The 144179-nt window shown below is 34.5% G+C and overlaps 2 protein-coding genes across 5 annotated transcripts; one reads left to right on the top strand and one right to left on the bottom strand.

Moving 5' to 3' along the window:
• The first annotated feature begins 2692 nt into the window (after positions 1 to 2692).
• Positions 2693 to 45478, top strand: ERMP1 (endoplasmic reticulum metallopeptidase 1). Of its 2 annotated transcripts, none has more exons than XM_016138370.2 (15): positions 2693 to 3098; positions 4444 to 4745; positions 8278 to 8405; positions 9041 to 9146; positions 19181 to 19327; positions 20014 to 20106; positions 22214 to 22426; positions 23181 to 23398; positions 26882 to 27056; positions 27425 to 27615; positions 29864 to 30016; positions 31946 to 32148; positions 32756 to 32871; positions 41039 to 41202; positions 41328 to 45478. In XM_016138370.2, the coding sequence occupies exons 1-15, from the start codon at positions 2755 to 2757 to the stop codon at positions 41490 to 41492; spliced, it is 2718 nt and encodes a 905-aa protein (XP_015993856.2). In that variant the 5' UTR covers positions 2693 to 2754; the 3' UTR covers positions 41493 to 45478. The 2 variants fall into 2 exon arrangements, with proteins under 2 accessions (XP_015993856.2, XP_015993855.2); XM_016138369.2 differs by having other exon boundaries at positions 2694 to 3098; positions 23178 to 23398.
• Positions 45479 to 47347: 1869 nt separating this feature from the next.
• On the bottom strand, positions 47348 to 136823 carry RIC1 (RIC1 homolog, RAB6A GEF complex partner 1). 3 transcript variants are annotated; one of them, XM_016138366.2, is made up of 26 exons: positions 136444 to 136823; positions 116880 to 116987; positions 103715 to 103794; positions 89859 to 89966; positions 84640 to 84782; positions 84205 to 84341; positions 79742 to 79833; positions 75495 to 75583; positions 72859 to 73003; positions 72153 to 72201; positions 70457 to 70609; positions 68569 to 68772; positions 63668 to 63706; positions 63224 to 63334; positions 62343 to 62432; positions 61519 to 61679; positions 60452 to 60590; positions 59791 to 59907; positions 58630 to 59358; positions 56906 to 57064; positions 56681 to 56817; positions 54841 to 55127; positions 53843 to 54034; positions 51142 to 51319; positions 50789 to 50977; positions 47348 to 49950 (listed from the first exon to the last, which is right to left on the bottom strand). In XM_016138366.2, the coding sequence occupies exons 1-26, from the start codon at positions 136585 to 136587 to the stop codon at positions 49662 to 49664; spliced, it is 4269 nt and encodes a 1422-aa protein (XP_015993852.2). In that variant the 5' UTR covers positions 136588 to 136823; the 3' UTR covers positions 47348 to 49661. The 3 variants fall into 3 exon arrangements, with proteins under 3 accessions (XP_015993852.2, XP_015993853.2, XP_015993854.2); XM_016138367.2 differs by having other exon boundaries at positions 84205 to 84338; XM_016138368.2 differs by lacking the exons at positions 103715 to 103794; positions 116880 to 116987; positions 136444 to 136823 and adding an exon at positions 92556 to 93090.
• Between the last annotated feature and the right edge of the window lie 7356 nt (positions 136824 to 144179).

Here is a 144179-nt window from a genome sequence, read left to right as displayed (position 1 = left end):
TCACTGCTCAAAACAATTCCAGAGTCCAGGAGGCCCTCCTTGCGTTGGCCCCTGCCTGCTTTTCTGACCTTCCCTTTGCCACTGACCCCCATGCCCCTTTGCTCAGGCTGCTTTAGCTACATGTCCTACTCAGTGTTGCTTCCAAATATCTCAGTTCATTTCCCTCTGTTTGAAACATTCTTTCCTCAGGCTTTTATGACTCCATTTCTCACTTCATTCAGGCCACCTCCAATGTCATCTCCTCAGAGAGATCTTTCTTGATCAGCCTACTTAAAACAGCAGGAAGGATCAACCCTCAGTCACTCTTAATTACCTGCTTTATTTTTCTTCATAGTAGTTTATCTGATATTTTATTCACCCACAAATACACACACACACACACACACACAGACACACACACACACACACACACACACACACACACAGTTTATTGCCTCTCCATTAGAATGTAAGCTCTGAAAAGGCAGAAACTTGACTTGTTCTTTGCGTTTCCCCACCTTGATCAGCATCTGACATAAAGTAGATATCCAATAACTGGTAGCTTGAAACTATTCAAATGTGAATACTATCGTTTACACAAGTCTGGAGAAAAACTGCTTTCCAAAGCCCCAATTATAAAAACTCAACTTCCACCACCTAGGGCTTTCTGATTCTCATGAAAGGAAAATGGCTTTTAATCTAATTTGCAAAAGATTGTATAAAGAAAAAATTCTGGAGAATAGCATTTAATGAGACACATGTGTAAGGTTCTTTCACATATATTAGCTGATTAATCCTCATTGAAGCCCTCTAAGGCAGGCATTATGTCCATTATCACAGATAAGGCCAGTGAGACTCTGAAGCTAACTTGCATAATGCCATGTGTATTGAAGTTTCCGATTTAGGAACTCTGACTCCAGCAGCCAGGCTTTTTTTCTACTATGGTGCATTGTCTTCCATGCAATATTGTCAGAGGTGCTTAACTTACACTATTCATTCAGAAAAAGAGAGCTCAAATGATTTTATCAATAACACGGCTCTTCGTAGGTGCACCTTATCCCTAGGTTTTCTGACACCCGCCCAGTCCAGCAAGTGACAGCATAAAATATGTAAAGCTTAAAAGACCATGAAACATTGGTACCCTTCACTTAGGAACCAGAGACCCCCACATCTTGTTATGCTGCAGCAGACAGAGTTGTCTCTGAGGTGTTATCTTTCAAAGATGGTGGAGGTGGTAGAGCTTTTGGAAAGAAACTAGTAAGAGAGTTGGCTCTTATAAAAGACAAATATATGTTCATTTTCTCATTTGACAAATATATATTGAGTGATGACCATAGGCTAGGCACAGAGCTAAGTCCTGGGAATATAGTAATGAATAAATAAGATAGACATTGTCTTTGACCTCATGAACCTTACTGACTAAAAAGGACCTTATCAAACTAAACTTATGCTGATGCTCTAAATTTTTTTCACGTATTTACCCAAAACATATTTATAGATTACATACTACATGTCATGCTTTGTATTAAGAGGAGGGAATAAAATGGCGAGCAAAGCCATACATGATTTCTGCCTTCATGGAGCTTACGGCTCAATGAGGAAGACATTAAATAATTACATGCATACCATTGTGCTATGAGATCCTACAAAAAGGAAAAAGTGAAAGTGAAAGAGGAAAATTTGAAAGTGAAACTGGAGTTAACTAGGCAATGAGGGGAGGGAAGAACATTCCAGGCAACTCGAACAGCATGTCAGAAGATCCTGTTGGAGAAGGAAAGATGGTGAGCAGGAAGGATGTTAAAAGAGGCCAGCTGAAGAACTAAGAATAAGGAGCACCCTGGTGTCTGGTGGACCTGAGCTGTAGGCTGGAGCAGAACTGGCAGTGCACCTTCCTAGTTGGTCTCTAGGTTAATGGTCATGATGCTGCAGCAAATCTGCACTGGAGACACAGAGCTTTGAAGCAGAGAGGTCCATTACATTATCAGGCAGGAAGAAGGCTGGATGATCGCTTTTGAGATTGCCATACTCAGTAGTGGAAGAGAATGCTGTTTTGGTAGCCCATTGATTTAGATTTACGTTCTTTAGCTGTTACCTGTAAGCTCCTCAGCTATTAAGTGGGAATAAATATATTTCCCTTTCAGGGTTCTTATGAGAATCAAATGAGATAATGTATTAAAACACTTAGCACAGTGCTTGGCTTATGGCAGGCATTGAATAAATAATAGCTATTATTTTTCTTCACCTGTTAAACGGAGACAGTGATAGTATTGGTTACATCACATGGTTATGAAGATCTATTATTAGATTACGTATGTGGAAGTGTAAGGCTGAGACTTCTTGGCGCAGTCCTATTTCTAATATTAAGAACCAGGAGCCTGCAATTTCCAGAACTTATTCTAATGCTCTTTCCAAAAGCGGGGCCATTGCCTTCATCTGCTTGGTGCACATGTGCATTCTTATAAAAGCAATCTCTCACTTTTTTCACGTTTCTAGGTTTATGGTTATCTTTCAATTTGGAAACCTCTCTACCACCCCAGGCAGGGAGGCCCTGTAGGAGAAGGCACACCCATTATGGCCAGCCTGGGCGGGCCCCTCCACGGTGCCCACTGGTCATCAGTCCAAACAGTCTGAGTCTTCGCGGCGGGACGGGCCAATCAGAAGAAGTTTGGCCCTCTGCAGTTTCCGTCCGCTCACTAGGAGGCGCTGCGGCAGCCGCGGCTGCTCCCGGGGCTGTCGCGGGCTGGGGCGGTTGGGCTGTCTCTGAGGGTGGTGGCTATGGAGTGGGGTTCGGAGTCGGCGGCCGTGAGGCGGCACCGCGTCGGAGGGGAGCGCCGGGACGGCTCAGCGGCCTTCCCGCAACCGGCGAGGGAGGCCCCGGCGCAGGAGCCCTTGGCGGACGCGTGCGGCGGCGGCGGCGGCGTGAGGACGCGGAAGCGAAGCGCGGCGGGCAGCGCCGGCGCGAGTCGGGATGCGGGGACCGGACTGTCCGAGGCGCGCGCGGCGCTGGGGCTAGCCCTCTACCTGCTCGCGCTGCGGACGCTCGTGCAGCTCTCGCTGCAGCAGCTCGTGCTGCGTGGGGCCACTGGGCACCACGGGGAGTTCGACGCGCGCCAAGCCAGGTACCGGCTGCACCCTCCCGGCCCGCGCGTCCCCCGTGGGTCGCCTGCCAGAGCCCGGGCACCGCACCTGTGTGCACCCGCCCCAGCGGGACCGCTCAGGCTCGCCGACAGCACCCTACTGCACATGGGGTGGGGTGGCCTTACTCCACCCTCTTCTGGAGTCCCAATTTACAGGACAGGGGCTTGCGTGGTCCCCGATTAGGCTGGTGGTACAGATAGGGAAGGCCAGGGAGATTGCGCCTGTTTTCCACTCCCTTTTCGTCCCACCTGCATGTAGTTTGGTTGTTAGTCGGTCTCTCATTTTCTGGAGCAGCTTCCACTTTTTGCTTTCGCTCCTGCTTTCCAAATGAAATGGAGAGTGAAATTTGTATGCTTAACCAGTTTTATAAATTTGGTTCCCGAGGAGATGTCGGAAGGAAATAATGCAGTGGTCCAACTTTTTAAGGTTCACAGTACTCAAACCTGAAAGTTATGGAGGTTCAACCTGGAAGACTGCACTTCAAAATTGTATAATTTCAGAAGTTCTCAGATTCCTGGAGGTTGTCCTTGGGTCCCTTGTGTGTAAAGTTTAACTTTTTTTTTTTTTTTTTTAATAAAGACACCATTAAGTGTGCTAGGAAAGGTGATTATATCAAAGGTACTGTAACCTGAGTGTGTCAGAGCTCAAAAAATCATAAGCTAGCAATTTTCAAAAGCCACCGTGTTTTGAAAACTTTCTTTGAACACAAAGTACTGGAAGCTTGTTTTATTAAGCACTTCTGGAACACACTTCCCTTACCCCCCTTTTTTCCTCCACTTGGAAATCAGTGAAAAGACAAAATATTTTTTGTTTGTTTTGGCCTGAATTGAGGTTATTTAGGCCTTGTGTGCATACTAGAGGGCTGAGTCCTTTCTTCGCAATCAAAAGTTTGTTGTTGTTGTTATCGTTTGTTTATTTAACCTCTTAACTTAATTGTCATCACTTATTAGTTTTGGTAACTCAGAATCAGTAACCCTCTAGAGAGTGGCACAGTGAAGTTGCATTCTGTTCTGTCTAGTCTTTAGCAGTTACACATTTTGACTAGAATACTCGGTCTTTGTATTGATTTCAAATGAGGATTGGGAGAAGTTGGGAGTGGAAGGGTAAAGGAAACTCCCAGGGGCTGAATTCATGGGAGACAAAATGAAATGATGGAACTTTACAAGTGATTTTTTCACAGAGTACCTGAAATAATAAAACGCAGCCTTGTTATGTGAGAAGTCAACTTGTTTTGGGAGTGAGGGGACATGTAGAGGAAGAGTTCTTCAGTGCTGTGTTAGTCTTAAGCCTAGCACACTCTGTCATCATTCTTTTGGTTGCTTCCAGGGATTATCTTGAACATATCACATCCATTGGCCCCAGGACTACAGGAAGTCCAGAAAATGAAATTCTGACGGTGCATTACCTTTTGGAACAGATTAAACTGATTGAAAATCAAAGCCACGGCCTTCACAAGATTTCAGTAGATGTACAGCGGCCCACAGGCTCCTTTAGCATTGACTTCTTAGGAGGTTTTACAAGCTACTATGACAACATCACCAACGTTGTGGTAAAGCTGGAACCCAGAGATGGAGCCCAGCATGCTGTCCTAGCTAACTGTCATTTTGACTCAGTGGCAAACTCACCAGGTATGTTCCTGTTTTTAGTCATTTTGAAATTGTCACAGCCCACAAAGCTTATTAACACCATGCTGACTGGGCAATTGTGCGACACTATTTTCTTGGACAAAACTTTATTTGTGATAGCAGGCGGGATAATGAGAATAATGTCATTTAGTTTAAGATCTAACTCCTTGCTATTCTCTGAAAGTACTTTTATTCTACTAAGGATACCATACATTTATAGTACTTCATTATCTATAAATCTTCCTCTGAAAATACTTTGTCAAAATAGAATACTTGATGTTTAAGACAGTGTCTGACATAATACTTTGAACGAATGAGAATCCCCAAATTGAACTGCTATTAAAAAAATAAAATTCATCAGGAAAATGTTTTCAGTAATTAAGGGATTGTAAGTAGGGAAGAATAGAAAATAGTATTTTACAATGGAATCATAGCATTTTAGAGGTAGGCAAGACCTGAGATAGCATCTGGTTCAACCCCCTTCTTTGACAGAAATAAACTTTACTGATCACCACCGATCAGAGACAAAGGTGGAAACAGATGCTGGATTTCTAGCCAGTCAGTTCTTTAGCTACATTTGAAAGGAAGGAGAATTAATGTTCCCTTTGACAAACTACTTAACCTCTCCTTGCCTTAGTTTCTAATCTGTAACGTGGAGATAGTAATAGTACTTTCCTATTCGCATTGCTTGTTTTGTAAGTAAAACATAGACTAGTGCCTGGCATGAAAAATGTTTTTTTGTTCGTTTCTTTTTTTTTTTTTTTTTTTTGCTATTAATTGTTCTTTAACATCAGTATTTCCAAAATGTTTGAACTATAGCAGGCCCAATATGATCATCTAGAATTATACAAAATTTAAAATAAAATTTATTTGCTTGATTGAGTGATTCATCCTAGGATATCTTTAATCAGAAAGCTTGCCAATTGTATTTAGAGTATAACATGCTTTTAAAAAAATCAGTCTATACATATTTTCAAGATTACATGTAAAAGCAACCAGATTTGAAAAAAACTCTGTGTTTTCAACACAACAATGGATTGAATGCATGGAGTACAGAATAACTTGGTGAAATGGGTGAGTTGTTGACTGTCAGTAGTGAGGTCAGCAGAACCAATATGAATTGTTTAGGGTGGGAGAAATTCACCATGCATTTGTAGCATGAGAAGAAAATGGCATCATTCCCTCAGTTCAATATTGGCACAATATCCCAATGACATGTATATTATGGAATAGTCTTATTTCTATTACGTATTTTTTCAAGATGTTAAAAAAGTCAGTGATACAGCCATCTGTTTAAATTCAGAAATACCTATTTCAAAGCTGTAATAAAGTGTCACCCTATGCCCACTATTATGATTCTTGAATTCTAGGAAGGGACAAATTAACACCACAGTTATTTAAGAGCATTTATGTAAGAAAGATGTATATGCAAGTATCAGAAACATAGTGCCAAATGTTATAAATCGTATGTATGGAGTCTAATAATGAAAGGATGCCATTTTTGTGGGTCATTGGAACTCCTTTTAAATTAAAATTTTATAAGAATACCTATACCAACAATCTTAAGGGCATTTCTGTCAGTAATAAGTTAGGTAAAAACTAGATAAAAAATCTCATAAAATGGACTACACCTGAATCCTTTCAGTGGATGAACTAATCATTGAAACAGACATTTTTTAAAAAAGTTCTTCATAGCAATATATCTGGACCTTAGAAACTGATGCCAATTAGGAGTAATGTTACTCACAGAAAGGCCTTAAATATCTTCTTGTGGTTGCTTCGTGGTTCCAGGTTGATGGTAGAAGAGACATTGAGTTATTTTAGGAGTGACTTCAATTTCAGGGTTAATTCTAAATGGAAAGAGATGTTGATTAACCACCCAGCCCTTACCGATACTGCCCTCTAATTTTATTTCACAAATATATTTGACCCTCTCTAGTTCCATTCTCAGATAACAGGACTGTTAAGAGGATAGTTTAAAACTTTAATCAATCATATATAGATAGGTCTCTTTCAGTTTCCCTTTGAATAAAGGAAATTTTGTGGTTTGCTTCTTATTTTGAAATAACTCACAGCCTTAAAGTTAAAAACCATTAATTTTATTTGGTTTTTGGAAGGTAGCACTTTTTACTGATAGCTACATATACTTCCAGCTTGATAGTAATTAGTTATTACTTTGCTTCACTTTAATTAAAATACAATTCAGTAATTACTGCCAAGACAGCTAACTAATAGGTAATAGTTTCTTGAGTAGGAATGGAGTCTGGAATTTAAGTGCCAAAACAAGCATCTTAGCTAGCTGCAGAGCCTTAAGTTTGCAAAAAGAAGAAGGAAAAACACCTAGTACAGCTGATATTATCTCGTAATCCTCACAGTACACCTGTGAGGTAGGTGTCATTAGCCTTGTCTCTATACAAGGAAGTCGTGGGGTAAATGACAGATAGAATTTACTTCCAAGCCTTTCTTACTTTAAAACCCATGCTAAACTCTGTAGCACCATGCCTCCCAATGTATAAACCCAGAAATACTCTTCTCTGGGTTATTAGTCTTTAAACTTTTTATTATGGAAAATTTCAAATATGTACAAAAGCAGAATTGTTTAATGAACTTGGGTGTACCTGTCACCCAGCTTGGACAGTCTGATCTTGTTTCTTTATCCCACTCCTGCAACCTTCGATTATTTTGAAGCAGGTCTCAGCTCTATCAGTTTCTCTGTATTTCAGTCTATATCACTGAAAGATAAGGACTCTTTTCTGACACGTTTATAATACCGTGCATTATCTCACTTAAAAAATAATTTCTTAAGCAAATATCCAATTTCTTTACCTCTTACAGTACTTTTTTAAAAAGTCAAGGCACTAAGGGCATCATTATAATCACCTTGAATTAATATATAAAGTTTCTGAATCAAGAAGTTAAGTGATTTGATGAGGTCCTCTGCTTTATCAGTGCTGGGATGAGGGGTACTTCTTAGGTCATTAGTCTCCTTTTCTGTGACTGAGGTTCCTTGGAGAAACCTTAAAAATGCTATACCGTCCAAACTGACTACTCTGTAAATGCAGAGTGATCTTCAGCTTTTATGATTTTGGTAGGAAAACAAGCAGGAAAGGATTGGGTGGCAGAGGAATGTGATTTAGGAAGCTATGAACACCAGAAGTGAGACTATTACAGAGGTTGTGGAATAAAGATAAAGAAGGGAACAAATTGTTTTGGGTTGATGAGAATGTTAGTTTTCAGTATTAATTTAGGCCTTACCTGGTTAATTATTCAACAGATACTAATTGAGTGGCTACTCTTGGCTAGGCATGGTTCTAGACATTAAGAGTAAGTCAACAAGCAAACCAGGCAAAAATCCCTCCCTTCATGGAATTTATTGCAGGTGGGTGTAATTGCCACCTCATGGTAACAGAGCTATACCTCTCATCTTGCAGCTCTGTTATGGTTCCTTGATGAGAAAACCTCATTCCTAGCCCTGATGGTTCATACTGTAAGGGTTGTGAAATCAGAGAGGCAAATCTGTATTTCTGATTTGAAGGTGCCAGTGATGATGCAGTTAGCTGTTCAGTGATGCTGGAAGTCCTTCGTGTCTTGTCGACATCTTCAGAAGCCTTACGTCATGCTGTCATATTTCTTTTTAATGGTGCTGAGGAAAATGTCTTGCAGGTGAGATTTTACTGTTTTAAATACTAGGCTTAAATAATAATAAAAAATAATAATAATTAACACATTTGATTATTCATTTGAGTAGTATCGTAAAATCATATGCAAAAGAAATATTGCACCAAGAAGTACTTTAAAAATTCTACAGCCATTTGTGTACTCATGTTCAGCATTTAAAAATTCAACTTAGAACGGATCATCTTGTCAGTCTGTGATTCATAAAAGGTCTCTGTGATGGCATAATTATTCACCTCAGGTTTTCTTTCACGCTGGAGTCTCAGAGATGTTTTGAGGCAGGCATACCATATGAATATTCAACCATGCAGATTGTCCCTTCTCTTCTACTTTTTTGCCCTTTCTTTTGCACAGCCTCACACTTACTAAGGATTTTATTTGGCACCACTCATGGAAATCAGGCTGCCTTCTGTGATGGTGACTTTCCACTCAGCAAACTGTACATAGGCATTATGCATAGAGAGATAAATAGATAGATGTCTTCAGATACAGTCTTTGAAAAAATGATTATTTTCCTATTCTTCCTCTTATCAATATAGTTGTTCTGTCTTTAAGCAAAATAGCAAACTAGAGACTTTGACAATTTCATGTTGTTTATATTTGTTTTTTTCCTTCTCATTCAGGCTAGTCATGGTTTCATTACTCAGCACCCCTGGGCCAGCTTGATTCGTGCATTTATTAACCTGGAGGCAGCAGGTGTGGGAGGGAAAGAACTTGTATTCCAAACAGGTATGCGAGGCTGTATTTTATATTTTAATGCAATTGCATCGTATACTTTCATGTAATTCTTTTTTAATAAAAGTGGAAAGTTTTTGAATATAAATAATCTCTCTAATGAAATGAACATTCTTTTTAAAGCATGAGATAGTTTTAGCTTGTCTTTATATGGTGGTTATTAGATGCCAAATGTCATTCAGAGAGTTTTATGTATAAATAATCCTCAGAACATGAGGGAATAGTACTGTTATTACCCTCATTTTACAGATGAGAAAACAGAGGTAAGAGATTATAACTTGCCTCAGGTTTCACTATTGGTAGATGACACAGCAAGATTTGAACCTAGGCAGTCCAGATTCAGAGCCCTGTTATTACCATTAACCAGGTTGTTATATAGGTGGTGAACTTCTTTTAGCTGTTATGGATGATTATTTTATAAATAATATTAAATGACAATAATTTCATGAATTAAAATGAGAAAATTTACCCATACTTAAAGGAATTTAAATGCATTTACCTAGGCTTAATGAGGTCTAGACCCAAGTCAATTCCTTTATTTACATTTGTTGAGTAGTTACTTTTGCTAGGTCTGACTAGTTTATAGTCTGTGTTCTTTTTAATAAATGTAGGTAGTTTTACATAAAAATTCTACAGTCATATACATTTTAGATATAATTGCATTATCTGGAAGGATATAAACAAACTGTATAATAGTCACTGCTGGGTGATGAGTATTGGCTAGTGGAGCTGTGGTGGGTGTGACTTGGAGGGGAAGGTGGAGCACAATGTAAAAAACAGTTTGAACTCTTCATTGCTTCATGAATTTAAAACCAGAACTGTCATAACTGCTTTACTTATACTCTTTATAGTTTTCTGTAAAACTATAAATTTTTGCATTGCATGTGATTTCTTTCATAATAAGGCAATAACAGACTCATTACTAGTTAGCAATATATATACAATTTAAGTGTTTTACTCATTCTAAAATAAAATCCCCACATTTCAAAAGTACTTTTTTCTAGAGGGCATCCTACAGAAAATTTGGGGAGGATATTTCTCCCTTTTCTGAATTTTTATACAGTGTTTTCCTTCTAGGTTTTGGTAGCTTATTCTTGTGGCTAAACTGCATACCCAGAAGTTTTCCAGGTGCTGACATTTTACTACCTCTCCCAGTATTTCACTTCCAGATGCCACTGCCTACAAAAGACTAGCTTTCCTTTGGGGATGGCTTTCAGAAAGCTAGTTATTGTTGCTTCCACATTCGAATAAAAGAAGGTAAAGGCCGCCTGGGTTTGTAGTTCTGCTTGAGAGTGTATGCTAGATCGCTCTGTCCTCCGCTTCTTTAACAGGCCTTTATTTTACTGTGCGGTAGCACTTGTTCTGTCCTGGAACCTTTCAGTTAAAACATTTTGTACTCTCTAGTGCTCCATTGTCATTTCAGAGAGGGACATTCAGTTGGGGAGTATTTGGTGACTAGAATAATCATTACTACCTAATTTTTAAAAAGGGCCAGAATGCATGAAAGAATGACTTTATTTATCAGGTTAGCGATATGTATCTTGAGTCAAGAAGGCTTGATTTCATAATTTTGAAGGTATTATAAAATTCATTATTTTAACATTTAAAACAGATTAAACCAGTAATATATATTCCTTATAAAACACTCAAATACTTCCAGCCTTGTGTAGAAGAAAGCCCATAAGTACAGGAGTCACAGATTTCTTTTTTGTCTCTTGTGAAAAAAATTATCCATGCCGCTGTTATCGTACCATCCAGAGCAAACCATGTTATAGTTGAGTCTCTACCCTTATGGAATGTTTTCTATACATATACATTAATATATTTTATATATTATTCATACATAGTGTACATACATAATGTACATGAATATGTACATAATGTACATATTCATACATAATGTACATTAATATATTTTATATATTATTCATACATAATGTACAAAACTGGGGTCATACTCTATCTGCTATTTTATAGCCTGCTTGAGATTGCATTCTTAAAAAAAAAAAACAGCTTTATTGAGATACCATCCATACATTGTACAATTCACTTGGTTAAAATATAAAATTCAGTGGTTTTAGATATTCACAGAGTTGCGCAGCCATCACAGTCAATTTTAGAATCTTCATCACCCCAAAGAGAAACTCCATACTCATTAGCAGTTTGGCATTTTCACTTTGTATAGTATTTTTTGAGGTTCGTACACGTTATAGCATGTATCAGTATTTTTTTTTTTATGGCTGAATTATATATTCCATAGTATGGATATATCTCATTTCATTGATCAATTGATGGGCATTTGCATTGTTTCGACTTTTAGACTATTATGAATGATGCTGCTATGAACATTTGTGTGTCTGTGTGGACATATATTTTATTTTGGGTAGATACTTAGGAATGGAATCCCTGGGTCACATGGTAAATTCATGTTTACCTTTTTAAGAAGCTGCCAAACTAAACAATTAAGTTTTATTTTAGAAGAAATGTAAATTCAAACAACAGTAAGTTTTTTTATAATAGATTTGCAAAAAATAGGTGGAATGATAATACCCAATGCTGCTGAATATAGAGGAACAGACATTTTCATACACTGTTGGTAGAAGTACAGATTGATGCAGTTTGGGTATAGTTTGGTAGTATATACAACTTTATTAAATGTGCAGACCCTTCTCTTCAGTAGCTCTACTTGTAGGAATTTATCCTATAGACATAGTTGCACATAGGCACATAGATCTAAGTACTGCATAGTCTTCTTGGCTTTTTTATGAGTAAAAAATTGAAATCACCTTCAAGGTCTATGCATAGGAGACTGGTTATATTAATAGTGACTTAAACATTTTTTTCGCTCTTCAGTCATTAATTCTCTCCTCTCCCATGAGATCATTTCCATCAGCACACAAACATGTTTCTTTTCTCTTCTTGAAGAAACCACTTTTGATCCCTCCGCACCCCACAGCTATTGCTTGTTTCTCAGTTTCTGTCTATAGCAAAATTCTGTGACTGGAATTCCTTTTTTCCTGTTTTTGAACTAGTTTTTGTTAGCTTTAAGTTTACCGTTGTACAAATCACATTGCTAAATACAGTGGTCAGTTCTCAGACCTCATCTTACTTGGCTTTCCTAACAACATTTACTGCTTTCAGTATCTCTTATTAATTCTTCTTTTCTTTTTCCTCCTTTCTTCTGAGTGTTGATGCCACCAACTAAATTTAAAAGGAAGTAGAGCAGTGGGAATGATGCTGTTTGACTAAGCTGTGTCTACTTTTACTGGACTTTCAGGGAACTTTGACTTTTCATTCATTTTTTTTTCTCTTTTTTTATAAAAAAAATCTCCAATTTTTTTTTTTCATTATCGAAATATAATAGACAATTAGTTGCTGGTATTTACATTGTACAATTCAATGAGGTTTTTTTCCTTACAGTTGACATACAATAATATAACAGTTTCAGTTGTACAGCATAGTGATCAGAGATCCGTATAACTTGCAAAGTGATGACCCCACTAAATCTAGTACCTTCTTCCTCCTTACATATTTATTACATTATTAACTCTCTTCCCCATGCTACACTCTACATCTCCATGACTATTCTGCAACTATCCATTTGTGCCTCAATCCCTTTGCCTTTTTTTGTCCTCCCAACTCCCCTCCCATCTAGTATCCCTTTAAATATTCCCTGTATCAATGAGTTTATTTTCACTTTGGATGTTGTTGATTTTGTTTTTTAGATTCCACATATACGTGAAATCACGCGATATTTGTCTTTCTCTGTCTGCCACACATGCTCATACCCTTTGCATTAAGAAAGATAGGGCTCATTTCTTAAGAAGAAATTGTTACACAAGAGGAACCATCATAAGATTTAGATAATGGCAGGAGAAAGAAAGTAAAATGAAAATATTTCTTTGTCTTCCTTCCATCTTTCTCTATGAGGTAATTAAAAGCTTTCTGGGAGAGTCAGGATAGGGTAATAATTAGGAACACAAGCTCTGCAGTCAGCCGGCCTAAGTTCAAATCTCAGCTGTAGCAAACCTGAGGCGCGTAGCCTCGGACAAGTCACATAACTGCTCTGTGCTTCAGTTCCTCATCTGTAAAAGTGTTTGTATCTACTTCTTAGGATTGATGACTACTGAGTGAAATCCTTAAGTTAGCGATTTCTCATCTAAGGGCTCCCTTGCCTTGTTTTTATCATGGCAAGACTATCTTACTCAGGAGCTGATCTGCCTTCCCCGTCTCCCTGGCGTGCCTTTTTACACCAAGGTCCATAGGCCTTAGTGGACAATCAGTGAGAGGCCTGCATAGGGCTGGAGCTTTGGAATGCAGTGGTGAATCTCTAAGGGGTTAAAGGCCAGGTAGTGAGTATTTAAAACTGTAAATCCCTTTCTTGCTGAAGGGTCTTATATTTTCTCAAGTATTTTTTATAGTAGGATGTATAAATGAATTTAGACTTTCATCTTTATTTTTTTATTATCATGAAAGAAAAGCACAGTGTTCAGCTTAATGAATTTTTACAAACTGAATATAATCATGTGACCAGAATCCAGATCAAGATTAAGAGTATTGTCAGCACTCCAGAGGGTTCCCTGTGTCCCCTTCATAGTCATTTATCACCACAAAGGTTACCTCTGTTCTTGGTAGATTTAATTTTACTCGTACTTGAACTTTCTATAAACTGACTCATATGCTATGTCTTCTGTTGTGTATAGTTCTTTTTTTTTACTGAACATTATGTATGTAAGATTCATCTGTGTTACATTTAGCAGTAGTTCATTCTTTTTCACTGATGAATAATATCCCACTGAATAGAATATCTGTTGTGCTGGTGATGTTAGATTGTTTCTAGATTTTGGCTCTCATGAATGGTACAGTTATGAACATTCTCGTAAATGTCTTTTGGTAAATGTGTATGTACATTTCTGAGGAGTCATAAGGTGTGCATATTCAGCTTTGGTAGATACTTTTGGTAAGTGCCATACTTAGATGCAAATATCGATAAAATATTAGTAAACTGAATCTAGCAATGTATGTGTGTGTATATGTATATATTAATATATACATACAAAAAAGATAATGTTTACCAATCAAGTCGAGCTTATTCCAAGAATATGAGATTTTTTGTTATTGTTGTTTTTTAGTTTCAGGTGTATAACATAATGATTCAATATTTGTATGTATTACAAAATGATGACCACAATAAGTCTAGTTAACGCCCATCACCACACAGTTATAAATTTTCTTTTCTTGTGATGAGAACTTTTAAGATCTACTCTTTGCAACTTTCACATACACAATACAGTGTATCTGAACTACTGCTAAATGTAACACAGATGAATCTTGCATACTGTCACTGTGCTATGCATTGCACACTCAGGACTTAATTAGTTTATACCTTTGAACACCTTAACCCATTTCAGCCACCCCCTCCTCTGGCAACCACCATTCTCTTCTCTGTGTCTATGAACTTAGCCTTTGTTTGTTTGTTTGTTTGTTTTTGTTTTAAGATTTCACATATAAGTGAGATCATACAGTATTTGTATGATCTCTGACTTACTTCATTTAGCATAATGCCCTCAAGGTCTGTCCATGTTGTCACAAATGACAAGATTTCCTTCTGTTTTATGGCTGAATAATATCCATTGTATGTACATACTGATTTTCCTTTATTCATTCATCAGTGGATGCTTAGGTTATTTTCATATCTTGGCTATTATAAATAATGCTGCATTGAACATGGAGGTGCATCTGTCTTTTCAAGTTAGTATTTTGTATCCTTTGGATAAATGCCCAGAAGTAAAATTGCTGGTTCATATGACAGTTCAATTTTTAATATTTTGAGGAAATTCCATACTGTTTTCCATAGTGATTGAACCAATTTACATTCCAACCAATAGTGTACAAGGGTTCCCTTTTCTCTACACCTTCACCAACACTTGTTATTTCTTATCTTTTTGGTAATAGCTATTCTAACAGGTGCAAAGTGATTTCTCATTGTGGTTTTGATTTGCATTTCCTGATGTCGAGTGCCTTTTCAAGTACTGGTTAGCCATCTGCATGTCTTTGAAAAAATGTCTATTCATATCCTCTTCTCATATTTCAATCAGATTGTTTTTGGTTTTGGTGGTTTTTTTTTTTTTTTTTTTTTGCTATTGAGTTGTATTAGTTCTTACTTTGAATATTAACCCTTTATCAGATACATGATTTGAAAATAGTTTCTCCCATTCAGTGGGCTGTCTTTTCATTTTGTTGATGGCTTCCTTTGCCGTAGAGCTTTTTCATTTAATATATTACAAATTATTTGTTTTTGCTTCTGTTGCCTTTGCTTTTTGTGTCAAATCGAAAAAATCATTACTAAGAACAATGCCAAGTCACTTACTGCTTATGTTTTCTCCTAGGAGTTGAAGGGTTTCAGGTCTTATATTCAAATCTTTAAGCCATTTTGAGTTAATTTTTGTGTGTGCCATAAGGTGGTCCAGTTTCATTCTTTTGCATGTGGCTGTCCGATTTTCCTAACATCATTTATTAAAGAGACTGACCTTTCTCTATTGTATATTCTTGGCTCCTTTGTTATAAATTTATTGAATATATGTGCTTGGGTTTATTTCTGGGCTAGCTGCTCAGTTCCATTGATCTGTCTTTTTCTTTTTAATGCCAATAACATAGAGTTTTGATTACTATAGCTTTGTAATATAGTTTGAAATCAGGAAATGTAATGCCTCCAGCTTTGTTCTTCTTTCCCAGGATTGCTTTTGCTATTTAGGGTCTTCTGTGGTTCCATACAAATTTTAGGATTGTTTGTTCTATATCTTTGAAAAATGCCACTGGAATTTTGATAGGGATTGCATTGAATCTGTAGATTGCTTTGGGTAGTTATGGACATTTCAGCAATATTAATTCTTCCAATCCATGAGCATGAAATATCTTCCAATTAATTTGTGTCTTAAGTTTCTCTCATCAGTGTCTTATGGTTTTAGTGTGCAAATCTTTCAACTTCTTGGCTAAATTTTTTCTTAGGTTTAAAAAAAAATTTTTTTTGATGCAGTTGTAAGTGGTATTCTTTTCTTAATTTCAATTTATTATTAGTGGATAAAATGCAACTGATTTTTGTATATTGATTTTATATCTTGCAACTTCACTGAATGGTAAGTGAAGATGGTTTAATATTTAAAAAATCAATCTATGTTATCAGAAAAAGGAGAAAAGCTATCTTAATAGATAATCTCGATGCAATCATATCAGAAATAAAGAACAAGAATATGTTCCTTTCTAACAGTACATTTATCACACTCAAAAATATGACATTAATATAAAACTATGATCTACTGAACAATATGTATTCAGATTTCTCCAGCTGTACCAATAATGTCCTAACTGCTTTTGTTTTTTAATCTGTGTACCAGTTCAGGATCAAACACAGCATTTAATTGTCATGTTTTATTAAATATATCGCAATCATTATAACACATATAAAAACATAGAAGCATAAACTTAATTATTGTAAGGTGAGTACCCCTCCATCATGAAAGAGAACAGATTCTTGCTACACCCCTCCAGAAGTTTTCACCTGCTCCTTTGAAATACAACTCTCTACCTCTCTTGTAAGAGTGGCCATTGTCCTAATTTTTATGACACATTTTTTCTTGATAGTTTATCTTCACCTGTTTTTCAATATGGTTTTGATATTTTAATAGTATAATTTTAATAATTAATATATAATACTTTAATAATAGTATTTTAACATGATAAGGTTTGATAATCTGTTTCCCCATTGTTTTCCTTTATCCATTTGTGTCTTTCTCAGTGTATCACATCAGGAGGCATGGAACATCTGTGTGATGACGTTAACTTTTGACCTTTTAATTATGATACTTGCCAGCTTTTTCTATTTTGTAAAGTTATTTTTTTCACTTTTGTAGTGGGTACTTTGAAACTCTGTAAATATCCTGTTTCTCATGAAAATTTGGTTCTACTTTTAGCATCATCAATGAATCTTGCCCAAAGCGTTTTTACTATAATATTAGCCAGATATTGAGTTTTCTAGCACTGTCATTTCATATGTAGTTAATAGGTGGAATTCTGCTAAAAGAAAGGCTTTCTGGTGTCCCTTATTAGTGTATTTATTTTTATTTTATGGATTATATATGTATATACTATCAGTTTGATGCACGAATTATTCCAGTTTAAGCCAGTGGCAGCCCCTTCAACTAGTGCCTGCGTCCTTTTGACATCTCCGACATATTCCTTTGAGCACTTCTTTACTCTCTGGTACAAGATGTTCTGACTTCTGCTTTCCTAGCCCTAGTTCTGGAACTAGCCATTTCTCTAAGGAGACCTGGTTATTTTAGTGTATAATGGTATTCAGAAGCAAAGATCTTGGTGCTGAGTATGTTTTTTCTTTCTATTTATCCTGTTTGGGGTTTGTAGACCTTTTTGAATTCACAGCTTGATGTTTTCTGTGGAAAATTATTAGCCCTTTTCTCTTTAAACATTGCTTCTGCTCTATTCTGTCTTCTCTCCTTATGGGACTTCAGTTAGTCAGTTATATATTAGACCTTTTTACTCTATCCCACATGGCTGATATACTCATTTCTATACTTTCCATCCTTTTTTTCTTTTTGTGTTTAATTCTGTTCATCTATAATCCCTTCTTCTGCTGTGTTTCGCTTTGTTATTCAACCATCTATTAAAATCCTTAACATCAATTGTTACATTTTTCAGTTCTAGAGTTTCCATTTGACTCTTTAAAAATAGATTGCACTTGTCTGATTAAATTCTCGTTATCTGTGTTTTTATACATAATAATCATAATTATTTTCAGATCCGTGTTTGGTAACTACAGTCAGTATCTGGGTCACTTGCATAACTGGTTCTATAGTGTTTCTCCACTCCTCTGTCTCCTCCTCTTTTATGGCCATTTTTTCCTGTAGGAAAGCAGTTTATCTGTTGATAAATTTATTAAAGGGTTAATATTCTTAGATTTTCTGAAATGAAATGACTTGATCTGTCTATATCAGTCAACTCTTTGCTAAATTTTGTTATAAAAAGCAACCTCTGAATCTCAGTTACAAAAGCAAAGGCTTATTTCTTGCTCATGTTACATTTTGGTTCCTGGATAACTGTATTTATGGTCCATGGTTATTATGTTTCATGTGTCTTATTCATCCTGGGATCCAGGTTGAAGGAGAAGCCCCATCAGGGGTGTATTGATCTCATGACCAAAATTAACAAGAGGGATGGATGACGCGATGGTTTTTAAAAGTCTTCTTGGTTGAGGTTCATTTCTCTCCCATTCACAATTTGTTGGCCAAAACAATTCATGTGGCCAAGCCTGCAGTTAACAGGGTGAGAAAGTATATGTGGTACTCTCACAGGAAGGCATTTCATTACAAGTTCCATGAGAGGGAGGAGTGAGTAATTGGAAACAATAATATAATTTGTCTTCCTATCCTAAAGAAAAAACTCCCACATTTGAAAAAAACCATGTATGCATGAAGGTATTAGTGCAGAATTATTAATAATGATAAAAAAATTATAAACAATAGTAATAAGGAACTTTATGGTATATTCAGTGAAATGTTATGTAGTTAATTAAAATGACCACTGTAATATCTAGCAATGTAGGACAATGCATTTAATACAATATTAAATGCAAGACTAATGTACAGAGTACGTTATACCTTATGAGTACAGCTACATACACACATTCATACATTGTAAAGAATCTCGAAGATGCAAAAATGATAATAGTTATTTTAGGATGATGGACTTTAGAGTGATTCATATTTTTTTAAATTAAACTTTTGTGCTGTTATTTTGTAATTAAAAATAAGTTTGTTTTCTGAAACGTTATTTTTATTCTAAAAGTTAAACATTTATCGGAGAAATGTTGGGAAATATGGGGAAAAAAAATCGAAAAAAAAAAAACACTGGACCTTTCTTTCCACACCACCACAGTAACACTTTTAGTTGTGTTAAAAAATCAATATGTTTTAAAAATTACCAGATTAACTTTATATTGTCATGTTTCATTTCAGGTCCTGAAAATCCTTGGTTGGTCCAAGCTTATGTTTCAGCAGCTAAACACCCTTTTGCTTCTGTGGTGGCTCAGGAGGTTTTTCAGAGTGGAATCATTCCTTCAGATACTGACTTCCGTATCTACAGGGATTTTGGGAACATTCCAGGTATTTTGTCAGTTGTTATGGGCTATAGTGTGACAATGCTTAATTAAAGTCAGATTTTACTTTTTGGAAGTTTGTGAGTAAACAGCATTTTCTGAGAGCAAATTGTGTATGTGAGTGCTGTGTATTCTGACTCATCGAAACTAAATTCCTGATATTTTCCTTTTCTTTTAAACTCCACTTTGGTTGAAATACTTGCCTTTTCTAGAACATGTCATCTTACCCCACAGTGTGACAGAAGAACAGAGGAGAACTATTTAGCAGTTCATTCCCAAAAGATGGTAATAGATTCTTCAGGAGTCTTTGATTTTCATTGTTATTTTGCTTTGCCCACACCCTCGGTGGCTTGTACAGCTTATTTGAAGTTAAAATTTGGCTCTGGCTTGGCAAGTATGTAGATGGCAAAGTTTTGACGACCTCCCAATCTCGGTATTCCTACTCCTTGGCATGTGACTTGTAATGCTTCCCTGTGTAGTAGTATACTTCCTCAGTCATTATGTATTGAATTATGTACCATAGCTATAGAATTTAGAAGAGAATTTACATCATTCATCCATAAATGTGACAAAGCAGTCATGCCACTGCTTTGACATTTTGTCTTTTAGGAATTTAGTATATTAAACAAATAGGCCTAGAGCAAAGTTGATCTTTAAAGCAAAATGACTTTTTTTTCCCCCTGTTTGTCTTAGGAATAGACTTAGCTTTTATTGAGAATGGATATATTTATCACACCAAGTATGACACAGCGGACAGAATTCTAACAGATTCCATTCAGAGAGCAGGTTGGTATTCTAATTTAGACTTTTCATATATGGTAAGATAGACTATTAGGGATGACCTATAAACCTATTAATAGTCTGTGGCCTTTGCATTAGGGAGGCAGCATGTGGCGTGAATGAGCTGGGTCTTTGGAGTTAAAGATAAGAGGGCTTGCATTTTAGCCTTGAAGTCTAGTTTAGCAATTAAGACCATAGATTGTTCATTGCGAGGAATTGGAAAGGTGTTGAGCCAGGGTTATGGTAAGATTGCTGAGTGATGAGAGTGTAGCTAAAATGGAAGCTATACATTGGAGGGGCACCAGCACATTTGGGCAGCTTGCCCAGGTATAAAAAAGTTGCATCAATCAAGGTTGGGTAGTGAGGGTAATTGAGAGGGTTATAGGACAGGTATCAGGATAACACAGGGGCAAGGGAGTTAAAGTGCTTTCCAGAGGGATCTGGAGTAATCAGGGGAGGTAAGTCAGATGCTGAGCCTTAAAGAGTTGGTAGGGTTTGGCCAAGTGGAGAGTATATTCCAAGTAAGAGCACAGCATAGGTAGGGTGTGTTTCTGAGTGTGTGGGGTGTGTGTGTGTGTGCTGTTGGTGAGTAGAATTGTCAGACTACAATCTAAATGGAAGTCGTATTTTCAGAAATAGAGGGAAATGAAGTAGAAGTGTATGGGGTAATTCATAGAAGGCTTTAAAAAGCAGCAAGAAGATGCTGTAGAAATAAGCAATCATTAAAGGGCTGAGTACTTGAATAAATGATGATTTAAATGCTGTTAGTCTGTTAATGACGTGTGGAATGGATGATGGAGAGTGGCGAGAGCCTAGATTATGGTGTTGACAAAAGATAGAAAGGAAAAGGGAACAATGGAACATTAGATTAGATAGATGTAAATTCAACAAGACTTGACAGGTTAGATAGAAGGGATGAATCAGAGAGGATGGCAGCAAAGACGATTGCAAAGTATAAAGCCTCAGTAATGGAGAGGGGAGGAGACTGTGAATTCTGTCATAGATGGGATCTGTGACCCAACCAGATGAAAATATAGATGCAGTGTTAGAGCTCTTAGTCAAACTTGGTATTTGGGTTTGGGAACTAAAAGCATAGAGAATACCACAAAAGTATAGAGAATGGAAATGTGTTTTGGAAGAGTGAAGCAAAGCTAAGGACTAAACTTGAGATTTGGGGAAACACATTTAAGGCAGACAGAGAAGTCATGAAAGAAATCTCATGGTAAGACAGTGTGGTGTCTTAAGTGAAAAGAAAAGAAAGTCAAGGATGGGATGAAAAGCAAGAAGAAATGCCAATCATGCAAGTCTTCTTATTGCTGCTATTATAAGGTCAAATTCATTCATTCATTGATATAACAAATATTATAAACCTCTAAAGTGTTGGGTTCTGCCTGCTAATGACTCTCCTTGTTCTCCAGCTTCATTTCTGAATCATATCTCTCCTCATTCATGACTTTCATTTCTGTATTTGGAACTTTCCCTCCTCAGGGCCTTTATCTACACTGTTCCCTCAGTCTCGACAATCTCTGCCATTGTAGCTAGCTCCTATTCATCCTTTAGTGATAAATATCACTTCCTCAGGGTTGCTTCCTTGCCTTTTCAAATCCATTAATTGCCCATGACTTGTTCCCAGGGAACTCTAATACCTTTCCTTATTTTTTTTTTACTGAACTGTAATTCTGTAATTGACATTCCTTATTCATAACACAAGTTAATAACTCATTTGGTGTCTTTGAGCTTCATGAGAGGCCGTTGTCTCTAGGTTCACCACTGAATTTTTGGTGTCTAGAGCAGGGTCTGCTAAATTAGATATATATCAAATGAATAGGGACTAAGAAACAGCCGTTGGGTTTGTCAACAGTGAGGGTACAATTGATCACAGAATAGTTCCTTCCAATAGTAGGGAAAGGATGAAGGCCAGTTGGCCGAATTCCCAAGTGGGGAGGAAATGGAGTAGGGGCATGGGCCTTATATGAGAAATTTGGTAAGAAAAGTCAGGGAGAGCAATAGGATGATAGAAAGCTATTTCTCTTTATATTCTTTCTAGGTATTTCTTTACTCAAACAGTGGATGGTTTGTTCAACTTTGTTATCTTTCTTTTCTTTACTAATAGGTGACAACATTTTAGCAGTTCTTAAATATCTAGCCACATCTGATATGTTGGTTTCTTCTTCTAAGTATCAACATGGGAACATGGTCTTCTTTGATGTACTCGGCCTATTTGTCATTGCCTACCCATCTCGTGTTGGCTCAATAATTAACTACATGGTGGTAATGGCTGTTGTTTTGTACCTGGGCAAAAAATTGTTGCAGCCCAAACATAAGAGTAAGTATTTTTCCCTAAAACTGCAATACTAGCATGGATATAGAATTTGGCTGAAGATTTTTAGTCAGTTTGCTTATCTTTCCAAGAAGTTAAAAGTCCGAATAAAAATAATATTTGATTTATACTTTAAGACATTTCTAAATGATTAGATTAATATGCTCATAATACTTTTGATGAAGCAGGCAATTTTTATGTACTTAATGTACTCCACTGAAGTACAACATAGGAGCTATTGAAAATGGTTTGTACAGATTGACTTTTAGAGAAAAATCCCATTACAACATCTTGTCCACACTACAGACCAATAACATACTATTCTGAAGTATGAATGAACTTCTTTTGCTTAAATTGGTCTCTTTCTGCTTGAAATGTTTTATAACCTAAGTTGGTATGTGCTGTTACAAGATAAAATGTTTAGCAGCACCTTAAACATTTCAATACACAAAGCATCCCAAAGGTGATGAAGATTAAGACTGCCCACTTTCTCAGTCAGGAATATATCTAAACTATTCCTGGAAGACTTATGTTTTGATTCTTTAGTACCCACAGACTCTCAGTAAATGTTACCTAAGTATTATTCATTGATACCTTCCCTGCTCTAGTATTTAACAAAACTTACCCCTAGGACATTTTGATACCTTTTAGTTACAGTGGTGAATTTTCTGTTTTAACTTTTGCCCCTTTAACTCTACTTACTGGTTATGAAATTTTTCGATAAATGTGATTTTACTTTGTATTTTCTCTTCATTAGCAGCTAACTACACAAAGGACTTCTTCTGTGGACTTGGCATCACTCTAATAAGCTGGTTCACTAGCCTGGTGACCGTTCTCATCATAGCAGTGTTCATCTCTCTGATTGGACAGTCTCTCTCATGGTATAACCACTTCTATGTCTCCGTTTGTCTTTATGGAACTGCAGCTGTAGCCAAAATAATATTCATACATAGCCTCGCAAAAAGATATTATTATGTGGTAAGTGTTAGGCTTATTGATTGATTTCTTTTTGCTGCCTTCAAGGATTAAAGACAAATTCAAGTGAGATTCATTGTATAGTCATGCACTGCCTAACAATGGGATACTTCTGAAAAATGCATTTTCATCATGTGATTTCATCATTGTGTGAATATCACAGAGTGTACTTACATAAACCTATATGGTAAAGCCTATTCCTGTAATTGTACGTGATATACTTTTATAGACTGACTGTGCAGTAGGTTTGTTTACATCAACATCACCACAAACAGGTGAGTAATGTGTTGTGACTGACTGTCTCAAGGCAACAGGAATTTTCAGCTCCATTGTAATGTTATGGGACCACCATCGTATGTCTGTGTGGTCTGTCAGTGACTGAAACGTCATTATGCAGTGCATCACTATGTTTGGTCTTCTGAGCTATGAAAAATTGTTGGACGTGGTTATAGAAGACTGGCTCCCAGAACCGTGTTAAATTTCCAAAAGGCTTCCTATTCTGAGGGTTTTCTTAAAGATTTCAAATGAGATTATAAAGCTGTAAATAGTGTTTGGCATGGTAACAGCAAAGCTTGTTAGCACAGCCTTTGGGCCTCTGCTGAATCTGCCTCAGTTTTTGTAACTGTTCTTTTGAATCTACTAGCCCTCCCTGGCTCACCCAGTAATTTATATTTGAATAACTGTTCTCTACTGAATTGTAAACTTCATGAGGGCAGGGATTATTTTGTTTGTTATTCCCTGTGCACAGGCAGTGTCTGACACATAGCATTACAATGCATAAGTATTTGCTGCCTGAAAGAATGTTGCACTTAAAGTTGAATTTAAAGTTTTCCCTTCAGTTTCCTTCATTTTTTAAAATCTATGTGTTGCTTATGTAGATTCTGACAGCATGCATATATGGTCTGGGGGTCAAAGACACATTGGTATGGGAAAAAGAAAGGGGAGAAAGAGTTCCAGAATGATTTATGCTGATTTAGGCAATATTGCCATTTTGTTATGGTTTCAACTCTGTACATTTATTTGATAAAAATAAAATTAGAATTAGGGTTGAAATAATGGGACTGAAAATAACAGTGAGAGTAAGCCATGGTTTCTGATTTTCTAAGTGAGTTAAAGGGAAAACCTTCCTTAGCTCTGTTATTTTCCAGACAGCCAGTACACAGCTGTTTTTTGTTTGTTTTGCTAGGGATTAGAAGGGAGACATGGAAGACTAAACTCCAGCATCCTTTCACAAGGATGTCTTTGGTACCTGAATCTCAGTTTCAGTTAATGTTGGGAGATGATCTGAGGAGCCCTTCCATGTTTGCAGTACTTATTAAAGAAAGATTCTTAGAGGTTAGCCATCCATTTATGGTTGAGCTCATACTTGTATCTTAATGGCTTCAGTTTCCAAAAAATTACACCATGAGGCTCAATTTCACATCTTATTCTCAGTGCAACAGTATGTGACCAGAATGTGGCTGACTGTTGTTGCTATGGTGGGTGGGTGGGAGGGGATGGCAGGTAGAGACAGGAATCCTTAGTAAAATTCCATTTACTTTGACTAATTTCACTTGTCCAATCATAAAACTTTGGGCTGAAAGCGCAATGGAAAGAGTAATGTGTTTTCATTTCGCAAATGTTCTTTGAATATCATGCTAAGGCCTAGTGATACAGAGATTCATAAGGATGTGATCTCTTTCTTTGAGGAGCTCACAGTTTCATTTGGAAAAATGGGGAAACCATAGTTGTTACAGTATATTGGGATGAAACAAAACAGAGTGATGTATGAGTGCTATAGGATTATAGGGCCAGGAGAGAGGAGCTTCGTTTATGGAAATCAGGAAGGCTTCATGAGGGAAGTGGTGACATTTGAACTGGAATTTTGAAGCATGAGTAGAAGTGTGTCACATAGAGAACAGGTTGATGGGCAGTCAAAGGTGGTAATGTACAAGACGTGTTTGGATCACAGTCAATAAACAGTTTGGTGTGGTAAAGACAAGGTGACAGCACAATAACTGGAAAAGTAGGGCAGGGTAAAAGTTGGAGCATGACCCTAAAAATTAATGGGGACACCATTAAAATTTTCAAAGCAGGATAGTGAGACAATTTGTAATTTAGTACGAAAACTCATAACAATGTATAGAATGGATTGGAATGGGTAGAAGTGGGAGGGATCAACAGAGATAGGGAGAAGGGAACCGGATTTGAGGCATGTTTATTTCATCTTTGGGTACAATCTGGAAACTTAATGCCAAACATATTTTCAGTTATTATAGTCTTCATTGCTGAGATCTCTGTATTTAAATATCCGCGTGACATTCAGCTTCAAATTGAATCCTAAGAATTATTTTCCTCATTTTTAAAGATCATGCCTCTTGATTAACACTGATGAACATCTTAAGTATTTAACTATAGCCTGTCTTTCGTTGCTCACGGGGGTTTGTCAAATGAATTTTGATCTGTTTTGAAAACATGTTCTTGTTTTGAGTTCTCGAAGTAGTGGGGTTCCTTAAAACAAACATGCCCTGAACTATACACAGAAGTGAGAAGGCAGAGAAGAGAATAACTAAAGTATATCTATTCCATTTTAGTTTTTCTGTACTGAAATATCTTTCATGTTTTCATTAATAAAACCACTAGTTCTGATGTTAAAATTTATTAAGTTCATATGGCAACTTTCTTCTGAAGAGATCAAGGTGCTACATAGGAATGCTCAGACTTCAAAGCTCAAAAAATATTCATCAAATTTTATAATGTGAAAACACCAGAAATCCAGGCCGGGGGGGCAGAGTGGCACTACAAAACCAGTTGGCCTAGAAAACACTCAGGAATCATGCAAAACCCTAGATGGCTATGTGCTCTAAGGGTTCTGCACTTTTTCCAGGTGTGCTGTTGGTGACGCTGCAAGCAGGCGATACCGCATCTCCTAGTATCTCTGGGAAATTGGTTCCCTGATCTCCTCAGACACCAAAATCCTCACACATTCAAGTCCTTTATATAAATCGGCATATTATTTGCACATAACCTATGTTCATATTCCCATATACTTTAAATCACCTCTAGATTACTTATAACTAACACAATGTAAAATGCTAATTAAAGAGTTCTTATATGACTGCACTGTTCTACACAGGCCATTTTTCTAGTGTGCCTGATAATTCTTTGTAAATTGCTTAAGTAGAAGAGCTTACGGAGGTGAATGTTTTAGGAGGCTCCTTTCCTCTACTTTAGAACATTTCCAAAGGTTACTTATAGCCTGGTGGAGGAAAATCACAGATTATGTATAAGTAATGGTGTTTTTATCCATCTTATTGAATTCCCCTTTCCTATTTAGCAGTTCGAAGTTACTGCTATATGATAGGAGGTAGCTTTGTCAGTGTTTAAAGTATAGACCCTGCTTAAAACAAAATGTAGCTCTTCAGAGTAGCGGAAATTATATTACAATAGAATATCTTTATAAATGGCCCATAAATAAGACAACTTATGTATTTTTCTTTATTTCAGAATGCCAATGACCACTACCTGGGAGAAGTATTTTTTGACATCTCGCTGTTTGTGCATTGTGGTTCTCTTACAGTTCTCACTTATCAAGGACTTTGCTCAGCATTTATTAGTGCTGTCTGGGTGGCGTTTCCTTTGCTCACAAAGCTTTGCATGCACAAGGACTTTAAGCAGCGTGGTAGGATATTCTTGATTTTCATACAAATAGGAAAATACCTTAAAATATATAAGATAAGTCTTCCAGGGACTATTTCTTTTTTTGATCTTTTTGGGTAGACCCTCTAAATTTTTTTTTTCAGATCACACAGATTTTTGTCTCATACCTTATACCCTGTTTCATTCTCACATTTATGAACACATACTAATACATTACTTATGTGTTTTGTATAATTATTATTTGTACTTTACCTTCTCTGAGTGAAAGAGTTCTATCTCACTAGATAATGTGTACCAGAAGAGCAAGAGTCACATCTAACCTAATTTCTGTTAGGTGCCAAAGTACGCTGGTACTATAAAAATTTGACTGTAGAATTTCTTTTTCCCTAGGTGCCCAAGGAAAATTTATTGCCTTTTACCTTCTGGGGATGTTTATTCCTTATCTTTATGCACTGTATCTCATCTGGGCGGTATTTGAGATGTTTACCCCGATCCTTGGGAGAAGCGGCTCGGAAATCCCACCTGATGTTGTCCTGGCTTCCATTTTGGCTGGTTGTACGATGATTCTCTCCTCCTATTTTGTAAGGAAAAAACTTTTTATACAAATTTTCTTCTCCATTTTTTTATATAAATATGTGATGAGTTTAGCCTTACTGTTCTATGAAATAGTGTTGCTTATAATTTATTGAGATATTCTTAAGCAAAAGAAATAGTGAATGGGTGTGCATATTGTGGATTCAGAATGGTAAGGAAATATAAAATGGGATTTTTGTGGTGGTTCTTTTTGCCTCCTCATATTCCCAAATCTTTTGATTACACCTTTTCAGATAACTTTTCAGAATGTCAGTTTGTAGAATGCATACCAAGTGAGAACTGGTACAGTTTTCTTGGCGGTAAATTTTTAGAATGATTCTGAATAGTGTGTTTTGAACTTAATAATTAGAGGCCAGTGTTAATAAATACATAGTTTATTACTGCTGTTCAAGCTAGTGAGGGAAGACTAATTATGATGAGGCTTTTTCCGTCATCAGTCAACTACCTTGCTGCTAGCACAAGCAAAGTTCATTAATTGAGTTTTTCTCCTTGAGTGGCGTACACTATGAAACCCAAAATGCCTTTAATTTAGCAAGTAATGAAGACATATCACAGGCTTGTCATTTTGCTTTATCAATGTTCTGCCCTTAGAGGGAGAATCCTACCTTTGTCCTCCCTGCTTCTTTTTTGTGGGACTCTCCAGAGGGAAGAAAAGACATGATGCAGAGTTGACAGCTAGACCCCCGTTTGTAAGAGTGAGGTCCAGGCAGGGACCTACCCTTGGCATGGTATCAACACTCTCTGGGACTCAGGACTCCGGCCCCTCCAGCAGAGGCATGTCTGTGTGGTGTGGCTCTTTTCATTGGAATCCTGAGAATGAGGAGTACTTACTGAATACCCATAGGCACGCTCTGAGATTTGAGGCTAGGGGACCAAATAGAAAAAGTTATGACTTTATTATAGTTCTTTCCTCCATCCATGGAGATGATATTCGTATAGTAAAGGGCAGCTTGTGTGGAGGTTAGGATCTAGAGACAGCCGGTAAGAATACCACATGCATGGTCAGCATTATCGATGGAGGTCTATGCACAGTATTGTTAGAGGTCAGCTGTACTAGTCCTAAAAGAAATCTGAGCATTCCAGCCATTTTACCTTTAAATTAATGATTAAGTCTTTACTGGTATTTGCAAGGATGAATGGAAAATTCTAAAATGTTCTTTGTTGCCTTCAGGGTTTACTTATTTTAGTTTTGATATTAAGCCTTTACATCCTCTGCACATGTTAGATAGGTTTCTGTTGTTAGGATTAAAGCAGATGGTGGAGTTTTGTCATACGTAGATTAGGTTCTAATCTAGAGTCAGCTACATTATAAACTGGACTCCCCCCGCCCAGTGTATTTAAATCATAGTCAGTAATGAAAGCTATTGTGCTCATAAAAGATGATCAAAATGTGGGGCCTTTCAATTGTTCCATATGGAAGGATTCAAAATGAACTCTTGAAAATTCACTGTGGAAATTAAAAATGACTCCAAAGCATGACATCCTAGAAACCACGAGAAAGAATATTAAAGTATATTATCTTCTAAATTATATTTTATTAGGAAAGCTCTTGGAGAATGCCTCTCGGAATACTTTAAAACCTCATTTAATTTTCATTATGTTAAATAGCTCTGCTGCTCTTTGATGCTGTGGGTTATATTCTTATTTTCTTTTGTGTAGCAGTGTTAAAGAAAATGGATTATTAAAAGAGTGAGCCCATCCTCCTTGGGTAGTGGAGAATTGAACCACAGTGCATATGTGGCACATTATAAAAGCATTGAATGAAATTTGAATTTTATTGAAATAGGCCTTCTTACACCTAAAAGCTTACCTCAGGTTCTTTAATAAAAGCCCGATGTCATGATGTTTTGGTGATTAAATAGTCCACTATGCAGTGTTAAGAGGACATTCATATAAAATGAAAGAAAATAAGTTCATGGTTTGTGGATGGATCAATATCTTATAGTCTCTTTTTCAGCTAATCAGAGACACTGTTTCAATTTCCTTTTTCCTTCTTGTCTGGCTGCCTGTTGAAAAGGCATCATCATGGCAAGTGGTGGCATCTCTCACTTATCTAGGTTTTGACTTGTGATAGAAATCCCTTATAATTAGTGCTTTGTTTACTGAATGTTGGAATATGTTAGTACATGCTGATAAATTTTCCCCATTATTTGTTGGGTAATACCTGTTATAAAATTGTCAGTTAAAATCACCTTTTTGCCAATGGTAATTTTTCTATTTTTGTGTGTGTTTTAGATTAACTTCATCTACCTTGCCAAAAGCACAAAAAAAACCATGCTGACTTTAACTTTGGTATGTACAATTACATTCCTCCTTGTTTGCAGTGGAACTTTTTTCCCATATAGCTCCAATCCTGCCAGTCCAAAGCCAAAGAGAGTGTTTCTTCAGGTAAGAGCAATTTTGTGTGAGCTATTTGAGATTCTAGACAGGAAAGCTTTCTGTGTTTTGAGCTTCACTAGTCAACAGGAAAACTAACTGACTTTTCTACTGTTGACCTAATTTAGTTGTACTCAACTGTTTTGTAAGTCAGCGAGGAAAAGAATGACCATGTAGAGGCATGTTTATCAGCTAGACACATTTCTCCCAAAAGGCCAAATTGGAAATAAGCTGCCTGTTTTTATTACTGTTCAAATTGTAAAAAGGCACCTACTTGGAAAAATAAGAGCAAATATGTATCATGGAATAATGAACTTTTAGAAGTATAGATTGTAAAAATGTCAACAGGCTGAGTAAAAATCTGAACTCCTGTCACCTGTCAAAATAGATATTTTAAAATGCTAGTAGAATTGATCTTAGGTAATGCTCAAAGCATATGTGACAATAAAAATATAATACTTAGAAATGGATTAAGAAAATGAGATTTAGAACGTTCTTAAATTTCAAGTTTTTCTGCAAACTTTTTAGAGTTAGTGCTATAAAGCAAGAAAAAGGACTAAGTTGCCTTACTTCCAGTCATCTTCTCTGTTAGAGGTTGTGGAGTGGCCAGACAGAAAAGCCAAGAGTTGTAACCTCAATAATTTTTCAAGGATTTGAATAACATCTGAATTTAAATATCAGGAGATTTTGAAAAGGGGCTGACTCTTCTTTGTTTATTGTCCTAGAAGACACAGTTGATACATTTTATGTGACATTTTACAATTTGCAAAACCTTTAGTGAAGAACAGCTAGTTTTGAGGAGATTTAATGTTTTCAATGATTTGCTAATTTTTTTAAAATTTATTTTTAATTATAGTTGACATACATTAGTTTTAGGTGTACAACACAGTGTCTTGCTAATTTTTATAATCACGTCAGTAGTATTTAGGAAATGCTAGATTTTTATTTTTAAAAACTCTTGTTCTTATTGATTTTGGGGCTCACTTCTTTCTTGGTGCTAGAAGTTGGTGAGCTTTTCTGTAAAAATCCAGATAATAAATATTTTAAGATCTGCCAGCCATATGGTTTCTGTCATAGCCACTGGTTTTAGAGAGTGGATGCAGCCATAGACAATAGCTAAACAAATGAGTGTGGCCATGTTCCCATAAAACTTCATTTATAAAAATGGTAATGGGCCATTTGGCCTGTGGGCTGTGGTATACCCAACCCCTGCCCTATCCAGTCCTTTTTCTTTTCCTGTTTTCATTCTTCAGGCTGATTTCTGCTATTAATATATTCTAGATGGAACATGGTGCCCTTTCATAGAATTCTGTTAGGCACAAGTCTGTCATCTAGTGGTGAGCTGTGGTTCCTGTTTTTCTCTGCACATGAAACAATTAGCTTCATGAAACATACAGAAAGAAAAAATACCTGTGTATGTATATTTATCTTAGGATGTATTTGTTTTAAGTCCTTATCTAAAAGGAGTTTTAGTGCTCATGTCTTTTAAATGTGAAATAGGTTTTCACTTTTTTTAGATGACATTTAAATATAAATGTAGCACAGTATTTTCATTGTTGAATAGATATTTGTTGTAGGATGATGTCTCAGTTTGCCCATTCTACTGTTAATGGACATTTGGGTTTCCAGTTTTTGCTAATAAGAACAATGTCGAATCAGCACTCTTGTACCTTGCAGGAGTTTCTCTAAGGTACATATTTAGGAGTAGAATTGCTGGCTTGAATGTGCATGTTAACTTTATTAAATAATGCCAAACAGTTTCCTAAAGTGATTGCGCCAACATATACTCCTGCCAGCAGTATATGAGGGTTCCTATTGCTCCACAGCCATATCATTTCTTGGTGGTGTCAGACCTACTCATTTTTGTCAAGCTGGGGTGGAGGGGGAGGTGTGGGTGAAGGAGTGAAACAGTAGTTTTCTCATTAGTTTAGTTCTTTTCAGCATGTGACTAGAACATTTCGTGACTTGGATGGCAACGTAGTTAAACAGGACTCTGGAATATGGATCAATGGGTTTGATTACACTGGAATGTCTCACATAACACCTCATGTTCCGGAGATCAACGATACCATACGAGCTCACTGTGAGGAGAATGCACCCCTCTGTGGTTTCCCATGGTATCTTCCAGTGCACTTTCTAATCAGGTTGGTTCACTGCTTTTCTGCTTTAGCTGGAGATTGGTTTGTTCTCAAGTCCTATCACTATATCAATACTTTACTTAAACTGGTTAACACAGAAGTCAAGTGACATTTTTACTGTTTTTTTTCTATGACTACAAAAGTTCTGGGTTTTTTTTTGTTTGTTTGTTTTATTTTTTAGTGGGATAAATAAATCAGAAGTGTAGTTTTGCTTTTTTTAAATTTAGGGAGTCTTTCCAATAGAAATCTAAGTAGCTAGAAAAGGTGGCCCTCTTAAGTGATCTAATATAATAGCAGTTAAGCATCAAGTTCAAACTGTTTCTTTTATTTCTGGGACTTTTTATGGTTTGGCAGGGAAGAATTAGATGAGAAGAAATAGGACAGGTAGTAGAATCAAGGTCATCTAGAATCCTTTATTCTTAACTTTAGGAAGGTTTTACTATGTAATAATCTGGGCTTCAGAGGCACTGACATTGTTTTATTGAGTTTATTTTCACACTTCAAAATATGTTTCATATTTCCTGAAGACTTCCATGAGTTATAGAGAGCTATTAAGTAATAAAGCATCCTAAATATTATTGAAATATTGAACGCCGAATTCCTTTCCAAATAGGAAAAACTGGTATCTTCCTGCCCCAGAGGTTTCTCCAAGAACTCTTGCTCATTTCAGGCTTATATCCAAAGAACAGACACCCTGGGATTCTATAAAACTGACCTTTGAAGCAATAGGTAAGTCATATGATAGTTTTTTGTTCTTGCCTCAGTTCTTAAAATTTTTAATCATATATGTTTTTTCCTCAACTTTGTAACAGTGACCAGCAATTTGGTGTTTCTAAAAGCAGTTGAAGTTGGTCATGACTTTTTAAAGAAAATTTAACGGCCTTTATATTTTAGAGCAGTTTTAGGGTTACAGGGAAATTGAGCAGAAAGTAGTTTCCATATCTCCCTCCTCAGCTTCCTGTGTTAACATCTTGCATTAGTGTGGTTCATTTCTTATTAATGATGAGCCAATACTGATACATTATAATTAACTAAAGTCTTTAGTTTACATTAAGGTTCAGTTCACTCTGTATAATTGTGTGGGTTTTGACAAGTGTGTCTGCCTGTTCAGTTTCATACAGAATTGAGTCACTGCCCTGTGCTCCACTTATTCACTGCCCTGCCCCCGCTGTGCTCCACTTATTCACCCCTCTCTCCTCCCACTTCTCCCAGCACCCACTGATCTTTGTCCTGCCTCCATTGTTTTGCCTTTTCCAGAATGTCATATAGCTGGAATCATACAGATTGTAGCTTTCTTAGATTGGCTCCTCTCATTTAGCAATATGCATTCAAGGTACCTTCATAAATTTTAGTAGCTTGATAATTCTTTTTATTGCTGAATAACATTGTAAATGTACCAGTTTGTTTATCCAGTCACCTACTGAAGAACATGGTTGCTTCCAGTTCTTGGCAATTATGAATAAAGCTGCTATAAACATTTGTGTGCAGGTTTTTGTGTGAACATGAGTCTTCAATTCATTTGGATAAATATCTAGGAGCACAGTTGCTAGCTTATATGGTAAGCCTATATTTACCTTTGTAAGAAGCTGCCAAACTGTCTTCCAAAGTGGTTGTACTATTTTGCTTTCCTACCAGTAGTGAATGAAAGTTCCTGTTGCTCTGCCTTTTCACCAGCTTTTGGTGCTGTTAGTATTTAGGATGTTAGCCATTCTGGGAGATATATAGTGCTATCTTGTTTTAATTTGAAGTTCCCTAATATATTTAGCATCTTTTCATATGCTTATTTGCCATCGATATATCTTCTTTGGTGAGGTATCTATTCTGATCTTTTGTCTATTAATCAGGTCGTTTGTTTATTGTTGAGACTTAAGAGTTCTTTGTATATATAAGTCCTTTATTAAGTGCTCTGCAAATATTTCCTCCCAGTCTGTCTGTCCTTTTATTCTCTTAATAGTGTTTTTCAGTTTAATGAAACCCAACATAATCAGTTTTTATTTCATAGATCATGCTTTTGATACTGTATCTAAAAATCATCATGAAACCCAAGGGTCTGGCTTTTCTCCTAGAAGTTTTTTAGTTTGTGTTTTACATTTTAGTGTATATTTTAAGTTATTATTTGTGAAAGGTAGAAGGTCTAGGTCTAGATTCTTTTTTTTTTTTTTTTTTTTGCTTGTGGATTTCCAGTTGTTTCGGTACCATTTGCTGAAGACTATCCTATTATCTGTTACCATTAAATTGCTTGTTTCTTTGTCAAACATCAGTTGATTATATTGTGTGAGTTTATTTCTAGGCTCTCTATTCTGTTCTGGTTATCTGTTTGTTTTGCCATTACAGCATTGCCCTGATCAGTGTGGCTATACATTAAGCCTTGACATTGGGTAGTTATCAGTCCTCCAACTTTATTCTTCTTCAGTACATTGCTTGTCCTTTGTCTTTCCACATGTCAGTTAGTTGATGTCCACAAAATAACTTTTTGGGATTTTGATGGAATTACATTGACTATAGATCAACTTGGGGGAAATGACATCATAACAATATTGACTCTTCCTATTCATGATGTAGAATGTCTGTTTATGTCTTGTTTGAGCTCTTTCATCAGAGTTTTATAGTTTTCCTCATATAGGTCTGTACATCTCTTAGATTTATGTCTGAGTATTTCATTTCTGGGGGTACGAATGTAAATGGTATTGTTTGTTGATAGTATATATAAGAAAGCAATTGACTTTTAACTTTGTATCCTGCAGTCTTGCTATAATTGTTAGTCGTTTTTTTTTTTGTTGTTGATTCTTTTGAATATCCTACATATATGATCATGTATTTTCAGACAGTTTTATTTCTTCATTAATATCACATGATTTCTTTAGCTCATTGATAGAATGGATTACATTAATTGATTTTCAAAGTTGAACTAATCTTATATAACTGGAATAAGTCCCACTTGGTCATAGTATATAATTCTTTTTTTATACATTGTTGGATTTGCTCATATTTTGAGAATTTTTACATCGATGTTCATGAGAGGTACTAGTTTTCTTGTAATGTCTGTGTGTGGTTTTGATATTAGGGTAATGCTGGCCTCAGAATTAGTTTGGAAATATTCTCTCTGCATCTGTCTTCTGAAGATTACAGAGAATTTGTTATAATTTCTTCCTTAAATGTTTGGTAGAATTCACTAGGGAACCCATCTGGGCTTGTTTTTTTCTGTTTTGGAAGGTCATTAATTATTGATTCAATTTTTCTAATAGGGCTATTCAGATTATCTTTTTTCTTGTGTGGCTTTCGACGGATTGTGCCTTTGAAGGAATTGATCCCTTTCATCTGGGTTATCCAGTTTGCAGGCATAGAGTTGTTCATAATATTTTTTTAATTATCCTTTTACTGTCCATGTGTCATCTCTTTTTCCTCTTATTTAGCCTGGGTAGAGGCTTATCGATTTTATTGATCTTCTCAAAGAACCAGTTTTTTATCTCATTTTCTCTGTTAACTTCCTGTTTTAATTTCATTGATTTCTGCTCTCACTTTAATTACAGTTAAGTCCTCAATGTTGTGGATGGGTTCTTGGAACTGACTTAAATCAATAATGTATAAGAAAACCAGCTTTACCATAGGCTAACAAGAGTTAAGTTCCTATGGTCACAAAAATATCAACAAATCTCTAAAGACTTGTAATATTAAACATTGAAATAAATGTGAGCTATATACACACTTGAGAAAGATTAATAAAAACAAGATAAGTATTTTCCAAACTGCTTATTCCAGTCAGGATGGTGGGTGGCCAGAGTCCATCTCAGCAGCTCAGGGAGCAAGCCCAGAACCAACCTGGACAGGATGCCATTCCATTGCAGGGCACACTCACACACACATACACACCAATACACTCATGCTAGGACAATTTAGACAGGTAAGCTAAAGTGCACATCTTTGGGATGTGGAGGAAACCAGAGGACCTGGAGAACTCCCACGTAGACATGGGGAAAACATACAAACTCCACACAGACAATGGCCCCTCCTAGGAATCCATTTTTAATTTTATCAGTGTTAAAAGGAAATGTTGAACAATATGAAGTTATTTGAGGATCTGCTGTATTTATTTTCTTCTTAGTTTGTATTAATTTGCTCTTCTTTTTCTAGTTTACTAAAGTGGGAGTGTAGACTGATTTTAGATTCTTTCCTAATGCTATAGTTAGTATGTTTTTAATGCTTTCTTTTTCCCTCTAAGCAGTACTTTCACTCCATTTCACAAATTTTAAGTGTATTTTCATTTTAATTTAGTTCAACTTATGTTTAAGTATTTCGAGACCGTTTTGACTTATTTGTTACTTAGAAGTGTGTTTTTAATCTTCAAATACTTTGTTTTTTTCCAGCTATTTTTCAATATTGATTTCTAGTTCAATTTCATTGTGGACTGAAAGCATACACTGTACGATTTGTTGTAAATTTGTTAAGCTTTGTTTTATATTGTGGGTTGTGGTCTCACTTGGTGAATGTTCTATGTGATTTTGAAAAGAATGTGTATCCTGCTGTTGTTGAAGATTTTATGAATGTCAATTAGATTTAGTTTTTTGATGGTGTTTAATTCAGGTATATCCTTACTTGTTTTCTGCCTGCTGAATTTGTCAGTTACTGATAGTGTTGTTGAAGTCACCAACTATAATAGTGAATTTGTCTATTTCTCCTTCAGTTTTAGCTTCACTTATTTTAACAGGCACTATCAATTAATACTTCTTAAAATTATTTTTAGTAGTTGACTTAGAGCTTGCAGTAAGTTCACTTTCAAATAACACTATAAAACTTCAGGGGTAGTTCAGACACTTTAAACCATAGTATTCCCAATTCCTCCCTCCCTGGGATTCTACAAAGTTGACTTTTGAAGCAGTAGTAAGTACACGACAGGGTTTTGTGTTTTTTTCTTCCTCTTTCACTTAAACTTTTTAGTAAGTTGCATGTGGGGTTTTTTTCCACTCAAATTTATTATAGTTACCAACAATTTGAGAGTGTATAATATTTCTAAAAGAAATTGAAGCCAATTACAATTTTTAAGGAGGTTTTAGGTTCATTGTCAGATCCTTTACAGCATTTGGCCTGGCATTTAGTAGGCAGAATGGCTATGTTTACCTTTTTTGGTTCATTTTTTATGTTTAAAATTTTTTGTTCCATTTTTCACTCCTACCAATGATATATGAGAGTTCCAGTTCTACATTCTCACTGGTATTTGCTGCTGTTTATATTTTTAACATTTCTATTGGGTGTTTAGTAGTCTCGCTGGCATTCTCTAATAATTAATGATGTGGAACACTTTTACAAGTACTTATTGACCATATATCTTGCTTTGTTTCTTCATGTTTTTCTCCCTCTTAAAAATTGGGCTTGACTTGTGGTTTGTGTTTCAGATAAAAATCCTTTATCAGATTTATGTTATCAAGATTTTCTTACCCATTCATTTTAATGGTTATCTTTTGATGTGTGAAAGTTTTAAATTTTTATGAAGTCTAATTTATCAGGTTTTTTTTTCTTGCAAGATTAGAGTTTTATATGTCCTCTCCAAAGGATGTTGCCTATCCAGAGGTCACAAAGATAGATTGTTTTTTTTCCCTAGGAACTGTATAACTTTATTTGGCTTCTTATGGCTTATGATCCACCTTGAATTAATTCTTGTGTATGGTGTGAGATCAAGGTTCAAGAAATCTCAAGAAATTAGGAAAAAAAAGTGTATATGTGTTGGTCTGTTTGTGTACCAGTTACCACACTTTAAATTATAGAAGTTTTATAATTAGGAGAGTTAAGATCCTTTGTAGACTTTTTCAGAGTTTTCCTTGCTATTTTTGCATATTTGTTTTTCCATGTGAACTTTATATTAACTCTAATATTAAACTTATTGCTAATTGGTATTTTGGGGAATAATAAATTTATAAATTAAAGAGAACTTGACATGATGATGTTGAGTCACCCTGTCTACGAAATGGCGATGGCTTTTCATTTGTTCATATCAACTTTCGTGTCTTTCAGGAGTGTTACAAAATTTTCCTTATCTAGTTTTTGTTGCCGTTATAATTGGGGTTTTCCCTACCAGTATGTCTTCTGACTGGTTTTATTTTGTATGTATGAAAGCAAGTGATTTCTGTATGTCAATTTTATATCTTGCTGCCTCACTGAATCTTTTATTTTTTGTGTTAATCGTGATACTCTAGGGTTTTCTGGGTCAGTAATTGCCAAACTTTAAAGGGCCAGATGGCAAATATTTTAGGCTTTGCTATATGCCTCTGTTGTAGATTCTTTTTTAACCACTCTTTAAAAACATAAAAAACACCCTTAGCCTGACAGCCATACAAAAGCAGGCTTCAAGTATAGCTTATTGACTACTGCACAGTATATGCATATATAGTTTTTATTTCTTCCTTACCAATTCTTAGGCCTCTATCCGATTTGTCTAAATGGCTAATACTTCTAGCATAGTGTAGAACATTTGTTGAGACAGTACATTCTTGCCTTGTTCTTGGTATCAGTATAGAGGTCCCTGTTATAAGATTCTAGCCTTACAGTCATGTTAAGGAAACATTCATCAACTGTCATTTCTTGAATGTTTTTGTAAGGAATGGTTTTTAATTTTGTAAAAGGCTCTGTTTTTTAGTTATCTATAATCACAGGATTTTTCTTCCTTGAATATTTTAATATGGTGTATTCCATCAGGGCAGGGCCTATTATTTTCTTAATGTGATGTTGGGTATTTGCTAGTATTTTATCCAGAAATTTTGCATCAGTACTCATGAATGATATTGGCCCATCCATGTGTGGGTTATACATTATAAATGTAAAAACATCAGTGGCTAGGTTTTCCTTAATTTTCAATGCTTTAGGAACAGTTAATGGAGCATTGGAACTATTTGGTTGGAAAATTGGTTTAAATTCATCTCTGAAACCACATGGGCCTGGTGCTTATTTTGTTGGGTAGTTTCTTAATGACTTTTTCTGGGGAAATTGATCTGCTTAAGCCTTAAACCTCTGTGTTAAGTTTTGGTCATCTGTATTTTCCTAGAAAAGTATCCATTTCATCTGGTTTAATTTATTAGTATTGAGGTCTGCAAAGTAGCCACATGTGATTTTCAAATTTCTCCTGCCAATTTTTCTTTTTTGTATACTTTGGTTTGCTCCACTCCCCTTTCCCCTACTTCTTTCTTAATCAAGTTAGTTAATCTTGTTAATTTAAAAAAAATAACAGACTTTCAATTTGTAAGGTCTGTTTTGTTCTATTTCATTGATTTTTGATTTTATCTGTAATATTTCTTAACTTACACTCTTTTTGTTTACTTTGCTGTCCTTTTTTACTTGTAATTTTATTATTTTACTGAAAAAACTTTTGTTATGGATTTTCCTCATCACTTTATATGTATCCAATAATTGATAGTGTATTCTTTATTTTAAAAATTTTCCATAATTTGTTTCCTCATTCACCCATGAGTCTTTTAAATAGAAGAACTTTTATTTCCCAATAGTCTGTTTTGTTTTGCTATTGGTAATTTTAGATTTTATTGAATTATGACCAGGGTTATTTATAATATTTCAATTGTATAGAACTTTGATATTTCCTTTGTAATCCAATATTTTAATGACTATTTCATGCCCACTTAAGATAATATTCTGTATTACTATTTCACTAATCATTTCGTTTAGGTCTTTTTTACTGTTTTTTTTTTGTTGTTGTTGTTGTTGTTGTTGAATTGATGTACTGAGTGGAATATTATAGTCTCTTATTTATGTGCGCATGTATATCTACCTTCTTTCTCCTGTAGTTTTGCTTCATAAAGTTGTTGGCTATATTGATGCACAAAATTCCCAATTTTTTATATTTTTTTAGCACCTACAGCACCTGGTCTTCCTAGGTGGTCTCCCATCCAAGTAATAACCAGGCCTGACCCTGCTTAGCTTCTGAGATCAGACACGTTTAGGGTGGCATGGCTGTAGACTCACAATTTTTGTATCATCGTGAATTAGTTTTTAGTATTATGTTTTCTTTTTACTTTTAATGCTTTTTGTCTTAAATTCTATTTTTTTTTATGATATCAAAGAGGCCTTTTTAAAATTGTGTCCACTTGCTTGAAATATTTTTGTTCATACCTTTAGTTTTACCCTTTCTGAATTTGTTTCTTGACTATATGATTAGGTCTGACTTTGTAAGCCAAGGGAACTTTTTTCTTTTAGTGGATGAGCTAGGTCTATTCCCATTTATTTTTATGACTGATGCATTTGGTCTGAACTTTGTCACAATGTTTTATAATTGTTTTATTTGTTAAATTCCTTTTTTTCTGTGAAGTGTTGTCTTTGCTCTTTAATTAAATATTTTCTGGCCTTTAAGAAGGTTTGTATTTTTGTTGTGATCACCTATTATTTAACCTTTTACTACCTGTGTCTCAGGTTTTAATGGCATTCTTTAACTCCCTTAGCCTATACAACAGTTTGCTCATTGTACTTTCCTCTTTCAGTGTTACATGCAACATTTGTGCATTAGTCTTCCACCCTCACCTCAATATTTGTTTTAGTAATATGTTTGGATATTTTTAAATCCTTGGTGTCCATTCTTTCATTACAGTTTTTGCAGTTATCTCTTGATTATATGGAGCTTATTCTCTATACTTCTGAGGAAAGGCTTGAGTGCTAGTTTCTTGTATGTTTAAATGACAGGGCCAAGACTTAAATCCAGGTTCTCTCATTGTAAAATCTGTGCCTTTTCTGCCACACCTCATTACTTACCTTCGTTAATACACACCAAAAGTCCAAACTGGCAAGCTTCCATTAAGTTTGCAGTGTGTCTTTATAGTCTGGTTTGGGTGGTGGATTGCTTTTCTTGGTGATTCTTTCTTAAATATTGTTTTAACTGATGATCTTTCCTTTTATGTTATAGGACCAAGCCATATGTCATTTTACGTTCGTCCTCACAAAGGATCAACGCTCTCTCAGTGGTCTCTTGGCAATGGCACCCCAGTCACAAGTAAAGGAGGAGACTACTTTGTATTTTACTCCCATGGACTCCAGGCCTCTGCATGGCAGTTCTGGATAGAAGTACAGGTCGGTATTTCCCAGCATTGCTGGTATCTGATCAGGTTCCTAAGTGGTATTAGGCAGGAATCAAATACTTGGAATCAGTATTCTGCCTTTACAGAACTAGAGAACTAATTAATTTTCTCTGTTAGGTCTTGGAGGAACAGTCTGAGGGAATAGTCACTGTGGCCATTGCTGCCCACTATTTTTCTGGGGAAGACAAGAAATCCTCTCAGCTGGATACTCTGAAAAAGAAGTTCCCAGACTGGACATTTCCGTCTGCCTGGGTGTGCACCTACGACCTCTTTGTGTTTTAATTTTGTGGATAAGCTCTGAGTACATGCCCAGTGGGATGTCATGTGACGCGATTTCTCCCTATGCTACATGGATATTTGTAATGTAAGTCAATGGACTTTAATAAGCATATTGTCAAAGAGCTTTGTGGGCTAACACTCTTCTGGGCCAAGCATTATAATGGTTATGCTGTGGGGTAGTGATGCATGGCCTTTTTGACACTTGAAAATGCCAGTTTTCTGGCCTTAAAGCACATGTGGATACTGCCACTACACTAACATGTCATTTTATATGACCTTAAGGACAAAAGCCAACAAACCACTTAGTAGTTGTTCCCTTAGGATCATGAAAGATGTCGAAGGTACTCTCAGCCTTTGCTGAGAGCTACTTCTTCAGGCAGCCTCGAGAATCTCTTGTAGTGAAGCCCAGGACCCCTGATGTGGATTCCTGTGCTAAGGTGGTGACTCTTGTCCTTCTGACCAGTGGTCACTGAGATTCACCGTTGTGAAGCTTTTCTGAGGTGGTTTTCAATGCTTGTTTCCTTCTAAAACATATCTTTCCCCCTCTTCATCTTACCAATTTGAGACGAGGAGCATTTTTCCAGCTATCGTCCCCTCTGGGTTTTCATAGGTTCGTTTGGTTCAGAATGTTGTTTCTGCAAGTACATGACTTCCTTCCTTCCTCAGAGGACTGAGTTTCTATGGTGGCTATTCTTGGGAAGGACAAGACTGGAGTGAGGGGTGGGTTGTGAGTTGCTGAGCAGTTTATATTTATTCTCTGTTTTGTAGGAGTTTTGTTATCCAAGGTTAATTCTTTAGAGCACAATTTTATTGATGCACTAGGTCCTTATTTTTGTCTGTTTTCCAGCCATACGAACAAATTGGTTTCTCAGTAACTAACAATCTCTAGCAGAGCTGGCTTTCCTGAGACTTAAGGTTGTGGCTTATACTAGAATGAGATCACTGTACCTATAGCTATTGGGGTTCGGATCCTGCACAATGGCAGTCCTAGGACTTAAAGGTGCTTTTCATTTTGAAGGTGGCTGTGCAGCATTTGAGGCGTATCACAGCAGTGCCTCTGATGGGTTCTTGACTCCAGCAGTGGAAGGGTCTGGTGGTTAATTTTGTTAGCTTTCTTTTTTCCATTCAGAAATGTAAAAAGTTGGACAAATTTTGAGTTTAGTAAGCATAGACCAAAAATATTTTTTTAAAAGAAAAGTCATAGTAAAAATTTAAAAATTGGCACTTTGATCCATTTGAACAGCAAGAGCATAGTTAAGTGTGCATGGGGGGGGGGGATTTTTCTTGCAGCCGCTTGTGTTATATGTACAATGTGATTTATTAATCATGCTCTCCATATTGCCTGCCTAATTTGTGACTCTTTAAAAACTAACTGGGCTCACGCAAACATCAGGGCTGCAGCCAGAGCGGAATGATAACATACTGACTGTGACATGCATGGACACCGGAGCCATTGCTTTTTTTGACTTTGTAGAAACCATATATTACTAGCCTCAAGTGCTTCCGTGTCTGGCTGCTACCATATTTATCTGTGAGGCCAGATGATTTCTGAGTTTGTCAGGTGGCATATAAAGTTTGCAGTGTTTATACCTTGAGTAGCACAGTTGTGGAGGAAAAGTTAGAGAGAGTAGTATCTCAATGAATTTCAAAATATGGTCCTCCATATCCACAGGTTCCATGTCCACAGATTCAACTGTGGGTCAAAAATATTCGGGGGGAAAAAAATTATGTTGTTGCTGACACATACAGACTTTTGTCCTTGTCATTATTCCCTAAACAATATAGTATAACAACTATTTACATAGCATTTACATTGTATTGTAAGTAACCTAGAGATGATTTAAAGTATATGGGAGGATAAATGATTTAAAGTATATGGGAGGTTATATACGAATACTGTAACATTTTACATAAGAGACTTGAGTGTCCACAGATTTTGGTATTTGAGGAGGGTTCTGGAACCAATCCCATGTAGATCATGAGGGATGACTGTATAGGCATATTTCTATTGCTGTGGTCAATTTGAAATTGATTACTAGAAATTGCAGGGGGAAAAAAAGCAAAATCTCAAGTGTTGAGGAAAGACATTGTTTGAAACAAATAGTTCCCTGTGGGTTTTTTTCCCCCTTTGGGGAGGACATTGTTACTCTTTTTCAGTAATAATCATGGCTTTCTTTTTAGCTTTGGGTTATACCTTTATATGTAAACAATTTTTTTTTTTTTTTTTTAGCATTATAAAACTTCAATATTATGCAAGGTCAGTAACAAGATGCTCACTAGTCTCTGGGCACTTTTAAATATTCTGGGACATTGTTTTAATGCTAGAAATGGTTAATTATTCATGGCTCTGTTAATAAGTGCTGCTGAGATTAAAGTACTAGAGGTTTTTTTGGGTATCCGATCATTTCCTACAGAATTTAAATGTAGGTAGCACAGTACTGCATATTCAGGGAAAGTGTAAAGAATTGTGATTTCAAAATAATTATTAAAATGTACACTGTGTCAGACCTAACAATGATTGTTGCATGAAATATTCCTTTCCACAGTTTAGCAGATGCAAATTAGCATAGGGTTCCTAAAAGGCTACCACTGAGGGAGCCCATAAACCAGCCTGCTGACTCAGGAAGCTATAGAAGAATGATTGTTTCTGTCGGTCTCTTCTCTGGTTTGCTGACTTGATTTTTGCCTTACAATGTTACTGAAATACTTTTTATTATCCTAGTTAGTATCTTTAACAGAAAAAAAATCTTTATTAATTGTTATCCTGCATCCTCATATTCAGAGGGTTATTTCAAGCCTACACAGCATTTTAAAGCCTTAAAAAAAAAAATTGCTGTTAAAAGACCTAGATGGCTCGCCGATATAACTGCTATTTTAATGGGTTATATGAGCAAAAAGAACTCAGCATGAAAATGTTAGTAACTTCAACTGGAATCCTTTTTGCAGTGGAATGAGACTGTGCATCTGAATTCTACAGAAATTAATCACCTATTATTTGGTAAATAATTGGGCTTCAGCATATTCAGTAGTTTTAAATCATTTCCCTTGGCAAAGAAAATCATGAAGGGCTCAGAAAGGTGTTCTTTTGTTGGAAGATAGGGAGAAGAGGGACAGAAGAAGAGACTGTTTCAGTCAGAAGGCGACCCACTGCTCATTCTCTCCAAGGGAAGGAGAGAAAGGAAAGTACTCTCCAAAAAGAGTACCCACACATCCTGGTACAAGTTATTTCACTTTGAGTGAATGCCTTCAAAACAGTTCACAAGGTGAAACTGCTGAATGGCAACTATTCCTAATACACCTTGCTGCCTCTTAGGGCCAATAAAGCCAAAATGCATTTAGACCTCTTGATATCTATTTGAAAAATAGCCTGTTTTGAAGTCCATCAATATATATTTTTGATACTACTACTTATTTGATTTGTAGAAGTATACTGTGTTGATAATTTCTCCAGGTTTGGTCCTATACCATGAGCAAGTGAGATTCAGCTCAAGAATGCAAAGTTTAACACGTGAAAAATCAATCAATGAAGTACTGCATATTAAAGGACAACCACCATATATGGTCATCTCAATAGATACAAAAAAAAATTTTTTTTAACAAAGCCTACCATCTTTTCATGATAAAATAATTCCTTAACCTGATAAAGGTCCTCTATGAAAAAAATCACAGCTTATTACAAAATTTACAATGAAAGACAAAGCATTTCCTCTAATATTAGAAAGACAAGGATGTCCACTACTGAATACTGTACTGGAGGCTCTAGCCAGGACATTTTGGGAAGAGGCATCATTAGACAGGAACTGTTAAAACTACCTCTAGTTGCAGAAGCTATGATCATTTGTATGGAAGATCCTAAGGAAACCACAAAAAACTATTACAGTTAATAACTTCAGCAGTGTTGTAGGATCCAATATCAATGTACAGAAACCAACTGTAACTCTGTATACTAACAAAGAATAATCCAAAAATAAAAATTCTATTTGAAATAGCATCAAGAATAAAATACTTGGGAATAAGCTTAACAAAAGTACAAGGTTTTTACACTGCAAACTAAGACACTGCTGAAAGGAATTAAAGACAAAAATAGACATCCTACGTTCACGGATTGGAAAGCCTAATACTACTAAGATGGCAATGTTCTCCAGATTGATCTATAGATTGAATACAATCCTCACCAAAATCCCAGGTGCCTTTTGTGTTCATGCACACAGAAACTGACAAGCTGATCCTAAAATTCATACAGAAATGCAAGGGACCCAGAATAGTGAAAACAGTCTTGAGAAGACAACTCATATTTTCATAACTTCCTACAAAGTAGCAACAGTAATCAAGACAGTGTGTTACTGGCATTAAGAATAGCTATATAGATCAATGAAGTACAATGAACGGCCCAGAAATAAACCATTACATTTAGTCAACTGATTTTTGACAATTCAGTGGGAAAAAAAATTTTAGTAACTGGTTCTGGGACACTAAATATCCACATACAAAAAACAAAAAAACACAAAGTTAGATCCCCTCACTTCATACTACATACTACAATTAACTCAAAGTGGATCAAGACCTAAATGTAGGAACTAAACTATAAAATTCTTAGGAGAAAACAGACATTAGTACCTGTTTTTACCAAAAGAAATCCTAAGAGGATTTTTGCTTTAAAGAAAAGCTGTTACTGTACTAAACTTAGCTAGGTCTTTCATTTTAAAAAGCCAAGTGGTGTAACACAAGCTTTTGGAAAGTGGCGGATATCCTTTGCTTTATGCTATTTCAGCTTATGAAAAGTATTTTCATAGGCGCACCACACTATTTTGGATAGTGGGGGAAGCCTTACCTGATAAGGGTCTACTATCCAAAATGTGTAAAAACTCTTGCAAATCAACAATAAAAGATAAATGACTCAATTGTGAAATGGGCAAATGGTGTGAACAGACATTTTTATCCAAAGATTATATAAATAGCTAACAATCATATGAAAAGACAGCCATCAGGGAGATGCAAATCTATAATGATACCACTTCACACATTAACTCGGATGGCTATAACCAAAAATACAACAATAACAAGTGTTGATGGTAGAAACTGGAACCCTCCTCCCACTGCTACTACAAATGTGAAAAAATGACGATGGAATACAGTTGGCATTCCCTCAGAAATTAACCAGTTACGTAACTCAGTATTTCCACACTGAGAGAGAACTGAAAACATGCCCACAAAGAAATCTGTACATGAATGTTTGTAGTAGCATTCATGGTAGTCAAAAGGTGGAAGCCACCCAAAAGCCCCTTAACTGATGAATGGATAAAGAGATGTAGTATATCCACAAAATGATTATTCAGCCTCAAAAAGGAATGAAGTACTGATATACAAAGATGAACCTTGAAAACATCTTGCTTAGTGAAAGAAGCCAGACAGAAAAAGCCACATATTATATGATTCCATTTATATGAAATGTCCAGAATAGGCAAATCCATAAAGACAGAGAGCAGACTTAGGAATACAGGAAATAGGTAAAAGTCAAAATCATTTTTAATCCCACCTATTAGAGATGTTGTCTAGTCTCCTCTACACTTACATACAGAACTGGTGGAAACCATATGGTATGCGTGATTTTATATTACTTTTCATTATACTTTGAACATTTTCCATGATTGTTCCAATCTTGTGTTGTCAGGCATCATCTGGGATGCTGCCAACTCTTGATGCACCTATGCTAAATAATTCTGCATATAAATAAAATTTAAATCTCTCTGAATTTCTAAGTTATTTCATTTAGAAGAGTCTAAGAGGTGGAATTACAATTGGTGGTTCATAATACACATGCTTTTTGCTGTTAACCTGAGATGGTGAATAAACAAAAGTTCATGTAATGGTTTTATTGCCCTTTACCAAGTAAAAAAATACACATTACAGAAGTAGCAGCAACTTTAATTACAAGCAAAGCCTGACTCTACCCCCAATGACTTCTTGTTTTGGTATTAGCAAATAATTTAAATTGCAAATAGTTATACTGAATATTTAAATTCATCAGTTAAAATTATGGCTTAAACAGTGGATAATGTGAACCAAACAAGGCAAAATAAAAGTAGGAATTTTTAAAAATTAAAGTATATAACAATCACCAAAGAAAAATTTCTGTAAAACTTGCCTTTTTTTTTTTTTTTTTTTTTTTTTATCTCGGGGCCACCCATTCTGATTAGCTGAAAAACAAGTATTTTATAGAGAAAAGATTCATTTATGGCATTAATCACAGGAATACAGACAGTTACCTTATTGGTGCCTGCTTTTAAGAGTGCAAGATGAACCCAGCAGTACAGTAGAATATTTGAAAAGATCACAGCTGTTTGTTTACAATGGTAAATCATTTTTATTGACTGAATATTCACACCAAGCACAAAAGTAATGCTAGTTCTTCTCCTAGTGGACTAAGAGAAGAAATTTCAGTTTAGTTCTTGCTGGGCTGCATGTACTCACATGGGAAACATTTTCTGAAGATTTAGGGAAAGGTGGTTTAAAACAAAGGCTTAAATAAAGGTAGCACCAGAAGGACCAGGTACCCATAATCACATATTCCACCCATCCAGGAGTTTCAGTATGTGAAATTATTGCACTTGTAATGTAAGAATTAAATGACAGTAAATTACCAAACCCAATAATTTAAAACAGTTTGATGAATTTTGAACTAAGCAGTTTCAAAATGGTTTTGAGTTTCCCTTTAAAGGAAACCTGGCTAGGACAACTAATTCTAACCATTTACTTTAAAAAACAAGGATAGAGGACCAAGTTTTAGTTCTAAACTGTAATTGCACTATGAGAAGAGAGGCTGTTTTACATAGTGGTATGAGTTTGGTCCACATCAAATACATTGTTATAAAAATAAACAAGTTTGTTTTTGTAAAAAATAACATTGCATTCCTTTGTTCAATTGCACAGTACAAACAAGCTATCTAAATTAATACTGTTATAAGGTAATTAGAATTACAGTGGATATGTGTTTAGTCTGAAGCAATAAAGGAGTATACAGTTAAGTTTTCATAATGTATGAAAACTAAAATTTAAGTCATCTGAAATACATAAAATATTTTAAAAAGTTACAATGAAGAATGTACTTTTATATACTAATTATTAGCTGTGATAATACAGGATTCAGCAGTCCATTTACATAAAACTCCATTTTTATTCAATTTACAAAAGCAATAAATAAGAAACTACATTAATTTGCACAAAACCTGTTTCATTTCATGATCAGTGTGACCATTTGTTACTTTATGACCAAGCCAATAAACCTGTCTTCCTCTACGAAGACGGCTCATATTTGGAAAGAAGAGCAAGCCCTATCTTTATTCCAAGAGTATCTATAGCCATGCAGAATCCAGCATAAAACCTTACAAATTATAATACAAGGCCTAAAAATATGAACACTGCCTTTGAATATATTTACACAAGAGTAGTATTCACAAAAAGTTCTTTGATACAAAATAGTTTAGTAGTATCTAACAGCATAATTGAAGAACCAACCCCTCAGACCCCGGCCCATACTGAATTAGCAGGAATCAAGCTTGCACACCAACTCACATGTAAATAAATAGCTCCCATCAATTCAGACCTGGGATAGAACAGGCTAAAAAGCCAGGGAGCACATCCCCATCACACTGGCTGGTATTGTGCCAAGGCAGGCATCTATTCAGGAGGCCTAGCCAGAGAGTCCAGTGCTCTCAACCCAAGGGCGCATTACAGGTACCTCAGGTACTTGATGAGCTATAGCAAGCACCTTAGCATTTATTTTTAAAAAGCAGTCTGGGACACACACTGTACCAGAAAACATGTTAAGAAGCTATACACAGTGAAAAAGCTCACCTGGACAAATAGTCCTTATGGTTTAAGAGCTACCAGTCTTTAAGAATAAAACCAAAATATTCTCATGTACATCTGTACAATATTCTTTATTACTTTCCACTGCAGCTTAAAAAATTTTTTTATGAAAGATGATTTATTCTGCTATCACATTTTTATGGAATCAAAGAGACTTCTTAGAGGACAGTAAAAATTTAATTCCTTACCAGAGTCTCTGAGCTGAGTTCTGTCCCTGGTTAAATTATCGAGCTAGGTCACAGTGTCCTCAGTTGCACGCTGCTGCTAATTAATACTGCCCATGGTGATGGTACCCCACTGTTGTTAGGACACAGAACAGTCTAAAGTTCCATCCTGAAAAGATTCCTCCTCCTCTGCTCCAGCTGTGTCCTCCTCTTTTCGGCTGACCATACTGCTACCTCCAACCTCGCTCTGAGGGATGCTTCCATGGCCCAAGGAGCCCCTGCTCTCCTCTGCCCGGGGGCTAGTCTGCTCAGGAGTCTTACCCACGGTTATTGGCTGGAAAGCTTCAGGCTGGACCTGCTCTTCAGTTATCTCATTGAGCTTCTGTAGTTGTGGCTTAATGACATTTAAAAATGGCTTATATCCAGGACTAAGGAGAAGAAAAAGGAAATTCATTCTCATTTGCCATGTTCAAAAGTCTCCATAGAATATTATGGACAAATTCCTACTAAACACTGATACAGTCAATGATAAGGTCAGTGACATTATGAGGAGAGAGGCAGTGGCGTAGGGAGGTAGGGAGGCTTCTTAGGTGTCCTGGCCAGCATAGAGGGGGTTGCATATAGCTTTAGTGTGAGTCTTAAATTTCTGAGCACTAGGAGCAAGACATTTTTTATCTAGTTGTACAATTAAAGATCATATTCTACAGTGTAAGGACCAACAGGATTTTAGACTTGAAAAGATACTTCAGAGAACCAAAATGAATTTGTCAGTTAAGAAAAACTAGATCCAAGTAAGGGAAGCCCACACATAATTGGTTACAAAAGGCTAGAACCCAAGGTTCTTCCATCCATTATGCATAATTTGGGCTTGCTAGTAACTGCCATGGAAAGTTAAATTCACATAGGCTTAAATTTTTATTTTTCCAAGTGGACACTTTTATGTCATTACCTCCACTTCCATAGAACTGCAGATCTCAAGTTCCAGTCTTAATTATAAGATCATTTGTAGTGTACCAGTCTTAAGTCAGTGACATCCATTCCCATAATACACTGACCAATGATGTCTCATCGGACATTACTCATGTTAATGGCTGGTAAAGAATGATAACTAAAGAAGATAGCTTTAAAAATGAACATATGAAAGCATTTTTATTTCGACCACCCTAAAAATCTTCAAATAAATGAACCAGAGCTAAGCCCTAATGTGAAAGGACAGAATTTACCAAAGAACAGCTAAGGAACAAGCCTAAGGAAACCAGCACTTACCAATCTGTAGAGGCCCATCGGTCCACTGCATGTAGCCCTGTCTTTATGTTCTGTAACATCTCTCCATCTACCTCTGAAGACTGTATAATAACCAAAATCTGGTTGATTACTGAGGATTCTCTAAGAATCAAGCCTATGACAATGCACCAGTCCAGACATCCTGCCTCCAAGAATATGTGTAGCAAATACCTATACATAAACAAAAACAAAATAACTGAGAAAGAAATACAGAGCTAAGTAGAATCTACAGATGTTCAGAAAAGCAATCATTATCAGGAAAGTATCCCCTGTACCTTATTTACCCAAATATCCTGAGTAGACATTCTATGTTTTCAAAATGCTGAGAAACTCACCGAAGCTGGACCTGGGATTTGTGAGGCCCTTTACTTGCCAACTCCATGGAGATGTGCTCTAGCTCTGACTGAGTTAAACTAAGTGTAGAAAAATTTTCATCAACTACGGTCCAGTCCCCATCCACCATGGAGCTACTTTCCGTCAAGTCTGTAGCTGAACCAATACTGCATTCATCACCTGATGAAGAAGTGCCAAAAGTTATAAACTAGGTTCACAGGGAAAATTGTCTTCCTTTAACTTTAAATATTGGCTGTTTTTCAGATGTCTGTTTCTCCTTAAGATTTTGAAACCAAAACCTTAACTCCACTGCTAAAATTCCCATGCTATATTAACAGTAGATATATTTTAAAAAATCATTAGATAACCAGGCGTTATGTGCCTTCAGATGGAAAAACATGATACCTATGAAGTAGTCTTGCCTGCCTCCAAAAAAGAAAAAAAAATCTAGCTATAATTTCATCAAGTCTTTAGAGTCAATTACCAATTTACAAGAAATACAGAGGAAACTATTAACACTAAACCATGATGATGCAATCACCAAAATTCACATTATGGGAAAATACACAGGAGTGAATTTCTTCAATGGATATAAATTGCAAGGGGAAAAAAGGAGATGTAGAGGGGAACAATCACTGAAAAAAGAATTAAAAACATAACAATCATAATGTATGAACCTTATCTGGATCTTGAGTCAAGCCATTAAAAGTTTATGACATTATGAAACAATTGGAGTTTGAATATTTACTGGGTATTTGATGATATTAAGGAATTATTGTTAAATTTTTAGAGGGATGATAATGGTATGACAGCTAATTTTTTAAAAAGAGTCCTTTTAGAGATACATATTAAAATAGTCACAGATAAAATGTCATGTTTTGGATGTGGTTAAAAAATACAGGAAGGAAAAGTAGATGAAACAGATTTGGTCATGAGTTGGTAATAACTGAAGTTGGGTGATAGATTGTGTGTGGGGCAAGGGATCCATTATACCAGAGGTTCCCAACCCCTGGGCCATGGACCGTTACTGGTCTGTGCCCCGTCAGGAACCGGGCTGCACAACAGGAGGTGAGTGGCAGGCGAATGAGCAGAGCTTCACTTGTATTTGCAGCTGCTCCCCAGCGCTAGCATCACCACCTCAGATCATCAGACATTAGATTCTCACAGGAATACTGGTCCCTGGTGCCAAAAAGGTTGGGGACCACGGCATTATACTATTATATCTATTTTTTAAATGTGTTTGAAATGATCTCTTTTAAAAGTTTTCTTAAAAAGCAATGGTATCGCCTCATGTCCTAATCTCAGAAAGAAAAAAAAAAACCCCAGCAAATAGGTGTTGGTGAAGATGTAGAGAAACTGGAAGCCCTGTTGGTGTGAATATAAAATGGTGTAGCTGCTACTGAAAGTATGATGGTTCTTCAAAAAAAAAAAAAAAAAAAAAAATTAAAAAGAATTATCACATGATCTGGCAATCCCACATCTGAACATATACCCCAAAGAATTGAAAGCAGGGTCTCAAAGAGATACCTTACTACCATGTTCACTGCAGTATAATTCACAATAACCAAAAGGTAGAAGCAACCCAAGTGTATGCACATCAATGGAATATTATTCTACCTTAAAAAGGAAAGAAATTTCCATTCATGCTACAACAGCAATGAACTCTGAGACCATTATGCTAAGTGAAATAAGCCAGTTACAAAAAGACAAACACTGCATTATTCCACATATATGAGGCATCTAAAGTAATGAAATTCATGGAGATAGGAAATAGTATGGTAGTTTTCAATATTTGGAGGTGGGAGTAACGGGGAGTTGTTATTAAATAGGTATAGGATTTTAGTTTTGCAAGGCGAAGAGTTCTAGAGGTTGGCTGCACAACAATGTGAATGTAAAAACAACTGTACACTTAAAAATAGTTAAGATGGTAAATTTTATGTGTATTCTACCACAATTAAAAAAAAAAAATTAAAGCAGCTATAAGCCTCCCCACACAGCAGAAGCTCAGGCAACAGTGATGACATACTGAAATTAAAAGTTCAGGTGAATGAATACCTGGCCATTATGAAAACTACAGAAAATCAGACCAATTGCTACTTACGCTCCTATAATTATATAAACTTAAGCAACATAAATCACTTTAAAACTTCCTCAGTTTGTAGCATATTCATTACTACAAGAGCAGAAGTTGGCTCACAATTTTTGGTAAAGGGCTAGATAGTAAATATTTTAGGTTTTGAAGGCTAAGAGACAAAACTAAGGATACAATGGAAGAACTTAGAAAAAAAAATTTCCACAAATTTTCATCAATGAAATAAAAAAAGATAACAGTATGTTTTCTTATGATACAGGTATATTTATGAGAATAGAATTTTTTATATGGGGATAACATTTTGCTTACTTGAGGTTCAAAATTAGGTTTCTGATCCCAATCGGTTGCCAAAGTTCATCTATTAGTGCTGATCTGTAATAAGATTTTACCTATTTTATTTTACCTAAAATAAATATGGTGAAGTATAGTCAAGGCCAATTTGGCCTTATTCTAGTAACTAACTATCCACCTCTCCAGCAGATACTAATGGATAATCCTCAAGAATATACATATCTTGAAAGATGAGTGAAGCTCTTTCTCTGAAGTGCTACAGCACAGAAACGTTCTTGTAAAGGAACTGAAAATGAGCTAGGATTTAAAATGACATTTACCTTTATTAGATAAAGGTGACAGGAAGGCATCTTGCATTTGTGGTCCATGAGATGAGGCTGTGTCTATCTCATGATGGGCAGGGCCAATGTTGCTGAGCCAGCTCCGACTTCGTTGGACATTAGAAACGCCAGCATCTATCTCAAGGTTTAAAAAAGGGTCAGCTGACTGAGACTTTAACAGCTGCTCTCCCACTGCAAGGTAGGTCCAAAAACAAAGGAAAAAAATGGGAATCAAGATGCACACTGCCATTTCTAATTCAGTTCTTTTAGCTCCTTTTCCCCTACTCCCCCCAAACTAAAAGTTCAAAGTCAATTACTGTCCTATGCTGCATCGCCCACCCATAAACCAAGGACATGGGTTGTAACTATATACTATACGATGCCACCTACCAGTCATCTTATATATCTTATTAGAACTAGGCAAAATTTTATTCTGTTCATCTTTTAAGTGATTTTCCTTGGTTCTTAAAATGACATGAAGTTTCCAAATGTTAAAAGGCTTTTGTTTGAATTTTCTTAATAATAATTAGAACAATCTTCTTTAAAAGACCTGAACTAAAAAACAATCTTTTAATTTTTCGTTCATCAAAAAATGCTGTTTCACTTTATCCTCTTTTAGTTTAGAAGATGGGCTCTCAAAGATGCATTTTTACTATTTCTCTGGAATGAGTCCTGTCAGGTCAGTGACAGTTGTGTTTATTTTGAGGTCCATGACTAACCAATTCTCAAACTTCCTACAATAAGTGTGGTAGCATCTATATTCAGACACTTCCCAACTTGCTGATAATCTAAGGTAATAAGGGGTAGATTTATAAATTAGACTTCGAGGTTACAAGTCTTCAAGACATAGAGTCCACTTTATTTATACCCTTGATCAAATGGTGGATGATCCAACCAATGAACAAAAACTTCTCTGAATATCAACCAAAAGCAAAATATCTAAATACTAAGAGTCAAATATAATTCTCTTTGTACAAGTGACACAAAATTTGCATTACCTGTTCGGAATTTTCCATTCTTGAAAGGAGAACTGATAGAAGAGACTGGGATGATGGGAAGTGGCCACAGGAAATCTCTGTGGAGTCTCTTCAGGGCTATCACAAAGTTGTCTACCCGGGCAGCTCGGGTACGTTCCTTGCAGAGCCAACTAATTAGTTCGAAGCCCAGCTGGGCTGCAAAGCAGCCGAGGTCTTTTAGCCGAACTTCTTCTAAGAGACGCCGAGCATGTCTCCAGAGCATCATGTCAATATACATGTTCTCTGCACAATCGCTGTCTTTACTCCATCTACAGGTGGGAACACAAGAAAGCTACAGAAAAATCTTTACTGGAAGATTTCTCATAACTTTATGCATTAGCTTTGATAAAAATGACAAGGTAAGAAGAGATTCAAGATCTAATTCTGACCGAAGAGAAAGATAAAGTATCATGTTTTCTCCTCCATGTGATACCATGACCTACTGAACAATACCTGGGACACAGCAAACTCTTGAAACATGTTTGTAGAATGAGCACATGGAATAGGAAAAAATGTGAGACAGACAAAGCCAAACCAGGAAGAGGGTGGTGACTGCTTGAAGAAAAGAAAGGGAGCAAAGAAATGCTATGTTTGAAAAAAACTGATGAAAAGAGGGAAGGAGAGCAGATCAAAGAAACCAAGGAGAGAGAAGAAATATGAAATGAGGTCACTCGATGAATTACATAGACACATAAGAATAAAATTGACTTTTAAAAAATCACTAAATATAGTCTATCATCCCTTACTTATGTGAGCTGATAAGTAAGGGATGATAGACTATATTTATGCGAGCTGGTATAATTGGTTTGGCAACTGGGTAATTTCAGTGAGAAGCAGTATTGAGCAGGACTGCCTGGATTCAGATCTTGGCTCCGTCACTCATTAGTTATGTGAACATAAACAATTTTATTTTCTGATACTCTGTTTCTTTACCTGCACAATGTGGATAACAACAGTATCTACCCTTATAAAGTTGCTATAAGGATTAAAAGACTTACATATGCTTAGAATTGTGCCTGGTACACAAATGAACAGTTAGTATGTATAGCCAGTCTTTAAATTTAGGGTATGGCTGAGAAGCTAATGTTTGCCTGGCAATTGTTTATAGTCCTCCATGTTGTATTTTACTTATATATAGCCCATGACTGTGTGTATATTGTGAGTGAGGGTGGGATTAATAGCTATAAGAAAAAGCAATTAAACATCACAATAAAAATGCTCAGAAAGCTCACTACATGCCAGACACTGCAGAAACAATACAAACAGAATATAATAAGATTAGGAAGAGAGAAACCAAGAGCCAAGAACATGCAACGCAAGAAGGGATACAAGGACTTCACAAACCAGAGGAAATCCTAAATATGTTATAACATTCAGTGAGTTCATAGTTAACCTCTCAGGAGACAATAACCCAACTATGGGTGATGCAGGTTTCAGTCTCCAAGATACACTTCCTCTTTGCTCTCTCATTGTTTAATAACATCTCCAATAAAAAGAGTCACAGGAGAGTCAAGTACATGACTAAATTTTATTTTTTGGTCAAGAGGTATAGTGGGAAAGAAGGATAAAACAGTTGACCATGAGAAGGCTTTTGGATTATCTTCGGCTTTATTTTTCCTTTTTATACTATTAGAGGTAATTGAAAGTTAATTGCATTCAGATCAGGTACATCAAGACCTACTCTAGTACAAGGGGCAGAAACTGTAAACAGTAACAAAGTTAACTTTGGAACAAGAAAAAAGGGAAGCCTTTTGTGTACTAAGCCTTTTGGGAATGGAAAGGTAAGTGCAATCAGATCAAGCAGTAACAGCATTTCTTTTACCTTTTTCCAGAAGGACCAGATGGCATACTTAGTGTTTTCTGTAAGCTAAATTTACTAGCAGGAACATTTTCAGCTGACTGGGATAAACTGATGCTTCGATTCCTGAAGAACTCAAATCCACCACTTGAACTGGGTTCCTAAGATAATATACATTGTGCAGTACAGTTAGAGAAAGATGCCACATAGGTGTATGGCCCAGAGAAGCTATGCAATTTTGTAACTCGCCTGAGCTGTAGGTGTGGATGGAGGTGTCTCAGATTCTCCAGAGCCAATGGCTTTCAGAAATCGAATCATGTGTCGACATAAGTCCCACTTGCCTTGTTCCAGGGCTGTGTTGAACAGAAGGGTGGCATGTTGCCTGCTTACTGCTGGGACTTCCATATTCTACAAAACAACCAAGGAAGACAAACATTCCTTTTATACTGCAAATGATTTGGGAAGATACGAGCAATTCTTTTATCTCCACAGTTCCCTAAACCCAGAAAAACAAATGCTGTTGCAACACTGTAGGGGACAGTTTAATAGCAAATTTAAAAGGAGCATTAAAAAATACCATACAAGAAAAAATGAGGCAACTACTCTGCTGGTGTAATATAAATTATGATTTATTGAACTCCCACTACATGCCAAATACTTATGTAAACCTTACATTCTTTCATTTCTCCTAGTGATACTACAAAATAGGTATATCATTCCTATTCTACAAATGAGAAAACCGAATTAAGTAATTTGAAGATCAGGAGAAAAGCAAGAATATAAATCTAAGTTTGCCTGGCTATCATAAAGTTCAGGTTTGTCTCCTGTGACAGTTTTCAGAGGGTGTGACTTAAAAGAATTCTTTGCTTTGGGCAACAGTATGTAGTACTGCTATACAATCAGCATCCCAAATAATTCTTTCACAACTTAAACTTACTACCTGCCTTGACCTTCATGGAAAGGCACCTAATACTCAAGTTTAACTCTAATTATCTGATAAGCCATAGCAATTTAGGAATTTTGATACAAAGTTTCCAATTCCATTGCTTGGGAGATCACTGAAAGTCTAGGAGTGACCTAAAATAACAAATGGCTGCATTAATTTCTTTCTGTTTTTATGACTCTGTAGTTTTTAAGACTAACCAAGGAATCACAGAATCTCAGGGCCATCCAGCCTCTGCTTGAATATCTCCTCTGGTTTCAATCAGCTGTCATAAAGCAAATAAGTAGACAGGAAAGTTGCTTTAGGCAAGAGTTCCAAACCAGGTTTATGGTTAGCTTCTTACATCAATGAAAACAGCTTTGCAGTAATTTGAAAGAACCTTAAAGTGTAGCCTATTAAATCCATATCAGACTGATAAGAACAAACTATCAAATATATAATGAAGCAAATTTTCAGAGTCTCAAAGAACACATTGTTTTGAGAAACACCACTATGAGGGAGGATAATTGCTGTGCAGGCCCGAGTCATCTTAGCTCACTACGGGGGGCCCAACATAAGGTGCTCTGCTATGATCCATGTTCTAATCAGAGTGCCTTCATCAATTCCACACTCTAAGGAAACACTGTGGGGGGGCTCGGACAAATCCAGTATTATTCAAGCTAATTCTTTATTATTTCCTATGTAATATTTCAATAATCTTATGTAATACATTTCTTCGGTATTATTCAAAATACTGTTAACTCATTAATCTGTTTCAGGCCTATTTATGGACAAATAGGATAAAAAACAAAAACAAACCTGCATGTTACTTCATGATAGTCAAAGAAATTTTCTGCCATCATTTGATAAGACTGAGTTCTTTCAAAGGAAAGATATAAACTGAACAGAAAATTGGACTGTATTACTTCCTTATATACAATCTCAGTGCCAAAACAGGGTGTTTTTTGTTTGTTTGTTTGTTTTGTTTGTTTGTTTTTGCCTAAGTTTAAGCTCAATAATTCCTGGACCTTTACAAGATGAGACCTCTTACCTGTAAGATAATAAGGTAAGAGGCAGCTGTGTCCAAATCCTGAGCCATCAAACATTCCTCAAACAAGTCCTTAGGGTTTCCAACGGCTGCAAAAAGGTAGTTCCACAGGGCATATTCAGTCTTCCTGGCACAATGAACAACTGTCTGCAGGAAGAGGGGGAACTCGGTGATAAATTTCGCTACAGTGGGAAGCAGAGGGTCGGGAATGGGCTCCCGTGAGGTAGCTTCTTCTTCCAGCACTTCATGGAGCATGAGCTCCAGCACATGAGGGAAGTAAGGTAATGTGGAACAGGACTGGGCTAAGAGCAAGGCTTGCTCCCCAAGGTTCCTGACCAGGAGCTGACGTAGAATGTGGTGGAGGTAGATCTGAGAGGTTCTCTCCACAACACAGAAAGGGAAGAGCACCTCCAGCTGTTCCCTAGCACTGTTCCGAGTGTACAAAGAATCATAAAGTAAAGTGTCATTGACAGCACCAAGGACTAAAGCGTCTTCAAACAGAACAGCCAGGGGGTAAATATTGATGTGGAAAGGCAGCATAATCCGCTGGGACAAGAAGGAATGGGGCTTGCGGTGATCCCTAGGGAAGAGAGGGAGCCAGACTTTCATCCCTGCACCTCCACAACTCAGCCAGAGGGCCTCCAGAAGGTGACGCTTTTGTTTGTTTGCTCGACACGTAGTCCACACATTTTCAACAGACTGGGCTAGTACAACAGGAGGACAGAATGGCAACTGGAAAAGGAGAGAAGAATCAGTTTTTTCCTAATTAATTTGTAGGTTCCTAAATTCCTAGGTCCTACTTTCCTGAGTTTTTAAAAATGAGAGTACAACTTTTTAGGAAAATTAGGGTAATCTGTTAGAATTAGAGTTAATAATAATAGTACCTTGGTCTTTCGGAGTATGTGTGTTTAAATCTAAAAACAACAAAATTCTGTGAACACCAGTTTATCCTATTTTTCCACTAGAATATGCAAATAATAATGCTTAAGCAATAATATCATTTCAGGACCTTATCCTTCCCAAATCATCTTATACTCAGAGGCTTAAGACTAATTTTACATACTTTTCCAAATCACAAGACAATACTCTCCTCTTAAATTCTTTTATTCCTTTATCCTAATCCCACACATTCTTAATGTTTTAAATGACTTCCACTTTACTTACAAGTTTCCTTTGGTTAGGGTTACTATCCTTCTCCCGGATCTGAGGGCCTGATCTGTCCCTCTGCATCATGATGAGCTGTCCTGCAAGATTTAGCATAATGCTCTCTGCGTCGCGAGCCTAAAAGAAAAATACATTGAATTAATTCTAATTTATATGTATGTTTTCAGCATTCCCCCACGCCCCAATCCCTAAGATTTACAGGTTAAATGACCAATATTTACTGAGTGTGTACTATGCACAGCTATTCTATTAGGCTCTATGGGAGTACAAGAAACTTTCTGGCTAGGCCCGGAAAAACTTAACAAATGCAATTAATGGACAATAAAAATGAATATAAAATTGAGGGCTGAGCTGAATTATCCTGGAAAAACTAAGAGAACTTCAGAAGTTCATAAAAATGAGAGTTCACATCAGTGATGTAGGTGGTATAGCTATTGGAAGGCTTAAAGATGCTTGAAGAATGTATGTAATTATTTCTTCAATGTTAAGCAGAAAACATATTTGTTTAGTTTTGTCACTGAAACCCAGGATCTACATACAAGGCATATTCTAGGCACTTAATATCTATTTAGTGGACAAATAAACAGTTCTTGATATCAATTCAAAACATTAAAAATTAAGATGAAAACTCTCAATTAGAGTTCTGATAACAGAATGGTACCTGCTGTGGCATTTTCAAGGTGATTCCATTCTCTGTACTCACTGATGTCAGAGTGACAGATACGACTAGGAAAGGGTGAGGAATGTAGCGTGACATGGAGACTTCCTGAAGAACCTGAATACCAGCAGTAGTATTTGGACTACAAAAAAGAAAAAGAAACTCACACACCTTAATAACAACACTAACAAGTTTTTCCCCCCTGCTACTAATACTACTAGGTATCATGCTTGTGGAGGACTATTGTTCTCTCCTTCCCAAGTACTTCAAACATCAGACTGACAAAGTTTAGGCATCCAAAAAACACATATGGAGATGAGGGAGAAAGAAAGGAAATAAGATATAGAAGGGAAGAAAAAACTCGGGAAGAAGCTTTGAGAATAGCTTAGTTGGTTGAGAAAGGACACAAGTTCTATCTGAGGCTAGTAAGATTTCTTAATTTTTATCTTTACTCCTCAATTACTAAGCTAGTTAGGCAAATACACATTTTGTAGCTGTTTAAAAAGAGAAACAAACAAAAGACATCTGAGCCAAATAAAACTCAAGAGGCATGGTCTTAATGCTGCAAGCCAACCAGATACCAAGAGTATAGGCAACACATGACAATAGGACTGCTGGTTTTTCCTGCCCTAGACTACAGCCATCTAGCTCAACTCAGGAAAATGTGGGTATACTCAGCACATGCTTCCTAAGGCCTTAAAGCTATGGAACTCCTTTAAATTTACTAAAATATCTAGAACACTAGGGTAGTTACTAACCACGTGTTTTCAAGGTTGTTAAATAATTAGTATCTAATGGTTTACCCCATCCCAGATTATTTTTTTCAAATGAATCCAGTAAGATTAGCTGAAGAAGTTAGTGCAGGCTTATTTATTTACTTACTTATTTTGGTAGCTAAAAATAACTACTATATGAATATCACTAATTAAAATGCCTTGTTTTTTTTTTAACTCCTAAAACAAAGGAAATTAAATATGAAGTTTGAGTCAACTGTTTTGAGAAAATGAAAACTATAGAGGAAACATGATACATAGGAGCAGAAAGTTACTTGTCACATGCTATATACTTACCCATCAGATTTTCTTTCAATACTGTAAAGGCATATTGAACAGTCTGCTCTAAATACTATTACCATGTCTCGGAAGACACTAAGCAGTAATGTTTCTGCTTGTGCTTTGGTGACGTGAGCAAAGGCATTGTCTAGATTAGATGTTCGCAAGTAAACTCTCAGCTGAAGAAAACAAAAATGAAGAAAGCTATAAAACAAGATGCTTACCACAGATGACTAAATCCATGATGTTCACATGCTGCTTTTTTATCTGATTTTTTTTTTCAAGTAAGAGGAGTTAAGGGAATAATCTGAGCATTAATAATAAATGGATAATGTTTATATTTTGACAGAGAAGGCTCATTCTACAAATAATCAAAAGATGAAGTGATCAAAACTCTGAATGTACTATTATGAGATACTCCTTTCAGATCTGGCTATTTAGACCTGATCTGAAGAGACCAGCAGTTTCTCAAAACATAAACATATAAATCAATAAATTAATAAATTTCTAAGGACAGCCACCCTTATAAACTTCTGTACTTTTAACTATTTTATTTTTCACTATTTACGAACTTTATAGAAAATGTCTACAGCTAAAAATCTTTAGAAAAGGTTATTTAGAAGTCCTGATTATTCCTCTAAAATCCCTTTAAAATTAATCCCTTGAAAATTTTTTATAAGTAGTAACCGGAAAGGAAAATCTCATTAACTAAAAATGCCAAATTCTTGATTGAAAAAAACAAAAAGTTCTGCCTATTTTCCAATAAATTATTTTTATATAAAACCATATAGTGCCTAATATCTTCAAAATATAAGAATCTTATTTTTGAGAGAAAAACTTACCTCTTCTTGACGATCATTTATGTTATAACATGCAAGGACAATAAAATCATTCCACCAGGCTAAGCCACCTGTCACAATCATATTTTGCTCCTTAAAAGAAAATTTCAAAGAAAATTACTTTTATTTATGTTGCTAGAAATTACAATAAATAATATAAAATATTCCTAAGCAGATGTCTTAGGAATATTTTTAAAAGCTCAAATTATTTCTGCTCTATTCTCTATCTCCCCAATTAAGCATTGTTTTGGGCCTTTATTAGTGATGATTCATATCCTAAACATTTATATAAGACAGAAAATACATTATTCAAAAATAATTGGGTATCATGTAGCATCATTATTCCCACATTCAAAAGACCTTGGTTTAATTTCTAGCTTTATAATTTATCAGCTGCTTGACACTGAATCTTAGTTTCTCTTATAAATGGTAACAATAGTGCCCTTACTGAGTTGTTACGCAGATCAATGAGTTAATATATATGAAAGCCCCTTAAGTGCCTGGTACATAGTAGGCACCCATTAAGTGTTAATTTCCTTCTCTTTTTCGCCTATTTGATTCATGCAAAATCCAACTGCATATGTTTGTATGCTACTCAAGTATTTATATTACACACAGACAAGGAGGGAAATGCTCTAAAATTTTGTGGAAATTTATCCTAATCTGATGAACTCAACCTGAAATGTAAAGGCTCAAGTTAAAAAATTATAGTGTTTGATCTTAAAGAGAATGAAAAGCAAACCAACTATCACAATACAAAACTCTTCATCAAGTATCAAGTACTAACATTTTTTGGTAAGTAAACAGTGGCTTACATTATAGTTATTTCATATTGTAGTTTTCTTATACTTTGAGAAATCAATTTTTAATTTCAAAAGACTAACCTGGGTAATGTTTCCAAAAAGTTTCCATTTTTTGGTGAGTAAAGAGTAATGTGCAAAACCGAACTTGCCAACCACAGCAATATTCTGTCCAAGCTTATCAATAGCTGAAAACTGATTTAAAAGAAAATTAAGAACTCTTCCTTGCAAACCTATATACTTTATTAGGTATAAAGAGCTTAGTATTGCATCAGGCAAGCAGATTATTAATAAATGTTTCCTAACTGATTTAAATGTCAAATGCTAAATTTAAAAAAACCTGAATATTTATACATGTTACATTTGACCAAATTATAGATGTTATACACTAACCATGTAAAAGGAAAGTATTAAAATTTTACTTTCATTAATGCATCCACTGAAAGGCTCAATTCCCAGAATACTTCTTGCAGCAAATGCTATCCAATGAAAGTTAACACCAACGAAAATAATAAATAAATAACTCACCCGTATAGGCCAATTGCTCTCTAGATAGGTGCTGGAAATCTATAGAAAACAATACATCAGTTTGGTAAGACTTCTGAAACATATTTAAACTTAAAACATTAGCATCACAATATGATTCATTTTCCTGAACAATGTTTGAAGTGTTCCCAAATAATGGGTATTACTAGCAGAGGATACTCAGAATTTATCATTTGTATAGCAGTCAATATTTCACATCTCCTGTCTTAATCATTTCATTATAAATTTCTAGACATCAGGCTTTTCTCTTTTCTTCCTCTACACTGTTTCTGTTTGTTATAAATATTGAAAACTCAATAAAAACAGACAGAAGATTTTTAGAGAAGCACCCGTGAGGGGAGCCAAGAATTATGTAGATAACACAAACACAGTTTAGGTTTGTTGATCTGAACTATCCCAAAACGACCTAATATAATAAAATGAGAGCTTCAGCAAGAGTTTTGTTTTTGTTTTTTATGAGAAATACTTTTATTATTTTTACATTGTTCTGATTAAAAAAGAAATACATGCTTATAAAATTTAAACACTGTAACAATGTACAAAGTACAAAATGAAGTTCTATTATTTATTGCTCAGGGATAACCACTGGTTAGGTTTTGCTCTACCTCTAAACAAACATCCATATACATGTAAGATTATGTATAAGCTAATATTTTGGGGGTGCTCAATTTATTCATCTATAAGAACTTTTAATAATTAGATATTTATCTATAACATAAGTATTAAAAATATCTTCTTATGTCTGTCTTACATCTTTGTTTATGGTGTCCTTGTGTCACTCCAACAAGAATTTTAAACTTAAAGAATTCTCTATGAGCTTTCAATGTAGATTAAATAAATTCTGAAACTATAACCTCTCTACTAGCCTGATTTAAGTAGTTTTTATGAACACATGGTGAAAACAGAATGACAGAACAAAGGGAGAATCTTCTAGTTCTAGAATAAGAGGACCTTCAATTTATTCAAATTTATTTTCATTTTACTCAAAGAAAAAGTATATTTTTTAAAACGCCAAATTACAAAGCCAAGTTACTGTAATCAAATCCAGTAAGATTGTTGGTGTAATGTGAAGATAAAACACCAAGTAAAAATAATATGCTGAAAATATCTGCATTAACCTTGAAAAAATTTATTTATAAAGCTATTTGTTAGCCTTCACTTATTATCTAATAAGCCAATCTAAATTCTAAGTGAGTTAATAGCTTTTAGTATATTAGGAAATTTTTAACTCCATTTCTGGTTTGTGGAAGCCTACCCTACAGAATTAAAGAATAATGTCACAATATATGCCTGAAGAATACTTAACTTGTATTTTAACAGATATGATATATTATTCAGATCAATAAAATTCACTATGACAGGTGACATTAGTGCAGAATAATGGTAATCTAAGGTAATAATCAGGTAGCAAAATAAAAGCTGAAAGTAGTTTCACAGGAGGCTGTAAACAAAATTCTTTTTTTTGATGAACAGTCACTTGAAGGAGGTACCTAGAGTATAACGGACACTAAAAAGAACCCCCGCCAGCCCCGCCCCCCCCCCCCCCCGCCATTCCCCAAGTCTTGGTGTGTCGTAAGTATTTATGAAACATGTGGACTGGTAAAGTGTGAGGTGGGATCTCACTGCTGAAGTGGATTCCAACACGAAGAGTTTCTAATCATGGGAACCTAAGTTAATCTTATATGATCACATTGTGATGAGTATCTTCAAGAAAAAACAATTTATTCTTTTAACCTCCAAAAGTGTATGAGGTGCCGCAAACGGCAAATGGTTTATTTTCACAACTCAAAGCTTAAATTTAAAATGCTTTATTTCTCATGCAGTTTGGTGTCTGAAGATGCTATAAAATGAGAATAAAAACTTTTACTTTCCCTAGTGGGTCAGCTTTATTGATTTGTGTCACCTGGACTTTGAGCTCTACCCCTGATACTGAGAACTGCAAATGGCAGAAGTAAGGAAAGAGGAAACTAATGAGTAATGAAGAAACTCAGATCAAGACTGCATACTCGGAGCACAAAAGTCAAACCACACCACTGAGAAACTGAGTGCTAACACAGAATCTCTACCTGTAACATCTTAGGATTCTTCAGTCTTTCAAAGAACCTAACTTTCCCCCTTAAAGTCATTTTGCTAAAATCCTATCTCCTGCCTGGGCTACTTTTGTCTATAACTGGTGAGACTGTGAGAGCTCTGCTCCTAGCAGATTTGATCTACACCAAATATCACACCTAGTATATTTGATACACATTGCAGGAATGAGAGTAAATCATTTATAAGTAACCTTTAAAATTCTCTCTGCTCCCTAATGTAGTGCCTGATACATCATAGGTGTTTGTCTCCCACATTTTGTGAAGTTTATTCTTTCCAAATAGCAAGATTAACTATAAAACCAACATTTCAGAATACTGGATGATAATGATTTATGCATCTTTCAGAAATAATTTTTCATATTATACAAAATACTGCGTATTAAACGGTAATCAAGAAGGAACACAGCCTAAGACAAGGGTGTTGTTGTCTTTTTGAAATTTATATTATTTGTGCTCCATCTGTCAACAAACTATTTTCAAAATTTTTAAGAACTTGTAGCTAGAAAAACTAAATAAAGATAAATACATAAATGAGCATCATCTCTACCAGAAGTTACTAATCCAGCTTCTGACAAGTATGTATTTGTGTTGTTTTAGTTTAAGGAAAAAACACAACATAGAATCTTCTCATCAGGTAACTAACAAATGTAAAATAAAAGGTTTAAACAAACAAACAAAAATTCAATAGTCTAGATGCGGAACAGACAGAGCAGCAGAATTAGTTGGAGCTCATCTGATGAACTCTGAGCTGTACGAAAAGCATACAAAGTATAAATCACGCGAACAAAGCCACTCTGATGGAGTACATGGACACTTATCCTAGATAAGAGCATATGTTGAAGGGGGAATTAAACAGGCACTCTTATTTCTTCAGGGAATCATTACTAAGGGCTAAAAGCCTGAAAGGTGAAACATTACTATTATATGGACACTGTAAACCACTCTACCAAAATATCACTACAACACTGCATTGATTCATGTGGCTGGAGTGCCAGCAAAGTATAGGGCAAATCCAAATAAAAACACTGCCAAATAGGCACATACAAGGTTTTAGCTCAAGGTCAGTAGCATATTATATGATTCAACATTTAGTACCTAGGATCTAAAATAGGTTAGACTGTTACTTGAATTTATATTATAGTAAGGATAAATCTGCCACTACTCTGCTGTGTGACCATGGGCAAGTTGCTAAACTTCCCTGAGCCTCAGTTTCCTCATATATAAAAATCTAGTTGGACTACATGATCTCTAAGGTCTTTCCAGCTCTAAAAATTCAATGAGTCTATTATAACTTAATTGTTTTGGGAATACAACTCTGGCATCATTTTTATTAATTTTAAGGAAACTGAAAAAAAATTAGGTAAAGCTAAGAGTTAAACAAGTTCATCTTTCTGAATATTTTAGCTACCTGAAGAACAGAATGACAAAAGAATCTTGCTACTACCTACTTTGTCTAAGGTTGTAAAATCAGTTATAGGCTTCTAAAATGGGATACTTCATAGAAGGCTAACAAATACAGAATCACTGAATTTTTGAGCTGGAAGGAAATTCAATTTTTGTTATTGCCTGATGGATTTTTGAGTTCCAGACCTACCTTCTTTGATCCTCTGCTCTACTTGGCTCTCTGGCAACACAGACCTGGCTAGGCAGAACTGGCATTGATGCTAGGTCAGTGTAGAATGAATAGTTCAAAGTATGGGGAAATGAAAATAGTAGAGAAATGGCTATAGGAGAGAAGGGAGCAGTGGAAAATTTTAGTCAAGGAAGTAGCTGACGCAGTTTTATTTAAATATTGTTACTATTTATAAAATGGTATGCACATTGTTTGCTTTTATAAATTTATTAATGTAATTAAATACATTTTATTTTAGTGTATACCACATGTCAATGTAGGAGATAGTCCTCCTTCAATTTTTCACATTATGACTATTCTTCTGTCTCTCATTATCTCCACTCAGAGTCAACTGAAAGTAACATGGGAGCTGAAGTAAGCTAGTGAGATAAAAGTATAGAATGTAGAAGTAAGGCAAAGAATTGTGGAAATAGAAACTGACTAAGACAAAGAGTAGGCTCTGATGTACCTAAGATACTTTGGTATCAAAAGGGGAAAGAAAACACTCAGAACTTTGAAACTTATGTATGAAAGTTTCTTTAAAAAAACTTCAATTTATTGGTTTACTTAATTTTATCTGGTATCAAAATTCAGAATTAATTTCCATGTTAAATGCCAATTGATCAGAATTACTAAAAAAAGCTACTAGTTTAAAGTTGTATCAGAATGAGTAAATAATTTGGAACAAGATTAAGTAACAATAAAATTATTAACAATAATGTTCTAGATGGATCACAAGTCTGCAATTTGGGTTTAAAGTCAGGCAATTAACCTCAGTATGTCCCCATGAGGACTGCAAGTTCAAGCTGCTGTACAGTACTGTTACTTTCCATTAAATTACTACATTTTTTGCCTATGCAATCCACAGAGCTAAATTTATACAAAAAAAAAAAAGTTAAATGGTTTTGCTCTAGAAGAGAGCAAAACATAAACTTCCAATTTTTGAAACTGTTCACTACTAATGGACTTAAAGCAGGAGGGGATATGCTCTACATCAAGCGGAAAGGGAGAAAGGAGAACAAAAAGACAAGAACACAGAAAAGCAGAAAAAAGACGTGACAGTCAAAAAAGTTTAAACATTTCTCAGTTTTCTAAAGCAACAGAGGAAATATTTATAAATCTGCTCCAGATGCTGTCTTACCAAGGACTAAGTCAATGGTCAATAGTAACTGAAGACTTACTTGTACCACATGCCAATGCCGATGTCCAAGTAAAGTGCTTAACCCCTGAGACTCTAAACCACCATCTGCAAAGGAGTTCTTTTCCTGACTGGGCTTATGCTCAGAATGTGCTGAACAGCTCCTGGGATTCTGGGTTTGTGAGGCCTCTCCACAGTTCAAGTACAATCGATCCTCCCCCTGAAGCAACACTTGCTCTTGGTTACTCTAGATGAGGGCAAAAGGAAGCGGAGGGGTAAAGAAAGAAAGCAACTCAGTATTTGATATGGGAAAGTAAGTAATACATCAGCTTAGTTTTAGTATAGGAGAGGTAACATATATCTCAATGTTGATTTTCCTCACAGACAAGACTATAAAACGATCTCGTGAACTGTTATATTTAGAGGGAACAGGCAATATTTTAATGATTACTTCCCAGGGTAAATAAAATCTTTGTTCAGTCATTTTGTCATAGAGATTCCACATTCCCAAGTTTACAACTGTTACAGCAGTATCTTTTATTACTACTCCAGAAAAACCATGCTATGAGATTTTCCGTCAGAAAACCGAATATAATTAGTCATTATCTACAGTTTACAAATTAGTTTCACATAAAATACCTCATGAATGGTGGTAAGAAAACATGTCTTGTCAAATAGTGTGTGTATGATCACTCACGTGCCCACATAGCAAGGGAATGGATTGGGAATGGGGATTTATGGGTGCTGGAGGATCTTTTATACCACAGAGAGGGTGAAGAGTAGCCTAAGTCTGTGGTCTTGGTTCACAATGATTCAATAATCACTTGGTTAATGCTTGATTAGTGCCAAGCACTATGCCAGGTTCTGAGGATATTTAGACAAATAAGACCGTTTCCACTCTTAGTGATTATGCCCTGATTTTCAATTAGAGGCCAGTATTCTCAAACTATAGGCAGAAGCTTCACTGTTAAAATTAGACATAGCACCCCAGCCCCTTACATTTCCATTGTAGTTTAAATGTTGTCTTGACATAACACTGAAGGGTGCTTTAAAATTATTATTTGGGATGGAGGAGAGGAGAAATACTCTACTCATATTTTTCAATGAATCCTTATTCTTCAACTATAGTAATAAGATTAGAGATCCAAGCTATTTCCACATTCTTTCTAAATGTACTGTAAATTTTAATTGTACCAAATATTAAAAAGTCCATTAGTGGCAGATATTAAGATATGAATTCCTAAAATATAACGTACTATTATTACACATTAAGAATGTATAAATTAACATATATTATTACAGGTTGATAAAACATGAGAAATTTACACTATAATTTGGATTGGCAGTGTTTCCCAAAGCAGGTTCCTAGGCATATCTTCTTCGAAGAGTTTCTTAAAAATTCATAGTTAAATAAGCTTGGGAAACATTGCTTTTTATATACCAAATCCTAGATTTTCATAATATACATTAGCGTATTAAGGACCCTGGAGTGCTACAATAAAGAAATCTCTACAGCTTTGTTTAACTCCTTTATTTCACATTTACATGACAACAGAACATTTTCTTTCCCTGTACAACTGCTATAGGTATTTCTCATAAGTAGTGCCTGGTGGAACATACTTTAGGAAATACTATTCAGATAAAGTCTAAATTTTATTCAAGTTATTCAAGTAAATCCGTAAACAATGCTTTCTCTCAAGCTGCTTGTGACCCTATTAAAAAAAAAACTTGCTAGGAAATAAAATTTTAGTGTAAATTTAATATAAATTAAAAAGAAATACAAGAATCATAGAAAATATATAAAGATAATATGCCAATTTGGGGAGTATACTCAACACATCTGTGTCATAAGGAAGAGTCTAATATTCTAATAAGCCACCAAAAAAAAAAAAAAAAAAAAACCCCAAACAATTTTAATTAAATAAACTTACCATACAAGGGTTTACGGTGAGTACACTCTTGATAAACTGAAATAGCAGAATTCCAGGCTGTTTACCTATACTGTTGGGGTCAGACTCAATTTCAGTATTTTGAGAACCAAATCCACTGATTACCCATAGGTGATAGCCTTCTGCACCCCAGCTCTTGGAGAGAAGGAGGAAGGAGGATAAGGAAAAGGGGAAAAAAAGTCAAAGCAATAAAAACTTTATCTTTTCCAAGCTTCAAATATTCAAATTCTGAAATAACAACACCATTATTGACTTCTGAAGGTTAGAGAAACTATAACAACACAGAAAAGAATCATACCTACATCTACATCTTAGCTATCTCCAGTGTAAACCACCATCACTGCTCTCTACCTAGAATAGTGAAAACACTACAGATCAATCTTACTCTAAATCCTAAGAAATGCTTACTGCTCTCTGTAACTTCCCCAGTAATTAACTGACTCTCAATACAAAGAAACTCTTTGCCGAGGAAGACCCACATCAACCCAAAGCTTGACAAAGAAGCACCCAAAACAGATGGAGGTTTGTACATAGCAAAAAGTATTGAATTAGAAGCTGTGAGACTAGGGTTTTCATTCCAGCTTGGCTACCATTTTGTAGCATTACTTTGACCAAGTTATTTGTTTTCTCTGGGTATTAAGTTTCCTCCTCTATAAAATGAGATGGTTCAAAAAAAAAATTCTCCAGGGCCAATTTAAATATTCTATAACTATATTCCATAATTTATTTTTTTTTAAGGATTAGCGATGCCCAATCTGCAAGGCAAAGAAAACAGTAATAGAGGAACCCAAGAATTGTTACAGAATTTAACTTTTACTTTCCCGTAATAAAAGCTGCACAAATTAACTTAAATGCTTTTATTTTTAGTTTGCGACTGAAACAGCAATTTAGTGAGGCTGATTACACTGGTTGTTGTTGCATGCCATTCGGAAGCAATGATCGGCAGTTACAGAAATGGTTATTTGCTCGAAAACCTACTTTAAAATACAGAGTTGGGAGAGACAGCAAAATAGGGTCCTTGTTGGTGAAAGGTTGGGAACCACCATAACCATGGTAGCTTTAATTCTTTGAGAAACTGAAGATCAGAAAATTCCCTCCCTTCTAGAGTACTCATAAGCACTAATTTCACACAGATGGTAAACAGAGGAGCTACAGAAAGAAAATACTTTTATGTAAAGACAGGAGTTACACCTCACTGCTTTCTACAGAAACTCATGAAAATAGGTAATAAAAATATTGTTACGACAGCAACTATAATTCTCTTGATATACTTCTACGGAAAGCTTAAAAAATGAGCTCAAATAATACACAGTGCATTTCCTCCAAGAATAGAGTCAATGAGAGTTTTGCACTTTATATTAAAAGGGATCATGAGAAATGGGTGCTAGTGGGTTACACAAGAAACAAGGTGTGCTTAGGAAAAATGAGGGCCTGATTTCACTATGGCACTATGTTTATAAAGATGACAGAGGCTTGCTGGACACATCTAAGCAAAAGCAAAATCAAATACTGATTTTAAAAAAAAAAACCCTTTATCAAAGCAAGAACTGCTTTGATAAGAAGCAGTTCTGCTGCTGAAACTAAAATGGTTTTGTAATTTATCAGATGGACGTGAGAAAAAAAAAGAAATATCGAAGTTTTCCACACTATACCAATATTTTATATAGAAAGTACTTACCATAGAGTTGATCTTAAGGGGATCTTTTTTGGTACCATCAGACCTATAACTAAAACAGAATTGAAACGAGAGTTTTCTAATTATACATAACATTTAGCTTTCATTTTTTAAAAAATCAACTTGATTTTGTTCCTTCCAAATAGAAATACATAATAATGCAGGAAATATGAAACTGCTGGTTAATGCCCCTAACTATATCATCGAGACACAGTCTTCTAGGTCCTAAGTAAATCTGTGAGAGGGTTGTGCAGTTTAGGAATGTGTGTTCATTTTGTTAGGAATAAGGTTCAAAGTGGTATATGAGCTGGGCAGAGATATCAACTCACTCCTACCAACCCAGTGGGTTAACCTATATTAACCCAATAAGATAATCTAATTTCCCATTTCCTACAGCTTACTACTTATTAGATAATAAGCTACTTGAAGGTAGAACCATATCTTATTTAGCCTTGAATCTAACATGCTTAATCATATATATAAAAGGGGTTCAATAAATAAATGCATTTTTATTAATAGTAAGTTTCAGGAAGATGGATGTTTGGAGAAGCAACACATTCTGAACAAATTAATTCTGAATCTTACAAATTGTTTTGAGGTACGAGTTAAATAAGGCAAAAGGGTAGCTGAATAACAAAGCTTCTGTGTGTATGTATTGTCTAAGAGATAACGAAGTTATTTTATCTAAAAATTGTCTTTATTGACTCACGCAAAATCTCCTCCAAGTGTACAGATCAGCTGGGCTCCAAATACACTCCATAAAGAAAGGCCTCCATATTCCCAGGTCACTATTACAACACTATTGTCAGGAGACCATCTGACCAATTTAACAGCTCCTGTTTTGTTCCAAATGTCTGTTAAGCAATTGTGAGAAGAGTTAAAAATAAATGATTGCTTCAGAAATACTTATTTTTTACAGTCTGTATTTTTGAGTTGATTAATAAGCAAAAAGACAAGTCTGCATCAAATAATGAGATGAATCTGGCTCATTTTGGGTTATTTAAAAATAGTAATGGCATTAGCCTTCACTTGATTTAAACAAAACAAACCCAATGCCCAAGTGATTTATAAGAACTGAAAGCTGTTTTGGGCCACTTGAATAACTACAACAGAGTAGTCTTAAAAGTCTTTGGCTTTGGAGAAATCAATTTCTGTTAAATGGGGGTAAGACCTTGTTTGAATGATTCGGCAATGAATATTAAAGTACTCTGCAAGGTATAAGGTGTTTGAGAATGTAAAATATTTTACCATAAACTTCATGCTTTACTGGCAATATGAGAGGGATCCAAGTGAAAATAAACTGAAGTTTAATCTTATATTAGGATTAAGTAAACTCCAGGTTGAATATTCCAGGTGCTCATATTTTTTTTGATAATTATTCTTTCAACTCCACATATAATTATCAAAGGAGAAAATTTCATTGTGTAGTAAAATACATGTTTCTTTACTGTAGAGTAAATGAAACATGCCAGCATTTCCAGCAGCAATTTAAAAAAGATATATAGTATCTTTATCCACAGCCATGCCACCCTGAACAAGATGATGATCTCAAGACCTATGCTATCACAAGGAAAGTTAACTTTGAGTGGTGAACATATGACGTATTATTGAATTGTATACAATGTGATACCACTTCACACCTGTTAGAATGGCTATCATCAACAAGACAAGTAATAACAAGTATTGGGGTGAAAAAGGAAGCCTCATACACTGCTGGTGGGAATGTAAATTGGTACAGCCACTATGGAAAATGGTACGGAGGTTCTTCAAAAAACTAAGAATAGAATTACCATTCGGTCCAGCAATCCCTCTGATCTACCCCAAAAGTTTGAAAATATTTATCCGTAAAGATATATGCACGAAATGTTCACTGCAGCATTATTCATGGTGGCCAACACATGGAAATAACTGAAATGCTCCTTGATAGATTGGATAAAGAAAATGTGGTACATATATATACCTGGTACATATATACTATCTGCTGGACACAACAGTAAACTATTAGCTCCAGGTGGTTCACAGTTGCAATATTAGGTTTACTACATTTATTTTGATGTTGTTACATCTTTGTGAAGGTGGGTTTTTAGAAACTGCTGTGTAAAAAGTGTGTGAAAATCAATGTGGAACAGGAAATGTGGGTGACTGTACCCAACTGACTCCAAGGTTGGAAAAACTGTACAGAGACCAAATAGGCACAGATAATCTGTGCCTATAGTAAAAAATTCTGTTGAAAATAAAAAAAATTTTTTTTCTTTCCACTTATGTAAATTATTTTTTGAAAATGCTACTGGGTTGCTAGGACAAAGATACCTATTAAGTTGTTTAGAGCTACCTACTTAACAAACAGAACTTTTGGTTTTTCTTTTAACATAGGGGTCCCTGTGGTAAAATTATGGACACCCTAAGGCCAGAGTGAACCAAGAAATAATGCCAGAGAGAGTTGGCAAAAGACCTTACATGCTACATATGTGGTAGACCTACTGGTTCATTAATCCAGTATCTATTCCCATCCTTGTTCTCCTTTGCGCACTACTGCGATAAAGGCTTGAAAAGCCTAAGGCAGCTATGTGACATAATTATAGCCAATTAGATGTTAAGTGGAAGACAGCTGGAGCAGGTAGCAGGTGGGAATGCTTGTAAGAAAGCTTTGGCTGTCCTAATTTAAAAAAAAAAAAAAGATGTGATTCATTTCCTCTTTTTTTTCCTGACTCAAATGCGGAAGTAACATTGGACCTCAGAAGGTACCTTATGACTTTATGAAGGAAAGGCCAAATGAATGCCAGTAGCAGCTTACCTCTGGATTTCTTTCTTTTTGAGGAAATAAATCCTGTTATACAGTAAAGTGGGTTTTCTGTTAGTTTCAATCAAAAGCATTTCCAATGACAGACTTTAAGCTTAATCCTGTGGACAGGATTCACTAAAGAGTACTAAGGGGTTCAAGAAAGAGACTTGTTTTGTTTACTGTTGTGTATCCAGCATGTAGAAAGTGTCACCCCTATAGTAGGTACTCAATAAGTACTTGCTGAATGAATAAATTGAACTGAAAGGCATAATATAACATGCAACGAAATCGGGTAAGAGGCTAGAACAAAGTCCAGATAAGGAATATAGGGGTTAAAAACTAAGTGGGGATAGACAGAACTAAATGAAAGGATTTAAAAAAGTATCCCAGGAGCCTTTCTAGTTACACAGAAATCCCTGGATCACATAGAATATTGTTATAATATATGTTTTAACAATATTTCACCTGTAGCATTTATCATGTAAAAATCAGCATTCGCTACATGTAACTGTACATTAAAAATGTTAAAATAATGTTAAAATAAGGAAAAAAGGAGGACTCACCAGGATATTGTTTTGCTGTTAGCTCTAGTTTATGAGATAGTAGCATAGCTCCAGTGGTATTATCTATTGTATAAACCTGTACAGAACCACTGTGAAAACAAACTTTTGGTTAAAAAAAATACAAATATAAAAAGCATTATTATGGGAACTAGTACGTTCTGCTGATAGGAATGTAAACTAGAACAAAATCATTCTATAAATAATTTGCAATCATCTCATAAATCTGAACAAATGCATATTCTGTAATCCGGCAATTTCACTTCTGGATATATCCCAGCAATATCCTTGTCATGTATAATGTTCATCATAGTATTGTGTATAAGTGCAAAAAAAAAAAAAAAATAAAAAAACGGAAACAATCTGAATGTTAGTAATAAGAGAAAGGAAAAATAAACTGTGGTATATAAAATGTGTGTGTATAAAATCGGCTTGTAAAGCATAAAAAACATTTAAAATAGTTAAATATATTTGTGGTAAAAATGAAACAAACAGCAAAGAGCTAATGTACACAAATTGCAGATTACTGACTGCTGTGGTGGAGAAAGGGGAATTTTAAAGAAAAGGGGCAGGCAGGGGGCTTCATCAGCACTGGTACTGAGCTATTTCACATGTTGAATGGTAATTTATACATTTCATTTTTATTAATTTTATATCACTTTTTAAATCTACACACACATGTTCTTTGGTGTATATGGTATATGCAATTATTTCATTTAAAAAAATCGTTAAAAGGGTCAAAGCTATGAAGGACCAGAAATCAAAACTAAAAATCAATATATTACTTCTAAGCTACATTTCAAAACTGAACTATAACGATCATTTATATATATATATATTTATATATATATATATATATATATCATTTCTGCTTATGAAGTTTTGTTGTTGTTTTTTTTCCAGATTGACAACACAAGTGATTTCTGTAAAATACTTTTAACTTCAAGGCTACTTTTGCATACATTAAAATATACTGGCTTGTGACTGCCAGGATATATGTGCCTTTGTGGTAGGAGAAGTCAGATGGTTTCCCCACAAGCAGCCCTGCTCTATTTCCAGCTAAGTTCAACTTTTCTCAAGGATTAGGACTGGGACTAAATAAAATACTTGCAATAACAGGTCACCTGAAGTCATCCCACAGCTCACTGATGTTCTGCTTTTAATTACTGTTTTGTTTTATTTTAGATAATTTCTCTTGTTCTACAAATTAATATTAATCTTTTCTTCTGCAGTGTTTACTTTGTGTCTTCTTTATATCTTCCATGTTTCAGTTTAAGACTCAAAAGGGACTCTACAGATTTCCAGAAGTTCCCTCTTGTGTTTCTTTCTCTTTGGTGTCTGTCCTGTGAGCTCTAGCTGCTATGATTTCCCCAGATTCTCATTTCTATGCACTCAACTCAGGGCTTCTGCCAGGCTCTGTCTCCCCAATTTTATGCTGTGCCTCAGAAATTCTCTCAAAGTAATTAAAGCTGGGGCATTTGTAGAGTTTTCTTATTTTCTTTCTCATCTTTCAGGGATAATCTCCTTTGTTGCCTGATGTCATGTGTCTTAAATTCAAAAAACCTGATTCATATTTTTGTCCATTTTGTTTTTTTCAGGTAGGAGAGATAATCTGTTCTGTCATTCCATCTTCTTCCAGTCAGAAGCCAAATGCCTAGAATAGGTATCTTTCCAGACTACCTGCTCAATTAAATGCCTTGTAGAAAGACAGCACTAAGTGGCTAGCCAGTTTTTGCTCTGCATCTGACAAATTGTCAAGTGCTAACTGTGGGTTGCTGAGCTCTATCTAACGAGTCACCCTTTAAGTATTCTAGAGTGCCTATATTATTTTTATTTTCATTTCTCATCAGCACATTGTCAGAAAAAATTTTTCCTTAAAAGACAATAATCACTAATCTCAAAGCAATCAAAAAACCAAAAAACCAAAAAAACAAACCTCTATAATATACAGCTATTATTACCATAAATGATCAAATTTAGCATCATTAATACTATGATAACTCAACATTATTGCTACATAATGCCAAAGAAAGTATACAACATCATGTATGACAAAAACGTTTAACTACACTCTAACAAATTTAGAATGTAGGACATTTTATAAATAACTACCCTGGACTCTTAAAGTTAATGTCATAAAAATAAGAATAAAGGTGTTAAGGACTGTTACAGACATACGGTGACAAAAGAGAAATAATAACAAAATATAATGCATAAATTCTGACAGATTCTGGTTGGAACAAAGGAGCTATCAAAGAAATTTTTAATTAAATTAAATATGAATGGAGTATTAGATCTTAGTAGGGATTTATTAATCTTCTCATATGTGACAGATATTGAGTTTTTCTAAGAGACCATCTTTTATTTTGAAAACCAAGAAATAATGTAAATGTCCATTAAGAGTAAATCAAATAAATTATGGCATTCACACACTGCAACACTATAAATCAATCAAAAATGATTTCTGCTACTATCAAACAACATTGATGAATTTCATAATGTTGACATAACAGAAAAAAATCAGGTAAAACTAAATTATGCTCTTTAGGAATGCATACTTAAGTGGTAAAACTACACAGACAAGGAAATGATTATCACAAAAGAAAAAAAATTGGTGATTAAAGTTGTGATAGGAAGTAGCAGGGGTAAATCTTTTATCAGCTGGCAATGTTCTATTTCGTGACCCAGTTCTGAACAGATGCATATTTGTATTATAATCATTTGTAAAACTGTGAATATTGAGATTAGGCACTTTCCTGTAGGTTTTTATTTTACAATATTAAAGTTAAAATGGATATTATAAACTTTATGCTGATAAATCTGACAGTGCATATGAAAAAGACCAATTCCTAGAAAACATTAACAAAATGACTTAGGATGAAACAGAAAATCTGAATCTTCTTAAAGCTATTTTTAAAAACTGAATTGAGTTAGTACTACGAAAAATTCCCACAAAGAAAATTCTAGGCTCCTATACCTTCATTAACAAATTTGACCACACATTTAAAGATGAACAGAGAAGAGGAAGAGAGGAACAAATCATTCCTCAAGTTGTTTTATGAGACAAGGAAAGACAGAAACTAGTAGATTAAGAAATAAAAAAATTATAGGCAAAATGTACTCATGAACACAGATTTAAAAATTCTGAACGAAATGTGACCAAACCAAATCCATGAATATGAAAAAAATACACTTTTTCTTTCCTTGTACCAAGTTAAATTTACTTATATTTCTATATTTACCTCCCCGGTGAGAAGCAGTGTAATGAAAATGAAGATTCCCCACTTTACAAAGAGATTACTGAAAGTGTAATGAAGGCAGTAACTTACAGCATGTATTATTTCTACTAAAAAAAAAAATACTTTGATACTTAACTTGTAGCTGGAGATTATACTAGATATATGTATGTTCTGTAAAACCACTAAGTCTCATTTTGAGGGCAAAATGGAATTTCATATTTAAGAAAGAATTCTGTAGACTAAAAAGCACCTATATACACTGTAAGGCATTACTGTACTTGATTTAATCTTTTTACTTGAGCTAAAATATAAGCTTGACAGTCAGGTATCTTTTGGTTGCTATAATGTATCTCAAGTGCTTATAATTGTTCCTTGTACATGGCAGATACACAGATAGTTGTTGAATGAATAATTTATATTCAGTTTTAAATTATATCTAAAACCTGCATTATCTGAATTAAAGAAACTTTTTTATGTATGAGCTTTAAATTTGCTCATTAAGGAACCCACTAGTTCAAAGACACTATCAACACTGATGTCTTAAAAAGAAAGGATTATTTGAAAAGAGAAAATATCTTCCCCATCCTCTCTTAAACAGTAAAGAACCTAAATTTTAACTAATTTAATTTTTTAAACTTGTAGCTCAATTTCCTACCGCTGAAGAAAAGCTCACTTTTACAAATTAAAATAGTCAAGCTTGGTGACTCTTCCATGTTCTCTCTTAAGTTTGCATTCCCCCACATTGAGTGTATACTTTTGCTTTAATAAACCTTACAGTAGTTCCTGCTTAAAAAAAAAAAAAAAAAAAAAAGAAACCAATAACAATCTTCAAAATCTGCCCTTCAGACTTGTTTCCTTCAATCTAATAAAATACATTTAAATTTTATATTAAGGCTGGTTTATAAAGTTTGATAGTATGACAAAGTATATAAGTGTGTTAAGAACATCTAATGTTTTAAAAAAACATTATTTTTGGCAATAACTTAACATGCAGAAGTCTATATCAATTACCTCGCACAACCAAACGCCATAAGTCGATACTTGTTGTTTACTGCTACACAAGTTCCGTCAACAACATCTTGTGGCCAAACTCCATGAAGCTGCTATAATAAAGAAAAATAGTTAAGGTTTAAAATGTTCTCCAAAACATACTGTAATCAATATAATTCTCCTTCAATAAACATACAGTTTTATAAGCCTTTATTTCGTTTCATCTGGATAGAAAAATATTCCATCAGGACTACTATCTGAATTTTCTCCCTTAAAATCTCTATTTTGTTAATTGGTTTAATACATATTCCCCCAAATGAGCTCAGTCCAGTGCTAATCTATTTATAAAACACAAAAACATGAACATTTAATCTCCAAATTCAAGTTACATGAAGATGATTTTCCTGTTAGGATGTAAACCTCTTCTTGATAGCACAAATTGCTTATATCTAACTTATTATTATTCCCATGGTCACCTAGCAAGGACAGTGTTCAACTTCCCAATTAGTGGAAAACAGTAAATTTTATTTGGTTTATCCTTTAGAAGCAATTCATGATTTGCCAAATGCTTACTATTCTCGATTATTCCATTGCTTTCTAATATAACAGTTAATAGCATGGTATCTGACAGCCTGACATAACATCTCAGGTCTACCATTCACTTGCTGAAATGATTATTTCACCTTTCCAAGCTTTAGTTTTCTTATCTGTAGATTACTTATCTCAGAGTGTTTTGAGGATTACATGAGAACATACATACATGTAAACCACTGAATATAATGCCCAGCATTCAACAAGTTATGCATTCCATAAATGACACTATTAAACTTATATGTTATTTAATTCTGAATATAGATGCAAAATAGATTCAGCTCTAATGTCTGCTTTTGTCAAATCAAGGACATCCTAGATTTTAAATTCTATGATAAAGGTCATCATGACAGTTTAGTGAGCACAAAAAATAGTACACTACAATACAGCACTTTATTTTTAGATGATCTCAATATTAATTAAACATTAGCAGATGCAATATAATTACAACTCTTTTTGAAATATAACACTGCAGACTTTACTTAATTACCAAATGACCGATATAATTTACTATCTAAACACGGAACATTTGCTTATTTTTGGTATGAATTTTATTTTTCAATTTTAATAAGACTAGATGTTATTTTAGATAACAAAAAATGGTAAAGGTAGCATTGAGCATTATTTGGACCACTGCTACACTTCATCTTTGCCAAAAGGCCAAGAAGCAATTGTGGATCACTGCTTAACTGAAATTTATTCCTGTAACAAATATCTTTCAGGTTCCCACTATTCACCGGACACTACTCTAGGTGCTGAAGATACAGGAGGTATTCAAAGACACCCAAATCCCCATCTGTATCCCTTACATCCCTTATTGCCTTACATTTGTTAGGAGGCTGACAAGTTAAAAAAAAAAAAAAATTAGCCAGTATATTGGAGGTTGGTAAACACTACAGAAAAAAATAATAAAGCAATTATGAGAAGAGGAAGTATGGGAGAAGGATGTAATATTAAAAGAGTTTCCCTATGAAGGTGTATTCTGAGGAAAGTACTATGGAAATATAGCAAGTACAAAAGCCCTATCATAGCATTTCTGGCATGTGCAAAGACCATAACAGAGGCATGTGCAGATGGAGTGGTATTGGGGAAGAAGTAGTAGATGAGGTAACAGATGTAATAGGAGGCCAGATTTATAGGGCTTTGAAAGCTACTATAAGAACCTTGGCTTTTTCCAATTTATATATCAGGAGTCATTAGAGTGCCTTTATTTTTTTAACCTTTTCTATTATGAATTATAATACTTTGTAGAAAAATTCAAAAACAAAAATGTACATCTCAATAACATCACAAAGTATAAACACTTATAGAATTATCACTCAGGCCAAGAATTATCCATACTCAAAAGTCCCTCAACAATGTTCCTCCTAATCAATACACCTCATCCCTACCACAAAAGTAACCAATATTCAGACTTACACAGCAGTCACTTCCTTTTTAAAACATTACCATTTAAACAGGCATCCATTAAAACTCTAATTTAGAACTATGTTTTTATTTTTTTCCTTTAATTTTGCATAAAATAGAATCATAGCACATATCCTTTTGTGTCTAGCTGCTTTCATTCAACATTTCTGTGGGAGCCATCCATGTTATTGTATACAGACTCATTTGTTCATGCTCACTGTACTTCAAACAATGGGCTTAGCTCACTGAGCCTCTGGCCTGCCCTAGGTCTGATAATTCTTTAACGTCTTATTTGCTCTCTAAAACCTTTGAGCACATTGAAAAAAATTTTCTCTCCAGCTTTTCTAGTTGTCCTGAGCAGGTTTCTTCCTACTTAACTAGTTCTGAAAGGTTCTGAACAGAGTGGCATAATCTGACATATTTTATCTGTTGAATATATTAAATAATGACCACAGAATTTTTACAAAGCACTTAAATAATGCGCAATGTAAAGATGCCACTAGCACGTTTACCAACTACCAATAAAACATAGTGTGCTGTTTTATTGTAATTTGTATTTTCCATTTGTAACATTTAATAATGTCCATCTACTTTCCATTATTTTTCAACCCTTGAGAAAAATTTCTTTAACCAAATACTAATAAAAACTGATACTCAGAAAAAAGTCAATCACTTTTTCAGTTCTAATACTTTTCAGTAAACAAATTTAAATCCCAAACATAATTACAAATATACATATGTACCTCGTAAAAAAATTAGGTTCTTTGAAGAACCTCATTTTTATTTTTATTCTTAGTTCTATACTGACACGTTATCACAAAAGTATTATTTAGTATCTTACTCTTTGAATAAAGTTGGTACTGAAAAATAGTTACTAGAAACATTAAAGCTGATGCCATGTAGAAAAAAATATACCCTTAAAATCCTTTCCAGTTGAAAAGAGCAGCCTGAACATGAATATTTAGCTTCTCTGACTCTTAAACCCCCAACTTGTATAACAGATTTTTTCAAAAAGCATAAACTGTAAAGGGCAAAGAATGGGAAAGGAGATAGTTATCAGAAAATTTTGGAAGCTGAGAAGTATATGGATGAGTAGAATCCTTAAATGGCAGTAAAGAATGTTGAAAAACAGCTAAATTTACATTATAGGGTGCACAAAAGGCTTGGGAATTCAGATGTCTCTGAAAGGCTGAACTAAAAGTAGGACTGGTTCAAAGCCTGTTTAAGCAGCAGCTGGGTCTTCCCAGAGTACCTCCCTAATCTGAGCTGCTAAGAAATGCCCACCTCCACTTCAACAGAAAATTGGACCCTTTTCTTTGGAAAAACCAAACAAACAATAAAAAAAACCCCAGTGGTCTCTGGACTGTACTGAAAACAGGGATAAGTAAAAGTTTACATCTAAATTTGGGCCCTCTAGTCAAATCTTCTATAACTCAAATCTCAGAATATTAGGCCAGCCAGGTAAACATTCTCTGGAAAGAATTACAAGATTTTTCTTAAATTAACTTGGGAAATAGAGAGGAGAAGAAAGGAAATAATCCAGTTAGCTTACCCAATGGTGAAGATCACAGTCAAGCAAATCCACAAACCCCCACATAGCTATAAATGTATGCAAATTTTTATTTTGGGTCTCTGTCACAGCAACCAAATTGATATGTTAACTAATCAGATATGAATTAACCATTAACTGTAAAATGATCCCATACAAATAAAAGAGTAAAGGAAATCCTCAGGATGAGCCCAAAATTACAACTGTGTTAAAAGTATGTATTGTGAGCAAGCAATCCAGTTTGGAGCAGGCCAGAAGCCTCCAAGAGAAATTTCTTCAAGAATATAAAATAGATAGAACACCTATGCATTTGAAAGAACTTGAGAGGATATTCATGCAATCAGCAGACAAGTGTGATGCTGAGTTAGTGGTAAGTACAAAGAAACTAAGCAAATGTAAAGGACAACATTATTAATTCACAGTGGGAGAGAAAATTTGCAGGAAGGAAAAAATATATTACATGAGGAAGGTAATAACAGGGTTTACGAAGCAATAACAATATAAACAATGAACAGTAATCTAATCGAAATCACAATAGCTACCTTGGGAAGTATGTGGTGGGAAGAGAAAAGTAAATGGTCATTTTCCACAGTGCAAAGAATATAAATACAACCTAAAAACTGAAAATAATCAGTAAAGGAATACAAAGTAGCTGCCTATAAGAATGGAAATTGGGTGTGAAGAGAGCAGGGAGGAGGGCAGGAACTATCATTTTTCTTCAATATGTCTAACAGACTTATTGTCTGTTTAGATGTATAGTTTGTATACTATAGTATACTATGTTAGATGTATACTATTTAGATGTAGAGTTTGATTTTAAAAAATTAAAAACCACTTAAAACTGGAAAATAAAAAATGAGGGGGGATTTAGTAACAAAAACTAAAATTAATAAATACAAAATAAAATAAACAAACATTCAGAGTAAATAAGTCATACCTCTGCAGTAAATCTACTGGATACTGGTGTAATAAATCCAACTTTACCATCGTTAAACACCACAGCAAATCCATCAAGTGTAGCACAGTATTCCATATCTCTGATATGCACATCTGCAAAGCCCAGGAATGAACCTACTGATGAAAAAACAAGTACATGAAATAGGAGTATAAACATAGTAAATAATTCCCTCACATTTTTGCTTATAAACCCTGTAAGGACAGTTTAAAGGGCAAAAATAATGATCTAAAAACACTACATCATTAAACTACTTCTCTCTCTCTCTCATATACACACACACAGACACACACACATACACTTCTCCCTTGCATAATTCCAAAGTAGAAAAATCAATGTTCATCCATAGAAAATATCTAACTAGATTATGTCAAATATTAAACATCTGGTTCTACTCGATGCAGAAAGTATAACTACCTCTAGAGGACTGCAGATCTACTGAAAAGGGTACCGTGCAAAGATTAATAGCTTTCCTTCCGTTTGTCATTCCTTCCCAGTGAATAAGATGAAGAAGTCCATCAGAAGTAGCAACCAGGAGATCTTCCAGCACAGACTGCAAACTGTAGGAAAGTAACTTATAATCAATCACCTTTAAAGAGAAAATACTGGGAAAGCAATGAGTATGAAATAATTGCTCTGGAGAATATTCATTCAGAGATGATAATAAAACCTCTTACAAAACTGTCGTTTATCTACAATTTAATTATATAGCAGCTTTATCTATGTATAATTCAATCTAGAATCAGAAAATTTGGAAGACATGGAAGACCATGGGCAGGCAGTCACACATCTGATGAACTGAATTAAAAACTAGAAATACTGAAACAGCAAACTGGAAGATCTAAGGATGACAACTGACAGGAAAAAAGGCAGAAAAATAATAAAAAGAACAACTGAAAAAAGGATGACAATCTGGAGCCACTGAGTATAGAGGTAACAATCCTCTAGCCCTGTCCAGTAATAAAAATGTTCTGTATCTGTACTATCAAACAGAGTGGCCACGAAATACTCATGATGATTGTACACTTGAAATACCGCTAGTGTGACGGAAGAACTGAATTTTAAATTTTGTCTACTTTCAACAAATTTAAATTTAAATAACTTCATTTTATTAGTGGCTACTGTACTGGAGAGCATAGTTCCAGACCACTGTATTTCTAGGGTATCATGAGTCTCTCTCACTGTTCATTCATTCAACAAACATTTATTAAGCCTGTGTGCTCTGTGACAGATGCTATGCTCTGTGGTGGAGATTCCAAGGTAAATACGGTTTCTCCCTTCGGAAGACCTCTCAGTTGACTAAACATCGAAAAGTAATTATGTAAATCATCTCAGCATTTATTAATATTTGTACAGATTCAACGTTTACTTAATGGCAAAAAAAAAAAAAAAAAAGCTCACTTTGTTTACCCTTATATGCCCAGTCCCTAGGGCAGTGCTAGTTCTATTTAGCACTAAATGTTTGTGGGAGGAAGGAAAGAAGGGGAGAAAAGATAAGAGGAAAGGGGAATCCATAAACGAGACTGTAAAGATTGGCAGAGAGAAAGAAAAAGAGAGCCAGGTGAACCAGAGGATATTGGTATCAAGAAAGCCAATTGAATAAGAAGGATTTGAGAAACAGTACTCAAGTATCAAACGCTATAAAAAAATTCAAGTATAAGAAAGAATAATGTTATGTCTATAATACATACTTTATTATACACTATTAAATTTCCTTTCATACTTAAAAATTGAGTATATTTTAGAAATATTCCAATCCATAAAAGTGAAAAAATGTTTTTAATGTTTTAATTCTTAGTAAAGTTGAGTTCAATGACTTATTCTGCAAAGATTTAAGACAATGAAGAATTTAACTGTATTTTCTTCCAAACTATACAAACACTGAAAAAGAACAGTAACATTCCTTACTCAGCTCCATCTACTGAACTTCAGAGCATTTGTAATCAACTAAAATTCCCAGTTTTAAAGTTTACCTTTTAAAGTATTATATATTCTTTCATTTTAAATGTATATGTTTGGGATAAAATTTATGTGTAGCATGGGGTATGTAGAATAAAAACCTTGTTTTAGATCTGCTACTACATGTCTGGAGAGGCAAATGAAGGGAATAGTCACTGGTTTACAGGTGATTTGCATTCAGTGGAAGTCAGCCTGGATTTTTTCAAACTATACTCTCTCTCCCCACTGTTTCTATCTCCCTAGAAGAACCAATGCATATGACAAGGTTATCCTGCAGTAATTTAACTGCCAGCTAGGCAAAACTCAACACTCTTCTGACAGTCAACAGAATTCAGAATCTCTACATCATCATCATCCACAGTGCTATGACACAAAATGACTAATGTGCAAGTAAACAGAAATGTGACCCAGAGTCAAAAAGAAAAAAAAAAAAAAAACCCACAAACTCATAGACAATCCTAATGTAGGAATTAACAGATAATAACCTTAAGATAACTCTGAAAATAATGATAAAGAATCTATAGGAAAAGATAAATATATCCTCCTTATTTAACTGAAAGTAAACAAATTCACAAAAACAAAGACTGGTGTCAGTTGTTAAAATACTGAATATTTCCATAAAGGTTAGTAAATAGGCCTTGTTCCAAGCCACTCAAATGCTTGCCCACCGCTGATTCCTTCCCTCACAAAGATCTAAACACCAAAGGATTAATTCTCGGCTTGAGAAGAAATCAGGCTTTGTACCAATAATCAATATCCATGTCTTTTCCTGCTGTACTGGTTTGTAAATATTTTGAAAATTACCCCCGGGTATAAGTACACATAAAACCATGTATATATGGCCTTAAACAACCTCTCCAATCATTGACTTCATGGGGTTTATAACAATTATCTGGTATCTTAGAGCTGTTTTTAAAAATATACATATATATAATTCATAATTACTAATTTTCAAGTATGTAAATATATTTAATATGCAACTAATATTAAATACTTCATACTACATAGGGCTTTCCTAAGTGACTGGGATGGATCAAGATATAGAATAAACTGCAGTATTTATTAGTATTATATGATACTAGTTCAAGATAGACTAAGAATTTTAATTTTTGGTTATATTATTTTTACCTCCTAAACATTCTCTAGCCTCAGTTATAACCAAGACTGGATGCTTAACATTAATCCTAACCTTTTTTCAATCAAAATTAAAAGAGGGCAGTACTCTTGCTATCTTATGCCTTTCAGCAATAGCATAACCATTATCCCTAACCTTATATGACCTACATTTTTGGTAGTGTAGAAGGGAAAACAGTCCAAATTTTACATTTTCTCATTCAATTCAGATCATACAGGAAATCTCCAATATCCAGCAAGTATGTGTTACAAGTACTAAAAATAACAATTACTTCACTTAAGTTTTGAAAGAAATCTTAGAGATTTCCAATCACATATATCTGTAGATTAAAAGAAGTACCCGACAAGATATTCTGGTACAAGATAGCAGGAATTCTTTAGATGGTCTTTCTAGCCCCTTTCCATGTACCACAGTTTTTACCACCAGGTGGAGGTAGAGAGCCAAACTTGCAGAGTTCCCCCTAGCTTGGTATCGGCATTCAAAATTCCTTAAGCCAACAAGTTACATTCTTGAAAAGAATCTCTATGCCGAAATAAAATCTAGAGTAACTTTCGGACCAAGATGATCAATAACCTGTACTCAATCTTTTGTAAACTTGATCACATTTAAGCAAACTATAGCATGTCTTTTTAAAAGACAGATTAAACAAGGCAAGGCAATAGCCAGACACTTGCATACAATTTTATTTACTACATTTACCATTACCTGTACTGTATTCTAACAAAAGAAAAGGTGAAAGCCTTTTATTAGAACTGTAAATTAGAAGAATTTTAAATACGTATGTATTTTAATTCATATAGTTCAATATATTTACATAGTACCCCACAGTATTTTAAGAGTATTACATAGTAAAAAGTCTTTTTCCCGAAACTGTCCCCTCAGCCACTCAGTTCTCATGCCCAATTTCTTATGTATTCTTTCAGAACAATACATAATCTAACACCACCAGCTTCCTTTCAAAAACAAATAGTATGAATATTATATAGAGTTTACCTTGCTTTTTTCACCCAACAACATATTTGGGAAGTTTTCTTCAGTAAAGAGTACCCTCACTGTTTTTACAGATGCATATTATTCCTATTGTATAATGTAAGAAAATGTATTCACCAGTTCCCTACTGATGGACATTTAGGTGGTTTTCAACATTCTATTGTAAACAAGGTACAAAGAAAAACCCTGTTAAGCATGTCAATTTCAGTATGTATCATATTACAGGATTAATTCCCAGAAGCAGACATGCTGGACAAAGGCCATGAACATTTGTGTCTGATAGATACTGCTTAATCAATTTCCATACATATGATATCAGTTTACACTCCCACCACCAATGTAAAGTTATTTATCTCCTCAAGACAGTATGCTAATTGTTCATATGTATAAATCATTTAATGTCCTAATAGAAATTTATTAAGTATTACATCAATCGGAATACAGAAAATAAAAACAAACTGTTTACATCCTTTATCCATTTGTTCCATTGTCTTTTTCTTATTATAGGAACTCTTTTTGTATTATGGAATTGGCCTTTTGTGACATTCGCTATATCCGTTTGTTTTCAGTTTCTGTTGTCTTTTGATCTTACTTATGGTGTTTTTTTTTCCAGGCAGAATTTTAACTTTTATCATTTAATTTATTAATGTTTTCTTCATAAGAGTTTATTTGCAGACATTTTGGCGGGAAGGTTTTAATGATTCCTAATAAAATAAATTTTGAATTAGAATATTTATTTTACTAATTTCTCTCATAATTTACTTATAGTAAATCTGAACAATAAAGAACTATTGTCCATTTTGATGCATAGAATATTGGAATATACATTATAATTTCATGATTGTATAAGACTGGGTTCAATAAAAGAAGTTCAACTTTAACCCTGAATTCAGTTAAAAAGAACTGTTTAAAAAAAATAAAAGAAACGAAAAAAATGTAATAAAAACTTTAAGTTAAAAAATAAACTTTTGATAAAACTCATAAATCAGAGACAATGAAAATATCAAATGAGAAGCAATTAAGGAAATAAAGCCAAACTATAGGTACAATTATTTGCTTTTTCTACCAATGGATATAAAATGATTTTTTTTTGGAATCCGGGCCTTCTTATCACATAACTTTTATTCACACTTAGATCTAAAAGTTCAAATTTCTTTCAAGTGTACATATATTTATCCAAAACTTATAAATGCTATAGAAACAAAGGCACTTTCTCTTTTATTTCAACTATGTGATTTAAGTAACACAGACTATGTCATATCATTCAAACAATTCTAGATCTTACCAAAAAAATGTAAACTTCTAAAATAAAATTACAGTTGGTATACTCAATTTTATGGGCTTTATTACAATAATTTAATAAGTATAATAATGTCCCATCTGCCATTTGCAAAATTTCACATTTTTTATAAGGATTAATCAAGCATTTCTAGGCTACAAAAGATTACCCTCAATGAAATGAAATCAATCAGTTTTCTAATTAGTCATATGATTAACCAACTACATTGCATATTGTCATCACAAAATGCTATATTTAACCAAAGTATAGTACCTCATAATGGGTGACTGCAAATCCAGGATTTTCTTCATCTCTAAATTTAATGCTGGAGCACATTGTTCTTCCTTAAAATGGGGTGTCCCCTTCATTTGTGGGCTTCCTCTAAAAAAAAGAGCAAATACACAGGGTAAAAGAAAGAAACTGAATTCTCATTCACTCTGTGATTAATATATATACTCAAATAAAGGAAACTTAATCAGACTTACAAATCAGAAGTTCATCCTTTAGGTTCTCAAATAAAAAATGGACCTAAATTCATTATAGCTGACATCTATTTATCAATTAGAAATAAATGTGTTTGAACAAGGTAATTTGTGTTAGGGAAGTAGGACTGAAGGCAGAAGAGCAAAGTATCTTGAGAAAAGAACATTTATAAGTGAACGCTGAAGAGAATCAACAGACACTTTGTTTAAATTGACTCAGAGTCCTTCCAGAGTTTGGCAACAATGGAAGATACATACCATTCTATATAGGGCATGTCTAAAGTGATCCAAATCCTCACCTCGTTTTACCTTACTCCACACCTCACCCTTCATTTCTATCCTTTGGATATGTATCAGAATTAAGGTCAGATTTAGGGATACAATTAGGAGACGTTTCACATAAAACTCAGTAATAAATAGCAAAATGGCTAACTTTGAAAACACTGGCTGCAACTAGAGTGGCTGGGTCAATGTCAACATCACTATCCTGTCACGTGCAACCACTCAAAAAGATTTTAAGCTGTTCTGGAATCTTCATCTCCACATGGCCTAAGACCATCTTTTTCAATGCTTGTGCTAGAATTAATAATTGTCTCCTCTTATTATCAGCTATCTCTGAGTCTTGGCAGCAATTTGCCTGCCTACATCATCCCTTCCTCCCCAGTTACCTATAATCCTGGAAACCTACTATTAAAATTAGGTGCAAAGAATCTAATAAGAGCAATAGCTTTCAAGGTTCTTGGCTTTGTGAAAATTATTTTGATGCTCAGAAAGCTTTCTGCTTACTTTTTAGATTATTTTTCATATAGAAACTTAGTGGCAATCTAGTGACTGATGTGTTTAGTTTAAGTCTGGGAAACTTACATTTTGTTTCCTTAACATCCCAATGAGGTTGTCTGTTTTAGTTTTCTCTGGGACCCCTACTAGGTTAGATATTGAAACTTAACTTCTAATTTTCCCTTTTCTCTTGTACTTTGTCTTTTGTTCTATATCCTAGGAGAGTTTCTCAACTATTTTTTCCAATGCCTTTAATTTTGCTATCATACTTTTCATTCCAGGAACTTTCTCACCCACCTCCCCTTTTCTCTTACAGCAACTATGAAGGGTGTTGTTGTTGTTGTTGTTGTTTTAATTAGACAATATCTGAGGTTGTTAATTATTTCCTCAGAGTGTTTTTGTTTTCTGCATCATCTATTTCCTTAGAGTTTCCTCTTTTTCTGTTGTTGCTTTCTTTTATATGGGTAAATTTCCTAAAGTGGCTAACAATCCTTGGCTGTTTGTTCACATTTAACAGGTTAACAAGAACAAGCTAATTATAAGCTCTAAGTGTTCAAGTTGGGCTTGACAACTGGTAGACTTCAGGGTAGTGGCCAGTTGGCATTTTTCTTGAGGTCTTCAAGCATCACAGCCTTTTGGGTCATTTTTCTGGAGTGGCTTATCTTCTCCAAGAAGGACCCATCAAACCTGCCTAGGATAACTAAGCATAGAATCCAGAAGTTAGAAGCCAAGCAGGGGGAAAAGGCTTGACATCCTACTGTTCAGAATTACAACTTTTACTTAATCCCCATCTTTAGTTTAACATCTCATCCTTGTCCTACTCTGTCTGGAATCCCTCTAGTTTAATCAGACAATACCTCTCCTGACTCCTGTGATGTGGGAACAAGATCCTATTCCTTATTCAGATATTTCAAATAATTCCCCTGTTTATGGCCCCTGGCTCACTCCTATATTGTGGTTTTAGTGCATCTAATGTTAAGTCTTTCCGGGGTTCTCCAGATCAAACATGTTGTTGTTCATCAGCACCATGCAGGTAACCTTAGGCTCTGAGGTGTGCAAGTCTTCCCAAGTCATTTATTTTTTCTCATCCAATTTTTGCGCGATGGTTAGAGATACCTCAAGCTTTCACTAAATTCGGAAACAGTATTTGAACTTTTTGTTCTGTTGGTCATTTTCAAGAGAAAGGATAGAAACCTGATTACCTCATCTTGAAACTGAAAATTGCCTATTTTTTTTTAATATAAATACCCTCATTTATGAGAGCTAAAATATTATAAGAATTTTAAAGTAAATTTAAGTAAATCCTGACTTTTCAATGACTTCCATTATAAAATTAGAGATAAATTTCACAGGCAAGTTTCCATCCCTTTTTCCAAACACAAAAATGCAGTAAACTGTTGGGGGCGGGGAGGGACAGGGACTAATAAAAAAAAAACTGTTAAAAAAAAATTTGATAAAAAATATTACTACTTATATAGTTCATCAATAATTTCAGTGTGTAACATTAGATTTTTGGAAGGGAGTCATGGAAAATGAGGTTCTGGAAGTATAAATTAAACCTTGATTATAAAGAGCAAAACAAAACTCTCAAACTGGCTTAATTACATTTTTCCTTCTTTCTTATGATATTGGACTGAATATTACTACCTCGAATAAATATATAGCAGTTTAGAGATGTGGAGAAAAGAATGGCATTTGAAATCAGAGATACCTGGGTTCCAATCCAGGTTCTACTTTTTATTGGCAATGACTTTGGAAAAGCCGCTTTCTGAGTTACTTTCTATGCTTTTGTATATCTATAAAATGAGAAAAAAAGAGTTAGTGGGTTAATAAGTTGTACTAGTTATTGTTGTCTAGGTTGCCTTTTGAATGATTAAACATAATTTGCCTCCACTGGATACTTAAGACAACTTCAGTGCTCAGAAAAGAGAATTCAAGAAATTGCAGGTTCAATGTCCTAGAGATAGGTGAAAGTAGGTTCTAAATGCCAGACCAGCGTTCTCAGAATTTATTTTGTGGGGATCGAAGTTTATGAGATAAAGAATTAATATCCTGAATATACATAGAGAACTCCTAAAGCTCAACAACAAAACAAAACGACCTGATTCAAAATGGCAAAAGATGCCAACACACATTTCTCCAGAGATGTACATTTCTCCAGAGAATGGCCAATAAGCACATGAGAATATAAGGACATCACTAATCATTGGGGAAATGCAAATCAAAACTAAATAGGATACCACCTCACACCCATGATGGCTACTACCAAAAGAAACAAAAACAAAATAAACAAACAAAAAAAACAGAAAATAACAGGTGTTGGCAAAGATATGGAGAAATTAGAGCCCCTGTGCACTATTTCTGGTAATGTGAAATTGCATACTGTGGAAAACAGTATGCCAGTTCCTCAAAAAATTAAAAATAGAACTACCATATGATACAGCAATTCCACTTTGGGTTAAAACCCAAAGAAATTGAAATCAGGGTCTCTAAGAGACATCTTAATACTTAGATTCACAAAAGCATTATTTACAACAGATAAAATGTGGAAGCAACCCAAGTGTTTATCAAAAGATTAATGAATGGGTAAGCAAAATATGGCATATATATATACAATGGAGTATTATTATTCAGCCTTAAAAGAAGGTAATTCTGACATATGCTACAAAATGGATGAACCTTAAGGTCATTATGCTAAGTGACATAAGCCAGTCACAAAAAGATAAACACTGTATGATTCCACTTAAAATAAGTATAACTGTACATCTCAAAAAATGTTTACAATGATAAAAGTATGTGTTACATTATCACAATTTAAAAAATAAAGGTAAAAAAGTTTATTGATGGGATCTTTCTGAAATAATATTGTTCCAGAAAGTACTGATGCGTAATGTTAGTGTTTTATATCTTTAGAATCCAGGTTTTGAAATGATTTAGAATAAAACGAGCCCAGCCTTAAAAAAAAGTCTGAGACAAGAATCATGTCATCAAGTCTGTTTTGAAAAATAAATCTGTTAACAATGCAAAGGACAGATATGAGTATGTAGGAGAAAGAGACCAGAGGAAGAGAACGAATTAGTAAATAAGCTTTTCGACAAGCAAGGAGAGGCCATGAAGGCCTCCTTGAGAATAGAGATAGGCAACTTCTAGAGACACTGGAAAGTTGGAATCAATCAATACAAATTGATTACAGAAAAAAATATAAGAAATAAAGATTCCAAGGTTTTCAATCTCATACAACTGTATAAAAGATCGTGTCAATTACAATAAATTTTAGAAAAACAATAGTATGTTTGGGTTGGTAGGGAGGAAGTGGGTTAGATTTAGACATGATGAATTTGAAACTGCCTACAGGGACATCTAAATGGATTTATCTTGGAAAGGTAGACCTGAAGCTCAGGTAAGTGGTACTACATTAAAGAAATAGATCTGGACCTTATCCACTTACACTGAATAGTTAAAATGTAGACTAGAAGAGAACTCAGAACAAAACTCTAGGGAGTACTATATAATATATAATTGAACTTAATGACATCTTTATGAAGTAGATGGCATTAACTCAAATTTTCAGATGAGTAAAATAAAACTAAAAAAAAAAAAAAAAAGGCAATGTGATTAATCCTGCAAGCTAAGGAAAGCCACTGAAAATTTTTAGGTAGGGAAAGGGCACGCAAATTTTGTTAGAAAATTCATTTAGGGGAAAACTGTAAAATCTAGTTTAAGAAGATATTACAATAATTGCCAAAACCCAAACTACTGCTGCTGGGAATTAGGAAGAAAAGACATGACTGATACATACAAGGCAAAATACACAGACTATACAGAAGGTAGAATATAGCGTACTTGATACAGACTGCCTATTGGAGTTATTAAACAGGAAGAGCAAATAAACTCAAGTAAATGCTTGTGTCATTTACAGAAAAAGGGAATTAGCCATAGGCTTTCCTAGAATGAAGTAACTTAAAAATAAGAATGTAATTTCTCATCTTTACACTTAATAAAAAATTTCTCCCTTCTGACTTTTCAAGTTATTAAATAGGACCTAAATATATTACAATAATATCTTCTTAACTTTCTTATCTGTTAAATCTCACCAATCTATAATGCTCTTCCCCTGGGTTTATGTTTTATTTGCTTATTTCTCTGAGATCTTTTTACATGTCATCATCTCAGAGAAGACCCTGACCACTCTATTTCGAGTTGTATCCTCACTCTCTATTCTCATTCCTTGCTTTATTTTTCTCCATAGATTGTATCTCTTAATTTGTAATGTATTTTTACTTATTTATTACTGTCTACTTGAAGAACGCAAGCTCTAGAGTTTTTCCCTCCCTTTTTTCCACTGCTGCATCTGCAGTGTCTACAATGGTCCTGGAGCTTGAGAAAATTAAATACTTAAATGGATAGATGGATGGATGAAAATTATTTTTCAGATTTTCTAAAAGAGGTAGTAAGTACCTTTATCACAAGGCTTTTATATACATATATTTTAAAAAGCTTTTGTTTATATTATCATACATCTAGACAGACTTCAGTTCAATAAGAACAATATTTGGGGCTCTCTGAATTGGGCAGCTCTTTTAACACTTCTATCATTCTTTGGATTCAGGTGCAAATCTTAGAAGTGTGGTCAAAGGGGGTAGTCACTGCCCAGAATTTATACGATAATATCCCTAACAATTTTATTACTAAGTGTTCATGCAATTATGATGTAAGCTAATAGATACATAAAATATGCAAAGTTCCACAGCTAAAGGTTACACATGTACATTTATAGTATACACATTAAAATCAAAGTATACATGTGATGTTTTGAGAAGATCAAGGAAATCAAAAATGTTAGGACAACTAACATACTCTGTTAAGTTCATAAACTTAGAATAAGGTATATTTTTAGAAATAACTTTCTAAATCCTTAAGGGAAAAAGAAAAGCCGTTAAAGTTTATTCTCCAGAAAACTAACACTCTTAATAGCAAAAAAAAAAAAAAAAGAAAGAGAAAGAGGAAAGAAAGAAAGAAAGAAGGAAGGAAGGAAGGAAGGAAGGAAGGAAGGAAGGAAGGAAGGAAGGAAGGAAGGAAGGAAGGAAGGAAGGAAGTTGGGGGAAACTTTCACATCTGTAACTAACTCAGATCTCTCTTCTCCTCTAAGCAATTTAGTAAATGTGTCTGGATTTTTGAAAGGGTAAGTTGTGCTGAGGTTAGAAACCACAAACCTCAGTTACTCTTTCCTTGCTTCCCACCTAGCACTAATTCATTAACAGTCTGCTAAAGTCTCACAATCTAATGAAATGTGTTGGAAATGGGGGCACAGGGAGTAGAAGTTTTGAGTTCTGATAGCTGTTTTGAGGTGATTTTTTTTAGTGGAGATAATATCTATATCTTTAATATTTGATAATTAAATGTATTGAATTTTTAGTTCAATAACTTTTCTTTTTAAAATTTTGACAGGTCTTATCCACTGAAGGTCTCTGACAAAAAAAGAGGTTAAGAGTAGGAGTGGAAAGAAAAAAAAGAATGAAGGGGAAAAATAATGGCTTTCAACAAAGTATACATTATGACATTTATTGAAATTATTTTCATTATGATTAAATGATTTGAAGTTCCAAGGTCTACTAAACTCATATTTAAACATAAACACATGAATATGTTCTAAAGCTAAACACAAATTATTTCTGATTTATCCCTGACAGCTTCCTTCATTAATTTCACTGCAATTTCCAAGACATAAAAGAAAAAGCCAAGACGACCTTCAGTGGAGATGTCTGTCCACTGGTCTGTACAACTAACATAAAGGGATAGTTTAACATAGAATGGAATTTATAAAGACACAAAAGATAAAAGCAATACATTTTTTAGTCAAATAATAAATGACCTTTGAGGCATAAAAAGTCATTTAATAAGACTGCCATCAGTGTTGAAGGCTGATTCCAACATCAACCAGAAGGATGCTAAAAACAATGTTACATGGAAAGTATGGAAGATTATGATGGCATCTGACCTGTTCTCAGATGGAGTGTAATGGAAAACGATATGCAGTCTGAGCTTAAGAAGCTGTCACATAATACAGGGAAGTTGAGACACTCTAGAAAAATTCATGTGATGAACTCATAAGATTTAGAATAGAGGAACAAGAGACAATAGGTTCTATAATTAAGAAGAGGGCTACTAACTACTGACCTCAATTCCGATGCCTCTATTCTTTAGGTCTATTACAAACTGCTCCAGATCATTTCTCCTTTTTTTGACTCCTTATTCCCCAAATAAATCCTAAAGTAGTAGATGGCTAGACGGGTATAAAAAGGGCTCAGGCAATACAGAATTGGTGATTAAGAGCACAAATTTTGAAGATACAACACTTATGTTTGAAACCTGGCTATGCAACTTACTAGTGGTGACTATGAATGAGTTACTTGCCTCTCTGTGCTCAAGTCTGTATAATAATTGTACCTAACTTCCTCACAGGGTTGCTACAGAGATTAACTGAGTTTGAAAAAGTGCTTAGAATAGCATCTTGAACTGCATAAATGTTTACAATGACACATGACAATGATGATGCAATGTCAAAACTTTAAAAACTCTCCTTGAATCCATATATGAGCCACTATTTTTTCCAGGTTTTAAAAACTTGAACCCATATAATCCTCCAAACAACTGAAGAAAAAATATTTTTATTCCAATTATATAGAAAAACCAAGAAACTTACTGGACTGAGTAACCCAACTAAAAAGTAGTCCAAAAGCAAAAGCAGTCATAAGAGGAGAAAGTTCATATCGTTACAGGCCTAACTCCAGAAACAAGAACGAGCCCAAATAAGCAACCTAAACACTTCATCTTAAAAAAACTAGAAAAGGAAGAACAAATGAAGCCTAAAGTCAGTAGGAGAAAAGAAATCGTCAAAATTAGGGCAGAAATAAAAGAAATTGAAAACACAAAAATAGAAAAAATAAATGCAACAAAGAGCTGGTTCTTTGAGAAGGTTAATAAAACTGACAACCCCCTGGCTAGACTCACTAAAGAAAAAAGAGAAAGGACACAAATAAACAAAATCAGGATGAAAGAGGGGAAATTACAACTGACATCGCGGAAATACAAAGGATTATACAAGAATACTATGAAAAAGTATATAACACCAAATTTAATAACTAAGAAGAAATGGACCAGTACTTAGAAAAACACAACCTTCTTAGACTGAATTAAGAACTGGAAAATCTAAATAGAACGATTAACAGCATGGAAATTAAAACAATCATCAAATATCTCCAATCATCAAAAAGTAAAAGTCCAGAACCAGATGGCTTCACCAGTGAATTCTATCAAACATTCAGAGAAGATTTAATATCCTACTCAAACTCTTCCAAAAACCCGAAGAGGAGGCAATACTTCCCAACTCATTTTATGAGGCCAATGCTGATACCAAAACCTGGCAAAGTTAACATAAAAGAAAACTATAGACCAATATCTCTCAAGAACACAAATGCAAAAATCCTAAATAAGATACTAGAGAACCAAATACAGCAACATATTAAAAAGATTATACACCACAATCAAGTGGGCTTCATCCAAGGGGCACAGGGATGGTTCAACATACACAAATCGATTAATGTGATACATCACATAAACAAATTAAAATATAAGAATTATACGATCATATCAGTAGATACAGAAAAAGCCTTCAACAAGATACAGCATCCATTTATGATCGAAACACTTCACAAAATTGGTATAGAAGGAAAATACCTTAATATAATAAAGGCCATCTATGACAAACCCTCAGCCAACATTATACTTAATGGTGAAAAACTAAAAACCTTCCCCGTAAGATTAGGAACAAGGCAAGGTCCTAGCAAGTGCAATCAGACAAGAGAAAGATAAAAAATGCGTCCAAATAGGAAACAAAGAAATCAAACTGTCACTATTTGTGGATGACATGATTCTCTATATAGAAAACCCTAAAGACTCCACAAGAACACTACTAGAAACAATAAACAAATGCAGTAAAGTCTCTGGATACAAAATCAATGTTCAAAAATCCATAGCTTTCCTATACTCTAATAATGAAGTGTCAGAAAAAGTGGAAAAAATAATTCCTTTTGCAATTGCAAAAAAAAAAAAAAAAAAAGAAAAAAGAATAAAATACATAGGAATAAATTTAACGAAACATATGAAGGACCTATACAATGAAAACTATAAGACCCTATTAAAAGAAATCAAAGAAGATACAAAGAAATGGAAAGATGTTTCGTGTTCTTGGATTGGAAGAATCAACATAGTTAAAATGACCATATTACCTAAAGCATTATACAGATTTAATGCAATCCCCATCAAATTCTCTTTGGCATTTTTTAAAGAAATAGAACAAAAGATCATCAGATTTGCATGGAAGCACAAAAGACCCCGAATTGCCAAAGCTATCCTGAGAAAAAAGAACAAGGCTGGAGGCATCAATCACTCTGCCTGACTTCAAATTATACTACAAAGAGAAAGTAATCAAACAGCATGGTACTGGCAAAAAAACAGACACACAGACCAGTGGAACAGAATTGAAAGTCTAGAAGTAAATCTATATTTATACAGGCAAATAATTTTCAACAAAGAACCCAAAAACCTACAGTGGAGAAAGGAAAGCCTCTTCAATAAATCATGCTGAGAAAAGTGGAAAGCCATCTGCAAAAGAATGAAACTAGACTGTCGTCTATCACCACACACCAAAATTAACTCAAAATGGATTAAGGACCTAAATATAAGACCTGAAACAATAAAATACATAGAAGAAAACATAGGAACAAAACTGAAGGACCTTGGACTTAAAGAAGATTTTATGAATTTGCCCTCAAAGGCAAGGCAACTAAAAACTGAAATAAATAAATGAGACTACATTAAATTAAAAAGCTTCTGCTCAGCAAAAGAAATCATCAACAAGGTAAAGAGAGAACCATCCGAATGGGAAAATATATTTGCAAGCAATGCCCCTGATAAGGGTCTAATATCCAAAATGTACAAGGAACTGAAACAATAACAACAAATAAACAAATGATCAAATCAAAAAAGGGGAAATGGACCTGAACAGACACTTCTCCCTAGAGGACATACAAATGGCCTAAGAATATATGAAAAGATGCTCAACATTGCTAGCTGTTAGGGAAATGCAAATCAAAACCACAATGAGATGCCATCTCACACCTGTTAGAAAAGCTACCCTCAACAGGACAAGTAATAACAAATGTTGGAGAGGATGCCGAGAAAAAGGAACCCTCATACACTGCTGGTGGGACTGCAAATGGGTACAGCCTCTATGGAAAACAGTATGGAGGTTCCTTGAAAAACTAAGAATTGATCTACCATATGATCCAGAAATCCTTCTACTGGGTATTTACCCCCAAAGACTTGAAAACCCGTATCCAAAAAGATATCTGCATACCAATGTTCAAAGGAGCATTATTCATAGTGGCCAGGACATGGAAGCAACTGAAGTGTTCTACGATAGATGATTGGCTAAAGAAGCTGTGGTACATATATACAATGGAATATTACTCAGCCATAAGAAGAGATGAAATACTGCCATTTGCGACAATATGGATGGACCTCGAGATCATCAGGCTAAGCAAAATAAGCCAGACAGAAAAAGTTGAAAACAATATGATATCACTCATATGTCGGATATAAACCTAAAAGGAACAAATGAGCAGGACAAACAAACAGATACTCATGGATATAGACTATAGACTAGTAGTTACTAGTGGGATAAGAGTGGAGGGGGTAGGTAGACAGGGTAAAGGGGGTCAAATATAGGGTTTAGGAGGAGGGTGAAGTGGGTAAAGGGGATCAAATATATGGTAACTGAAGGAAACTGGACTTTGGGTGGTAAACACACAATAGAATATACAGATGTCAAATGATAATGTACACCTGAAAATTATATAATTATATTAACCAATGTTACCCCAATAAATAATTTTTAAAAAATTTTTTAACGTAGTCCAGTAGACAAATATACAACAGGCTGACTCCAATCTGTTCTGCAAAACTATTTCCATATAAGAAATTTTTTAAAAAATTTTTTTGTGTAGCAGTTATTAGAAGTTAAACTCGGGGTGCGGGGGGAAAGCACATTATTAGCAAGTCAAATATAAAAAAAATTACAAATCACTTAATATATAATACATAATTTATATAATATAGAAAATCACTGAAATTTTAGAAACAAAGTAAAAAATTGGTGAAGGAAAAAATATATTGATAATAGCAGTTGTCCTTTATTAATTTTCCCACGGGCTAGGCATTTACCTAAACATTTAATATGCATGATCTCATTTAAGCCTATGAAATAATTACTATGTTTAATCTCATTCTATAGATGAGGAAAAAGGTTTTGGAGGTATTAAATAATTTAACAGAAGTTATAAAGCTGAAAAGAGGCAAAGCTGACATTCAATTCCAGATCTATCTGATGCAAAGCCAATCCCTTTAACCATTATTCATGCTGCTCTAAGGTTATACACATTTCACTGAGCTCACGTATTTAAACCCAAAATCTTCAATATAACATATGGAAGAATACTCAAATTAACAATAAAAACAATGGTCTTTATTAGTTCTCTAGCCTTACATACAGAAACAAACAGTGCATGAACTTCAGGCACTGTCAGAACTATTACTATGTAGTTAAGTCCAGGTCCCCTGGAGTCTCAGAATCAGAAGGCAAGAAATTCCTTTTAAAACTTTCTGGAACACAAAAAGTGATTCTCAAAATACTATTCCAAAACACTGCAAACATGTAAATCATGTTAGTTCAGCTGAAATACAGAAAACATATTTTTCACTGCTGAAAGATGTTACTGCCCTACCCAGTCCACCTACAGTAGTATAAATTAATCCAGTTAAGTTCAGATGATTCTGATTATTGCTTTTTATTTACAGGAGGATGTCTAAATTGAGTAATACAATGAGTTTAAGAGGTAGTAGTTCAAAATGCAAAGGAAATTGATATTTTAGACACTGATAACAGTTCTTCAAAAAGCTCACAAAATTATCACTTGGTATGAAAATAAAAGCTTTATATCACTCATAAAAATGAATTTTAAATTTCTAAATACATCAACTTCCTACACAATGTTCATACCATTTTAATAGTACAATTGTACAATTTCTATGCCAAAAGTTTTTTGTATTAAAGATTTTTATTGAAAAAATACTCAAATTAAATTCCACCATCAAGGGAATTTCTGTACTTTACAAAAGACTTTCAAAACTCAGAACACCTCAATTAACACAATATTTATTACAAAAATGAGTGACTATACACCATCAAGGAAAATCTAGATAGGTCTTTAAAATTTATGATAAAGGAACCTGAGCTACACTCTACATGGCATACATTGCCTTTCCCAAAAGTGTATTCTCAAGAATGTTAACAAGTGTTATTGCGACTTTTTGTTTTAATTTTTCAAATACATGATTTGTTTTTTACCACATTAAATATAATGTATACATATCAAAAAATTCTGGAAAATTCAAAAGTTCAAAGAATTTGAAAAATCAATACAGTTCTGGCATTCATAAGCAACAATTATATATATAGTTCTTGCTTTTTTCTTTAGAGGATTCTTTTTTTTTTACAAATTGTGATCATATTACATATATAATTTTGTGATTTGTTTCTTGGCATTGTAAGATCAGTTCTCAAGTTTATAAAATTTTCTGAGCCATTATATTTAATGAATATATTATTTGAGAAGAATAAACCACAAGGGACTTAATCAATTCTCTATTATCACACCTTTGTACATATCTACTAACAGAAGTATATAAGAACACATTTTACTATTCTAGCACTAGCACTGAACAATAATTTTAAAAAACACAAATATTCTTATATACTGAAATGTGTAGAGTTTTTTAAAAATTGTATTTAATGTTTCATTTTGGGTTACTAATGTTTAGTTTGAGTTACTAATTAACACAAGTTTCTCTTGCGTTTGCTAGTAATTATAATTCCCTTTATGAGCTTACTTTTTACCTATTTCTATTTTTAAATCTTTGTGTTTCTTAGCAATATATATGACTCCTTTATAAAAAATAGTAAGCCTTGGTCCTATTTACTGCAATTTTTTCCCCCAGTTTGTTCCTTGCCCTTTTAATGTTATTCTTTTTTTTCCTATTAATTCCCAGAAACTGAAATTTTCATATAATGAAATCTATTTTCTCTTTAATTTCTTACAACCTAATAAACTTCGACCATCTTCCACCATCTAGAAATGTGAAATTCATTTATATTTTCATACAGGTTTAATGGCTTAATCTTTTTGTAAAAAGATGTTATGATTTAAAACATGTTCCTTTATTTCAAAAGTTCTTTCAATAAAATGTTTATTTCAAAAGTAAGGTTTTTAAAAAGTAAAGAAAAAACAGTGAAAAATATATAGAACAATATAGTTTAAAGATCAAAAGTCCATGTTCCCCAAAATTCCAACCACTGTATATATTTTTTCTATCTACATACAAAAAAATACACAAGAAAGAGTGCCCTTTCAGCTTACTGACATTTCATTTCTTCCCTTCATGATCACTTAGCTCCTCCATGATCAGTATTGGAAAATGCTAGATCTGGAGTGTATTAATTCTGAATGTCTAAGAAGGAGTATAGTACATTCATCCAAGGTTCTCAAAATTATTTAATGACAATTCTTTATTCAACTAATGACAGTTCAAAGACCTGGTAATTTCTGAAGCACTATTTTGAAAATGTTGACTTAGATTATTTTAACCACTTCAGACAACATTTTTAACTACTTCAGACAACACAGAATTGTAATGTTTTTGTGAATAAAAAGTACACAAACCAAATATTAAAAGAATGAAAGACAAACTTACTTGGGATACACTGGTTCATAAAGGTATTTGTCCCCTCTTGTAGATGTAATATGAAAAAACAAGATGTAGCCATTTGCCGTCTGAAAGACAAATTTCATTTACCATAAATTAAAAAGCAAAGCTATGACTATAACCTTATATCTTAATTTTACATACTCTTACTTTGAAAACACTTCACTTTTAACAACCCTCTTCTGAAGAGCTAGTCTAATTATACAAATAAAAAAAATGACGTTTAATATAACTCATCATGTGTACCCTTGAAAAGTTTTTATATTTTGAAAATTTTTCATAGACATGTCATTGAAATTAACAGTTCATACTATAGACATTAATATTTTAAAATAATTATTCAATAGATGATTATTTTGCAAAATATACAGAACTTCTGGAATTCTGCAATAATATGGCAAATAAGTTTTTCAAGTTTTTAAAGCCATGATGTTACCAAATAGTAATCGTATGATGAAATTCTTGACTCAAAGTTTGTATAGTATAAACTCAGAATAACATAGTTAAATATTTCAAAATCAATTAATTGGCCTCCGACTTACTACAAAATATACCAGAGACAGAGAAGGAAAACAGAGCAAATCTTCCATTTCCAAAATTCTCTAAGTTAACAAAATGTTTTAAAAATATAAATTGTATTAAAACAAATAGTTCCATTAAATGATAATGGCACATATCTCTGGTTGTGAAGCTCAATCAATCATTTTACATATATCTAAATATAGAAAGTTATTTAGCTGTTTCTAATCAAACATTTTCAGGCATAACAGAGTGAAGTGACAAATATTTTGCCCAAACTATTTTCATACTAATACTAAATTCTTAGCATTTTTGAAGAAGGTAGGCTTTTGCCCAAAGTAGAACCAAAAAAAAAAAAAAAAACTGAAAAAAACTATTTAAAGTTTAAGATTTCTTCCCACTACTGGTTTTCTGTTTTTCACTTAAAAGGATGCCAGAGAAAACACTCAATTTCTTCACCAAAGCCAGGTTTGTTTGTTTGTTTTTTAAGCTATAAACTTTAGCATTTCATAATGTATCCTGAAACTCCAGTTTGACATACTGGAATACAAAAAGAAAAGGGCTAAGGTTCTGTCAAGTAAGATTATCATTCTAATTTCTCATGTGCAATTTTATATTCCTCTAACCTGGAGAATATGGGATCAAAAGGAAAATTAATTCAAATCAAATCATATCAAGTTTCACAGATATCATGACCCCTACACAGATTAGTGACTGCTTAAAATTTGTAAATTCTACTGTTACCTTTTATAGCCTAGAAAAGTAAAATAACATGGTCTAGTACTTAGGCAAATAACATACAAATGCTGTCCGGAATATCGGTTACTCAAGATTTAAAGTTCAACATCAACAGAATATCGAATACTAATATTAAACTCAGAATTTTAACAAGTACTTAGAAAACTATAATGGCAAGGAAAATACAGCATCGTTTTGCACTGGCACTCAGAAATTTTATATACATAGTAAACTAGATGAAATTACAATAATAGCTTGATTTACTATTTTGGTATTCTGTATCAATTTCTTTACTAAGTATCTATGCCTTTGCATGTATATTAAATGCTATATACTTCCAGATTTCAATGACATTTATCACTGACATTTTTATAAACAGTCCTGCCACAGAACAATCTTAAAAGTTCTGGTAATAAACAACCATCTTTAAAAAGTAGCACTTTCACATAACTATATTAAGTCTGTTATTATGCAATGTTAGGATGGTCCTTCTCTTCCTACCCCAAAATACTGCACATAAGCATATAACTATTGCCTAATCTGTAGGTAACAGTCCCAAAACATTCTTCCAGCATGTGCACAGGCACACACACAAACACCAAAACTAAACTAATTTTTCTAAGTAAATGAAAAAAACAAAGAGTTATCTTTCCTGTCATGATCCCATATCTTCAGTTTTTCCTTTCTCCAAGGCATACTGCTATATTATGTGGCTTGAATCACAGTGGTCCAATAATTTCTTTAGAGAACTTAAGTGACAAGTCTTCATGTCCCTTTCTTTTGTATATCCATGAATCAGGGTTATAGATACATAAGTATAAAGGCTATAAAGAGGATAATAGAAAGAAATCATTACTTAAATAGAGGATGGAACAGACAGACTTGTCTCTAGTAATGCCACTTAGAAGAAAAATAACTACAAACAATATTCTAAAAGGACTTTGATAATTCAACAAAAATTCAGCCAGAGAGGTATGAATATTAAAGTTTAACATCATTTTTTTTTCAATTGCAAACCTAGAAATGGAGATTTTAAAAACCATGCAAACTACCCTAGCTAATTCCACATTTTAAAAAGATTTTGAAATCTGGAGGTGCTGGTGGTGGTTGTTGATGTTGTTGTTATTATTAACTGCTTGTCTGCATTTTGCTTTGTAAATGGCATTTGAAAAGATTTTCCTTGCTACCTCAAATTAAACATATTTTTAAAAATTATTTTATAATTGATGCATGACATATATACTATAAATAGTAATTTTCTGTAAACAGAAATAACTTAAATCAACTGTGTCATGAGGCAAATCAACTGTTAAATACAACTAACACTTCACCGGTAGGGAGCAATCCCAATATCTTCTTCTACCATTATCCAATGCTTCTACTGCACATGAATTCACCACATACTTCAGAATTCCAACTTATAATGCATTTCTTCCTTAGGATACACCATTTTAATTATAACAAACTAAACAGATTTATGCATCTGGCTCCAGTGACCTAAATGATCTATCACAAAGATTTCTATAATAATTTACAAGATAAGGACTTGATTTAGAGGTATATGTTCTATCCCAACACACTGTCATGTCAGACTTCAAATGAGGCTGAAATAACAGACTTGCACTTTTTTAGTTCTTTACAGTGGTTTGTAAATAGTGTTTTTAGTTTTATTTCTGTATTGTACATGTTCAAATACATAAATCATCCTAAATCATATTACTATGATAATGATCTAACATTTTTGTATAATCTTTCAGACTTTGTACATTCACATCATGAAAATATTGGGAAATAATAAAAACAGCTGTAAATCACACACTCTCTCAAAAATAGATGATTATAATTCGACATTAAACTCATCAAAATTGTTATTTGTAATACTATCACACTGTTTTACACCAGAGTACTAATTTTAAAGACTTGTTTCCAACAAAGATGGATTAAGTTGAAGGCAATTTATGCTCTCACTTGAAAAAAAAAAAACCAACAACCTATCCAACTATATGAAACAATAATTTTGAAAACACTGACATCAAACAATGAAGGCCAGTGACCCCTGAGAAATGGGAAACAACTAAGGTGAGTTCTATGACAAACTCCATCTTACACCCTTGAGAAAGTTTCCAGGTCACAGCACTGAGAAGAGAAACTGAGGCAGAGCTTGGTAGACCCCCCAAGTTGAGGACATGAAGCTGAGAGTCCAGGAAGAAAAGGCAGCTACAATTCATATGAAAAAGTACCAGAGAAGAAAGAGCTGCACAGAGAAAGAATCCAGGAATAACAATTAGCATATGCATGTGATAAAACTACTCAAGACAGGGGAGAAAACAAACCAAAAGGATTAGTAAAGGGAACAGTGCCTGGTTCTTCAACAGTCTGAGAACAAAGTCTGTCTCACCAGCAAAACTGAAGAAACTCATAGTTTACAGGGCATTGGTTAGAAGGTAGTTCCTGTGGTAACTCTAAAAAGGTATTGCCTTGGTAGTGGAGAATAATTAGCTCTAGATTGAATACTGTTCCAAACCTGTAAAACGAAGCATAACACAAGACATGAACATATCAAACTGTCTCCAAGTAACGTAACTGCACTCCAGATTTATAGGACTACAACAATACCCAGCACACAACAAAGTAAAATCACAGTATCTGGCATCCAATCAAAGATTATCACACCTGCAGATAGGCAGAAAAACGAAGACATAATGAGGAGAAAAATCAACCAATCAAAAATGATCCAGAATTCAGTCAGGTGTTAGAATTAGCACACAAGAGCACTGGAACAGTTATAACTATATTCCATGTGGTCAAAAAGTCAGGAAATGTAGAAAACCCGAACCAAGCTCTAGAGATAACTAAACTAAGATAAAAAATACACTGGATGGAATTAATGGCAGAATAGACATTGCAAATGAAAAGCTTACTGGTCATGAAAACATAGCAATAAAAATTGTTCATCACAATGAAACACACAAAAAAAGAACAAAATAAAACTAACAGAGCATCAGTGAATTGTGGGACCACTACAAGTGGTCTACTATATATATAAACAGTCCCCAAAGGATAGGGATAGGAGACAGAAAAAATAGTTATATTAAATTTAATTTGTTTTGATGAAATTTCTTTAAAAGATAACTTTTTAAACTAGAATAAAAGCAATGTATGCTGGGGTTTGACCATATATAAAAATAAAATGTCTACAATACATGTTCCTTGACCCCAGTAGAATTAAATTAGAAACTGATAACAGAAGATTTCTGGAAAACCCTTAAATATTTTGAAGCTAAAGAATATGCTTCTAAATAACCAATGGATCAAAAAAGAATTCCAATGGGAAATTTAAAAATGTATATATATGGCAGGGTAAAATTTGTGGGGTGTTGCTACAGCAGTACTTAAAGGGAAAGTTATAGCTTTAAATACCTATATTAAAAAAACACACACACACAAATCGATGACCTCAGCTTCCACTAGAAACAGATAAGCAAATGAAACCCAAAATAAGCAAATTAAAAAAAAAAAAAGAGAAGATAATAGAGAGCAGGAGGAAATCAATGAAATAGAAAATTAAAATCAATGAAACTAAAATCAGGGTTTTTTTTTTTTTAAAAGATCATTAAAATTGATAATAAATGCATGTGAAAAAACTATTCAAGAAAACTACCCGTAGTCATACTGACCAGGAAATAAAGATAACCACTATCAGATATGAGAGAGCTGACATCACTACAGATTCTACAGATATCAAAATAATAAGGGAGTACTATGAATAACTTTATATGACAATAAGCTGACAACCTGGATGAAATGGACAAATTCCTTGAAGACACAAACAGTTCACTGAAAAGAAATAAGTATCCTGCATAGGCCTATATCTTTTAAAGAAACTGAAATTTCAATTAAAATCCTAACTATGAATAAAACTAGCCTCAGATGGCATCACTGGTGAATTCCACCAAATATTTAAAAAAGAAATAATATCTATTCAACACAAAATCTTCTAGAAAACTAAAGAGGAGAGAACACATCCCATCACATTTTATGAAGCCAGCATTTTCCTCATACCAAAATCAGACAAAGACATTATAAGAAACCACAGGCCAATATCCCTTATTAACATAGATGTCAAATGTCTAAATAAAACTTTAGCAAATTAAATCTAATAACATACAATTAGGATAATAAATCACAACTAAATGGGGTTAACATTCAAAATTAATACATTTAATTAATCATATTAATAAACTAAAAAGGAAAAACTATGATAGTCTCAATAAATGCTGAAAAGGCACTGACAAAATCCAAATAACACTCCTGATTAAAAACTCAGGAAATTAGCAAGAGACGGGGAAATTCCACAAATTGAAAAAGAGATCTACAAAATATTTATGATAATATCATGCTTAATGGTAAAAGACTGAATGCTTTCTTCCTATTCAACACTGTACTGGACTGTTTAGTAAAATCAGGTAAGAAAAGTAAATAAAAGGTATGCAGATAGAAAAGCAAAAAGCCAAACTGTCTTTTGCCATCATCGTCTATGAAGAAAATGTGATGAGATCTACCAAAAAACCCTACTAGAATAAGTGAGTTTAGCATGGTTGCAAGATACAAGGTCAATAAAGAAAAATCACCTGCATTTCTAATACTAGTAATGAACAATGAATAATCAGAAAATTATTTTCAATAGCATCAAAAATATGAAGTAGGGATAAATATGACAAATGATGTGAAATACCTAGATAATGATAACAAAACACTGCTGGAATTGAAAATATCTAAATAAATGAAATGATATATCTTGTTTATGGGTCTGAAGATTCAGTGTTGCTAAGATGACAACTCACCCCAAATGATCCACAGATTCAACACAATCGAAATCTTGGTAGACATTTTTGTTGAAACTGACAAGGTGATTCTAAAATTCATATGGAAATAAAAGATCCTACAAAAGTAAAGCAACTTTGAAAACAAAGAAAAAAGTTGGAAAACTAACACTATGTCATTTTAAAATTATGAAACTCCAGTAATCAAAATGATGCTGTACTGACATAGACAAATACATCATGGAACAGAAAAGAGAATACAAAAAGGGAGATGGATCATAGTAGAAAGGAGGAATTACAAAAGGGTACAAGAAAACTTGTGGGGATGATAGATCTGTTCACTCTCTTGATTATAGCGACAGTTTCAAAACTTATCCAATGGTACACTTCAAACATATGAAGTTTGTTGTATACCAACTGTACCTCAATAAAACTACTTGGAAAAAATAAATGGAAGTGGTGACTGGACTTATAGAGGAAACTTTTACTCTCTTGAAAAAGCTTCTACCAGAACATAAAAAAGCTTCATCTAACCTACTGGAGAATAAAAGATCACAAAGAAAACCAAGGCGGACAGCTCCTGCCAGCTACCAGACATGTAACTGAGAACATCTTTGGACTATCAAGGACCAGTGGGGTTGTCAAATGACTGCAGCAACATCAGTGACTGCAGGCGAAAACAGTAGAAAAACTGTTTGACCAAACCCAGAGCAAATCACAGAATGAGAGTACACAAATTTTTTTTTTGAGCCACTAAGATTTGAAGATAATGATTCAATAAATAATAAACATGAAAAATAATAATCCTAACAAAAATAGTAAAATTGAAGAAACAGTTAAAGATGCCATGTTTTGAGATAAGAGTAAAATTCAGAGATCCAGGAGAATCACATAATAATCACTTCCAAAAGAGTTTGGTCACAGCAAGATGAAAGAAAAAAGTGCAATGAATGGGTACTGTGTACAGTACTGCATTCCTCTGCAACTTGCTATATTCCACTCTATTACAATACTCTGCTTCCAGCCGTAAACTGGTAACTTAATACATTAACATGCCGGGAGGAAAAAAATCACAATGGAACAACAAAAACTCTAAATTAAACTGACACCTTTCCCTTATTCTCAAATAAATTACATTCCAATTCATGTTACACTAACTCTCAGGTTGCGGCAAAAAATTATTTAGTTGGGTGTGAAGATGAATATTAAAGGTAGCAGTGGAAAACAAAGTTGGAATGGCAGGTTTAGGCCAGATCACAGGAGGCCCTGAATACTAGGCTAAGCAGTTTGAACACATTTTATATGCACCTGGAAGCCAATGAAAGGTATGAAATAAGAATAACATAAAAACCATGACTTAGCTGTGCATAGTTAAGAAGCATTTCAAGTGAACAAAAAAATAGCTAAAGTTTTGAGTTCCAGGCAATCTAGACAAAATATAAAATAGCCTACACTAAGGTAACAGAATGAGAATAAAAAGAGGATGGCAGTATAGACAAGACTTAGTAATATATTGATGACGAGATGGGAATAAAGAATCAAAGGACTCCAGAGTTGTTTTCCTATTATAAGCAAGGTAACAATAAAAATACTTACAGATACACAAACATACACCGAAAGTCTTAAAATTAAGACAGTACTTAAAATCATTTTTATGTTCCTTGCACCTGGATATCTATTGTCTAAAATTTAGAAAAATATTTGGGATAATTATGGCCTGGTATCATGTCTATAAAAATGATACTCTATTTCTGATAATTAGAGATAACATTCTCCCAAACAGTATGAACCAATTCTTAAAACGGTAAAGGATTTTCTTTCCTATACTCCATTAAAAAAGTGTCAGTGAGATTTATTTTTAAAGGTACAAGTTGATAAAAAGGTAACTATGATTCTGTTGGTGATACAGAAATAAAGTTTTGTATATAACTGACATGTCAGAGTACACAGTGACGATACTTGGGTGGGGAGGTCACACAGTAAGAAAATTACATGGGAATAGCCGCTTTAGCTTTTAATTAATAATTTGCAGAAAAAGTTATGCTGTATTGTTCTACAGATCATACAATTTTATACCTTTGCCTACACATTCAATCAATGACTTTATAAAAGCAAGTTTCAAAGTATCTCCTAGATTCAGCTTTATTTCACAATAGCTAGTAGGATTAAATAACCGTGCTAATCGTGAAAGGAGGTGAAGCAATACTAGTAAGACTTTAGAACTCTAGAACCAGGCTTCATGGGTTAGAATTCTATCACTAGCAATGTGATCTAAGGTACATAGTATCTATGTAATCTTGGGTGGGTTACTTAACCTCTCTTTGCTCAACTGTATGACAGAAATAATAAAATTACCTATATGCAGAGGAGGGTTACAAATTTAAATTAATTTTAATACACATAAAGCACTCACAATAGTGCCTAGCACATAGTAGACAACAAAAACCTTTATTGCCATAACTCTGAATCCTCAAGTAAATAGTTAATTCATAATTAATATACTTCTTGGAAGAGGCTAAGAAAACGTACAATACATCTGAGGAAAAGGACCATCAAAATTAGTAAAGCTTCAGAATCCAATTATACTTTGGTTACCAGGAAAATTCACTTATCCAGTACCCTTCCATAATACACAATTCTTTAATATTATTGTCAAATGCACCTTGATAGATTATCTTTTATTATAAATGGTTATTTGCTAAGAAGAGTGATTGCCTTATTAATATGAAAAACTCAGTGGCCTTTCCAAATTATTACCATATAACTAACTATTCTCCATCTGAATTAGTCTACATTATAATGTAAGAAATGAAAAAAAAATAACCTCTTGCAGGCAGAGGCAAATAAAAAGTTGAACAGGAAGAAATGGTATACTTTAAGTTAGTTTCTGGATTCAGGTAAGTTGGATAGACTGAGCCGACATTCCAAACCTTCTCCTTCTCTCAGAGTCCAACTACCAAAACATGTGCTGAATAGGCCTGGGGGATGCTGTTAGAGTTATCAAGATCACCTGAGTTCTCTTGGGAGAGATTAGGTGCTGAAAGACTAGGCAGAGGGTCCCTCGAGGCTTTGCACCAAGACCTGGGATTTCAGTTACCTAAGCAAGCTAAAAAAGCAGAAACCCATGGTTCCCCTCAGAAAAGGACTAAATGTGAATGCTCCCAGAAGTGGACCTTGACAGGGCTGCCCACATAACCCTGATGACTTCGGCAAGCTTAGAACAATGGTTGCACTGGTAAACTGAATTGCTCCCAGACCTCATAGTTTGAAGAAGCCTTCAGCTTAACGTCCTTCCACTTGGAGAAACCAACTGGGAGTAGAGGAGACTCATCCTAAATTTCAACAGAGGATAAAAGTTTGTGAGCTGTTTGCCTCTGCAAACTGACATTTTAGCTAACATGTGCTGGTTTGCATTACCAGGGAGACCCACATGAAACTCTAATCTCTATAGGTGCTAACAGAACACAAAAAATGAAAATATCATTTACAGAAAAAGCTAAGTAACTTTATAATGAAAGACCAAACTAAATAGCTAAAATATATGGATCCTACTAATAAGCCACATAGATGAGAAATAGGAGTGCAAGTAAATTAAGGAAAAAATATTCAGGACTTTCAGGAGATACTATTAGAATATAAAGAAGACTTTCCAGAGCTAAGTATTTCCTAATTAAAAAATTCAACAGATGAACTAATAAAGAATAATCCTTTACTGGAGCTGAACTTTTTATTCCAGAAGATTAAATAGAAACAATCTCATGATACAGAACATAAAGATAAAATGATTACTGAAAGTCAGTAAGAGACTTGGAGGACAAATTCAGGAGGTTTGCAAATAATGAGTAAAAAAAAAAAAGAAAGAAACAAAAAAAACAAGAATACAGGACAGGACAAAAACAGTCAATTGTTTTTATTATCTTCTCTTTCCCCTTTACTGGGGTGTAGGGACTGTCTCTAGTTATCTGGTACCTAGCCCTGGGGTGATTAGTGCAGAAGAATAGTGGAGCAGAGTACAAAAGCTCCATAATGGAGGTCGCTGGGGGTTTGAGCTATGGATTTGTTGGCTTGTATATGAAAGATACAAGGACTCACTAGCAGATGAGTCCTTTACTATCTCTGGGAACTGGCTAGCCCTGGGAGGGGCAGTCTCTAGAGTTGGCAAGGCCCCAAGATGTCAAAGCATCAGAAATAAGGATAAACAAAAAAGGAATAATACAGAGGAGAAAAAAAAACTTTCATAAATTTTATTGTTACCAAATTCTAAATATAATATTAATGAAAGCTGAGCACACTCTTTCTTTGTAATATACATCCATGAAAGATAATGAAATTCTTTTTAAGAGGATAACATTCTGGCTTAATTGGGGTTTAAAGTTAGTGTCCCCTATCATCAAAACTAATTGCCAAGTTTTCTCTACTACTGCTGGTCTATAATGAGATTTTACCTACCTCAAATTTGAAAATGTCTTTTTATACAAGTACTGCCAAATACTGATATCAATCCATGAACATATAATTTTAACTGAATAAATGCAGCACTTAGTAGGCAATTATAGAAGTCTACTAGATTCTTCTGTTTGCTTTTTAATATGTCCATACATTGTAAATTAATCACTTCCAACTGAAGGTTATAGGTTATGTGGAATGCTACTCAATTGTACAATTAAATAGATTTGGAAATTTGGAAACTTATTTTGCACTTTGCTTCAAGGTCTGAAAAATGGTATGGTTTGAGCAAATAGAATATATCTACTGCTAATTTTTGTCAGAAATAGAGATCTTATTTCTTTTGTCTTAACTTCTGACAGCAGTATAAATGTTAAAAAAAAAAAAAAAGCCTGACATGACTATGATTCAAACGACATTAGCTGTCATCAAAATAACTTTACCATATGTAAATTTAATATATAAGCACTGTTTTTGCTTTATAGTTTTAGAATGATTCATTAGGTAACATTAACAAATATGCGGCAAAAGCTACCCTTCAAAGTCACTGAGTGCCTAATAAGTAGCTGAGGGTGGTTCTTGAAGTTCAAAAAATTTCTATCTCAGCCCTGAACTCAAAAAATTCACGATAAACCTTTACCACTGACTGCTAAACCATCAAACAGTTGTGGGTTTAGGCAAGTCAGGATATTTAGTTATTTTCTGACAAAAACTTAAAGTTACCACAGACTTTAAATGCTTACACGTGCATAAGCTTTATAAATCTGTCCAACTAAACAAGTGTTTTTCTGTTCCACACATATTTTTACCATCATAAGTTAAAACACATTTTGGTAGATTCTACTTCAGGTTTTACTAAATTAGTGTTTTCTCAATTTCTTTGAAAATCTTTACATTTGAAGTTGTTCCACATGAGCTATATCATATGGAGAAATTCTCAGTCATTTCACACTCTGCACTGACTATTCAAAGAAACTGAGCAGTACTATATTTAACATTTGTCAATTCATCAAGAACGAAGCCAACTTACTTTGGTTGCACCTTCATTTTCATTTACTATTTTTTGTGAAGAAATTCTAGCATGATGAGATATTCCCTTTTAAATTTTCTAATTTTTCCCACTATTAATTTCAGTGAGTTGTGAATAGTGGTTATACTTAACTAAGTAGGATAATGTCAACACATATTGTATTCTTGTAGCTTCACTACAGTGACTGCATAATAAACACCACATTTTGCCATCTAATTCAATATTAAAATAATCCACATTCCGAAGTGCTTTAAAAGCAGGATATTCAAAATCTATTATTATTCTTTTGATATAATAGGTATGTATTAGTAATAAAAATAATATAAAATGTAACAGTATGGAGATATGCATGGCACCTGAAACACTATATGTATATATGTGTTACTGTAGCTTATAGCGTACTAAGCAGGAGAGTCAAGAGTGGAACTGCCACATAAGGTCACTGGCAGGACTACTCAAGTCAGCTGTTACAGCCTGAAAGCAACAACAGACAATAGGTTAAATAAATTAGCATTTTCATACACCAAGAAAAATTATTTATGAATAATGAATTTAATGCACATAAATTTAATTTTCAAGTGTCAAATTAAATTTCATATAATTTTCAAGTGTCAAAAATATTATTCTTCTTTGATTTTTTTCAAAGTAGTTTCATAAAACTACTCTTAGTTCATGGTCCATAAACAAACAGGCAACAGGGTAGATCTGGTGTACAGCTGGTAGTCTGCAAGACTCTTGCTGCAGAAAGTGAAAAACTATTCAGTATTTTTGACCAGGTGGTACATTTTCAGATGATTAACCCAATGAGTATTATGTAGGATGAACTACCAAAAAACAAAAAATAGCTAAGTCAATGTGGTAGTTAAATAGAATCTGAGTACCTAAGTTTAAATCCCTTCTCTTCGTTATATACTATCTGTGTAACTCTGGATAAAACTTAATTTCTCAAAACCTCAATATACTCATCTATTATGAAGAATAGTATTATCTACTCCAAAGTGTTGATTTAAAGATTAAATGAGATGATCCACATAAACTGATTATAAAAGTACTTACATATATATTATTGATAATTCAAATTAGGTGATGGTGACAGTTCAAGAGATGACAGAGACAAAACATAAATTGAAAATGTAAAATTAACCAGATCTATGTATATTAAAGGAAAAGAGAAGAAACGCAGAAATAGATCCAAATGCAGATGAGAATGTAGTATGATATAAACACATAAAGTTTATCATTTTTGTGGGACATCCTCAGGAATGGAGGGCAGGACTTAAATCTGGGAGGACTGTGTGAATTTTAGAGGAAAGCTTAAAAAATCTGGATTAGAATTAAAAGAAAAAACTGTAAAGTGAGAAGAATAAACAGAAAAGGATACAGACACTACACTTAGAAATGGGAAGCAGTAGAAGAATTAAGAAAGAAGATATAGTAGGAATAACTGAATAAAAGACTTGATGTAGCAATTCCTATCACAGAAGATACATGCTAATGGGTGTGAAAGACTGAAAGGAAGTCATCTATAAGAATCAAGTTTAAATGCAATCTAATGATTTCATAAGAAAAGACTAACAAAGTTGAAAAATCTACTTACTGACACAGCTATCATTTTACTATCTGGTCTCCATTCGGCTTCCTTGTAGGATCCAAACTGAGAAGATGATTTTGCAGGTTCCTTGTAGGTTACAATTAACACACTAGGCTGGAAAGAAACAGTAATGTTTTATTAGTATCTCATAAGAGTATATACAAACAAATTCAAGATAATTTATCATAGAGTACTCTGAAACTATTTTAAGAATTCTAAAAGTGTAATAAAAGATAACATAATCTAATATTAAACCATCAGCTTTAATTAGTCCAAGCAAATTAACTAAAAAGAACAAGACAGTCTAAATAGGCCTATATCTATTAAAGAAATTGAACTGATAATAACTATCAAAAATCAGAAAGAAACAGGTCCAGATGGGTTCACTGGTAAATTCTACCCAACATTTGAGAAATTATATGAATTCTCTATAATATCTTCTGGAAATAGAAGCTGAAAGAATACATCCTAAGAGGCCAGCATCAACCTAATACTAACACTGGACAAAGATATAACAAGAAAATAAAACAATAGTCCAATCTCTCATGAACATAGGTGTAAAAAGTCTCAACAAAATGTTAGCAAATCTAATCCAAAAGAATTATACAATACAGCCAAGTGTATTTATTTCCAAGTATGTAAGAATGGCCGACATTTGAATATTAATGTAATCTATCACATTAAGAGGCTAAATAAGAAAAATCACATGATCCTATCAATAGATGTAGAAAAATAATTTAATAAAACCCAACACCCATTCATGATAAAAACTCTCAGTGAACTAGGAGTAAAGGGGAATTTCCTCAACTTGACAAACAACACCTACAAAAAACTACAACTAACATACTTGCTGGTAAGAAACAAGCTTTCCTGCTAAGATCAGAACAAGTGAAGGTCATCCCCTCTCACCACTCCTTTTCAAATTCATACTGGAAATCTTACCTAATGCATATGGTAAGACAAGAAAAGGAAATAAAAGATATACACATTGGGAAGAAAGAAATACAACTGCCTCTGTACACAGATAACACAACTGCCTCTACAGAAAATTTAAAAGAGTCGGCTTTTAAAAAATTTGTGGAAATAAGCGATTATAGAAAGGTTGTAGAATATAATGTTAATATATAAAAATCTATTGCTTTTCTACATACTAGCAATTAACAAGTGGAATTTGGAATTAAAACCACAATACCATTTGCATTAGCAACAAAAAAATAATCCAACAAAATATGTAAGAGAGCTACACGAAAAATCGTAAATTTTGATGAACAAAAAGACCTAAATAGAAAGATATTCCAAGTTCATCAATAGAAAGGCTCAACACTGCCAAATTGTCAGTTCTTCCCAACTTGATTCACAAAGTCAATACCATCTCTACCTAAATCACAGCAAATTATTTTAGAGATAGCAGCAGACTGATTATAAAGTCTAGATGGAAAGGCAAAATATCCACAATGTCCTACTCAATACTGAAGGGGAACTAAGTCGAAGGACTGACATTACCCAACTTCAAGGCTTCCTATATACAATAATGAAGGTAGAGTAGTATTGGCAAACAAATAGAAAATAGATCAATGTAACAGTAGAGAGCCCAGAAAACGCCCACATAAATCAAGTGACCTTTAATGAAGGAATGAAGGCAACTCAATGGAGAACAAATGGTCTTTTCAACAAATGGTGCTGGAATAACTGAACATCCAGTTTCTGGCACTACAACAAGACAGTCTACAGGGTCATACAGTACTTTTGCTGTCCTTGCCCTAGAATTAGCCATTTTTCCAGAGACTTCTGTTTAATTTTATTAGAGAACAGTATTTAGAAAACAAGATGCTTATTGCTAGTGTGGTCACTGCTTTTAAGTCCTCTCAGCAAGCATGGTAGAAAATATTATGTTCCTATATAACCCATATACACACATCTATCTCTATATATTTCTTTATATATATCCAAGTTTTTACATACAGAAAAATATGACTATAATCAAACACAGAGTGGTTCACTCTAGTCTCCTTATTTGTAACTTTTTCTGACAGTGAGAAACCTGGCCATCATTTCACACGACTAATTTAGTGCTTTGTTCGGCCCTATAATATACATAGAATAGTTTGGAATTGCTAACTATTGCCCCTATAAAAAACTAATTTACCAACTAGAATGCAGTTTTTATGGATAGCTTCTTTTACTTTAGCTTTGGAATAACCATTTCAAGCACTGTTTTCCAAAGTTATATAGGTCATCCCCTTAAAGCTTTCTTAATCTCTCAAAAGTGAAATACAAAAGTTTATAAATGGCTAACAATGCTACAAACAGAGGACTGGCTCCTGTCTTGCCAGTCTTGGAAGACTGGCTGAACGAGCATAATCTCACCATCTGGAAGAGAACAGAGACAGTGGCTTGGACTGGTAGTCAACACAGCTCCTCCCCACAGCTCAGCAAAGAATGAGCAGAAGGAAAATTCCAGCTCATAGTTTTTTCCTGGGAAAATAAAGAGTTGGTCCACATGTCCAATGTAACAACTTCTACTGGGGCTACCCAAAGTAATGCTTCTGTCTTGCCTGTCTCAGAGTGCTGACAGGACCTAGAAAAATCTAGCTGACAGGGGCTAGTGAGACTAGGAATAAAGATTTAGGCAGACAATTGCCACAGCCCCTTCCCCTGGCTTAGCACAGAGCAAGAAGACAATCAACTCCATCTCCCAACTTATCCCTGAGGAGGGAAAGAGTCCACACCTGCAATGTCCAAAATATCTGGGAACTGCCCAAAGGTGTGTTTGGGGGAGGTCTGTCTTGCCCTTCATGCGGGCATTAATAAGACCTGGCATAATCTAGCCACCAATGAGCTAATGAAAACAGAAAGGTTTAGGTTGGCAGCTGACAATAGGCCTGCCCCCACCTCAGAGCACATGGATAAAACAAAACAAAACAAAACAAAACAAAAAAAACCTCTGCTCCCAGCTTATCCCTGGGGAGGAAAAGAGTTGGAACTAACTTTTCAAGGGGCCGCCTGATGAACTACTCCTCCAGTCGCACCTGCTGAAGTGCACTTAGGGAATCCACCATACTCTAGACACCTGGGGGCTACAAAGAACAAAGGAAGCACACTGGACTAGCATAAAGTTTCAGAGACCACCAGATTTCTCTGGCTGGGCTGACTGGTGGGGGCCTTTGAATATATGAGGGCAGTTTGCAAAGACTGCCAGAGGTGGCTGCTTTGTCTAACACACAGTCACCAACACAGAGAGTTAATAAAGATGAAGAAATAAGCAAATATATTTCAAACAAAGAGGATAAATCTCCAGAAAGACCCTAATGAAACAGAGATACATGATTTACCAGACAGATAATTCAAAGTAACCATTAAAAAGATGTTCACTAAGGTTAACAGAACAATGGATGAATAAAGAGGAATTTCAACAAAGACAGAAAATATATTTGTTATAAAGTGCCAAATGGAAATCATAGAGCTAAAGAATAACTGAAAAAATTTACTAGAGAGGTTTAAGCAGAAAAAAGAATCAGCAAACTGTAAGAAAGGTCTTGCAAATCATTCAATCACGAGAGGAAAAAAAAAGAGTGAAGAAAACTTAAGGGACTATGGGACACCAACAAGCAGACCAATATATATATAGAAGAAAGAAATTACCAGAAAGTTTATTCAAAGAAATAATAGCTGAAAACATCCCAAATCTGAAGAAAATGGATACCTAGATCCAAGAAGAAAAAAGAACCTCAAAGAAAAGGAACTCAAAGAATTCGCACTGAGAGAAATTATAACCAAACTGCCAAAAATAAAAGCAAAGAGAATATGTTAAAAGCAAAAGAAAAAGGCAACTTTTCAGGTACAAGGGAACTGCCATGAGACTATAAGTGGATCTCTCAGCAGAAACCTCGAAGGCCAGAAGTAGTGGAGTGATGATATTCAAAGTGCTAAAAGAAAAAACTGCCAACCAAGAATATTATAATTGTCCTTCAAATATGAAGGATAGTCTTTCCCAAACAAATGAAAGCTGAGAAAGTTTATTACCTCTAGACCTACTTAACAGAAATACTAAAGGGAGTTCTGTATGTTGAAATGAAAGGTCACTAAACAGCAACACAATAGCAAAAAAAAAAAAAAAAGTATAAAATTGGTTGGTAGAGATAAATATATAGACAAATACAGAATACTGTGAAAAGACAAAGTGTTAAAAAAAATTTAAAAATGTTAATAGATGTACAACATAAACATCTGTAAATTGTGATGATAAAATGTGGGGGAAGAAAAGAGCATTGAGTGTTTATAAGCTATTTAACTGAAGTTGTTTTCACCTTAAAAACTGTTAAAATCTGTATTTTATGTAAGCTCCATGGTAACCATAAGGAAAATATCTGTCGAAGTTACATAAAAAAGAGAAACAAAACTTCAATACAAAATATCGACAGAACATAAGGGAAGACAGCAAGAAAAGATGGACATAAGAACTACAAGACTAAAAGAAAACAACAAAATGGCTAAAGTAAATCCTTTCCTATCAATAATTAAGTGTAAACTCCCCAATCAAAAGACAAAGACTGACTGAATGGATTTAAAAAATGTCACAATTATTGCTGTCTATAAGAAACTCACTTTACTTTTGTAAGGACATACATTGAAAATAAAAGGATGCAAAAGATATTCCATGCAAATGGTAAACAAAAAAGAGAAGAAGTGGCTAAACTTATATCAGACAAAATAAATTTTAAGTCAAAAACTGTCACAAGAAATAAAGAAAAAAATTATAGAGCAAATTCACCAGGAAGAAATAATAATTATAAATATATATGCCAAACATACATATTAGATGTAACATTGAAACACCTAAATTTATAAAGAAAACATTGATAGAACTGAATGGAAAAGTAAACAGCAATATGAAAATAATAGGACACTTCAATATCCTTTCAATGATGGACAGAACACTCAGACAGAAAATCTGTAAGAAAACTGAGGACTTGAACAATACTATGTACTCAAATGAACCTACCAGATATGTATAAAACATTTCAAAAACAGGAGCAGAATATACATTCTTCTCAAATGTACATGGAACATTTACCAAGATAGATGACATGTTAAGTCACGAAACGTCTTAACAAATTTAAGACTGAAATACCATCTTTTCTGACCACAATAGAATGAAATTAGAAATCAATAGGGAAAGGAAGACTCGAAAATTTACAAATATGTGGAAATTAGGCATGCTCTTGAACAACGAATAGGTCAAAGAAGAAATCAAAAGGAAAATTAGAAAATATCTTGAAACAAACAACTAAAATACAACACACCAAAACTTATGCAACAAAAGCACTACTAAGAAGAATGCTTATAATGATAAATTCCTACATTTAAAAAAGATCTCAAATCAACCTGATTTTATACCTGAAGGAACTAGAAAAAGAACAAACTGAGTCCAAAGTTAAGTAATAAAGACTAGAGCAGAAATAAGTGAAACAGAGAATAGTAAAATGGAAAAAATAACAGTGGGTTTTTAAAAAATGAACAAAATTGATAAACCTTCAGCTTGACTTACTAAGAAACAGAAAACTCAAAATCAGAAATTAAAAAGGAGACATTACAACTGATATCACGGAAATGCAAAGAATCATAAAAGGTGACTAGGAACAACTGCACTCCAATAAATTGGATAACCTAAAAGAAATGGATAAATTCTTAGAAATATACAACGTACGAAGACTGACTCATGAAGAGAAATTCTGAAGAGACCTATAATTAGTATAGAGATTACATCAGTAATCAAAAACCTAACAACAACAACAACAACAACAACAAAAAAGCCCAGGGCCAGAAGGCTTCACTGGTAAATTCTACCCAACATTTAAAGAATTAATGCCAACCCTTCTCAAATTCTTCCAAAATACTAGACAGGAATACTTTCAACTTATTTTATGAGGCCTGCATCACCCTGATACCAAAACCAGACAAATATACCACTAGAAAAGAAAACCGCAGGTCATTATTCCTGGATGAATATAGTTGCAAAAATCCTCAACAGATGGCACACTAAAAGGATCATACACAACAACCAGTCTGATTTATCAAAGGATGCAAAGATGGGTACAGAAAATCAATTAATGTGATACACTACATTAACAGAATGAAGAATAAAAATCACATAATGTTCTCCAAAAGACACAGAAAATTCAACACCCTTTCATGATAAAAACTCTCAAAAAACTAGAAGGAAAGTACCTCAACATAAAAAAAAAAAAAAAAAAAAAAAAGAGGCTATATATAAGACCCACAGCTAAGTCATACCCAGTAGTGAAAAATTCACTTTATCCTCTAAGATCAGGAACAAGGCAAGAATGTCTACTCTTATCACTTCTATTCAGCATAGTACTGGAAGTCCTAGCCAGAGCAATCAGGCAAGAAAAAGAAATAAAAGACATTCAAATCAGAAAGGAAGAAGTAAAATTCTTCCTGTTTGCAAACAATATAGTCTCATATAAGGAAAACGCTAGACTCCATTAAGAAAAGAAAACCTCTTAGAACTAATGAATTCAGTAAAGTTTCAGGACACAAAATTAACATACAAAAATCCATCGCATTTCTTCACACTTAACAGTGAACAATTTGAAAAGGAAATCAGAAAAACAATTCAATATACAATAACAGCAAAAATAATAAAATGCTAAGGATTAAATAACCATAGAGGTGAAAGACATGTACACTAAAACTACAAAATACTAAGAAATTTTAAGAAAGACAAATGGAAACACATCCCATGTTCATGAAATGGAAGACTTCATTTTGTTAAAATGTCCCTACAACCCAAAGTAATCTGCAAATTCAAAACAATCCCTATCAAAATCACAATGGTATTTCTACAAATATAAAAAAAATCCTTTTAATTCATATGGAACGAAAGAAGACTCCAAAAAAGCCAAATCGATCATGAGAAAGAACAACAAAGCTGGAGGCATCACACTTCTTAATTTCTAAATACAGTAAATACTCACTTAATGTCAATAGGTTTTGCAACTTAAGAGTGAAATAACGTATAACAAAACCAATTTTACTATAGGCTAATTGATATAAACAAGAGTTAAGTTCTGAAGGCATCTTATCAACATTATAATAAAATAATGTTATTTAAGGACATTCTGTGTATTACAAAGCTACGATAATTAAAACAGTACAGAATTGGCATAAAGACAGACATAACCAGTGAAACAGAGAACCTAGAAATAAATCCATACGTACACGGTCAACTGATGTTCAACAAGGTTTCCAAGTATACACTATGGACAGAGTATAGTCTCTAACAGATGGTGTTGGAGAAACTGGAGTCACATGCAAAAGAATAAAATAGGAATTTTATCCAACACTATACACAAAAATCAATTCAAAATGGATTAGACTTAAAGGTACAAACCGAAACTGTAAAATTCCTAGAAGATATCATAAAGAAAAGCCTTATGACATTGGTCTTGGTGATGATTTCATGTATATGACACCAAACCACATGCAACAGAAGCAAAAATAAACCAGTGGAACTACAGCAAACTAAAAAACTTCTGCACAGCAAAAGAAACATCAATAGAGTGAAAAGGCCAATCTACAGGATGGTAGAAAATATCTGCAAAGCACATATCTGAAAATGAATTTCTAAAATATATAAGAAACTCCTTTAACTCAATAGCAATAAAACTAACAACCAATTTAAAAAAAAAATGCCAAAGACTTAAATGGACATATCTCCAAAGATGATATAGAAATGGCTGATAGGTATATGAAAAAATGCTCAATGTCACTAATCACAGAAATGAAAATCAACCATAATGAGACGTCTCCTTACACTTATCAGGAGGACCATGATCAAAAACCCAGGAGACTACACATGTAGTCTTCTATGATGTGGAGAAACTGGAAGCCTTGCACATTGCTAGAAATGTAACATGGAGCAGCCAAGATGGAAAAGAGGTTCCTTAAACAAATTAAAAATAAAACTACTATAAGATCCAGCAATCCTACTTCTGAGTATTCATCCAAAGAACTGAAATAAAGATCTGGAAGAGATACTGGCACTCTTACATTCATTACAGCACTATTCACAACCACCAAGACATGGCAACGGCCCATATGTCCATTGTTGGTAAATAAGTAAAGAAAAATATCGATATATCCATACAACAGAATAGTTACTATTCAGCTTTTAAAAAGAAATAAATCCTGCAATATGAGGCCACATGGCTGAACCTTTAGGACATCTACTACATGAAATAAGCCATTTACACAAGGACGAATAATACATGATTCCACTTATACGAGGTATCTAAAATAGTCAAATTTGTAGAATCAAAGAGTGAAATGGTGGTTGACAGAAGCCGGGGGAAGGGGGAAATGGGGAGTTGCTAATCAATGGGCATAAAGTTTCAGTTAAGCAAGATGAATATGTTCTGGAGATCTACTGTACAACATTGTACTTGCAATTAACAATATTATATTGTACACTTTACATTTTTAAGACAGTAAATCTATGTTGTGTTTGTATCAATAAAACAAAATTTAGAAAAAAACTCTTTGCATGTTGACACAAGCAAACATTTAAAAATAATCCTACTTCTAAAACAAGAAAAGAAAATAATGAGAAAGTGGAACTATTTTACAACTTTTTAAAGTCTGAAATAATAGACTATGGCTAGTTTCTAAGATCTACTACATTCAGTCTGTTGTGACATGCTCTTTTAATCAAGATATAAAGAAAACTCAGTCTTATACAAATTTAGAGTTTGACTTTTAAAATAATGGTAAGTGTTCTTTGATATTACATCAAAATTTGAAAAGGGAGAATTTCTAGTTGTAGTATTATCAATAGAGTTTGTTTTTTTTAAAGTACCTAGGACAATATTTGCAATTGATGAAGAAAAATATAATTAAGGAGGCTATTAGGAATTTATTTTAACGATCTATAAAAGAAACCTGCATCTGAAAGGGAAATTAGAATAGCAAAACTTTCTAAAAGAACATAGTTGGAGGACTTACATTACCTGACTTTAAGAGCTATTATAAAGTTATAGTAATCAATGGTCTCAGAAGCTAAGCATGGTTAGTGCTTGGATGGGAGACCACTTAGGAAGACCAGGTGGTGTAGGTGTAAAAATAAATAAATAAAAAATAAGGAATTATAAGATGACAAGGTCCTTGCAATCTGTGAGATCAACCAAGGGTTGCCTCATCTAAAACAACAACAACAACAACAAAAAAAACAAACAAAAAAAAACGGTTAAAGTAATCAAGACAGTGTGGTATGGGCATTGAGACAAAGAATAGAGTTCATAAACTTCTCTAAGTCTAATGGAAGGAGATCCTTCAATAGAGAAAGGATCTCTTCTCAACAAATGGTGCTGAAAACAACAAGATAGCCATATGAAGAAAAAGAACTTTGATCTATTCTTTGTGCCATATAAAAATATTAATTCATAAGGTAGATACATAAATGTTCAGGAATATAGAAGAAAATCTTTTTATAACCTGGGCTAGGCAAAGGTTTCTTATGTAAGACATAAAAATAATGATTCCCAAAAGAAAAACAAAATTGACAAATTGATCTTTATAAAAATTAAATATTTCTTTTTAAAAGATACTGTTAAAAATAAAGACATGCAACAGACTAGAAACAATATTTGTACATTATTTATCTGCATCAATGATGTGCACCCAGAAAATACAAAGAATTCTTAAAACTCAAAGAAAGTAAACTGCCAAATTAAAAGTAAAAAATTCCAACAAAAGAATTACAGTATTGGAATTTAACAAATAAGTATCTATGAAACCACAGTGATATAAGTGAACAGGTGCAAATTATATTATGTCAACTGTATCTCAGAAAAGCTGTTTAAAAGTTTTAACAAGTTATCTCGGATAATCCTTTGGAGAACTCATTAAAGGAGGAAAAACATACTTAGGGAGACCCATTTAGAATGTTGTAAAAGCCTCACAAAGATAAACTATGACTGAAAGTAGGAGGAACAGTAAGACAAACAATAAAAACAGTTGTAATTTGCTCAGCAACAAAAATACATATACGTAAATGCAAGTTAGAGAAAACTGTTTATTTTTGATAATTTTGGTATCTTTGACTTGTTTAAAGATTATTTTTAAATATTGGTGACAATTCAACCAGAAAAGGGGCTTTTAAAAAAGGTTTTATTGTCATCATCAGCAAAAACTTACTTGCCTATTGAATAAAGGTAAAAAAAATTGAACACAGTGACAATATTTTATTGCTAATTTAAAACTATAGTATGTTTTAGTATTTACTAATTTTTCATTTCTAAATATTCCAAATTTATATACTTTATAAATTTTTCATTTCTAAAAATGAATAACTTCTCTAATTTGGAAGTCAGAAAGCATACCAAATCTGAGATTTTTACTCTGCTTGCTCCCATATAGAAACAAAAGAACAATGTACAATAATGTGGGCTTATGAAACTGCTAAGTTTTTATGTAAAGCAGACAACTAGTGGTCTTCAGCCTCACCTTCAGTGCCTTACATTTTGCACAAATATTAATACTGACTCCATAAATTGCAGAAATCAATATGTTTAAAGGCCCCCAATTAATTACTGACTGAAAAAAAAATTTTCTAGGAGGCAATTTTACTCATTATAGCACTGCTTTTGCTTTTAAAATACATGTGTTTCTAAAGAAGTCTATGAGATATTTCCTTATAATGAAAGGCAATATAGAAAATGGGAACTCATAACTTTGTATAATATTTCTTACTATTACATCAACTACTATACTAAATTTTAGTGACTCAGATAAACTATAGCATTTGGGTGTGTTGAGGAAGGTTATCAAGAACACATTACCATCTGTTTGACCCCTGAGCTGGACTCGCTCCCCTTCCTCTCCCCTGTGCTTTGGAATGTGAATTTCACTGGCCTTTCCTATTCAAGTTGTTCCAAAGATACAGACTTGAGACAGAAATGTAGTGTTGAGACTCTCTGGACTAAGTAAGTGACTGACCCCAGTTAAGGCTCCCTGGGTATCTGACTGAATCCAGTTAGGGCTTTTATACAGGCTTTTAAGATTTGGTGGGCAGATGTGGAAATCTACTCATCTTTTGGACACCCAAAACAAGCCGCATAAGTAAGTTCCCTTTCTTATTAAACCTGCCACCTATCCATCTAGAGTTTGTATGCCTTTTTCTTCAGTCTCTCTCTGCCCACTGTGAATGGGAGCCAATTTCAGATTGCACCCAGGAAGCTTTCTAGGAGGTTTCAACCCAATAGGCTAATCATGATGTGTCAATGTAGATTAATTTTTAGTTAAAAAAAAAAAAAAAGATACCATTCTGATGAGTGATGCTGCTAATGGGGGAGGCTATGCATGTGTTGTAAGCCTAAAACTGCTTTTAAAAAAGGCAAAAAGAAAAAAAAGTTCTGAAATATAGCTAAAGGAAGTGCTTAGAAGAAAATGTAGAGCTTAAAATACATATATTTTTTAAAAATTGTCTCAAATTAATAATCTAAGCTTCCAACCTAGCAAAAGTAAAACAAACTCAAAGCAAGCAGGTGGAAAATAATTATTAAACAATAAATAAAACAAAAAATTAATAGGCGAAGGCCAGTAAAACCAAAATTTGGTTCACTGAAAAAAATCTAGAAAATTGGTAAAATTTTGTCTAGCCTGATGAGGGGAGTACCTTGAGATTCCATATTAACTTTAGGATAGGTTTTTATATTTCAGCAAAAAAACACCATTGGGATTGCGCTGAACCTGTAGATCACTCTGGCATCTTAAGACTTAGTATAGTCTTCCAATCCATGAACACAGATAACTTCCCATTTATTTGAGACTTAATTTCTTTTAATAACATTCTGTAGTTTCAAACGTATGCCTTTCACCTCCTTAGTTAAGTTTAATCCTAAGTATTTTATTCTTTTTGATGTTATTATAAATGGAATTATCTTCTTGATTTCATTTTTGGATATTCATTATTATTGTACAGAAATGCTGTACAATATCTGATCTTGTGTGTTAATTTTATGTCTTTCAATTTTGTTGAATTTATTTGTTCTAACTATAAAAAACTACTAGAATAAACAAGTTTTGGCAATGTTGGAGGACAGCAATATACAGAAGTCGATTTTATATCTATAATATATACCAGTAACTATCTGAAAATAAAGTCAACAATTACATTCAAACAGCATAATAAAAGATAAATTTAACAAAATGAAAGACCTGTACACTGAAAACTACAAAATACTAGGAGAAATTTTTTACAATCTAAATAAATGGGGACACACTGCATGTTCACAGATTGGAAAATTCCATACTGTTACGATAGCAAGTCTCTGTATTAATCTCCAGTTTAGTGCAATCCCCTGAAAACCCAAGCACCATTTATTATGTGTAGAAACTGACAAGATAATCCTAAAACTTATACAAAAATTCAATGGATCTAGAATAGGTAAAATAATTTTAAGGATAAAATAATTTAACAAAAACAAAATATGACTTTCACTACCCAATTTCTAAACTCGCTATAAAAGCTACAGTGTGATATCTGTATGACGACAGACATATTGATCAACAGAAGAAAACAGAAAATACAAAAAAAAGCCTTTATATTTATGGTCAATTGGTTTCTGAGAAAGGTGCAATGCAATTAAGCAGTGAAAAGAGTCTTTCCAAGAAATGGTGCTAAAACAGACATGAACAAAAATTAGGTTTTTGCCTCACGCCATACATAAAAATCAACTCAAACTGGATGACAGACCTATATATAAGAGTTTAAACTAAAAAACTTATAAAACATAAAAAATACTTATGACCTTGGTCAAAATTTTCTTAGATAAGATACAAAAGCATGATTCATTAAAAAAATAAGTTAGACTTCATCAAAATTAAACTTTTGCTCTCCAAAAGTTATCATTAAGAAACTGAAATGACAAATCACAGACTGTGATAAAATATATAGAAATTACATCTGATAAAGACCTGTATCAGAGTATATAAAGAACTTATAACTCAATAACACAAACACTCCAATTTAAAAAAAAATGGGCAAAGGATATAAATAGACATTTCGCCAAATAAAGTATACAAAGGCTTTTAACAAGCACGGGAAAAGATGCTAAATATTATTAATCATTAGAAAAACACAAATTACAGCCACATTTCCATACCATTATGAGCTCACTAAAATGGCTATAATAAAAAAGACTGACAATAACAAGTGTTGGAATGGATGCAGAGATACAGAAACCCTGCAATTCCATTCCTAGGTATCTCCCCACAATAAATGGTAATATACATTCGCACGAAGACACAAAGACAAATATTAATATAGCAACATTATTCATAATGGCCCAAGTTAGAAAAAAATCCAAATACCCATCAACTGGTGAATGGACTTAAAAACTGTGGTATATTCATACAATGGAATAATATTCAGCAATAGAAAGGAGTACCACAAAAACATGCTAAATAAAAGCCAGGCACAGAAGATCACATATTATATTACATTCATATGGAAATTCCAGAAAAGCAAAACCTATAGAGACAAATAGCAGGCCAATGATTTCCTGGGTGGATATAATACTTTTGGGGTTGCTATAAATATTTTAAATCTAGATTATGAGGATGACTGCACATTCTATAAATTTACTAAAAATCACTGTACACTTATATATATATATTTATACACCTCAATAAAGCTATTAGAAAAATAAACCACAGCAAGTTTGTATATCCACAATATCCAAAATTTCGCATGTAAATTTATGTAGGACTTATGACTGAAATAAGGCAAATCACTTGGGGAGACAGGTTTGTGATGGTAACGCAAAGTAAAGCAATCATAATGAACTTAAAAGAAAGGTAGGATACCTTGGTTCCAACCAACTGATTCCTGCTGGTCAATAAAAAAAAAATTAAGTAACTGTGTCACTTCGTAGCAAGTTTGAATTCTAGAATACTTTAAAATATTTTTAAATTGTAAATTTAGTTTTTCTAATTTCATAAACTGCATAATAAATGCTTTATTTAGCAGTAAATGGAATACTTTAATGCACTATTTCCTATATCATTTTAGGACTGTATTAAATATCCTTATAGTGAGAAAATAATTTTCATCTTTAATTCTTTTGATTTAGCTAAGGAAGAAATCTGTATGAGGTGCTAGTTTACTTCTAAATACCTCTCATGTATCTACTAATTTTCCTTTTTAAGAAAAGGGAAAGGGTTTTTAGCAGAAAATGATATTCATAACATTGTTTATTGTATTCCCTCATACAGTAACTCTATTCATACAAGTGGTGTTAATTTTCCATTTGTAGTAAAGAAATTATTTTGAGATAATTTCAACCTCAGGAATTGGCTTGGATAGGTACTATAAGGACAAGCAAAACTCATGAATGAGGCATGTGACCAACCTAAATCTGGGAAGCTTTGTTTCCTATCATGTAAAAGCACATAGTGCATAGTAAACTCAGAATCAATGTTTACCTGTAATATGAATCATGTCAATGATTCACAAGCACCTAAAGATGGGTGAAATATCTTTATTTAAATGTGTTTATACTGCTTTTTTGTGTTTCTTTTTTTATAAATCATATCAATATAAACAATACTGGGTACCAACATTTCCCACTGGTTTTAAGACTGTACAATAGTTCTGGTAAACTACAGATTATCTAATAATTAAAATAGCACCCTTTATCAGGTACCATTTTTATTTCTAGCTTTATTGAGATGTAATTGACATAACACTATGTAAGTTTAAGACTGTACCCATTGATTTGATACACTTATATCTTACAAAATGACTACCACCATAGTGTTAGCGAACACTGGCATCACGTCACATAATTACCTTTTTTTGTGTGGTGAGAACATTTAAGATCTACGACGCTCTCAGCAACTTTCAAGTATACAATATAGTACTATTAACTATTATCACAACGCTTGCGCATTAGATCCTGAGAACTTATCCATTTTACAGCTTCAAGTTTGTACCTTTTACCAATATCTCCTCTTTTCCCCAACCCTCCCAGCCCCTGGAAACCACCATTCTAGACTTTGTTTCTAAGAGTGTGGGTTTTTTGCTTTCACATATAAGTAATGTCATACAGTTCTGGTCTTTGCCTGACTTATTTCACTTAGCATAATGCTTCTCAAGATCCATCCATGTTGTTGCAAATGGCAAGATGTCTTTCTTGCTCATGGGTGAATAATATTCCATTGTGTATGTATATCACATCTTTAACCATTAATCTATTGACAGGTATTAGGTTGTTTCTACATCTTGGCTATTGTGAATAACATATACTAATTTTCTAATATATTTTGGACTGTGTGTAAAAAAAAAAAAATCACCTGCACTTAAATAACCCTCTCTAGGTTTTTCTGAATTTAAATTATAATTTAATACTACGTGTTTTAAGTTACATGTCAACACACAAAAATCTTCCCATTAATAAACCTTAAGAAAATTCTGTGCTGCATGGGACAGATCCTAAATTCATTAATTTATTTTTTTAAATTTCTGCCCTCCAGAAACTTATAATCTACTTAGAGAAATAAAGCAGGTGGCAAACTTAAAATACAAACAGTAGTTCACTGGAAAAAAAAAAAAAAGAACAACAACACTCTGGTTATGGTAAATAATGACTCTACAGAAAGTAGAATTTCAACAGAAGCTAAAGGATGGATAATATTCTGATAGGCAGAGATGAGGCAAGAGAGCATTCCACGAGGGGAGTGTCTCTGATATTAAACTATGGAGTTTGAACTTCATTCTTTAACCAATACTGAACCCTAAAAAACTTCCAAGCAGTGGTTTATAAGGCTCTCTGAAGGTAATGAGTATTGGAATAGATTTGAAAGGGTGAAAAATGGAAGAGTTGGGAAAAAGGAGGTACAAATTAAATGACCTTTATTAGGTCACACAGTTAACCATATATCTGATCCTAGAACTTGCTTCTTTGAACACTTCTCTCATTGTTTTCCCATTTTTAGCACACACCAACAAAAACATGCAAGTTTCTATCCAGTTACTCAAAGACACAATTTATTTTATAAGCCCAGTAATTATTTGCCTATTTAAACTATTTATTAGCAAACTTCATGATAATTCACATACTTTTCATTTATCCTATGATCACACTAACATCTCTGAATAAAATGTTTTGTTACATAGAGCATGTCCCTTCACCCCTTTCATATATTGCCTGTTAATGCTCTTTCACAGGAGGTGTTCAAAAATACTACTAAGAGTAATTTTTACATTTGAAATAATCAATGACCTGAAAATTGAAATAAGGCTAATTGAGAATTACAGCATTCTAAGGTATCATTTTATGGTTCACTTATGTAGATTTTCATATTCACAGTTAAGCAGTATATTATAAGAATAATTCTAGGCTCTCTGGTATAGTACAAAACATTTCACATAATATCCATCTAAATCATAAATCACAACATGCTTTAAACAGCAGCTTTGTCCTCAAAGCTGATACTAGCTCTTTTACAATACCTTTGGCAAAAATAGATCATCAATTACTCTATCAATTAAGTTGTACCTCTACCACCCCAATTTAAAATACACATACCAAACCTTTTTTAAGTACCCTTTTCTGGGTTCCAAAATATATGAATAATCCCGTTGTAAACTCCTGAGTAGTTTTTTAGAAATCCTAAGTAGAATCAAAAAGTAGAGAAAGCAAATTCACATCAAGATACACTGAAAACAAGTTACACCCTCACACAAAAAGTAAAATCAAAAAGCAAAGTCAGTACCTACAGAAACTCTTTTGTTCATAAACACATCTAAACAGCGCTATACTATATTTCTCAAATTTGGAGTCAGCAAAGAATTTTGAAAAGATACGACTCTCCAACAACAGGATTTCATATAGCTACTTAGAGTATATAATAGTAGCTATAAGAGGTATAAAGTTGACTAGAAGACCCATAAAATGTACAAAAATTATTCTGAGATTTTATTTTAATGATTTCATAGTCCCATGACTAATCAACATTTTACACACAGCAATTCTTTAGGACATTTATAAAACAGGTTAGACTAATAAATGCATGTTCCTACCACAAGGCTTGTTTTCTTTTTTAAAAATACGTCCCTGCTAAGTGAGTTTAACTTGCTAAGAGAGACCAAACAAAACTTTAAGAAAGCCAATCGTGTTATATTCTTTCATCTCTTTGATGTCTCTCCCTGTCCCCAAAAGCTCTCAAGCGGCTTTTAAAGACCTCAACTCCATAAAATGCTTCTTTAGATCTTCAAAATTTACTTTACTCTATAAAATTACTTGGATATATAACCTCTCCAAAATCAAAGCTTTCAGGTTCTCATGCAAACATTTCATACCAATCCACTCCAAATAACTGATAGCTCATCAATTTAGCTAGGTGTTTTCATGTTTAAAAGAAGTTATTAACCTAAATTCATTTTAACCTACATAGTTTCAGTCAGTTTAGAAATTTAAAAAATCGAAATAAAAACTTTCAGATTTAGTGAAAAAGGGTATATATATCTAAGAGGAGACTGAAAGCTGGAGTCTGACACCTGTTCCCAGTTCACCCAAATCATCCGGTCTGTTATTTGATTTTTAAAGTGACAAAGCCAATGCCAGAGATCAAGGTTAACCACTCACAAACAGTACTTTGCAGACTCCCCTAAGGTAGTCTTGCATTTCACTTCATCTCGCCTCATTCTTGTGAACCCATAAATTTCCTACAGCCTAACTTTTTGCAAACTGGATCTTAATGGTAGTGGCCCCAGGGCTTCTGTAGAAAGTATCTGTGTGTAAGGTGGGAGTATGAATGAAAGGCGTATGAGTATTTTTAAAGTCGAGGATTGTCTTAGATTTACATAGTAGCGAACTCCAAAAGCAAAAAAATATTCCTAATATTCACAATATCCCTAGGAAAGTTGAGGCACATTTTTGTTACTTTTATGGAAGAATAAAGTAACCTACAGGCTTCTGATCTATTCATCCTCATATTAAGTTTAGTTCTGCCTAAAAATAACTTAGGTATGCCTTTTTTAGAGATAGTTAAATTTTAGTCTTCACAATTTGTTACATTAGAGTGAAACTCTAAACTAGAACTAAACTCAGAAGACAATTTAAAATTCGAGTTATAATTATTTTTTTCTGCATATGCTTTAAAGATAACTTGTATACACCCAAATAAAAAATTATTCGATTGGCATACACAATGTAAATGAATTAGTATCTCACTGAAGAACCAGATGCTACACTACATATTCAAAAATGCAATCAACACCAGAGAGAATGGTCACGTTGCTGGTCTTAACAGCTTTTGTTCTGACATATATTTAAAAACTAAATCAGCCAAAACTTAATGGCAAACAGTCTGATTTACAGCATAGCTATGAGTGTCATATAAAAGAGATATCAAAAATGTCTAAATCTTATCATTTTTACTAGGCTTGTGTGTGAGAATAGTCAAGGGCCTTGTAGGCATTCAAATGGTCTAATACAGAGAGCTAAGAGTTTTAACTAATTTAACTACAGTATTTCACATGGATCTAAAAAAGCCAAGGTCATAACCTATTTCCACATCGTCAAGTTAGCTTTGAAAAAAGAAACACTTCACTCTGACATTCTGACATCGATTAGAACTGCCTTCTTTAAAAAAAAAAAAACTGGAACATTTTTATAACCTATTCTGTAGCCTTTATAGACAGACCTATAGCAGCGTTCGCAGAAAACGGAGTATCCTACCAACCACTTATTTTTTAAGTTTTTTCTCTTATCTACTCGGTAATTGGATATAAGGAAAAAAAAAAAAAAGGAGGATTCACAGAAAACAAGAACAGAGCTCAGTTTCAAGCTCTTCCCAAATCTTATTACTTCCAGGTGTGATACCCTAAAGTAGCTCCGACAGATTTGAGTTCTATTTCCGCTCCTACTAACCACCCTCTGCAATCTTCTAATGAAGAGTCCAAGAACAGCAAAGGACTAGCCTGAAAGTGAGGCGATGATGGGGTAAGGCGTGGAGTTGGATAACCAGACCTTTAGGAAAAAATAAATAACTCTGGCTGAAGTTGCTAGAAATGTTATCAAAGGCTTGTAAAGTCTGGCACTGGGTAAAGCCCAACAGGCTTTCCCTAACTCCAAAACAACAGCCTTTAACAAGGGGGGCCTGAGAACACGACGGCGGCCAGATTTCTAATTGTGGAAAGTTTAAACAAATCTGTTCCTCGGGGAATGGGGAGAGAGGAGGGAAAGTCTAGGTTCGGCCGAGGGAGCGCGCGGGATCTGCTCGATCGCGGCGATCGGTCCGACGCGAGGAGACGCAGGGATTTTCGGCAGCAGCGACTGCATCCTCCCAGGAGTCCCAGGCGGGGGACGTCCCCGGACCCAGGGGTACGTAAGACTGAGTAGGTGGGACAAGGACGCGGATGGCCAAGACAAGTGGGTCTGACGTGAAGGGGCAGGGGGTCCGGGACTCTGGATGGAAGTTGAGGGCGGGATGGTGCTGGGACGCCGGGGAGGAAGCGACGAGAGGCGGCGGCGGCACTACTTACTCGGCTGTACCAGATGCTGAGGCGGGCCGGGGCCAGCACGGCGAAGAAAGTCCTCTGGGGGTCGGACTGAACGTGGCAAGGCGCCTCGGCCAGGCTCTCCAGAGGACACAGCAGCCTCTTAGGCCAGCCGCTTAGGAAATACATGGTTCCCGCGGAGCCGCCGACGCCGCGGCGCCCGGCGGCCTCCAGCCCCGTCCGTCACACTCAGCGGCCCGGGGTCGGACGCCCGCCTCCCACACCGCCACCGGCGGAGTCGGCGGCGGAGGAAGCGGCAGCTCGAAGCATCTGCCCGCTGGCTGGGCCGGGCCGGGCCGGGCCGGGCCGACGCTATTGTAAACGACAAGCGTACAGCCGACCTGACGGGGCCCAGTGTGGAGAAGGGAAGAGGGAGGGAGAGTCGGGACTAAGAGGGGGCGGGAGGCACGCGGAGGCCCGCCCCGGCCCCGCCCCTTCCTTGTGCGTCACCGCGCCGCGCCGCGTGGGAAGGATGGCGCGCGCGCGCGCACTCTAGGCTTCTCCCTTTTGCCCCCCTCGCCGTCTTCTGAAGCTCCGCCTTAATCTTCATGAGTCGGCGCCACGCAGCTTCAATAAGCGTGCACTTTTGCCCTTCTTTGCACCTCCTAGTTGCAATTTGGAGTATTTTGTCAAGGCCAGGAGGGCGGGACACTTGCTTGAGACCCTGAAGCAAGTAGGCAGAGCCTGGCAGCACGCAGTTGTGAGGCATCTTGGCCCGCGGAATACGCTCCTACCCTGGTCTGGCCAAATTTGACTTCCTTAGTGAAGTGGTGAGACTTCTGGTGAAGGCGGCCCAGCGCTACAACATTGGGATAATGGGATTGCGGGGGAGCGCGAGTCACGTGACACTTCCTGATTAAGTTCCCACTGTAGGCTCGTGGCCACGACATCTGTGCCCAGTAATCGATCCCCTGTTGTATGCGGAGGTCTTCAGTGAAAACTGGTGGTGGAATTGCCTGCCGTCGTGGAATTTACATCCTCGAGGGGACCTTTATTCAATCTGTAAACAACCTACCACGAAAAGTCCAGAGTCCTGTCCTCTGCCTCTAAGTCTAGTATACATTTTTGAATTTAGTTTGCGTTCGTCTGTCCTTTTACCAGTCATAGTGTTAGACAAGTTTAGGCTATCTCTCGGTAGGGTATGTACCGGAAAAGTTTCGGACTGAATTTTAGAGCTGGAATGGACTTGAGGTTCTTTAATTCAGTGGTTAATTTTTGGACCCCAGGGATCACCTTAACAACTGTTTCTTTTAAAGAATTGATTCAATGATTACCTTTGAATAGGAGGACACCATGAGCATGAATAGAGTATGGAGTGGGGGGAGGGTCTCTGGAATAAAAGACTTCTCTTCTACCTTTTTTGTACAATTTGAATTTTTTCATGTTTTTATTACTCTTTAAATTAAAAAATATCTGAGTTAGCCCAGGTGAAAAAAATATATATTAACTCACATTAAGTACCAACATAAACAGCAATAAAGGAAACACAGTAACTTAATTCATATCAGATGTAGTATTGTAGCTGGTATTTATAACAAAGTTTGTAACTTTAAGTAAATTTTCTAAACAGTCATTCCATTCCCCAGAAGGTGATCAAAGAATCCAGGAATCTTTAAATCAAAGTTGAAACTGCCTCACCATTCACCAGTCACTTGTGGTCAGACCATGTCTTTCTGATGGTTTTCATTTTTTTTTCTTGACATCCAGCACAGCGGCCTGAAACATAATAAGAATAGTAAACTCTGAAAATATTTGTCAAATGAAATATTGGATGAAACACTGATCCAGCTGAACTACACCATTAAACAAACAAAAAGTTCCAGAGGAGTTTCTTGATTTGCCAAAATACAATCGTAGAACAGTTGCATCATACTTCCTTCTGATTCTTTCAGATTCAGTTATGCACTTGGCAGAAAGAGAGGAAATGAAAAAAAGTTACATTGCAGCAATTCCACTGCCAATTTTACTGAGAGTGTATTTGTTGCAACTCTTCATCAAAGGCTCTTTGTTCTCAGCCTCATAAGTTTGAGCGTTTTTCTGCTCTCATGTACAATTTAAGGAACTTCTAAATAACTTTCATTGCACACAGTTTTAACTTTATTTGCTGACCTTAAAATCTAATTCCCCTGCCACAGTCCTTTGTAGCAGGTAAGACTTACAAAATATTTTCAAATGTATGGCTTGATTTAGTTTCACAGTAAAGGTAGATGTGAAGTTGTTCTTATTTTCTAAATGAGGAAACAGGGCCGGAGTGGTGGAGGATCCTAAAGTCACATGCCTAAAGTATTTATCTTCCTTCTACAGACCCAGTTATCTTTAGACTGGATTGAACTGAATTGTGGTAGTTGTTACTGACAAGTGAGAGGAGGGAAGAGATCTTAAGGGCCTTTCTCCTTGTTGAAGGTGAGGGGAAATGTAAAATATCTGACTCTTCACAGTTCCTTAAGAGTTCCCCCATTGTGATAGAAACGTTATGGACTGGATTTTTCAACTTTCAAGAATCATACTCCAACTTTATTTTGTGAAATACATTAATAATTCCCATGCCCTGGATCTTGCTTCTCCTTCCCCTACCCCACCACCACCATTCTCTAGTTAAATTTAGTTAACTATTCTGAGCTAAGACTAGGCTTGTAAAAGAAAGTTAATAGGTGCATATTTTCTTCTATCCAACTAAAAGGTTTTTTTATTATAAGAAATAATGTTGGCAAGGGTGCCCGGTATCAGAAGTACGTTCATAAACTATTGGGAGTATAATTTGGTGCGCATTTTCTAAATGGTGGTCAGCATTACATTTTTAAAAAGGAGATCTTAAAAATATGCAATTATTTCTTTCATGATTATTTCCTAAGGAAATTTACACCAATATGTACAGCGCTTTAACAATACACACCACAAAGGTGTAGCTAAAAGAAATTAATCTAAATGTCCCACAGAAGATATTGATTATAGTTCTCCCTTACTATTGTTGTAGCCGCCAGCCCCCAAAAGACACACGGACCACCAGAACTCAGTGAGTTATAGGAAACACACTGTTTATTCAGCCAGCTGGGTCTGCCAGGGGTACGCAGACCCCAGATTACGCAGCCCCCAAATGTAGAGGTACATGGTTTTTAAGCCCAAAATCCCATTCTTCATTCTGTCTAAACACAAAGGTCTTTTTTCTTCTATTCACTACCTGTCAACCCACAGGTCGAGTGTGCAAGCGGGGGTACAGAAGCAGAAAGCTTAGTGTTAGAATGTTATGTTCCTATGGGTGACAGCCTATGTTCCCATGAACATACCCAAGCAGTAATTTTCCAGCCAGCACAGGTATAGACTATTTTGCAAGAGTAAAAAATTATGTTGGGAAAGAATATTTAATCATACAGAAGTATGTTCACTATGTACTATGAAGTAATGAAAGCAGATTAAAGACATGGTCATGAAAAAAAAGTATATGTACCTAGAAAAAAAAAGGGAAGGAAATGCACTAGAATATTGGTGTTTACACATGAGTTTAGGTGCTTTTTATGTTTTTTTTGGGGGGGGGGGCTTTTTTGTATTTTCTAAATTGTCTCTGATGAACTCATATTACTTTTGTAATGAGGGGAAAAAGTTATGTAAAATAGAGTTGAATTGCTAATGATTGATGTCCCAGTTGTCCTACTTTAAGTGGGACCTACAGTGCTGGCAAATCAAAGAGAGTAATGTAGTAAGTAATGTGGAGTTTCAGGCACAGTCCCAAGAGCAGTGAGAGGATTAGGAGGAAAGGCACCCTGAGTCACCAGACTAAAAGTAGGCCCTGTGTACTTCACACATTCACAGACTTCTGATGGTGGCACAGAACCAGAATTTAGTTCTAAGCACACCACTCCCAATATTTGGGGACCTCCATAAGAGCATGATAATATTCACTGAAGATGATACTGCTTTAGTTTATAACTTTTTAATATGCTTTTAACATTCAACTGTATTACACTTTTATTATATGTAACTGACGTATTTGCTTCTAGGCTAAGACTGTGTGTGTGTGTGTGTGTGTGTGTGTGTGTGTGTAGCTACCACATTACCAAATATGTTATGTGAACATTGAAAATGTCCTTATTCTTTATATATATATATATTTTTAAATCAGTGTATTTGAACCAAAAACAAAATCCATTCATATATGACCATGTTAGACTCTTGATTATCATTTATCCCATTCTGAAGATTGGTAATGAATATCTCAGCTTAAATAATACAATATCTGGTTTTTGCTTCAAAATGATCTGGGAATGAATGGAGAAGGTGGAAACATATGTGAAACAAGGTTGGCCACAAGTAGACAATTTTTGAAGCTAAATGATGGGTTCTTGGGACTTGATTATGTTATCCATGCTCCTTTTCTGAATGGTTGAAATTTTCAATAACAAAAAGTGTAAATGTTTAAATTAAAAAGAACATCTCAGTAACTCTGTTAATGTGTGACCAACCAGTATACCTTTCCACAATCTTCCTCACAGTTAAACAGTGTTAAATATTACTTGGAAACAATTAACCATAAAGGCAGGATGGCTTGTTATTAATAAGCCTTAATGGATGCAAATAAGGCTCTCTGGGCTGGAGCATGAAAACAAACTAGAAAATAAAGTGAAGAAGGGTATTGTTCCTAACCAAGCAACATGGGAAAACATTCACTATTCTTTCCCTTCACTTTCATCTTTTTAGAAATTAAAAAATCATTGGGAAGAGACCTAATTCCACTCAAATTAGCCAACGATAACAGTTGTTCTGTTTGACCACGTCTCAAACAGTTTTCCAGTCTAAAAAATACCTGAATTTTTTTTGTGTGTTCTTTATTAACATAGCAAGAGGAGTTGGAAAGAGAAATTGTTTAACCTCATCACATGAGACAATAAAGAGTTCACCATAATTCCAATCAAATTTCTGTCCTCTTCCTCCTCTTCCTACTCTATTGAGACAAATATGCCTTTATTAATTTGGACAAAAATTTGAAGTTATTTATCTCTTATATGTATCAGTGAACTGAGGGCCCAGTTGAAACAAACCATTCTGGCATATAATAGTTTTAGCTTCTGTCCTATTCTCCTTCATTTTCTTGTTTTTCTCTAGGTTTAATCTGACAGTTTCAAGAATTATAAACCTCAAGTGGGTATAGTTCTAGAAATTACTAGTTTCCATGAAAATTTTTATTAAACCAAACCGCAATATAAACTACGTAACTGTTATGTTTTGTAACAGTCCAAAATATTATAAAAGGGCAACACTGTTCTTTTTTTAAATTACCTTTTTATGGTTTATACTCTTCTATTGTAAACACAATACATAAAATTTACCATCTTAAACATTTTTAAGTGTACAGTTCAATAATATAAGTATATCCAAATTGATGTGAAACATCACCAGAACTTTTTTATCTTGCAAACTGAAATTCTTTATCCATTAAACAATAACTTCTCTTTTCCTCCTCCCTCAGTTTCTAGTAACCATTATTCTATATTCCTTACCTGTGAATTTGACTACTTTAAATACCTCATATAAATGGAATCATCCAGTATTTGTCTTTTGAGACAGGCTATATCACCTAGTATAATGTCCTCAAGGTTGTAGCATGTGACACGATTTCCTCCCTTTTTAAGGCTGAATAATCTATATATACCACAGTTTGTTTATCCATTCATCCACTGATGGACACTTGGGTTGCTTTCACCTTTTGACTATTGTGAATAAAGCTGCTGTGAATGTTGGTGTACAAATAAATGTTCAAGTTTCCGCTTTCAGTTCTTTTGGATATATACCCAGAAGTGGGATTACTGGATCATATGGTGGTTCTATTTTTAATTTTTTGAGGAAACTTCATATTGTTTTCATAGAGGTTATACCATTTTATAGTCCTACCAATAGTGCACAAAGATTCCAATTTCTCCACATCCTCACCAACACTTGTTACATTCATGTATAGTATATATGTATAGTATATATATGTTTGATACTAGCCACCTTCTTGGATTTGAGATGATATCTCATGGTTTTGATTTGCATATCTCTGATTATTAGTGATGTTGAACTTTTTTTCACTTGGCCTTTTGAAGAAATGTTATATTGCCTTTGATACAATGTCATATCAGCAGATGTGCACCAAAAGATAAAGCTCAAGAACAAAACTTTGAATTTAAGTTTTAGATAATATAATTTTATATTTTCTATCAAGTTTGAACAGAATTAATCCTTATACTCAAAGAATTGCAAGGAGCTTATAACCTCCTAGTCATAAGAGGCCTCAAATATTATCTAGTCCAATCTATAGACCCAACAGAAATATAAGTGGCTTTCATATATGAAATTTACATATATTTCAAACAGGACTAATTTATAAAAACCATTAAAACATTAATATAAAAGGAACATATCTATGAAATTAAATACTCAATAAACTTGATTATAAAACCTGAAAAGAGATATGGAAAAGTGACTGCGTATTTTTTAAAAAAGGATTAGAGAGATAGCCATCAAAATATTTGCAATTGTCATCTCTAAAAAGTATAATTATGAACAGTTATTTTTTTAGCATTTTATAATTTTTATTTTTATGATCAGAAAATAAGTGCTATTTTTATCCCCCCCCCCCCATGGTCCATTGCTCCACTGGTGTGCGAACCCAGGACCTTCTGCATGTAAAGCATGACGTGCTAACCACTACACTATGGAGCCACCCTCAATAACTGCTATTTTTAAAAATTGTTTATTTGTTATTGAGGAGATTAGTTTTCCCAAAGTGTAGTTCACTCATCACCTGCATCAGAATTACATGGCAACAAATTTAAAATGCAGATTCCTTGCCCAATTCCCAGGCTTCATGAGTCAGAATTCCTTGATGGTTTGTCCCAAAATTAGCATTTTAAACACCCTGATGATTCTCATGCATGTTAATAAGATTGATAAAGAGTTGATTAGGAGTAAATAAGATAAAGTGCTTCCTGTCTGTACTCTCTCTTTTTAAAAAAAAAAAAAAAATTTAGTTAGTTTCAAGTATACAGCACATTGGTTAGACATCTATATAGTTAGTAAAGTGATCCCCCAATTTCTCCCTCCCCTGACCCTCTCTACCTAGCCAATGTATTGATGCTAATTGCATCCCCTATGCCGTGCTCCCTATCCTCATGACCATCCATCAGCTACTACTAATTTGTACTTCTTTAACCCTTCACCCCATTCTCCCAGCCCCCAAACCCCCCTCCCCTCTGTTCATCACCAAATTGTCCACTATATCTGTGAGTCTGTTTTTGGTTAGTTTGTTCTTTTTATTCCTTAAATTCTGCATTTAAGTGAAATCATAGTGTTTATCTTTCTCTGTCTGACTTAAATACCTTCTAGGTCCATCAATGCAATATCTTTTTCCATCCCCTTCGTTTTCATATGCAGGAGTCTTGTTTTCTTTTCCTTTTGGCCACTCTATCTTTTGGTTGGAGCACTTAATTCTTTTCCATTTAAGGTACTTATTGATAAGAATGTAGTTGTTACCATTCTTTATTCTTGTTTTTGATACATGTTTTTTCTTCTTAAAGAAGTCCCGCCAACATTTCCTGTAATACTGGCTTAGTGGTAATAAATTCCTTTAGCTTATTTTTGTCTGGGAAGCTCTTTATCTGTCCTTCAGCTTTCAATGATAACTTTGCTAGACAAATTATTCTTGGTTGTATGTCCTGGGTCTTCATCCTGTCAAATATTTTTTGCCA

This window comes from Rousettus aegyptiacus, unplaced genomic scaffold, assembly GCF_014176215.1.
Source record: "Rousettus aegyptiacus isolate mRouAeg1 unplaced genomic scaffold, mRouAeg1.p scaffold_m13_p_3, whole genome shotgun sequence".
NCBI classification, from domain to species: Eukaryota; Metazoa; Chordata; class Mammalia; order Chiroptera; family Pteropodidae; genus Rousettus; species Rousettus aegyptiacus.
This window is presented reverse-complemented; position numbering and strand designations above follow the sequence as displayed.

Coding starts and splice junctions, on each gene's coding strand:
- ERMP1 (XM_016138369.2), top strand. CDS start 2,755: ATGGAGTGGGGTTCGGAGTCGGCGGCCGTGAGGCGGCACCGCGTCGGA. Junction 20,107..22,213: donor AGATTCCATTCAGAGAGCAG/GTTGGTATTCTA, acceptor CTTTACTAATAG/GTGACAACATTTTAGCAGTT. Junction 32,149..32,755: donor CCAGTGCACTTTCTAATCAG/GTTGGTTCACTG, acceptor CTTTCCAAATAG/GAAAAACTGGTATCTTCCTG.
- RIC1 (XM_016138366.2), bottom strand. CDS start 136,587: ATGTATTTCCTAAGCGGCTGGCCTAAGAGGCTGCTGTGTCCTCTGGAG. Junction 54,035..54,840: donor GAATGGAAAATTCCGAACAG/GTAATGCAAATT, acceptor CCTACCTTGCAG/TGGGAGAGCAGCTGTTAAAG. Junction 51,320..53,842: donor GTCACCTTTATCTAATAAAG/GTAAATGTCATT, acceptor CTTCTTCATCAG/GTGATGAATGCAGTATTGGT.